General features: G+C 34.0%; 13 protein-coding genes, 2 long non-coding RNA genes and 1 pseudogene across 23 annotated transcripts; 13 read left to right on the forward strand and 3 right to left on the reverse strand.

The window, feature by feature from the left end:
- Positions 1–21,871: 21,871 nt before the first annotated feature.
- LOC112491716 (uncharacterized) lies at positions 21,872–25,292 on the reverse strand. Its single transcript, XR_009635847.1, has 4 exons — positions 24,966–25,292; positions 24,630–24,710; positions 22,796–22,954; positions 21,872–22,443 (listed from the first exon to the last, which is right to left on the reverse strand). It is a non-coding gene; the product is annotated as an uncharacterized LOC112491716 (long non-coding RNA).
- A 2,369-nt stretch (positions 25,293–27,661) lies between these two features.
- On the forward strand, positions 27,662–28,720 carry LOC132800545 (receptor-like protein EIX2). Its single transcript, XM_060814485.1, has one exon. It carries the CDS (start codon positions 27,662–27,664, stop codon positions 28,718–28,720), a length of 1,059 nt encoding a protein of 352 aa, XP_060670468.1.
- An 11-nt stretch (positions 28,721–28,731) lies between these two features.
- On the forward strand, positions 28,732–30,021 carry LOC132800546 (receptor-like protein EIX2). The gene has a single exon (XM_060814486.1). It carries the CDS (start codon positions 28,732–28,734, stop codon positions 30,019–30,021), a length of 1,290 nt encoding a protein of 429 aa, XP_060670469.1.
- A 2,414-nt stretch (positions 30,022–32,435) lies between these two features.
- Positions 32,436–38,601, forward strand: LOC107404163 (receptor-like protein EIX1). The gene is made up of 4 exons (XM_060814487.1): positions 32,436–33,491; positions 36,778–36,934; positions 37,196–38,167; positions 38,258–38,601. The coding sequence occupies exons 1-4, from the start codon at positions 32,436–32,438 to the stop codon at positions 38,599–38,601; spliced, it is 2,529 nt and encodes an 842-aa protein (XP_060670470.1).
- A 5,115-nt stretch (positions 38,602–43,716) lies between these two features.
- Positions 43,717–47,062, forward strand: LOC132799236 (phenylacetaldehyde reductase-like). 3 transcript variants are annotated; one of them, XR_009635947.1, is made up of 7 exons: positions 43,717–43,950; positions 44,455–44,624; positions 44,722–44,913; positions 45,221–45,383; positions 45,585–45,771; positions 46,299–46,535; positions 46,689–47,062. XR_009635947.1 is itself a non-coding variant. In XM_060815183.1 (6 exons), exons 1-6 carry the CDS (start codon positions 43,833–43,835, stop codon positions 46,438–46,440), a joined length of 972 nt encoding a protein of 323 aa, XP_060671166.1. In that variant the 5' UTR covers positions 43,717–43,832; the 3' UTR covers positions 46,441–46,607. The 3 variants fall into 3 exon arrangements, 1 of the variants encoding a protein (XP_060671166.1); XR_001582403.4 differs by lacking the exon at positions 46,689–47,062 and adding an exon at positions 46,633–46,649; XM_060815183.1 differs by lacking the exon at positions 46,689–47,062 and having other exon boundaries at positions 46,299–46,607.
- A 3,717-nt stretch (positions 47,063–50,779) lies between these two features.
- LOC132800831 (phenylacetaldehyde reductase-like) lies at positions 50,780–62,784 on the forward strand. Its single transcript, XM_060815184.1, has 6 exons — positions 50,780–50,897; positions 60,317–60,486; positions 60,621–60,812; positions 61,132–61,294; positions 61,975–62,161; positions 62,640–62,784. Exons 1-6 carry the CDS (start codon positions 50,780–50,782, stop codon positions 62,782–62,784), a joined length of 975 nt encoding a protein of 324 aa, XP_060671167.1.
- A 2,739-nt stretch (positions 62,785–65,523) lies between these two features.
- Positions 65,524–69,310, forward strand: LOC132799229 (phenylacetaldehyde reductase-like). 2 transcript variants are annotated; one of them, XM_060814649.1, is made up of 7 exons: positions 65,674–65,820; positions 66,256–66,518; positions 66,625–66,794; positions 66,927–67,118; positions 67,374–67,536; positions 68,238–68,430; positions 69,004–69,310. In XM_060814649.1, the coding sequence occupies exons 2-7, from the start codon at positions 66,437–66,439 to the stop codon at positions 69,146–69,148; spliced, it is 945 nt and encodes a 314-aa protein (XP_060670632.1). In that variant the 5' UTR covers positions 65,674–65,820; positions 66,256–66,436; the 3' UTR covers positions 69,149–69,310. The 2 variants fall into 2 exon arrangements, with proteins under 2 accessions (XP_060670631.1, XP_060670632.1); XM_060814648.1 differs by lacking the exon at positions 66,256–66,518 and having other exon boundaries at positions 65,524–65,820.
- A 2,865-nt stretch (positions 69,311–72,175) lies between these two features.
- Positions 72,176–76,448, forward strand: LOC132800588 (phenylacetaldehyde reductase-like). The gene is made up of 6 exons (XM_060814651.1): positions 72,176–72,739; positions 73,556–73,725; positions 73,860–74,051; positions 74,440–74,602; positions 75,270–75,462; positions 76,034–76,448. Exons 1-6 carry the CDS (start codon positions 72,619–72,621, stop codon positions 76,170–76,172), a joined length of 978 nt encoding a protein of 325 aa, XP_060670634.1. The 5' UTR covers positions 72,176–72,618; the 3' UTR covers positions 76,173–76,448.
- A 1,996-nt stretch (positions 76,449–78,444) lies between these two features.
- On the forward strand, positions 78,445–81,619 carry LOC132800587 (phenylacetaldehyde reductase-like). The gene is made up of 6 exons (XM_060814650.1): positions 78,445–78,632; positions 79,352–79,521; positions 79,669–79,860; positions 80,094–80,256; positions 80,552–80,738; positions 81,206–81,619. Exons 1-6 carry the CDS (start codon positions 78,512–78,514, stop codon positions 81,348–81,350), a joined length of 978 nt encoding a protein of 325 aa, XP_060670633.1. The 5' UTR covers positions 78,445–78,511; the 3' UTR covers positions 81,351–81,619.
- A 116-nt stretch (positions 81,620–81,735) lies between these two features.
- Positions 81,736–85,076, forward strand: LOC107417521 (phenylacetaldehyde reductase-like; annotated as a pseudogene).
- Positions 85,077–90,334: 5,258 nt separating this feature from the next.
- On the forward strand, positions 90,335–93,653 carry LOC107417520 (phenylacetaldehyde reductase). Of its 2 annotated transcripts, none has more exons than XM_060814652.1 (6): positions 90,335–90,494; positions 91,659–91,828; positions 92,013–92,204; positions 92,482–92,644; positions 92,838–93,024; positions 93,244–93,653. In XM_060814652.1, exons 1-6 carry the CDS (start codon positions 90,377–90,379, stop codon positions 93,386–93,388), a joined length of 975 nt encoding a protein of 324 aa, XP_060670635.1. In that variant the 5' UTR covers positions 90,335–90,376; the 3' UTR covers positions 93,389–93,653. The 2 variants fall into 2 exon arrangements, with proteins under 2 accessions (XP_060670635.1, XP_060670636.1); XM_060814653.1 differs by lacking the exon at positions 90,335–90,494 and adding an exon at positions 90,503–91,280.
- A 7,657-nt stretch (positions 93,654–101,310) lies between these two features.
- LOC107417493 (polygalacturonase inhibitor) lies at positions 101,311–102,592 on the forward strand. The gene is made up of 3 exons (XM_048473768.2): positions 101,311–101,530; positions 102,076–102,138; positions 102,279–102,592. The coding sequence occupies exons 1-3, from the start codon at positions 101,311–101,313 to the stop codon at positions 102,590–102,592; spliced, it is 597 nt and encodes a 198-aa protein (XP_048329725.2).
- Positions 102,593–104,000: 1,408 nt separating this feature from the next.
- On the forward strand, positions 104,001–107,719 carry LOC132800586 (phenylacetaldehyde reductase-like). Of its 4 annotated transcripts, none has more exons than XM_060814646.1 (8): positions 104,071–104,211; positions 104,585–104,703; positions 105,431–105,574; positions 105,953–106,122; positions 106,234–106,425; positions 106,609–106,771; positions 107,044–107,230; positions 107,370–107,719. In XM_060814646.1, exons 3-8 carry the CDS (start codon positions 105,457–105,459, stop codon positions 107,512–107,514), a joined length of 975 nt encoding a protein of 324 aa, XP_060670629.1. In that variant the 5' UTR covers positions 104,071–104,211; positions 104,585–104,703; positions 105,431–105,456; the 3' UTR covers positions 107,515–107,719. The 4 variants fall into 4 exon arrangements, with proteins under 4 accessions (XP_060670626.1, XP_060670629.1, XP_060670630.1 ...); XM_060814647.1 differs by having other exon boundaries at positions 104,585–104,697; XM_060814643.1 differs by lacking the exon at positions 104,585–104,703 and having other exon boundaries at positions 104,001–104,211.
- Positions 107,720–112,214: 4,495 nt separating this feature from the next.
- On the forward strand, positions 112,215–115,448 carry LOC125418309 (phenylacetaldehyde reductase-like). The gene is made up of 4 exons (XM_060814488.1): positions 112,215–112,310; positions 112,497–112,659; positions 112,935–113,121; positions 115,349–115,448. Exons 1-4 carry the CDS (start codon positions 112,215–112,217, stop codon positions 115,446–115,448), a joined length of 546 nt encoding a protein of 181 aa, XP_060670471.1.
- Positions 115,449–129,963: 14,515 nt separating this feature from the next.
- Positions 129,964–131,636, reverse strand: LOC132800592 (anthocyanidin 3-O-glucosyltransferase 2-like). The gene has a single exon (XM_060814664.1). It carries the CDS (start codon positions 131,556–131,558, stop codon positions 130,056–130,058), a length of 1,503 nt encoding a protein of 500 aa, XP_060670647.1. The 5' UTR covers positions 131,559–131,636; the 3' UTR covers positions 129,964–130,055.
- Positions 131,637–133,155: 1,519 nt separating this feature from the next.
- On the reverse strand, positions 133,156–135,293 carry LOC132800655 (uncharacterized). Of its 2 annotated transcripts, none has more exons than XR_009635901.1 (3): positions 134,864–135,293; positions 134,658–134,718; positions 133,156–133,365 (listed from the first exon to the last, which is right to left on the reverse strand). It is a non-coding gene; the product is annotated as an uncharacterized LOC132800655 (long non-coding RNA). The 2 variants fall into 2 exon arrangements; XR_009635902.1 differs by having other exon boundaries at positions 134,830–135,293.
- Positions 135,294–143,018: the final 7,725 nt, after the last annotated feature.

Raw genomic sequence — 143,018 nt, forward strand, 5'->3', positions numbered from 1 at the left:
CATTATGTATGCCAAACGCACCCTCTGTCTCCACCATCTCTGGCCGGCGAAGATTTCTTCTTCTTCGTCTTCTTTTTTTTCACCACTCCATCCACCCTCCTTCGCCATCTTCTTTTTTTCCTCCTCAAGGTTCTCTTTTTCTCTTTTCTGTCTTTTAGGATTTATTCTTCTTCTTCTTCTTCTTCTTTTTGTTTTTTTTTCATTTTTATATTTATACTTATATATATATATATATGTATGTATATATGTGCTTGTGCTTGTTCGATGTATGTATTTTCCATCTAAGCTTCACGATTCTTTTGATTATCAATTTTCTGAAGCATATTCTTCTCCAATTGAGTATCTGATCATGAACTTAAAGCTTATGCCTTTCCATATTCTTATTGATTTTTTATTTAAATTTTTTTTTTTGGTCATTTCTGTTTGATCATTTTCGTTTCCTGGTTTTGTGGATTAGGCAAGTGTTTGGTCGATTGAGCAAGTTACGAGGTTAAAAGTTTATGGGAATTTATTATTCCTTTAGTGAATTGATATTTACTGGAGAGAATGCTTGTGTATATGTGTTGGCCTTCCAAATGGTTGAGCTTGGCCAAGTTATATTTGTCAGGACCAGTTCAAAATCCCTTCCCGAAACCCTGGACAAATCCTGATCCGAGGGAGACCCTACCGGATCGTCCTATGGAAAATTCGACAGCATCTCCCCTAAGGGTAAAACATGCCCAAAATTTACCTGCATGAAAATGTACTCCTATAAGGTACCACCTTATTCCTCCTACCTTATTACAATTATTTTCACAGTGGCCGCACTCCGATAACAATTTATATAAAACATATACGTATATATATACAATAGGAATAATCAACTAAATAAACAACCAAATATATCTTTAATCATTCACCTCCGCCCACACCACCCACTGATTGTCGTACATTCAAATATATTTCAAATAATGTTACAAAATATACCGATGCGTAATATAAGAAGAAAAGTAAAACAATCATCACATCAATAACAATAATAATAGTAGCAATCATTTTCATGATGAAAATAGTACTAATATCATCTGTCATATTTACTTGAAGGTAATTACTTGTCTAAGAACTATCACATAATCACAGCTGTCCCAAGGACTATCTCACCTGCCAAAGGCTACCACTTGTCCAAGGACCATTATACTTGCCCAATGGCTATCTTTCTTGCCCGTAGGCTGTGATACATGTTTGGATATATCATATGCTAATAATAATAATAATAGAAACAATAAAAATAAAAATAAATAATGGCAATAATAATAAAAATAATAATAATAATCATCATAATGATGATGATAATATTAGTAATAATGAAAATAATTGTAAACATAATTCTGATAAATAATAATGTAATTTTAATAACAAGAATAATATTAATAATAGTAATAACAATAAAAGCAATTAAGTATAATGTTATAAAATCAGGTTATGAATAGATAGAATAATATGAGATCAAATAATCATTTAAAATTCAAAAAAAATATTATCAAATATACAGTCGTATCAGGGGTACAAACGATACCCTTCAATATGTTGTGCAATCTATAATTCCAGCTGTCGTCAGCACCCTATTACCAATACAGTTCGGGGTGGTTGCCTAAATTGGCCATTCAATCCCCTGGACTCGTAGGTAACATAGTTATGAAGCTAGCTCTTCATGGACCACATCGGATCGCTGTCCCTATACGGTGTGATCCATACAAATATAACATATATATATATATACAAAAGATACTTGATGCACATACTATATACCAGTGGTGTCCTACGGTGCCCAGCGTCCCAAAGCACCATCTGACGGGGAGGTTAAAGAGAGAAACCGGCATACGGTCCTGTGGCGTCCCACCATGCCGCTACTTAAACCGTCATCCCGGCCATGGAGGGGGCGGCTATGGCCAAGATCAAACTTGCCTGCCCTCGATCCGATGGCAACTCACTGGAGACATTATAATCTGCGCACTAATCACATCCACATTCACCTGCACGCTAATCATATCCACAACTATAAAACATCGGTACATGTATGGTGCATCGAAAACCGATAAAAAAATATTTTATAATATTATATATATTTTCTAAATATAGTATAATATTATAAAATTTGAATTTTTATATGATACACTTAAATTTATGCACTTTTATCAAATTCACAAAATTTCATGCATAAATAAATAATTAAACACGTAAGTATAGTTTTGATCACAATAATTCAATATAATTAATTCTGCAAACCTTCAAATTAATTCATACTAAATGTCAATAGAACCACATACAATTCCACAAATAATTAAGCATATAAAGATACATTCTATTAGCTATCATTACTTCACATAACCTCACAGTAAAGTTAGCAATAATTTAGCAATAGTTTAAAATCTACAGCTTTCCAAATTTTAGAAACATTAATTCAACCCATATTTATGCAATTCAACACAATTGGACATCATCAATATAAATAGCAATTATTTAAACATCAAACATACATTTTTCAGATTACCACATTAAAATAATATTATTTTATCCAAAAATGGCATCTTTCAAAATACTCCATCATAATTCACAAACAAGGTACCTATAGAAAGCTAAAGAGATGAGGAATATGTTACCGACTTCCATTGGGCTCAATTCGACCGGCGGTGACTGGAAAATGGATGGAAAGATTCGGTCAAAGTTCAACTTCTCATATCTCTCAAACAGCAAGGAATTGAGCTGAATGAATCTCAAAATTGAACTCAGAGGTTCCGAAAATAGTAGAAAGGAGTATCAATTTGGTCGGGTGATGGCCGGATTACTGGAAAATCAACTTGCCGTCGCCGAAAATGGAGGCCCGATCCCGGTGCGTCCGGCGACGTTGGACCTTATCCTTATAAATTTACAATATTAATTAAATATATTATTTTTTTATTGTAATTATAAATAGAATTTTAAAATTTTAATATATTTAATTGTAATTATAAATAGAATTATAAAATTTTTCACTTTTAAAAAAGTAAAAAATTATAAAATAGTTCAATCCTACATCAAACATGAAACAACTAGTCCAATATTCAGTCCGAAGCTATACCAAACACAGGAATGTACTATTCTATCATGTCTGATCTAGTCCGATCCGAAGCTATCCTGCATACCAAACGCACCCTAAGACATTACTTTTTTTTCTCCTTAAAAAGGGGGTTATATTAACCAAAAAAGGCAACCAAACATATACAAAGATGCCAACGAAGCAGGAAATGATATTAAATCATTTAATGGTCCATTATTTCAACAAAAGAAGAAGAGATGGTGAAAGGAGAGACAATGCCTATGCTGTCGTTCATAAGGCCCCATCTGGATGCAAGATGAACCAAGGTGTTGCTCTGTCTTGGAGTCCAGCTAAAATTGATGGATTCAAAATAAGGGTATAAATCCAGGATTTTCTGAAGGAAACTTACTACAGTCCAATGGCTGCAGCATTTGTCCGAGTTCTTTATACTTTGGATAATTAATTTAGCATCACTCTCACAACAAAAATTCGAGTAGCCTTCTTCCAAAGCTAACTGAACTGCCCTCAGAATGGATGCTGCTTCAGCAGCCTCAAGAATGTCTATGTGTTCCTAAAGAACTTGAACTTTGAGGACCTTTCCAAAGTGGTCTCTGACAACAAGACCTAAACTCGCACTGCCATGACCCATAGAAGCATCTGAATTAATTTTGATTGTTCCTAAAGGAGGGGGTCTCCACGAAGGATTAGTCAATTGAGCATCGATAGGAGGTCCATTGGGGGAGGATGAAGTGGCCAAGAATTCATCAGCCTTGCTGTAAATGATTTTGACTTGTTCCTTAAGATTACAAGTTATACCCTCAAACTGGAAAAGATTTCTCACTTTCCAAATAGTATGAAGGATCACCGCTGAGAGGAAGAATTTGCTTGTATCCTTAGGGTGGACTGGCATATGTGTATCTGGTTTTGAAAGCCATTCAAGATAAGAGTCCAGGTTAAGAGAGGGATCTTCCAACCATCTGACACTCCAAGGGGAAGCCAACCAGATGGATCAAGCTACATTGCAGTGGAAAAAAAGATGAGTTTCATCTTCGATACTATTACACCCACGGGGACATCTGGGATCATCAATCTGCCAATTATGACTAACTAGAGTTGTACATACTGGGAGGTTGCGAGAGGATAGTCTCTACATAAAAAACTTCAACCTGTCATGGAGATTACTATTCTAGAGAAAATTCCACCATTTCCGATTGTTGAAAGCTGTTGGATTTAAGAATTGGTACATTGATTTAACTAAAAACTTCTTTGAAGAGCTCCCCATCCAGATTAGCTTATCATCCAAATATGTATCAACCCAGAAAATGTTGGAAATTTTGTTTACAGAGTCCCTATCGAAAATCTGTTCCAGAAGAGGTATATTCCATTCACCACTTGGAAACAAAAGAAAGTCAACCATCCCAACCTGCAAGCTAGTGCTATTCAGAGTAGAAGTAGGAAAAATTAAGCATATTGGGAATCCAAGGATCCTTTTAGTAGTTGATGCCACTTTCGTTACCAATCTTATAATACAGATCTTTAGCTAGGGTGGGTCTCACACCTAAAATGCCTTTCCAAAACCAATAGCACGATTTTTTCCAAGTACAATGCATAAAGTCTGAGAATACTTAGCTTTTAAGGCTTACACCCACATCAAGTCAAAGTTGTTTGCCAGCGACCAACCTAATTTACACAGAAAAGCTCTATTAACATCTTCTAGATGTTTTAGTCCCAACCTTCTTGCTGATTTAGGTTGACAAAGTCTCTTCCAAGAAACAAGACAAGTTGACTTCTCTTGATCACTTTCGCTGTTCCAAAGAAATCGGTTTGCCATGCTCTCGAAATGCCTGTACCAGCTCTTTGGAATTTTTGTGGAGGACATGGCATAGGTAGGCAATGAAGATATCATTGTTTTTACTAGCACAAATCGACCCGACTGTGAGATAAGTCTGTTCTTCCATCCTTGAAGTCTTTGTTCCGCTCTTTTCCGAAGCTCCTTATAGCTTTTAATCTTACTATGCTCAATCAACAGTGGGTTTCTCGGGTATTTAGCATCTTTTGGGAGCTCTTTCATATTGAGGATATGTTTGATATTAGCTTTGAGACTTCTTGTTACATTCTTAGAGAAGAAACACCCAGATTTCGCATTGTTCACCATCTGAGCAGTCCATCGGCAGTACAGCTTCAACCAATCACTCACTGCTTTGACTTCCTCTTGATTAGCTCTACAAAAAATCATGATATTATCCGTAAAAAATAAATGAAAGATGGCAGGGCTGGTCCTACTAATTTTAATTCCATGGATTGTACCCTCCCTTTCCAACTTATGAAATAATCTGGATAAAAATTCAAAAAACTATAATATATATTATAGTTTCTAGTATTTATTTATTTACTTATTTATTTATTAATTATGATTCTCCTTTATCCATATACGACATTGACTTTGTAGTCATTTATATTGAAATAGGACCCTAATGGAAATAAGGTTGTCAAAGAAGTCATTTTCAGTCGCAGCACAAAGAAGAATAGGTTCTGTAAGGTGAGAAATTGAAACAACATTTTTTCAATTTTAACTCCAGCTATAAGAATTGAATTCTTTTTGGTTTTTTTTTTTTTCATTTTTGCCTTTTGACTGATCTAGTCCGAGACTAGTTTGAAGCTTTTACTGTGAAGGCTTGACCTTTTAGGGCAGGCATTCTTCTTGTGCTGTTCCACATCCTTATTGATGGCATCATGACGTCTCGATTCTGCAGGATTATCGTAATCAGAGATAATTATGACAACAGATATGATTATCGAGATTCGAAAAGATGTGAGCAAATCACAATATGGAAAGGTTTCACTTACGTGTACGGTATGGATTTATTTCCTATTTTCTAGGCTCGTAATGTGCCGTACACTCTGAGAAGGTCTAAATATAGGGCGAGGTGGTTCCACTCTTTGTTCCATAAATGTGGCATTGCTTTTTGGGTTTGTCTTTCTCCTTTCACCCGCTCTTCTTCTTCTTCACTTTTCTTCTTTCTGTATGTCAGTAAAATCATTGCTCTGGTTACCATGGTCTCGCTTAGGCAATGAGATCATCATTGCCAGTATCTTCAACATTTTCACTAAAGAGTGGGAATGTTTAGGGGATGCCGGCACCGATGATCTTTATTCTCTTGGTAATAATGGCTATTCAGTACTAGCAATGTTGATCTCATCGGCCGAGGGTTCTTTGTAGGGTCTCCGGCCTTCTAGGGTGGGCAGATATTTCAGTGAGGAGTGTGGATAGTTTCATTTCCAAATCAATAAAATTATCCACCCGCCTATTTCCTGAATTCCAGCACGACTCTTGGTGGAGCTCCCACTCCTCAAAGTTATTCTGGAGGAGTTCTTTTTTTATCGTGGGGAGCAGCTTTCATCTTCTGAGGGATTTCTTCTCCGAATAACTTCCTAACTCATCCTAGCGAGAATGGAAGTAGTAGAAGACATTCTGTTCCACTTGAAGAAGAATTCATAGTTTTATATATATATATATATGTATCTCGAAAAAATATCCAATGTATACCCAGTAATTTTTGGGTTTTGTTGCTATTGTAAATTTTGCTAATAATCAATGAAAATTTTTCTTTACTCATCTTCTGTTATATCTGAATGACTAGTGTTGTTGCTTTTATTGCTTTAAATGACTTTAAAATAATGTATGTACATCGATTACATTTTGTTTCAATTCAATTTCATAAAAAAGACGTCGAGTGATATATCCACAAATTATCTGAATGCCAATTTCTCGGAATAGTTTTTCCTCTAAGATTCTAAATCTTGTATGTTCCTGGCCGAACGACCGAGATAACTTTGTAGGGCCCTTCCCAGTGTGGTCCTAACTTCACGACATTGCATTCTTCTCCTCCAAGAAACGACCGAGATAACTTTCTAAGGCCCTTCGCAGTTTGGTCCTAACTTCACAACATTGCGTTATTCTCCTCCAAGAAAAATTTAGGAAGGACTAAATCCCCTACTCGAAAGATTTGAGGTTAACTTTTGGATTATCATGCTTCGCTACTATTTGCTAATATATTGCCAGTCTGATGGAAGTAGCTTCTCTCATTTCTTCAGTCACGTCAAGTACTCGTTTCATTAAGAGATCAATAATTTTCTGAGGTATCCTCTCGTGCGTAAACTCCTTATGATATTTCAGCAGGAGTGACTGCTTCATTTACAAACATAAGGCAGAACAGTGATTGGTTTGTTTGGGCTCAAATTGTTGTCCTAAATGGCCAAAAGACTCCAGGGAGTTCTTCGCCCCATAAACCTTTTCCATCTTCAAGTCGCTTTTTTAGAGTATTCAATATACACTTATGTCATGCTTCAGGTTGGCCATTTCCTTGAGGATGTCTCGGAGAAGAATATCGGATTTTGATTTCCATTCTTTACAAAAATTCTTGAATCCTTCGCTGATGAATTGGGACCCGTTATCCGAAATCAGTACTTTCGCCGAACCAAATCTGCATATAATGAATTTCCATACCAAATTTATCAAATGGGGCACCTTAATCTACGGATAAGCTTCGGCTTCAATCCATTTTCGAGAAATAATTGGTGGCTACCAGAATGAATATCAGTTGTCTAAAAGCCATGGGGAATGGACAAATAATATCAATTCCCTATAGCATGAAGGGCCAAGGACTTGATATGCTCGTGAGCTCGTTTGCTGGTGCATGGTGTAAAGGTGGAAACCTCTGGCATTTATCACATTCTTTCAAGGCCTTTCACAATTTTTCACTAGAATCAGCCAAGAGAAGCCGTGTAGTATTATTTTTCGAGACAACGATTTCATCCAGTGTGATTGCCACAATGGCCTTCATGTACTTCGGCCATTTTTTTCAATGCTGCAGCTGGTCCTAAACACCTCAACAAGGGTCCTTGATAAGATTTTCGATGAAGTTTCTCTTCGAGGATACAATATCTAGGTGACTATCCTCAATTTCCTTGCTTCGGATTTGTCCAAAGGTTGACTACCCCTGTTAATATATTCGATGATTGGCATCATCCAGATTTTTTCATCAATCCAATCACTGGTCGAAAGACTTTCTCCTTCGGATATGCTTTTATTCAGAAGAAATTCTATAGGAATTGTTCCTTCCTGATTGGACGAGACCGAAGAAGCTATGTTTGTTAGTGCATCTGCAAGATTATTCTGATCCCTTGGCAATTGCATTATTTCGGTATCTTCGAACATTTCTATCAATTGTCTTATCTTCTGAAAGTAAGCTACCATTACAGGATTAGTAGCCATAAAATTCCAACTTACCTGGCTTACTACCGATGCTGAGTCACTCTGTATATTTAGCTTTCGTGCTCCTAATTAGTAGGCTAAATTTAATCCTGTAATTAAAGCTTCATACTCTACCACGTTATTTGCACACTAAAATCTTATACGAAGAGAGTGTTCAACAAGTTCTCCAATTGGAGCTCCCGACACTTTTTCATTTGAAGATACGTCGACGAATAGACTACATGACTCGATCCTTTCTTGTGAGGTTCCTATTTGGGATTCAACTTCAGGCACTACGAGTTCTACTAAGAAATCATCTAATATTTCAGATTAACTGGCCGATCTTGGGACATATCAATCCTATAGTTTACTAACTCCGCTGCAAAAACCGCCATCCTCCCAGTTATGCCGATGGCTTTTTTAAGAGAGATCGTATCGGATATGCCGATACTACATCTTTTTTGTTGCTTTGGAAATATGGCTTGATTTTCCTAACTATCACGACCAGTGCCAAGACCAATTTCTCCATGCTTGTGTATCTTGTTTCAGTATTCGACAATATTTTACTCATTTAAAAGATCCAGTGTCGTTTTCCTCCCTTGTTTTTTATGAGAACCAAACTAACGTCCTTGTTTGATAATGCAACCGATGTAAGCCATCAACTCTTATAACTTCTGTCGGATGACCTTTATATAAATCGGCTTAAGGCTGCAATTCTGTCGTTTAATTTCATTTTTTCTATTCTCGTTCGGAGAGAAGGCATATTTACAAAGGCTTTGATTTGTTTCGGATTTGCTTCGTTCGCTCTTTGAGTGACAACATGTCTGAGAAACATTCCTCCTGGAACTCCAAAACTACACTTTGTCGTATTGAGCTTCATCCAATATTTCTCCAGCACATCGAAATTTTGCCCCAAATGGTCTAAATGATCCTCCGCTTTAGCTGATTTTGCGAGCATGTCATCTATACAGATCTCCATGGTTTTCCCAATTTGATCTTTAAACATTCCTCCTAGAACTCCAAAACTACACTTAGTCGTATTGAGCTTCATCCTGTATTTCTCCAACACATCGAAAGTTTTCCCCAAATGGTCTAGATGATCCTCCACTTTAGCTAACTTCACGAGTATCTCATCTATACGGATCTCCATCGTTTTCCCGATCTGATCTTTAAACATTCCTCCTGGAACTCCAAAACTACACTTAGTCGTATTGAGCTTCATCCTCTATTTTTCCAACACATCGAAAGTTTGCCCCAAATGGTCTAGATGATCCTCCGCTTTAGCTAACTTCAGGAGTATCTCATCTATACGGATCTCCATTGTTTTCCCGATCTGATCTTTAAACATTTCTCCTAGAACTCCAAAACTACACTTTGTCATATTGAGCTTCATCCTCTATTTTTCCAGCACATCGAAAGTTTGCTCCAAATGGTCTAGATGATCCTCTGCTTTAGCTGATTTCACGAGCATGTCATCTATAAAGATCTCCATCATTTTCTCGATCTGATCTTTAAACATCTTTTTCACTAACCTTTGGTAAGTTGCACCAGTATTCTTAAGTACGAAGGCCATTACCATGTAACAGTAGATTCCTCGATCGGTCATAAATGAGGTCATTTTTTGATCTTCTGGATGCATCAAAATTTGATTATATCCTGATTACGCATCCAGGAAGCTTAACATTTCATGTAAAGATGGTGCATCCACCAGGTACCGTTGACCGTTGACCGAAGGAGATCAAAAGTTGACTTTTTGACTCGGATGGAATTCTAGGTTGACTGAGGTACCGTTACGAAGTACACGTTGGCACGAGTTCGTAGACTAGTAGCATGTTGAAAACGGAGCTACGGTTTGAAAGTTATGAGCAAAACAAGTTGGGGTCCAAATTGTCTCACGGTGCCGGAGTTGACTTTTTATTCATGCAAAGTTTAACTTTGACTCATGCATGGTTGTGAAGTACTCATCGATATGAGTCCGTAAACTAGCGGCACGTCCGATTTGGACATGTGGTTTGAAAGTTATGGACCTGTAGAGTTTTTTAAATACTGTATTATTTTAATATTATTTTTAAACATGAAACAATGTGCCACGTGTGACTTAATAAATGTGACCATGTGTCACCATGTTGAGATGCCACATGTCAACCATGCTTAATACCAAATTATTTTATTATTGTTATTTTATATAATAATATTATTTTTTTAATATTATTTAATTATTTTATTTTATTTTATTTTTTCCTTTTTCATTTTCTTTTCTTCTCCCCACGTGGGAAAAAAAGGGCCACGGGCCCTTCTCCTTCTTCTTCTTCTTCTTCTTCCTTCTTCTTCTTTCTTCTTCTTTTCCTTTCCTTCCTCCCTCTCAGCCTCACCGTTTTTGTTCTCATCGGCCACTGGAAAGATCCACACGCCAGCCACCGTCCAAGACCACACGCCAGCGAGCTCACCAGCCAAATTTGGCAGCCGGCCGACCGGTGACGCGCCCAGATCTGGCCGGTGAAGTCGGTAGCGGCGGGTTGAATTTTTCCGACGATTCTCGCCATTTCCGGCCAGCCCAGTCCAAATTGCCACCCCTTTCTCCCTATTTTGGGTCCTCTGAGTTCAAATATGGCCTCCAATTTCCAAAATTCGAAGCGGTTTGCGAGATACGAGGAGATCAAGACCGGCCGAAGCTTTCTGGCCAAATTCCGGCCACCACCGGCGGAATTGGGGTCAATGGAGACCGGTAATGAGATCCTCATTCCACAAGCTTCGATTCGGTATATTATTCGACAATTTTGGTTTACGTTTGTGTTTAACCCCCGGGTACCGGATATTATTTACCCGAATAAAATATTAATTTATTTGACTGTGTGTGAATTGTGTTCTAGGAGCACGGTTGAGTCGTAGAATTGATCCCATGGAGGATCTTAGGTTAATTGCGTGCTCTAGGTGTCAGGACCCATCCAAAATTCCTCCCCGGAACCTTAGACAAGCCTTGATCCCAGGGAAATACCACCGAACGTTCTAATGGAAAATCCGGCAGCACCTCCCCTAAGGGTAGGATTTACCAAAAATTACCTGCACTGAAAACACACTTCTATATTCATCCCCTTATTCCTCCCACAATACTACAAATTGATTCCACAACTTTACAGCACTTCACAAGAATAACAGTAATCTAGTGCATAAATAAAACATAAGTGTCCAAAATAGTATACAGAGCTTCATGAAGTGCTATTCAATAGAAAATACAACAAAGATGAAAGAAATAATACAACTGAAATGAATGAGTACAAAAGTACTTCTCGAAACACGATAGCGGCGGAGAATTGGTTCGCCCCGGAAGAACGTCTACCACCCCTTGCACCTAAGGGAACGGAATTTAAAAACGTGAGATGCTAATCATCTCAGTGAGCGACCCTAGCTACTGAACACTTTTAATATTAATAATAATAATATCACAAATAAGGGAATTTAATTAATACCAACAATTAAATAGGTAAATAAATAATAACAGTTGAAAATAATCATTTATCTCAAAACGCTCACTAATCACTCCGTTGGAAATGTTCCCTTTTTAAAACAATTTCACAAAACCCAATATTCGTATTTCCCGAAAACCAAGGGATCAACAACTTAATAAACAATAAATAAATAAATACCCCAAATGTAAATAAAATGTAATAAATTATAATAAATAATTTTTGAACACTTTTGGGGTTTGAAATTTTATTTGAAAACTTACACTTGAAGCACCACACCATATACCGGTGATGCCCTCCGATACCCAGCGTCCTGAGCACCGACTGGCGGGGAGATTAAAGAGAGAAACTTGCAAACGGCACTTCGGCGTCCCGATAGTACCGCTGCTGAAACCGTCATCCTGGCCAAGGAGGGGGGCGGCTGTGGCCAATATCAAACTTGCCTGCCCACGGTCCAATGGCAACTCACGGGAGACATAATACTTGCGCACTAACCATATACATACACCAGAACACCAATACTGTATGAATGCGTCTAAAATAATTATTAAATCAATTATAACCGTACCGTTCTTTCCAAAACTACCGTGGGAAATATACCAATTTTCACATTTACCATCCCACATATTTTCATTTAACAACCCGGTACGAAAACATCGATAACCAATAAAACAATAATTTTTCTCGTAATACGAGGTTCAACAAATAAAATACCGTGGGCATAATTATAAAATTAAACCACAAATTTAAAAAAATATTTTCATAAAATATTTAAACCAATTATGCCTAAAAATAATATCTAAAACCACATACAATTTATTACTGAAAATACCTTGCTCATGTATAATAATTAAAATTAAATCACAATAAAATCATAATTAAATTGCACCACATGAGCATTATTCAAATATCAATTAAACACCAATTAAACATAATTAATTGCCCTAAAATATTTTTAAAGGTGGGTCACTCACCTTAAGCGTGTATATCAGCTAAGATCCTCTGCAGGATCAACTCCACCAACCAAATATATTGATATTTTAATCGTGTAACTCCAAAATGGGTACCTGGGGAGCGACCACAAACGACAACTAAAAATTACGAGTGATATACCGAATCGAAGCTTGAGTGATGAGGATCACGGATTCGGTCTTACTTCCCGGAGATCGGACCCGAGGTGGCCGGAATCTCGCCGGAAAGCTTTCGGGATTCGACTCCTCAATTCTCCCAAACCGTCGCGAATTGGAGGAAAAGGACGTCGGATTTGGATTCAGGAGGTCAGAATTAGTGGACAGGGACCAGCGGTGCAACTGGGTACTCGCCGAAACAGTGACTTCCGGCGAGTCGCCGCGGTTACCGACAACCGTCGCCGCCGGGATTACAACGGGACTGTCGGTGAGGCAAACGGAGGCCAGACAGCGAAGAGATCGGGGTTTGAAGATTTTTGGTGCCTCGCCGGAAAATGCTCCGATCCCGGTGCGTCGGAGGTCCGGTGGTGAGGGGTGGCTGGCGCGTGCGGCCTGAAAATGGCCGGAAAGGGGTTAAACGGCGATGGAGGGGAAAAAATCGCCGCCGAGCTTCGTCGGCTCAGTCTGGGCGCGTCCGGCGACCGACGGTCGTGAAATTTCAGGGTTCGGCCGGAAATGGGAAGGCGCTCCCGTCTGGCCGGCGCGTGTAGCAAGGATCAGTCGGAAAATTGGACGATTTTCGGTGGCCCGTCGTTTCTCTCTCTCTCTCTCTCTCTCCTCTCTCTCTTTCTTTCTCCTCCTCGGTGTTTTTGCCAAATAAAAGCCACCGTGGGTGACACTGTTCATCCACGTGGACCAATCAGGTGGCGACACATGTCGTTACTGTGCACTTAAGCCAGATCTAATAAAATATTATGGTATCCGACGAACTTCAAACTTCCATAACGTTTTAACCAGATGTCCAATTTAAGCGTGCCGCTAGTTTATGAACTTGTATCGACGAGTACTTTACAACCATACAAAAGTCAAAACAAAATTACACAACAACAAAAAGTCAACTTCCGGCACCTTTTGGACAGTTTGCACCTCGACTTGTTTTGCCCATAACTTTCAAACCGTAGCTCCGTTTTCGACGTGCTACTAGTCTACAAACTCGGGGCATCAGGCACTTCGCCAGGTATCCTAGTCAACTAGAAATTTCAACTGGAATAAAAAGTCAACTTTTGACCCACTCGGTCAACGGTCAACCTCGGTCAATGTCCACGAATTCCGATGTGGTTTGGGTCGGGGTGTTACACCAGGTGAGTGACCCACCTTCAAATTAATTTCGAAAATTAAATTTGTGAATATTTTGTATGAATTGAATATTTGAAGTTTATATTCTATGTGTCAAATATTTAATTGATTTATTGTGGAAATTATTGGTGGATTTATTTTGATTAAAGAAAATATGCATTATATAAATTTATGCCATGTGAAAATTATTTTATGGTATTGGGGATTGTGGAATTCAATTATATATGAAATTTTTGTGGGTTTAATATTATTTTTGGGCATAATTTGATTTTCAAATATTTCAAGGAAAATATTTATTTAAGTTGGTGGTTTCAATTTTTATAATTATGCCCATGGAATATCATGTGATTTAATTTATTATATTTCAAAAATATTATGCTATTGGAAAATTTGAATATTTAAATTGGTGGATTTGAGAGCTGGTGGATTTGAAAATTATGGAATTTATGACGATGATTATAAAGGAATTATGGAAAAATTACGGGTTTAATTGGATGGGATAAACCCGGTATATTTATGGAAAATTTGAAATTTTAAGATGTATTGATTTATGATTTTTAGATGCACCATACACGTACTGATGTTCTGTTTATATGTGATATGGTTAGTATGCACGCAGATGTGATTAGCGCGCGAGTGGGTGTGAGTAGCGCGCAGGTGATTTTATGGGGTTGTCCTGTATTTGCCATCGGATGAGGGTAGGCCGCCCCTCCATGGCCGGGACACCTGTTTGCAGCGGCGCGGTGGGACGCCATGCGACCGTATGCCGGTTTCTCTCTATACCTCCTGTCTAGCGGTACCTTGGAACGCTGGGTACTGTTGGAGCCACTGGTATATAGTGGATGCATCAAGTGATTTTTAGAACTGGGATTTTAAAATAAATATTTTGAAATTGCATTGGAATTAAGAATATGATTAATGCTGTTTATATTATTTAATTGAATGGGGATTTTAAATTGATATAATTTTCCCTTTACTTAATTATTCAATAAATTAATTTCTTTTAATTATAATTTTGGATAATTGACTTATTATATTTTATTTGATATTTAGTTGAATAAATTGATGCATTGGTTTTCGTGGATTATGAATAAAGGGTTTTGTGAAAATGTTTTAAAAGGGGAACTTTTCCAACCAAGAGAATCGTAAGGGTTTTGAGAGAAATTATTATTTCTAATTAATTATTATTTATCTACTTAGTTATCGTGGTATTATAATTGTACAGTAGATAGGGTCACTCACTGAGATGATTAGCATCTCACGTTTTTAAATTTCGTTCCCCTAGGTCCAGGTTGGGAGACATTGATCGTCCGGGGCGAGCCCGACGTCTCGGTTCATTACCGAAAGTCCAAGAAGTATTTCTTCCCTTTTCCTCTCCATCCTATATTACTTCTTTGTCTGTCATCATATAAATTCCACATTTATTTGTATAATGCTCTGTATACTGTATTGGACATGTAGTTATTATTTATGCACTGGGTTGCTTTTATTCTTTGAAGTGCTGTAAATTTGTGGATACAAAGTGTAGCAATGTGGGAGGAATAAGGGGACGATTATAGAAGTGTGTTTTCAGTGTAGGAAATTTGTGGTAAGTCCTACCCTTAGGGGAGGTGCTGCCGAATTTTCCGTTGGAAGGTTCGGTGGTATTTCCCTGGGATCAGGGCTTGTCTAGGGTTCCGGGGAGGAATCTTAGACGGGTCTTGACAGTTGGTATCAGAGCTCTAGGTTCTAGTATTCCTAAGGGACTATGCATTGTTGAGTATGGATGTGTGTCGATCAACCTCAAGGTGTCAGAATATTTTTTTTTCGATCAATCATCAAAAATTAAATACTTTTCAAAGTGATATTTGAAATTTAAGGGTATTTTATTCAAGTATTTTTGGTTTGTGTTCGTACATGTATTTGTATGTTATATCGTTTGATATTATATTGCATATATTGCACCATACGGAGGCGGCGAACCAATGTGGTCCATGTAGAGCTAGCCCCATAATCATGTTGCCTACGAGTCCAGGGGATCGGACGGCCAATATAGACAACCACCCTGGTTTGTATTGGTAGCAGAGTGCCGACGACAGCTGGAATCATGGATCACGTAGCATGTTAGAAGGTATCGTACGTACCTCCATTACGAGCATGCATATTTCATTTTATGCTATGGATTTTAAGATATGATTTTATGCATTTATTCATGTTTTTATCATTGTTCCAATGTGGAGTTTTAACAATTGCCTATGCAAGTTAAGGTATTTTAAACTAATTAAATTAATTTTTGTATTATTATTATTTCATTGATTTAATTAGTAAATTTCGTAAATTATAGTTCAATTTTTGAAGAAGTTTGGAAATTTAATTTGGGTTGATAATTTGTGTATATTTTATGTTGGTGGTATATTTGAAAAATATTTTTTTTTTATTATTTGTTTTATGTTATGGTTTTTCTGAGAGCGACTTAAGGTTTAAGTATCGCCAATTGAGAATCCAAAGTAGGATATCATTGAGTTCAAAAAGGAGATCCTAAAGGAAGCACGTGATTCAATGTATGCGATACACCCCAAGTGATGGCCGCTCAACCGATAACCCGCTGGGGTGCTGACTCGACATGGATGAAGACTAGGCCAATCACAAGAGCTCAAATTAAGAGATTTAAGGACAACCTGGGAGTATTTATACAGAGGGTAATCAATCTCAATAGAGCTTGTCCATACTTGAAGATACAAAGCCTATTCGAAGCATCCAAGTGGTGGAAGCAGATACGGACTCGGGTGATGGTTTTGGTACATTTTTGGAGTCCGGGAAGCATGAAATGGTTCCAATGCTTTATGGGTTCAATACATATGCCTAAGAGGTCATGGAATCAAGTTAAAGCAGCCTCAAATGCAATAAAAAAAGGCTTGTACGGACAGCATCAACAATTTGGCCGAATTTGCTGTATTGCTTGCTGGCTTTACTGTATTTTACTGTGTTAGCCTTTTCTTATTTTTCCAAGCATGGGCAACGTGTGAGACTTCATATTCAGCTTATTTGGCATCCTAAAAAGAATCTAGAAGCTGATTTGAAGCTCAAAGAGGTCAAAGATTGATTAAAGTCAACTTGATAAAAAAGGCTAGCATTTTTAGTTTCCTAATTTGTTTTTACTTTTTGTTTTAGGAAACTACCATTACTTTTTGGCTTTTATTTATTTATTTTCTGGAAAAATAACTTTAGGAAGGTTTTTATTTTATTCTTTCCATTGTAAATTAATTAATTCCTAATTTAATATAAAGGAATTAATTAATCAAACTTAGATTAGGAAAGGAAGTATAGTTTCAGCCAACTAGGTTTCTTTATGTGTGGTGGCTGGTTTTTCTTTATTTTTAGGGTTTTATTTCGTGGCTTTGTAGCCTATTTAAAGGCTTATTTTTCAATAAGAATACAACTTTGATTTGATTAAGAAAATACTTGTGAGATTAATTATCTCTTTGTTCTTTGAGAACACCTAAAACACCATTAGAGAATTGGTTGTTTTAGCTTGACTTATCAATAGGTTTTCCATCCCCTATTGTGGCGTCTACATTATACCAAGCTTTCTAACCACAGGTTGGTTAGGGGTTGAGGTTCATTCCATTAGAACTTGAACTTAATTAAAGATCCGGGCTAATATAATACGGGTTTAGGAGCAGGTCGTCCTAGGTTCGTATCACCAAGGGTACAAAGATGTATGGAATGCTCACTAGATGACATTATGGTTTAGCACGATAAAGGAAGTCGCAGGATTCGAATAAAGGTATTTAAGCCACCGACAAGTAAAAGTGGGGAATAGAAACGTTTGAGGTAGTTTCAATCCTTGCCCATTTCCGTGTCGAGTGGGGAGATGTAAACATGGATTTCGTGCTCAAACTATCGTTCACAAAGAGAAGGTACGATAGTGTTTAGAGAATCAAGCAAGATCCGGATAGCGATTAAAGTTCTACTTGGTTGTTGATTTAAGGATGCATGCTTCAGAAGCATTTTATGGTTAGCGTTCGACTATGACCAAGACTTGTAGATCGTGTTCTCGTGGCCTAGTTTGAATATCCTTAATTAGTGGGCATGAGAAGGAAAGTTGCACAAGAGGAAAGTTAAAAATTCACTATTAGGCGTGATGGTAGTGATAGTGGATGAGGTCTCTATTATACTTGCTAAGTTAAGCTGCTCAGGTTCGAAAGAAGAGCTATACAGTTATGTGTATACAGATACACTTGGAGCGAGACTTAACGACTGCATCGCCTTCCACCATAGGCCAATGGACAAGCAAAGTGCAGAATTCACACTTGGAAGTTATGTTGAGACCGTGCATTATGCAATGTCGAAAGAAACTGGATTGAGCAATTGGCATCGATAGGATTCGTTACGATATTAGCCATCAAGCGAGCATCGAAGTGTCTTCGGTTGGCCTCCAACTCAACAAAATATGGACACGTGGATTGAGGATATGGCAGTAACAGTACATCTGTGAGACAGAGAAATGAACGACAAGTCACCTAGGCACTGGTGTATTACCGGCCCAAGGCACTTCGGCGTTCAAGTCAGACAACAAACGAAGGAAGTTGAAATTGTTTAGAGTTGGTCAATTTCTCATACCTTGAAACGGGATGACTTTGTATCCTTTATAGCAGTTAAAGTTAGAATATATTTAGTAACATATTTCAGGAGGATCTTGTGGGTTCTGTTGACCCGATTTGAATTTGATTTGAAAGAATCTTGATTGCTGCTTTACCCGTTTTGATTCCTGATCTTCAGGATTTTTGTTCATAAAATCCCAACATTTATTCGATAATAGTTTTGCCTCGTGCCTTTTATATTCGGTAATTCAACTTGTACGTCGGCTTCCGTGGTATTTTGAATTATCTCAGATGATCTACGTTGGATGCTTTTTCTCGGACATATGGCTTTTATTCCACTTGTTGGATCCGAGTCATCTACCTCTAACCAAGCCATTGTAGTACTACTGCTGATGTGTCACTTTTATGTTCATACGTGGCAGTGTTGTCGCTATCCATTTGGACCAAAATTTTGTGACGTGTCCTTGGTTCATTATTTTACCTATACACACACCACCTAAATAAAAAACATCAAATCGATCATAGTTATGAGACAGATATATAGAACTTTCGACCAAAGTTGATCTGATTCTAGCTGAAAGTGACTTTGATCAGTATCAAATATACATAACAATTGACCTAAAGGTATACTATCTGGTCAAGCACCATTTTCAACTTCACAATACAAACTTCTTTTTTATTTATCAAATCTTATGAAAGTAGTTATGCAAATCATCGATTTAATTGCAATAATAATTAAGCAACTCTTTTTTTACGTCAGGAGACTCATGACCTAATATAACTAAGAAATTATACACAATTAGTTTGTTCAAGAGTCATTATCTTTTCAAAACATCACAAAATTCTATGGAATTTGGCTCAATACCCACTCAAATAGGTGTTTAATGATACATACATCCTCCTTTGGATGCTTTTTTTCTTTATCTACCCATATTTTTTGTATTATTTTAACTATACCCTTACTAACAACTTATCCACCACATTCAAGTTCTTTCTGTCTCTCTTTATTATCTTACCATAACTTTTTGCCTTTTTTTTTTTTGGGGGAAACAGTGGTTTGAATAAAAATTGTATGAAGTGAGGGGATATTCATCGTTGAGGTCATTTTTTTAACTTTTGAAAAATTAATAATGTTACAATCAATTTGTTTGCCTAAATATTGGGTAAAGGTTGCTATTCATTCAATGATACTATCCACTTTGTAAGTCCACTTGCATTGGGCTGGCCTAAAATTTTGGGGCCTTGGTCTAATTTTATAATTTATCTTTTTATTAACATTTAAAAAATAATAATAAATAAAATAAGCAAAAACAATAATTTTTATTAAATAAAAAGAAATCAAAATTACATATTTTAATATCTTGACAATTATAAAAGTTCATTTAAAATTTACTATTCTAGTATTTTTAGATGCAAATCAGTAATCAAAATACAACAATTAAGTTGTTCTTGCATTAAACTACCAAAATTGTAGCTTTATTGGAAGGAAAAAGAAGAAGATAATTATGATCTAATTTTTTGTTTTGAGAAATGACAATATCATTTTAAAATATTAATGTCTAATTAATAAAAACAACCTAAAATAATAAAAAGGCCTATCTCTTATGATTATTTTTACTAAAACATTTTAATATTTCAATGTTTTAAACGATTTTAAATATTTAAAAAATAGAAAAATTTAAAATATATATTTGTAAACTTGGGGCTGGACCAAAGTGGGGCCTTGTGCCACTGTACACCAAGCCCATGGTCAAACTCCCTCGTACAAATGCCCGAGCCCTATTTTGCTATCTTCATCTTCTTCTTCCATCCCATCTGCTTTTCAAGAACCCAAAACTATATATATATATATATATATATCAGAAGCGAAAATGGCGACTCCACAGCTTCAAGTTATCATCGTCGATTTCATGAAGGATGCTGCTGATAAGCGCATTCCTGATCTGTGTCGACAGGTGCGAGAAGTGAGGACTTAGCACGGCATCAACCGAAAGCACAATGGCAGGGATTGCGTCAGAAGGATCGTCATGGATGAGCTGAAGGAGCTCGAGAAGGTTGGGGAAGTAATCGTCAACAGGAAGCGCCATACTTGCACGCTGGTGGTGAGGGAGGCTTCTCCTCTCCGTGAGGCCAACCTAGATGGATTTGTTACGTATGGGGTGAGGGTGTTATTTAATTATTTATTTTTAGTTATAGAATTTTAGCAATAATTACTAAATAAAGAAATTGTTGTCTGTTGTCTAGGTCATCTTGGATCTTTTTGGGGACAAGAAGCCTGGAAGACTCGCACAGACATCCCTTTACTACGAACTGCGCGAGAGAATTCGGGATCTGCAACTACCGCTGAATCGGTCGGAATTTTCCATTCGCTCTTTGAGGCCTCGAATGGTAAGATTACACAGTTGTTGAATCCTTGCTTGGATTATCTTTTCTGGCATGTATTTTAGATTTTAGGTCCCAAATATATAAAGTGGATGATCTTTTCTGGCATGTATTTTAGGTCCAAAATAGTAATATAGGATCAAGCTTATTGTGGCTCTATTTTATTCTTGACAATTCAATTTTTTATCTATATAATCATCTTCTCATGGACACCATTGGCTAGTTATACCATATCTGAATTTATATTATGTATTCTTTTCGATAATCTTTTTTAATGTAAATTTTATATTCTCATACATTTCTATCTATGTTGATAATTACTGCATGCGTATTCAAGTCTTTTATCAAATTAGTGTTTTCTAAGGCATACCCTAGTTTCCTATTTATATAGTAATTAATGGTGTGTCTTTCATCCATTATAATGCATTATTTTTATCTATGTTGATAATTATTACATGTAAGCCTTTTATCCAATAACTGTTTTTTAAGATAAATCTTAGTTTCAATGTACTGTTAAATTTATACTTGAATATCTGATAAACTTTTTTTGATTAAATAGTACTAGAAAAACTTAAGAAAAAAAAAAAACTTAAATATTAAATTATCTACTAGTCTTAAACTTTTTAAGACTATATCCTTAATAATTATTACAAGTAATTAATTTTTTTCTTTTTAGGTTTTTTAGGTATATTAAAATTGTGTAAACTATATTTAGATGAAGAATATTTTAAATTATATTCTTTATAAAGCTGTTTTTAGTGAGATAATAACAATATATATTAAAACTTAACAATATAAAAATATTGTTAATTTCTTATTTGAGCTAAGTTTACTAATTTCATTACTTTTCTTAACGTGTATTTCAAATTTCTTATTTTATTTTTTTTATTTTGTTTTTTTAGGCCTATTTTAGGCTGTTTTACTAATTTACTTCTTTTTTTAAATCATTACTAATTTACTTAAGTGTTCTTTTTGCACATATAATCTTTTACTAATTTCTTATTTGTTTAATGGTTGGTTTCTTCAATGCGTTTCATTTTATGTTTTTTTTTTTTTTTTTTTGGTGTATATATTATTTTATAATAAAAGTATAGCTCCTTTCTTTTTCTTTTTTTTTTTTGTTTGTTTGTTTTTTTTTTTTTTTTTTTTTTTTTGTTTACATTTAATTTTTTTAAGGACATAGGGAAAGGAAGCAAATGAGAGACAGAAAGAGAGACACGCACAGCACTCCAACAAGAAGGAAGAGAACCTCGGGCAATTCCCGCATTATTCTCTTCACCCAAACGCCAAAAATTTCATATTTTTTTATTAACAAAGAGTACAGAGGGACTCAACCTTGCTTTACAAATAATATACATACACCCCAGACATTTTCTTATTTACACATCAATGAAAAGTCTTTTATTGTGTATAGAGGGAAGCCAAAGACCAGCTGTAATTACTACAGAAATAAAAAATGAAAATTATCAGCAAGACTATCATCCAAGTACATGTACAAGTGATTTACCAAAAAAAAAAAAATACATGTACATGTGCAGGTAAGCAAGTCTGTCATGGAAATATACATATCGTAAGATAAACAAAACCAAACGTAATGAGCAAAAATATAAAACTGATAAACTATTGAGGATAAACTGTAATGTCATGGCGGTAGGACTTTAAGCAAATGTCACATAGATCACCACTTACAGTTTTTGAACATGACTAATAAATACGAGAATTTTATTTTTTGAAAAGTAAAAGATAGATCAATTGAGAATAAGGTACAAAACGACAAGAAAAATTATTTATACCTTTGCAAAGTAAGCATGCATTAGGCATGCTTGAATGTAACGTGCTCTCCTTGCCAACCAAAATGCAGACACTTTCTCTGGAGTTAAACAATCCCTATTCCATTCAGATGCCTTTCTGATCGTTACATTAGTTTCCCCATCCAAATTTGAAGTCAGAAACTGAGAATTAAGGAAGACTAGGTTGATTTAATCATGGTATACATCATATACTCTTAAGAATATTAAAAGAGAAAAAAGACAGAGGAAACTCAATGTGGTAGACACCATCCGGGGGATTTGGACTAACAAACCAGCAGGGAAGCCTGCAACCATTTGCAAGTATGTTATTCTTGTTTGGGAATATGAATAACAACCACTTGCAACATGACACAGTTGCAAGCACCATAGTTTTGGAAATCTTTGTAATGGTTCGAAATCTAGACCAGAATGCCAATATGCCCGAAAAGCACACATAACTAATGCAATAATGTCATAGTTAGCAGTTGGCAAAGAGCATAACCGTTTTCACATCTTAAAAACAGATATCATGTAAAGTCCATTTAATTATGCCTCTTACACCTTTTTAAAATAATAAAAAATCAATTTTATTGTCAACTTTTATTTAAAATTATTTCTACATTAATAAACATTGAAAAATCTGATCATGTTTTGGAGGTTAACACAGTTACGTAACTTATGTTTAAAACATGGATGGAATCAGAGGTCCAAATGTTTTAGGATTTCAATACTACATAACTTTAGTTTTTACACTTAAACTGATTCATAATAGTTTAAACTCATTCAATCAATAACAAGATACCAGCACAAGATGCAAATTATATTAGCTAATACTTGGTAATGTAAGGTCTTACTTGGATCATGCCAAGCCTTGTCAGATCCCATGCATTAGATGGTGTCTATTATAAACCCCAAGTGGCACCTTCTTTATGCATTTTCACCACCCCTTTTGAGTCACCCTGCTACTACCTTACCTAAAAATTCACATCATTTTTTACGAGTCACCTGCCAACTACCAAGAAGAATGAATTTCCTTTCAGATTACCACCTCATTGTGTTTTTTCTCTTTTAAGTCTTTAATTTTCTTTAGTTTTGCTCTCCTTTTTCTTTTCTTGTTTGTCCTAACTTCAATGATGTTTCATTTGTTGTTAGGTTGCTTGTTAAATATTTTGTATACTTGAGTAACTATTTGAAGGATATTCAACATTGACTGGTGTTTTTAGAATTATATATTTGGACAGCAAGTAAAGCTTTGGAATTGGTGAAGAAAATATCTAAGTTTTGCACCGACTTTGAAGAGAAATCCAGAAGGTCTGAGTGAATTTAGCAACCGACATGGGCATGCTATAAAAAGGGAAGCTAGGGTGCCATGTAATGTGAGTTACTCATTGAGTAGAGTAGGCTCCTAGAGAGAGAGCTCTCATGTTAGAGTTAGTAAATAATGCTAAGTGTTTATGTGTTAGTGTCCCAAAGGTTATCATGTGTGTGGATCCCGCTGCATGTATGGATGTTTTATGCTATGTCCATGTAATTGTTTTGTATAAGTCATTGATCTAATATAAATGATTTATTTTCCTCCTAACACTGTTCAAGTATTTTATGAAAAAATCACTTAAAAGGGGAAACAACCAAATATACAAGCACACTTGGAAATGTAATTTTATTGTACAAACAAATCTAACAATTTTACTGCACAAACAAATCTAACAACATTTACTTCTCTGAGTTGCATGCAAATCAAAATTGTCTAAATAATTAAATCACCCATCAGACTGAATCCAAAAGCAAAACCCATGTGTGAAAATGACATGATTTATGTGATTTTCGAAACCATTACCTGGTAACCATGATCACCAGCAATCTCAATGATGCTTCTTCAGTTCAGTCACTCCCAAAACAATTACCCGGTAACCACAACCTGCAAGGATTCAATCAATAAAAAAAAAAAACCCAACCATCAGACCCCATAAAAAAGCAAAACCCATACATCGTAAATTACAAAACTATGTGATTTCCAAAACAATTATAACCAGCAATTCCAATGTTGGTTGTTCGAGTCAAACCCACAACCACAATTATAAAACAAGAAGAAAATTAGAAGAAAAATATGATAAAAATCAAGTTATTTTCTTTCCTTTTCAAAACCCAAAAGGCAATTAAGAAAATTACGCACCTTTACCATTAAACATTTAGGAATCCTCTGATTTGTGCTTTCAAACACCTGCACACCAAAGACAGTAGAAGTTAAGATACACCACAGAGAGTGAAAACAAAAAATAATAATAAGCCCTAAAAAATGAGACAAAAGCCCTAAATAGTAATCAGAGGGTAAGAAAAAGTCTCTGTCTTGCCCAATTTCTCTGGGAACGCCGATTGATGGCGTCGCAGACACCTGCCGATCTCATCACCTTTTTCAACAATCTCTGTTCCTCTGTCTGACCCATTATTATTATTATTATTATTTTCCTTCCAGAGAAACAGAAGGGTTTCAGCATGAGAAGTTTCATAATGTAGAAATATAACAAGGGCTAAAAACCAGGGAAAGAAAATATTGCCGTTCCTAAATTCGAATTTTTCTTACCGTTGGTTTTTCAAAATTCAAATTATTGTCAATATTATTATTAATTTTCTCTCTCGCTTTCCTAGCCCAACTAGCATGAGGGTCAGCTGAAAATTGGGCTTGACTGATGGCCATTATATGCCTAATTTCAGCCCAATTTAGTAAAATTTTACATTTGGGATTTTTTCTTTCTCTCTCTTTTTTTTTTTTTTTTTTTTTTTGGGTGAAAAAGTTTACCTTTCTAATAAATGGAATATGAGGAGGAAGATCCCTTCACTTTATAATCTCCATATTATGCTGAACACAAATTAATATCAAAAATATTTTTTTATCAATTTAATTTTTCTTGTTTACAATACCCCTTATTTGTGATTTTCAAATAGATATTGATATAACCATTTTAATTTTTTTGGACGAACATTTCGAAAGTATGTTTCATAATTGTTTGTTTATATAAGAAAATTACATGTTTATAAAAATAAATAAACAATTAATACACAAATACTAAGTTTAGTGTTAAAACCTCTCAAATACTTAACGATACACAAATACTAAGTTTAGTGTTAAAACATCTCAAATACTAAGTTTAGTGGTGCAATTCATCTTTATTTAAGAAACCTCTCTAGCTTGCGCTAATCACTCTGTGAAATATAGTTATTGATGTAAGCCTGTTTTGTGAAAAAAAAAAAAAAAAAAAATTTGCAAGAAAATTTGGCAAAATGAAACTGATGTTCAATATCTTTTATGCTAAATAAGTAATATATATATAAACTTGCTAGTAACAATTTTTGTTATTCTTTATTCTTTTCTGCATAAAAGCTGACAGAGAACTTCAAGCTACGGATAAAATATTTGACATCATGATCAGGTAGCAGACACAATAGCATTATCACTTGGAATTTTCTCAATGGCTTCCTTATTGACTTTGTCACCTAAAGTAAAATTGTCCAGGTGACAATGATGATGTTTTAGATGGTAGTGGTGACAGCTTCAATGTTGGATTCGGAATCTCTGCAGGATCCTTATTCATATTAGCAATGAGAAAATCTTTGAATGAAACCAACTTCAGTTAGTTGAACTGAAATACATGTGAGCCACATAAATATAATAATTAATTCTTTGATTTTCATGGTTTTGCAATAATTATAAAATCACAAGTTTAAGGGCTATCAAGTGTTCCCCAAGTGTTCCCCCTCCTCTCCTTGATAATGCATTCTTAGTTGGGTTTGCTATGTGTATATGTAGGCTTTATTAATTTGTCTACCATTTTCACAGAGAGAGAGAGAGAGAGAGAGAGAAGGTTTTTGTATACTATTTTTATTTCATCTTCAGAGGAAAAAAAAAGACTTTGTATACTTTTTTTATTTTGATTATTTAAATAATCTGCTTAGCTTGAATTTTATTTCCAGAGTGCATTATAGCAAAATTATGACCTGTAGAAATTAAATAGTAATACACACTAAAATGAATCATTCAATTTTCAAAAATTTCAGAGATGCTTTATTGTGGTCTATTTATAAATTATAATTGGAAGGGGTTATGAAAACGAATAGTTTCATATATATGTTAAGTTTCAGAGATCATGAAAGGCAAAAGCTAGATGATTACGATCCAACCCAACTACTGAAGAAACACGCTTCAATTCTCTATTTGCCCTTTATTTTAATCGAATTAATATTGTGCCAATTTTCTCCCCCACAAATCACTATGTGGGGCTTTCAAATTTCATCTCTTTGCAGATAAAGAAAACAGAGAAAGCAGGATTGAAGAAACTAAAGGCATGAAAGAAGCAACAAATTCCAACCATATCCATAACTTCATTATTAAAGTGGGTCTTTTTTGGTGGAATAGATTCCAGCAAATTTTCAAAAATGAAGCTGATGATCATTATATCTTACATTAAGCTAATGATATATATTACTGGCTTGTGGTCTTTTTTATTATAGTTTATTCTTTTATGCATAAAAGCAGGTAAAGACATTTTCTCAGTGGCCTCTTCATTCTCTTTTGGACAAGACCAGTTTGTCTTCAAAGTCGGTATTGAGTCTATACTACTATTAATTGTCATCATCACCGTGGAACAACAATGGAGGAACTAGCTTTTAACAATTTTATATTATCAGCACTAACTTTTTCATTCATAAATATATCCACTATTTAATTAAAAAGAAAACAATAATGTATAGAGCCAAGTACTATGTTAAATTGTTTATATATATTACATTGAATTCAAAGTTTCTTCATCCTCTTATAAAAAACGAAGCTTATATTGAGATTTTGTTTTTGGTGTGGCATAAATGTTGTACCTCATGGAAACAGTTACATGGATTCCATTATTAACGTTACTGATTCTCTGCTTTATGGCACGAGAATTTCTTCCCAGAATTGATGCTGAGATGGTGAATTGCTTGGATTCAGACAAAGAAGCTCTTATGGACTTTAAGACTGACCTTCATGACCCTGAAAACCGGCTTTCTTCATGGAAGGGAAGCAACTGTTGTCAATGGCAAGGAATAAGCTGCAACAACACTACTGGAGCTGTTATTGCAGTTGATCTCCATAATCCACATGGTTCTTCTAGCAGGCATGACTTCTGGAGCCTCAGTGGAGAAATTAGACCTTCATTGACAAAACTGAAGTCCTTAAGACATTTGGACTTGAGTTTCAGCACATTCAATGACAATCTGATTCCTGAATTTTTTGGATATTTGAAAGATTTGCAATATCTAAACCTGTCAAATGCTGGGTTTAGTGGTGCACTTCCTCCAAATTTAGGAAACCTCTCTAGCTTGCAGTATCTTGATATCGAGTCGTTGGATTTACTTGTTCATAATCTTGAGTGGGTAACAGGTCTAGTTTCACTAAGGCATCTAATCATGAATGAAGTTAATCTTTCAATGGTAGGATCAAACTGGATTAGGACACTAAACAAACTCCCATTCTTAACTGAGTTGCATCTATCTTTCTGTAGTTTATCCGGTTCCATTCCACCTCTTACCTTTGTAAATATAACTTCTCTTGTTGTATTAGATCTTAGTCTTAACACCTTCAATTCAAAAATACCTGATTGGCCTGTCAATATTAGCAGCGATGTTACGTTGGATATAAGCAATAGTGACTTGTTTGGAAGAATTCCACTTGGTTTTGGCGAGTTGCCAAATTTGCAGTTTTTAAATCTTGCTGAGAATGACAATATCAGAGGAAGTTGCAATAAATTGTTGATGGGACGATGGGAGAAGATAGAAGTAGTCAATTTATTTTCCAATAAACTACATGGGGAACTTCCCAGTTCCATTGGAAACTCGATCTCAGAAAGAATAATATTGAGGGAGGGATTCCAAGATCCATTGGCAAACTTTGCAACCTGATGCATTTTCATATGTCAAGTAATAACTTGACTGGAACTTTACCCGGGTTACTTGAAGGTCCCATTACTCTTCCAATTTTCAGGAGTGACTTACGTGATTTGTCCAATAATAGATTTTCTGGTCCTATGCCAAGTAACTTTGATGGTTCAGTTAGTTTTCTCTCTATTTCGAACAACCAGATAGATGGAGAAATCCCAGCTTCTATATGTAAGAGATTTGCCCAAGTCATTGATCTTTCAAATAACAGCTTAACAGGAAGTATTCCATCATGCAAAGGGGAAAGTTCAATGCTCCAGGTATTAGACCTCAGTAAGAACAATTTACCTGCGAATATTCCTGGATCCTTAGGTCAGCTAAGTATGCTTCAAACATTGCACCAAGACGACAACGAGTTCTCAGGAGAGCTCCCATCATCTTTCCAAAACTTATCAAGTTTGGAAACTCTGGATCTTGGAAACAACAGATTAATGGGTAGAATTCCACCATGGATTGGAGCAGGTTTCCAAAGTTTGAGGATTCTCATCTTGAGGTCGAATGCATTTTTTGGAGAACTTCCATCGGCGCTATCAAACTTAAGTTCGTTACAAGTCCTGGACTTGGCAGAAAATCAGTTGAATGGCAGCATTCCTGCTTGCTTTGGAGATTTCAAAGCTATGTCGGAAGTCCAAACCAATAACATTTATTTATTCTATGGGGCACTCAACTTACAATCGGTATCTATGATAATCAGCAAGTATTATGAAGAAAATGTTGTTTTGACTATGAAAGGCCAGTCTCGAATATTCAACAAGATCCTCAACCTTGTAGTTTGCTTAGATCTCTCAGGAAATAATTTGACTGGAGATCTTCCTGGAGAAATAACAAAATTATTGGGATTAGTTTTTTTGAACTTGTCCAGAAATCATATTAGTGGACACATTCCCAAGAGGATTTCGGAGTTGAAGCAATTGTCATCACTTGATCTCTCAAGTAATAAGTTCACAGGTGCTATTCCTCGAAGTATGGCATCACTCTCATCTTTGGGCTACATGAATTTGTCAAACAAGAACTTCTCAGGTAGGATCCCTTACAAGGATCATTTGACAACTTTTGAAGCATCCTCTTTTGCTGGAAACCCAGGACTTTGCGGTGATCCACTTACTTTAAAATGTCCAGGCGATGATCCGGATAAGTATACTACAAGTGGTGAGTCTGGTGACAGCTTTGTTGATAAGTGGTTTTACTTCGAGTATTGGATTGGGATTTGCGGCTGGAATTCTGATAATTGCAATGAGAAAATCTTGGAGTGTTTTCTACTTTGATGTTGCAGATGATCTTGTTAAAAGGATTCTATATCTGTGGTTGAAAGATACAACCATACAACAGAGGACAAGAAGGCATCACCAGGGAAGATAGAGTTTCTTGATTATCAGGCTACAGAAAGAAGGGCGATCTCTGTATTCAGATTTTCCTTCAATTACTGGAAGCTTAAAGAGCTATGCATATAACTTCCTCGTGCTTGAATGAACAAATAAATCTTTTATTTACTTTGAAGATGATCATTCAAACCAAAAAAACTTGGTTTTAGGTGACAACTCTGTATTTTGTTTTTGCAATTTAAAATTTTGCATCTGCTTCACAGAAAAAAAAAAAAAACAAAAAAAAAAAAAAATCAATATCTCAATGAAAGCAGAGGACTATAAAATTGTATGATAACTATATCTATATATTGGTTGTCCCAAAAATAAATTGGAGTATATGTACACAAGCCTGACTAGAATTTTGTAGTCCAACAAATTTTCTATCTCTGTTTAGACTTCAGAGATAACTAGTCTTACAAACAGCTATTTTTGATGGGCTACAGAGTGAGTGCAAGTACAGAGTGCCTGATAAAATAAATAAATAAATATAATTTGCCAGTTTAAGCATTCGTTAGCATGTTATGATCATTCCCTTAACAATACTAGTATATATCAGGCGTTGACATACTTTGTGTTACTTATAAAACCACAAGTTTAAGGACTAACTAGTTTTTTTTTCCCCTTAATAATGTGTTCTTACTTGGATTTACTATGGTAGTATATAGGCTCTGTTACTTTGTCAACCATTCTCAATACCACTTTTATTCATTTATTTAAATTAAAATCTGCTTAGGACTAATTTTCGTTTCCAAAATAAATTTATACGGATTATGTTATTCTACCAGGTGAAAGTAGAAATTAAGTATTTATTAGTTAACATGGATGATGGATATAAAATATATATATATATATAGCTTTAGATCAATCATTTTTTAAAAATTTCCACATATGTTGAACCATGACAGATTGTAATTGAAGGGGGTGGAAAGGAATAGTTTTTTATGTTAAGCTCCAGCCATGACAAGTAAAACCTAGACGATTATGGCCCAACAACTAAAAAAACAATTTTCAAACGTCATAGTATAAACTACAGAATGGTTTAAAGGGTCCATTTAATTACCTTTTATTTTAATCAAATGCTGTAACGTCATGTCCCACTAAATCACTCTGTGGAATGTCATTATTAAAGTAAGCCTGCTTTGTGGAATGAACTTGCAAACAATTTGCAAAAATGAAGCTGATCATTATTATCTATATTAAACAAGTAATATATAGTCTTTCTTGTATTCTGCATAAAAGCTGGCAGGGAACTTTGTCACCAAGAAAGCTAAGAATAAAAAAATTTACACCGATATCAGATAGACTCAATTGCATTATCTCATGGAATTTTCTCAGTGGCTTCCTTATTGATTTGGTAAGAAGATATGATAATAGAAGATCGTCTGAGTTCTACTCCACCTACTGTAAATTGTCTAGGTGATGATGATGATGATGATGATGATGATGTTCTACATAATATTGGTTACATCTTTAGTGTTGGATTGAGAATTTCAGTAGGATTTTCTAGTTCCTTATTCATATTGGGAATGATAGAATCTTTGAATGAAGCCTATAAAATCTTGCGAAGCGTACTTCAGTTTTATATTATATCAAAGACTTAAGCCATTGAAAATAAAAAAGCCTACTATGGAATGCTTTAAAGGTTTCTTTTTTGTACCTTTTATTTTAATCAAATGCTATGCCCATTTTCTTCTACTAAATCACTCTGTGGGGCTTTCCAAATCTATATTCCATTTGCAGAGAAAGAAAAAGAGAGAAAGCAGGTTTGAAAAATCAAAAGGGTCTTAAGGATGCAACCAATTCCAACTATATGCCAAATGTCATTATTAAAGTAAAAGCCTTTTGTGGAATAAACTGCAACAAATTTTTGAAAAACGAAGCTGATGATCATTATTAGATTTAGTTGTAGTCTTTTTGTATAGTTTATCATTTTCTGCACAGAATCTGGCAGAAACCACTCACCAACAGAGCTAAGAAAAAGAAAAGGAAGCGATTTCCTCATTGGCTTGGAAAAAGAACCTGCTTGTCAACAAATTCATAACGGGTTAATACTATTTGTCATCACCACGTAATACCGAAAGTGAATTGATCGGAACAACAGAGGAGAACATAGTTTTTAAAGGTTTTTGATGGAGTTAGTTAGAGACAATGCTTTTGGCAATTTGAAATTATTAATCACCACTAACTTTATCATGGATAAATACAGCCACTACTTCACATTGCTTTATATGTTACTTTGAATGCAAAGTTTCTTCTTCCTCTTCACCAAAACACCTTTTTTTTTTTTTTTTTTTCACATAAAGGTTGTTCCTATGATGGGAACAATTGCGGGGCTTCCATTAATGTTACCGATTCTCTGCTTTATAATTATAGGAGAATTTCTTCCTAACACTGATGCTAAGTTGATGAATTGCTTGGAGTCAGACCGAGAAGCTCTTATTGACTTCAAGAATGGACTTCATGATCCTGAAAACCGGCTTTCTTCATGGGAGGGAAGCAACTGCTGTCAGTGGTGGGGAATAAGCTGTGAGAACACTACTGGAGCTGTTATTTCAGTGGATCTCCATAATCCATATCCAGAAGCTGAAGCTGGTTTGGATTCTTCTGGCAGGTATGCATTCTGGAACATTAGTGGGGAAATTAGATCTTCATTGACAAAACTCAAGTCCTTGAGACATTTAGACTTGAGTTTCAACACATTCGATGACAACCCAATTACTGAATTTTTTGGATCTTTGAAAAATTTGCAATATCTAAACCTCTCAAATGCAGGGTTTAGTGGTGCAGTTCCTCCAAATTTAGGAAACCTCTCTAGCTTGCTATATTTTGATTTGAAGGACTCTAGGAGATTACATGTTGATAATCTTGAATGGGTAACAGGCCTTATATCTCTAAAGCATCTTGTGATGAATGAAGTTGATCTTTCAATGGCAGGATCAGACTGGATTAGGACACTGAAAAAGCTTCCATCGTTAACTGAGTTGCATCTATCTAGTTGTATGTTATCTGCTCCCATCCCACCTCTCACCTTTGTAAATTTAACTTCTCTCGCTGTCCTAGATCTCAGTTACAACTCCTTAAATTCAAAAATACCTGATTGGCTTGTCAATATTAGCAGCCTCGTTTCCTTGGATTTAACATTAAATAACTTTTATGGAAGAATTCCACTTGGTTTTAGTGACCTCCCTAATTTGCAGATTTTAGTTCTTAATAGTAACTACAAGCTTACAGCAAGTTGCCATCAATTGTTTAGAGGAAGGTGGGAGATGATAAGAGTTCTTAATTTAGCAGGCAATAAACTTCATGGGAAACTTCCTGCTTCCATTGGAAACCTGACATTTCTCACTGACCTAGCCCTTGGTGCCAACAATGTCAGGACCCGTTCAAAATTCCTAATCGGAACCCTAGACAAACCCTGATCCCAGAGAAACCCTACTGGACCCTCCAATGGAAAATTTGGCAGAACCTCCCCTAAGGGTTGAACTTACCACCAATTTCCTGCACTGAAAACACACTTCTATATACATCCTCTTATTCCTCCCACGTTACTACAATATAATTCCACAAATTTACAGCACTCCAAATGAATAACAGTAAATCAGTGCATAAATAACAACTACATGTCCAATAAAGTATACAGAGCATTATACAAATAAATACAGAGCAATACAAGATGAAGAGGAAAAAGGGAAGAAATGCTTCTTGGACTTCCGGCAATGAACTGAGACGTCGGACTTGCCCCGAACAATCAACGTCTCCCAACCTGGACTTAGGGGAACGGAATTTTAAAAATATGAGATGCTAATCATCTCAGTGAGTGACCCTAACTACTGTACAATTATAATATTAATAATAATTATAGTACACTTGATTAATTAAGAATAAATAAATAAATAGATAATAATTAATTGAAGATAATATTTCTCTCAAAACTCTCACCATTCACTCGGTTGGAAAAGTTCCCCTTTTAAAACATTTTCGCAAAACCCGATTATTCTTATGCCCAAAAATCAAGGAATCGTTAATTTAATAAATAATAATTAAATAATCCAAATATAAATAAAATATAATAAAACACAATAAATAATTTTAGAACACTTTAGGGTTTGAAATTTCTATCCGAAAATTTATACTTGACGCACTACACCATATACCAGTGATGCTCTCCGATACCCAGCGTCTCGAGCACCGACTGACGGAGGGGTTAAAGAGAGAAACTTGCATACGGTCGCTTCGGCATCCCGACAGTGCCGTTGCTGAAACCGTCATCCCGGCCACAGAGGGGGGCGGCTATGGCCAATATCAAACTTGCCTACCCTCGGTCCAATGGCAACTCACAGGAGACATAATAACTTGCACACTAATCCACATATACAGCCAGAACACCAATACTGTATGAGTGCGTCTAAAACCAATTATTAAATTTATTATTAAAGTACCAATTTCCCAAAATTCACCGTGGGAATTACACCATTTTTCAAATTCACAATCCCACATTTTCCTTTAACATTTCCGGTACAAAACCACCGATAACAATATACAAATAATTTTTCTCGTATCACAAAGTCCACCAATTAATATTCCACGAGCATAATTATAAAATTTGAAACCACCAATTTAAACAAATATTTTCCTTGAAATATTTAAACCAATCATGCCCAAAAATAATATTAAAATCCAGATATAATTAATTAATGAAAATACCTTACTCATGCGTAATAAATACAATTAAATCACAATAATAATAATCGGAAATTTCTTAATAACCCAAACTTCCGTTTAGCACCAATGGGTATATATATATATAAAATAATATTTTTTCCACAATTATATTTAAATTCCACCACATGAGCATAATTCTAGATACCAAATTAACACCAAATAAATATAATTAATCACCCCAAAATAGTTTTAAATGTGGGTCACTCATCTGGAACACGCAATTAACCCACGATCCACCATAGGACCGATTCGTCAATCCACACGTACTCCTAAAATAACAATTCACACACAGTCAAATAAAATAATATTTTATTCGGGTAAATAATACCCGGTACCCCGGGGATTAAACACAAACGTTAACCAAAATTGATGAGTAATATACCGAATCGAAGCTTGAGTGACGAGGATTATGAATCCGGTCTTACTTCCCGGAGATCGGACCGGTGGTGGCTGAAAGCTCGCCAGAAAGCTCTCGGCCTTTAGAGCCTCGATTCTCCCAAACCGTCACGAATTGGAGGAAAAGGATATCGGGTCTGGGTTCAGGGGGTCGGAATTAGTGGGGAAGGACCGGTGGTGCAACTGGGTACTCGCCAGAATAGTGATTTCTTCGGCGCGCCGTCGCGGTCACTGGCAACCGTCGCCTGCAGCGGCTCGTCCGGTGGCCGATGGCTGAGATTTTTGGGAGTTTTATAGATTGAATAAAGAGGGTTCCAACAGGACCGGCGATGAGGCAAACAGAGGCCGGACGGTGAAGAGATTTGGGTTTGAAGATTTTCGGCCCCTCGCCGAAAAATACTCCGATCCCAGCTCGTCTGAGGTCCGGTAACCGTGAAATTTGGTGGGCCGGCCGGAAATGAGGAGATGGTGAGGGTTGGCTGGTGCGTGTGGGTTGAAAATGGCCGAAAATGGGTCATACGGCAGTGGCCGGTGGTGGAGGGGAAAAATCGCCGTCGCTAGAAAACGCTCCGATCCGGGCGCATCGCCGGTCAGTTGGCCGTGAAATTTTGGGGGTTGGCCGGGAATGGAGAGGCGCCCTTGTCTGGCCGGCGCGTGTGGCAAGATTCAGCCGGAAAAGTTTACAACTCCGGCGGCCAGTGGTTTTCTCTCTCCCTCTCTCTCTCCTCTCTCTCTTTCTCTCCCCTCCCCCGCCGTTTTGCCAAAATAAAAGCCATCGTGGGTGAAACTGTTCACCCACATGGACCTCTCAGATGTCGACAAGTGGCATCACTATTCACTTAAGCCAGATATATTAAAATATTACAGTATTCGAAAAACTTCACATGTCCATAACTTTTTAACCAGGTGTCCAATTTAAGCGTGCTATTAGTCTATGAATTCGTATCGACGAGTACTTTACAACCATACAAAAGTCAAAGCAAAATTCTACAACCATAAAAAGTCAACTCCCAACACCTTTTGGACAGTTTGAATCTCGACTTATTTTGCTTATAACTTTCAAACTGTAGCTCCGTTTTCAACGTGCTACTAGTCTACAAATTTGTGCCAACATGTACTTCGTAACGGTACCTCAGTCAACCTAGAATTCCATCCGAGTCAGAAAGTCAACTTTTGACCCCTTGGTCAATGGTCAACGGTCAAAGTCAACAGTCAATGGTCAACCTCGGTCAAAGTTGGAAAATTTACGTTGTACTTTAGGGCGGGGTGTTACAAACAATGTTGAGGGTGAGATTCCAAGCTCAATTGGAAAACTCTGCAACTTAATGTATTTTAGTATATCAGATAATAACTTGACTGGAACCTTACCAGAATTCCATCAAGGCATAGAAAACTGCCTTTCTGAAAGTCTATTGCGCTTGAAATTGTCACAAAATCACTTGTTAGGTAGCTTACCACAATGGCTTGGTCAGCTTAAGAATCTTGTCCATCTTGATTTGACGAATAACTTTCTATATGGTCCTATACCAGATTCTTTAGGATCACTACAAAAATCTTTCTGTTCTGTGGCTAAATGGGAATGAATTGAATGGTCCCCTCCCAAAAAGTTTGGGACAACTTTCTGAACTGTCTTCTTTGGATGTTTCTTCCAATCAATTGACGGGTATGGTTACTGAAACACATTTTTCAAATCTCGGTAAGCTAAAATATTTACGCCTATCTTCAAACTCTTTCACCATGAATATTAGATCCAATTGGGTTCCCACATTCCAAGTCTGGCGTCTTGACATACATTTCATGCCATTTGGGTCCTTCGTTTCCTGCATGGCTTAACTCACAAAAGGAAGTCAATGATTTGGATTTGTCAGATGCTAACATTTCTGGCTCCATTCCAAACTGGTTTTGGGACATTCCTCTAAGCTATCATCGTTGAATATTTCTTACAATCGATTATAAGGTCATCTGCCAAGTCTTCTAAACTTGGCATCAAACGCAGTGGTTGATGTCAGCTCAAACCTCTTCAAAGGGTCCATTCCTCTTCCAAGTGACGATTTTTACTTTCTCAATGTATCCAAAATTAAACTTTCTGGTACTATTCCATATAACATTAGTGGTTCCCTAATTTTCCTCTCAATTTCCGACAACCAAATAACTGGAGAAATCCCAGCTTCTATAAGCAACAATCCTAGTCTTCAAGTCATTGATCTTTCCAATAACAACCTAATAGGAAGTATTCCATCAGTCTTTGTGAATTGTTTTTACATTAAAGCACTGGACCTTAGTAAAAACAATTTATCTGGAAGTATCCCTACTGACTTAGGCTTCTTAAGTATGCTTCAAACATTGCACCTAAATGACAACAACCTCTCTGGAGAGATCCCATCATCTTTCCAAAACTTAGCAAGTTTGGAGACGTTGGATCTTGGAAACAACAGATTAACAAGTACAATTCCAGCATGGATTGGGAAAGGTCTTGAAGGACTAAGAATTCTCAAATTGAGAGGCAATGCATTTTCGGGAGAACTTCCACCGGTGCTATCAAATTTAAGTTCAAAGCAAGTCCTGGACCTGGCAGAAAATCGGTTCCAAGGTAGCATACCAGCTAGCTTTGGAGATTTCAAAGCTATGACACGAGTCCAAAACATAAACCGCCATCTACTCTATGGGATGTTTGGAAAAATTTATGAAGAAAACTTGGTTGTGAATATGAAAGACCAGTCTTTGATTTTCAGCAAGATCCCCTCCCTTGTAGTCAACATGGATCTCTCTGGAAATAATTTGAGTGGAGATCTTCCAAGAGAGATAACAAAATTGTCGGGTTTAGTGTTTCTAAATTTGTTAAGAAACCGTATCAGTGGACACATTCCAGAGAGCATTTCAAAGTTGAAGCAATTGTCATCACTTGATCTCTCAAGTAATAAGCTCTCAGGTGCTATTCCTTGAAGTTTGGCATCACTCTTATTTTTGGGGTTCCTGATTTTGTCAAACAATAACTTCTGTGGTAGGATCCCTTATACAGATCATATGACAACTTTTGATGCACCCCTTTTTGCTGGAAACATTGGCCTTTGTGATATTCCACTTGATGTAAAATGTCCAAGTGATGATGAAGATGATGTTGATCCAGAAAAGGGATTGAATACTTCGAAGAATAGTAGAAGTGGTGACACTTCTACCGATAAGTGGTTTTACTTGAGTGTTGGATTGGGATTTGCAGTGGGAATTCTTGTTCCTTATCTGGTAATCGCGATGAAAAGGTCTTGGAGTGTAGCATACTTCAATGATGTTGAGAAAGTTGTAGATAGAATACTATTCCTGTGGTTGAAGTATAGAACTAGACAGCAGAGGAACCAAAGAAGATGAGAGTATGCTTTCTTTCTTCACTTTGTTATCTTGAAATGCATACTCTGCTTTCTTTGTCACTAGTTTATGTCAACTCATGTTACTCATGTTACTTGTCAAGTTCCCTTTTCACCTAATAGCTCTTATAATTTCATTTATAAATTGTATTATGTTTATTTGACTCTGTTTCTCATCTATTAACCGTCACTTCTGTATCTATATTTCAATCTTCAAAGTATTTTTTTTCCTAGTTTATAATTATTATTTATTTTTCTATTTTTATGTAGAAGGGAGAGGGAAGTATGTACTGTATTATATTGGAAAATCTCAATTTTTATGCAAGTACAAATTGTGAAGGTTCAGTGATATGATAGAGCTCTAAGGAAAAGGTTGCTATTCCTCATGACTTCAAAATGGGAAAGTGAGAAGCCTCACCAAGTATCCAGAGGAGAAAGCAGTATGAGTTTAGGACAATGTTGATAGCCTGAAGGAATAAGATAATGTGATATATATATATATATATATATATATATTCTGTTGTTTCTCTATCCCAACCTCGTTGTAATTTGTTATTATAAAATAGAAACAGAAAAAATGTGAATAATGGGATATTTTATTATGCTTCTGTACATTAGGTTTTATAACATTTTCTAGGATACATAATAGGTAATAAATCCCCTAATTCTAAATATAAATAAAATAAAATAAAATTGATTCCTAAATATCTGTACAGCTCATAACTACCTAAAAAAAAAAAAAAAAAAACACACATAATCAAACACATATGTACAAAATCTTCCAACACTCCCCCTCAAGCTGGCATGAATATATCACTCATGGCAAGCTTGCTAACTAAGTTCTCATACTGCCCTCTAGGAAGTGCTTTGGTAAGAACATCCGCTACTTGGCTCATGGTGGGTATGAAGACACACATATCACACCGCTGTCTATCTTCTCCTTGATGAAATGTTTATCCACTTCTACATGTTTTGTTCTATCTTGTAGAACTGGATTATGAGCTATGGAAATAGCTGCCTTGTTATCACAATAGACTTTAATAGGTGCTGGTGTAGGAATCTTCAATTCTTCTAGGAGTCTTTTGATCCATAACACTTCACAAAACGTATGTGCAACAGAGCAGAATTCTGCCTCTGCACTACTCCTTGCTACAACATTCTGTTTTTTGCTTCTCCAAGTGACCAAATTCCCTCCTATCAAAGTGCAGTAGCTTGAGGTAGATCTTGTATCATTTATATCACCTGCCCAATCTGCATCTGTGTAGGCTTCAACTTGGAGATGACCCCTATTTTTGAACAAAAGTTCTTTTCCTGGAGTTCCTTTTAGATATCTCAAAATCCTGAACACAGCTTCAAAATGAGTAGATCCAGGTGAATGCATAAATTGACTTACTAGACTTACTGCAAAAGCTATATCAGGTCTTGTGTGCGATAAATAGATTAGCCTTCCCACTAGTCTTTGATAGCGTTCTCGATCAACCACCTCAATTGTTGTTGCTGCTTTTAGCTTTACATTTGGGTCTATTGGAGTTTCTGTAGCTTTACAACCTGTCATCCCTGTCTCTTTGAGCAAATCAGGAATGTATTTTCGTTGGTTGATGAAAATTCCCTCCTTGGACCTTGTAAACTCCATCCCTAGAAAATACCTAAGCTTTTCGAGGTCTTTAATGTCAAATTCAACCTCAAGCTTATTCTTCAGCTTGTTAATCTCGAACAGATCATTTCCAGTTATTATAATATCATCTACATACACTATCAAAACCGCTATCTTACCCTCGGTGGAGTTCTTGAAAAATAAAGTATGATCAGCTTGGCTTTGTGAGAATCCGTGCCTCCTTACTACATCCTTAAATCGTTCAAACCAAGCTCTTGGTGATTGTTTCAACTCATATAAGGATTTTTTTAAACTGCAAACTTTGCCTCTTCCAAGACTTTCTTCAAATCCGGGTGGTAGGTCCATATATATTTCTTCCTTTAGGTCTCCGTTCAAGATCTTGTAGAGTTATCCGAGATGTGGGAAAAAGGTTTTCAGAATCTGTAAAGGTGTTTCATATTTGAAATCTTTAGATGGCATTCTATTTATTAGATAACAAGCAGTTAGGATTGCATTTCCCCATAGATCTTTAGGTACATTCATAGAAAACATGATGACTCTAGCTACCTCAAGAAGATGTCTATTTTTTCTTTCAGTAATTCCATTTTGTTGTGGTGTATCACGACAAGTTGATTGATGAATAATACATTTTTGGGTCAGAAAATGCTCCTAAATATTTATTAAAGTATTTAGTCCCATTATCTGATCTTAAAATACTAATCTTGGTTTGAAATTGATTTTCAATCATTAGGAAAAATTCTTTAAATCTTTGTTCAACCTCTGATTTCTTTTCCAACAAGTAAACCCAAACACACTCTTGTATGGTCATCAATAAAAGTTACAAACCATTTTTTGCCAGAAAGTGTAGTAACCTTAGAAGGACCCCAAACATCACTATGAAACAAATAAAATGGTTTTAAAGCAAGATAAGATTTTATTGGAAATGAAACTCGATGATCTTTAGCCAAATGACAAGACTCACAATGAAGTTTCGAACAATCAATTCCTTTAAATAATTTAGGAAATAAATATTTAAGATATGGAAAACTAGGATATCCTAATCTTTTATGCCATAATATAACTTGATCATAGACAGGGTTTCAACTAGTACTACTTAGGCCATGAACTTTTTTATTACCAGTAGCGGTTTCATCAAAGTAGTAGAGCCCATTTATCTCTCTAGCAGTTCCAATCATCTTCCCCGAGTTCTGGTCCTGAAAAATACAAATGGAAGGAAAGAAGAGAATGGAGCAATTAGTATCTTTAGATAGTTTGTTGACAGAAAGAAGATTGCAGGCAAGTTTTGGAACATGTAAAACAGATTTTAGAGTAATTTTTCAGAAATTTTAATGTTTCCCTTTCCTGCAATAGATGACAAACTACCTGCAACTATTCTCACTTTATCAATACCAGAACAAGGATAATAGGAACTAAACAGGTTAGAGTAACTTGTCATATGATCAGAGGCCCCTGAATCTATGATCCAAGGATATGATTTTCCTAGAACTGAGAGTGCCAAAGAATTGCTACCTGTTTGTGCCATAGAACCGACAGGAGTATTAGGTGATGAATAAGATTTTAGAAGTTTAAGAAGATGATCTAGTTGTTCTTTACTGAATGGAGATGATTCTGCCTCGTTTGCTAAGGGTAAACGCTGTTTACCAGATTTGCTCATCCTTCCGATGGGTGGTCTACCATGCAACTTGTAGCAATTCTCTCGAGTATGGCGAGGTTTCCCACAGTAATCACAGCGTAGGTTATACTTGTCTCCAACCCGCTGATTTTGGAATGACTTTCGACTGACTTGGGCTTTGGATATAATTAGGGCTGATCCTTCCACAGGTCCGGTTGTACTTGCAGTCTTCTTCACTAGCATCACTTGTCTCCGGCTCTCTTCTCTACGTACTTCTGCAAAGACGTCACCAATTGGGGGCAAAGGGTTCCTTCCAATAATCCGGCCACGAACCTCATCAAATTCAACATTTAAACCTGCAAGAAACTTGAAGACTCGGCCAACATTCACCATCTTCTTGTAGTAATTGCAGTCATCGGGTGACTTCCACTCATAATCATTTAATAAATCCAGGTCCTACCAAATTCTCTTAAGAGAATTAAAATATTTAGTCACAGAGTCCTCACCTTGGCGAATATCTCCAAGTTGTAGAGTTAATTCATAAACTTGGGATTGATTCTCTAAATTTGAGTACATTTGTGAGACATTATCCCATAATTCCTTGGCTGTAGAATAGCAGAGATAATTTGCCCTTATCTCTTCAGCCATAGAATTAACCAACCATGTCATTACCATGGAGTTTTCAGCATCCCAAATAGCATAGGCTAAATCATTCACATTGGGCTTCTTTGTATCTCCTGTGATATAGCCAATTTTCCCTCTTCCTCTGATATACATTCGAACAGATTGTGACCACCGGAGAAAATTGTCACCATTTAGTCGGATTGTAGTGATCTAAAAAGGGTGATTTTCAGGTAAATTCCGGGCAATCTGAGGCTCAGATTGAGAAGATTGGGGCTGAAAATTGGATGTGATTTCGGACATTTTTAGTGCAGAAACGCAGAAAGTACTATTTATGCGAGAACTGTTCACATGGGGTTACTGTTCATGTATGATTACTGTTTACGTAGGTATTGTTCACGGCACCACACTTTTTCACAGATAGGTTTAACCTGCTCTGATACCATATAAAATAGAAACAGAAAAAATGTGAATAATGGGATATTTTATTATGCTTCTGTACATTAGGTTTTATAACCTTTTTTAGGATACATAATAGATAATAAATCCCTTTAATTCTAAATATAAATAAAATAAAATAAAACTGATTTCTAAATATCTGTACAGCTCATAACTATTTAAAAAAAAAAAAAAACACATAATCAAACACATATGTACAGAATCTTCCAACAGTTATTTTATATAGCTTATGTTCAAATCACTATAGCAGGAAATGATAAGCAATTTTTTAAGCTTATGGAATTTATGTTTACTCATTTGCCAATGATACTTGGTTGTGGAATATGCTCTTCTTACTATTTTCATGAGACATTAAGAGAGGAAAGGTGGTGACATTTTAAAACTTAAAAAAGCAGTTCATTAAATTTTCAAAATTAAAAGAAATGAATTATATTTAAATCAAATTTTAAGGGGGGTAATACCGTATATTCCCTTTTATAAATGCTATATATTCTTGACCAAAACTTTGACAAAATGGTCCAAAGCTGAGCAAGGTAGTGATTACTACACGTAGTAAAATTTAGGACAAGACAAGTGTAAAACTGTCAGATGGGAACGTTTTTACTTATTTTGTCAAATGGACTTTTCCTACTGAACAAAAAAAGAAAAAGATAAAAATTCAGTTGATTAATATATATATATATATATATATATATTACCAAATTCAATAATTATGATTCCAATACGGATGGGAATATTTATCTTAAAAAAAAAGAACAAGAAAATTCGTACTAAAATTTAAGTAGGTGATCTGTTCTGTTCGGACAATAATAACCATTTACATCGTATCTTTTCTTTCTTAAGTACAACATCTGGTCAACCCATCTTCGACAGACTTTGACAAAATGGTCCAGACCAGACAGAGCAAAGCATAGAGAGCAGAGTAATCATGGATGGAGAGCAAAAAGTGGTGTGTGTAACAGGAGCTTCCGGTTACATAGCTTCGTGGGTGGTGAAGCTCTTACTGGAACGTGGATACACTGTCAAAGCTTCTGTTCGAGACCCTAGTTGGTTTTCTTTACTCTTCCTTTTTTATTGGCTTCTTCAGATTTATATCAATTAGTCTCGTAAATAGTTTTTTATTCCATATCCTGGGTTTTGATTGTTTGTTGTTTATTGTTAGGAAAAAAATGTAAAACAAAATAAAACCCAGAATATAAAATCTGAGGAAATGTTGGTCTTGTGGTTTTGTAGTCAAATCCTTGTTTTGGGTGATGAAAAAAATAAATAAATAAATAAAACAAAAACAAAAACCTTAAAAATAATATTGTCTCTTTTTTTTTTTTTTTTTTCTTTTTTCCTCCCCAATTTGATGGAGTTGAGAGTTGAAATTGATTGAGGTTTTTATGTTTTGATAATAGCTTGTCAAAGGGTATAGTATTCTGTATGTTGAAACATAAAGAAAGCACATGGAAATGAATGGCTTGACTGCGAGCAAGTTCTAATTACACATGTTTATTGCATATGAAATCTCAGTTTTTAACTCCTGATTCTGTATATGTATGTCATAGATGATCCAAAGAAGACAGAACACTTGCTTTCACTCAATGGAGCTAAGGAAAGACTACATTTGTTTAAAGCTGATTTATTGGATGAAGGAGCTTTTGATGCTTTAGTTGATGGCTGTGAAGGCGTTTTCCATACAGCATCCCCTGTAACCTTTTCAGTCAATGATCCACAGGTTAATTCTTTGACTGCAATGCCCTAAACATTTTTTTTTTCCCTGGGTTTTCGTTAGTCCATTACTTATATAATTATGCATAATTTTGTAATTTCAGGCAGAGCTAATTGACCCTGCAGTGAAGGGAACATTAAACGTTCTCAGATCATGTGCAAAAGCCCCTTCTGTAAAGCGAGTGGTTGTGACATCTTCCATGGCTTCAGTTGGATTCAATGGAAAACCTCTGGGCCCTGACGTGGTAATTGATGAGACATGGTTTTCAGATCCTGCATATTGTGAGCAGATGAAGGTGTGTACTATATCAATATGGGCTAAGCTTTTATTATCTCTTTCTAAGTTTATCAATTTACTTCCACAGAATATCTTATATAAACTTCTTTTCAGACACCATTTATGCAAAATTTATAGCACTACTATTTATACTACGATGATGAGTTTAGTAAAAACAGCATAGAATATAAAGCCATCATTTCTATTTATATCTATTTTTTAGTTCTTTTTTACTGTTAGCAAGGATATAGTAACAGAGAAGTAAAGGAAATCATGCGTCAATTTTCCTATATGTTTATTGTGCTGTATATATTTTTCTTTTCCAGCTTTGGTATATGGTTTCAAAAACTCTAGCTGAAGAGGCTGCTTGGAAATTTGCAAAAGAAAATGGGATTGACTTAATCACACTACATCCAGGACTTGTGATTGGTCCTCTCTTACAGCCAACCGTTAACTTCTCTGTGGAGCCTATTCTGAATCTTACAACTGGTACCCTGTTGCAACTAATCCTTTTTCTTGCATGAGTTGAGGCATCATCACTTTTCTTGATACAGCTGATGTATAGAGATATATATATATATATATATATATAGATACTTTGACCTTTCTAGAGTTCCTGAACTTTAGACATTGACGGCTGGTGGAACCTTGTTTTCCATTTCTGCTATTTTCTTGTTCTTTTGGGTGCAGGAGCTCAAACCTTTCCCAACATAGTTTATAGATTTGTTGATGTTAGAGATGTTGCATATGCACATATTCAAGCATTTGAAGTTCCTTCTGCCAGTGGAAGATATTGTTTATCTGGACGAGTTGCACACATGATTGAGGTTTTGAAGATTTTGAAAGAACTCTACCCTTCCTTGGACCTTCCAGAAAAGTAAGTTTCCATTTGCAAGTATTAAGAGTCATGCTTCTATGGTGCATTTCGCAAATGCAATCAAGCTTTACCTATTTGCCTTATTAGTTTTTGTCAGTTCATGGTCATTTTTTGTGGTAAATATAATGTGTTTCTACTTGGTTGTGATTGTGTTTTTCTATGCTAAGGCTCCAAGTATACTAATCTACTGTCATACAGTTTTGTCCCTGGTGTGTATTCAGAATTTTGCGTTACTTGCCATATGTTAAATGGATGACTAGCATTGAAAGAGAGAAAGATAATGAGACACAAAAATAAACTCACAGAAACACAATTCCAATACTTTCCATGCTTTATTGGGTTTTGCAATCACCAAGCAGTCTTGGTGGTTGCTCAAACGATTTCATGTTTCATTATAATGTATATTGGATTTCTTTCCTCACATATTAGATCAAAATTCTCTATCTGTTATTCTTCTTTACAATGAAATTTGCTGATATGCAATAAACTTTGAAGTAGAAAAAAATTCTGTTTTTCATTAATTTCAGGTGTGAAGATGACAAGCCCTTCATGCTCTACGAAGTATCCAAGGAGAAAGCAAAAAGTTTGGGTGTGAATTTCATTCCTTTGGAAGTGAGTCTTAAGGACACCGTTGAAAGTCTAAAGGAGAAGGGTTTCATTAATGCTTAGATCAACGTCTTTGAACAAGATGTGTTGGAAAACAATAACAAGTAGATCATATCTTGTTTTGTTACCCCAGTCTGCTGTAATTTGTTAACAGAAAGGTAATTTGAACCTGTTTTCTAGCATCCTTGTTACTCTCAAATTATTTAATTTGTCTCCAATGTTCTTTATAATTTAGCTTCGTTTTAAGTTTTTCAGTAAAAGTGGGAGTTTCTTATCATCTACAAGCCGTGTATCACTGTTGCAAATAACAGGTTGGTACAAGTTTTCAGCTTTATGGAACTTGATTTTAGCCCCATGAATGCCTGTGGAAACTGAGAAGTTCAACCATGTTAGCTTCACTGCATGGAGTACAAAATAATCTGAACTTCCAGCTTTTTAGGAAAATCCAAATGCATCAGTCTAGGAAGCATGGAGAAGTGCTTAAAACTTTGTTTACTTCAAATCTGAGGTATTATTGGAAGTACTTGAGTGGGCCATGAAAGATTCTTCATTTAGTCTTTTCCCTCCATCTCTTAGGAGCTAAATAAACTGAAAATCTGATTTCGAAGAAGGAAACACCATTTCCGTGGGGCTACACACCATCACTACCCTGTTCTTAAATAACTTGTATTTTTGCATTTAGCTAGAAGTGGTGAAATTCTTACCTCGACTATTAGACATATGGTATGATATGGTATGAGTTGAGTTCTTGCATATGTTAAGATCTTATTTTCCTGTCACCAAGCTAAGGAATTTGCAAACACTGAAACTATCATGCTGCAGTTGTTTACAAGAATTCCCAAGAGACTTCAAGAAGTTAGTCAATCTCAGACATCTTGAGAATGATCTATGTGATGGTTTGATTTATATCCCACATGGACCGGGAGAATTAACTAACCTCAAGACTTTTAAGAAATTTCACGTTGGATTTCTGCAAAACATAAAAATAAAAATAAAAATTTAAAAATTTCATATTGGGACAACCCCATTGGTTCTACCCTTAGCTGCAAAATAGTAAGGAGGATGCGCTTAATGAACTGGCTATTAGAAAAATTAAGACATGGAAAAGATGATAGCATGGCATATAAGAATGCAAAAATAAAGGAAAAATAAGATGTTAGTCATTTGTCATTTTGGCCACATAGAAGTGATGATGCTGATGCAAATGGGGCTGTTGATTATGAAATTACATTGGAAAGCCTGCAACCACACTAAATCTGAAATGCATTGAGTTATTGCTCTGGTTTTACACCTCCAAGTCAGTCTCCTTCGACTTACAAGACTTGTCACATTCGTCTTGGTAGGATGTAAGAAATGCCAAAATTTGTTGCCACCGAATCAACTTCTTTGTCTAAGTCCTTGAAGTTGTTTGACTTGCATTCTTTGAAGTATATTTCAAACAACATTTGGCATCACCAACAGCGCTACTATCAAACTTAGAAAAACGTCCAGCTTCGAGACTTGCCTAATCCAAAGGGATGGTGGAAGGATCGTCTAGGTACTGGATGGTGAAGACTGAAGAAGTTGATAGCTGTTGTTTACCTTCATTTTCTTGTCTTTCTGATCTAATTTTCAGGGACTGCCCCAAATTGACTTCCATGCCACTTTACCCATATCAGTAAGATCTTGGGTTAAAATAACACTTGCTGCCTTTCAAACAAACAATGCTAATAAGTATAGTAAGCGTCTCCTCTCTCAAATTTGAAGCATATTGAGATTTCTAGCATTGAGGATGAACAATCTCTTCCAGATGGGCTAAAGGTGGCTCTCTTTTCTCAAATCCCTGTGGATTCATTATTGTCCAAAATTAAAGTACTTGTCTCCTAATATTCAACATCTATGAATTAAGAATTGCCGAGAGATTGCTGACCTAGATGGGAATATGTAGGAAGGTCTTGAGAGCCTCCATGGTCCCTATCTTTGGGAGCTTCAACAATTGGAAACTCTACTGCATGACCTCCACACATCATCACTGTACAAGATCTTACTATCCATGGCTATAAGATTGATTAATGGCTATTCCAGAATACATGGTTCAGCAACCTCAGATCACTTAGACATGTCGAAATTTTTTCTAAACTTGAAACAATTGACATTCCTACCACAAGGAATCTATCAGCGCAGCTCTTTGCAATCACTTTCTATTACTAAGTGCCCAAATCTTATCTCAAATATGTCAGAGGAAAATAAGGGAGGATTGGCATAAGGTTGTTCACCTTCTGGACTTGATTTTGTATTCGGCTGATTCTACCATTCATCATTCTTAATCATCTACTTTTTCTGGTAATCTGTAATAGTTTATAGCTTCATGCATGCATTATCTTCCTTTTTAATACACTTCCTTGGATTTGTGTTTCAATTTGCATTCTTTTTCTTTTTTGTTGGTAATACCTGGTTGGAAAAGATATTTAAAAGGTTTCAATTGGCAACTGCATTTGTGCAATAAATGAATTTTCTAATGGTGATGGAGGTGATGTTAAGGTGGCAAGTACTACAATTAATTATCATTTTTTTCCTTTTATTTTAGTTTTTGGCACTCAATAAGATACAAAAATGTTAACCTACAGCATAATCATGACAAGTTGATGGGCTTTCCTCCACCACTATTCAATTATCATTTTCATTCTGACTGTCGTTGTACTTCATATATGCTTCCAATTTTAGGAAAATTCAAATACGCAGATCAATCTTTCTATAGCATATTCTATTAAGTAAATGTCCTATAAAGCTGGCTTTGAAATTACATTTTCTCATTCGGATATGCTTATCTTTTTAGCATATACATTGACCAAACTTTCACAAACAGTCATGTAGCAAATTGGCAAAAAGACAATTGTAAACGGACGAGATAGGATCGGTTTTTCCCATTTTGCCACATGGAGTTTTCCTACCATAAAAACTACAATTCATTTATTATGTTATTACAAGTTTTGATTCAATGATTGCAACATGGACAGGAATTTTTCTTTTTTAAAAACAAAAAACCACAAAAAGTGAAAATTTGTAGTGAAAATTTAGTAGTTGATTTGAAAATGGGTTTGGTCAATGGCCTTTTACATCTAATCTACTTTGCACACCACCTAGACAGAAGGTTCAGAGCAGAGCAAAGAGAGAGAAAGTGAGAGGGGGATCATGAGAGGAGAGCAGAAGGTAGTGTGCGTAAAAGGAGCTTCCGGTTACATAGCTTCGTGGGTGATGACAGCAGGAGATTCTTATTATCTACAAGTTTTCATTCTTATGGATCATGATTTTGGCCTCATAAATGCCAGTGGAAACTGAGAAGCTCAATCATATTAGCTACACCGCATGGAGAACAAAATGAATTCAACTTCCAACTTCTAAGTGAAATCCAAATTCATCAACCCTGGAAATTGGAGCACAGTGGAAGTACTTGAAACTCTGTTTACTTGAATTCTGAGTGGACAGAACATACATATTGTTGAAATATAAACTTGATTTTTTATTGTTTTTTTTAATAATTAATTTTGTGGGCTTTAGTTACTTAGAGTCCAAGTTTCTTAGAGTCCAAGTTTTAAAAATTTCTTTTATGGTAATTTTATGATGTTTTATGTAGGTAGAGTTAATTATTAGTATAAATATTGTTATGTTTTTTTTTCTTGTGTATGCTGCAAGCCACAAAAGCTGAGAACCATTAAATAAACCAGCAGTAGTTTTTTTTTTCCTTCTTCGGTTGTTTTGCTCTCTATTTTGCTGCTCTGTTTCTGTTTTTGCTTTTGGTGTTTTGTTTTCATCCAACAGATATTTGTCTAATTTCCATGTACTTTGGAGGTACCAATTTTGAGTATTACTCCTAATTTAGTTTCCTCTCTGATTCCGTTATGACAAGTTGAATTTTCCTCCACCAATATTCATACATAATATTTTTAGGAAAATCCAAATACTTTAAACTTTCATACATAGTATATTTTGTAAAGGAGATGTTCTACTAAGTTGGATTTGAAATTACTCATGCTCTTTTTGACATTTATATTGACCAAACTTTGACAAATGGTCCGGAGCTTGGAATTGACAGATGGCCCACGTAACAAATTTAGAAAAGGACTAAAGTGTAACAGCAAAGATAGGACATTTTGTCACGTGGAGTTTTTCTACTTAAAAGACTTCAATTCATTGTTATGTTCATACAAATTTTTTATTCAATGATATTCCAATGCTGATTGGATTTTTTCTTTACAAAGCAATAACAAAAAGGATATAAAAAAGGAAAATTTGTACCGAAAATTTAGTAGGTGACCTGTATATAGGACAAAGTTTTTTAGTACATGAGTTTGGTAAACGTTCATTGGCTTTCATTGCTTTCCTATAATTACCACAGAATGAGAGAGTGCGAGAGAGAAGAATCATGAGTGGAGAGCAAAAGGTGGCGTGCGTGACAGGAGCTTCCGGTTACATAGCTTCGTGGGTGGTGAAGCTCTTATTGGAACGTGGATACTCTGTCAAAGCTTCTGTTCGAGACCCAAATTGGTTTTCTTACTCTTCCTTTTTTTTTTTTTTTTTTTTTTTAATTGCCTTGTCCGAATTTTAATTTTCAAAAGCCACTTTAATGGTAAATTGTGGGTTTTGATTGTTGTTTACTGAGATAGAAGAAAGGTAAATCCCAAAGCATTGAATCTGAAGAGCAAGCTGTGGTGTATGTATGTGTTCTGGCTATTGAATTTCAGAAAATGTTGGTCTTATGGTTTTGTAATTAAATCTTTAATTTGGGTGTTAGAAACAGAAGGGGGGGGGGGGGGGGTGAAGAAACGAAACAGCAAAATAATTAAATTAAATTAATAAAAACAAAACAAAGAAAAACAAACAAAGGAAGGTAATTTACATCTATATTGTCCAAAAATATGTTATTTATATCTATGCCTTTTGATCTTTATATCGATTTTCAGTTGGTCCCATGAACATTGCACTTGTCACATACGCCTCCTAAACTTTGCAGAAATTCAAACTTATGTGAAATTCCAATGCCCCCGTACATATGACTATAGGCAATAGTTGCAAAGTTTTTAATAGTTTGGGGACATAGGTAAGAATTGCAAAGTTCAGAGGAAAATCGCAAATCGGTGCAAAGTTTAGGTACCAGGGTCAAGAAAGGAAATATATATATATATATATATATATGTATATGTATATATCCTTTTGAACGTTTTCCTAATACTATTAGAAATTCAGCCCAATTTGAAGGAATTGAGGCTAGAATTTAGTGTGGTTGTAGGCTTTGGAAGCTTGTCAAAGGGTATGATGTTCTGTTGTTGAAATTGAAAGAAAGCACATGGAGATAATTATTCAAGTTTGTTGCATATGTTGTGGTTCTCTGACCACTTTAGAGAAGAAATATGAGAAGAAAAATAAAAAGAATTCTATTACTCTTTTGGAAATAGAATACAAAAATAAAAACTTCTCTCGTGGAGGATTCTCATGTGGAACACCTCTCTACACTATCAAATTCTCTCCGGAATTGCTCACTCTTCTCTCAAGCTCTCTCTGGAACTTAAACACTCTCTCTCTCGGAGTTTACTCTCAATACTCCTCACTTGGGATGATGTTGATCTTGCTCTCTTGGCTTGCCTTGCATGCAACGGGATGAACCTATTTATAGGCTTACAAGGTCGGTTGCATGGCCACAATCTTCAACAGCTTCTGACAGTAGCCCACAATTGTTGAGCAAGTTGGAGTGCGGTATTAAATGCAGCAATGGCCTTTGTCAAAGATGGTGGCTGAGCAGTCTTCACACTGTCGGTGCAGTGGTAGTGCGGCTGGACTTCACAATTCTCCCCCTCCAGCCGCGTTTAAACTAATGGTCATCTGCCATCCATTCCGGCTATGTCTCTGCATAGCTTCAGCTTCTCTTGAGCAACAACTTTTGTTAGCATATCTGTTGGATTCTCTTTTGTGTGGATCTTCATTAGTTTCAGTAACTGTTGATCTATTACTTCGCGTATCCAATGATAGCAGATGTCAATGTGCTTTGTACGGGAATGATACATTGAGTTTTTACTCAAATCCATGGCACTTTGGTTATCACAATGTATCTTGTAGTCTTCTTCCTTGATGCCCAATTCTGTGAGAAAACGCTTTAACCACAACATTTCCTTACCCGCTTCCGCTGCGGCAATGTACTCTGCTTCAGTAGTGGATAAAGCAACACACTTATGCAATCTTGACCACCATGACACAGCTCCCCCCACAAAAGTGTAGAGATAACCTGATGTAGACTTTCTATTATCAGGGTCTCCGGCCATATCTGCATCTGTATAGCCTTCTAAGATTGGATCACCTCCCTCGTAGCACAAGTACAGCTTCGTTGTACCTTTAAGATACCTGAGAATCCATTTGACTGCTTCCCAGTGTTTCTTTCCAGGATTTGAAAGAAATCTGCTGACAATACCTACTGCGTGAGCAATGTCTGGTCTGGTACACACCATTGCATACATCAGACTTCCTACCGCTGAAGAATATGGTACTGAAGCCATCTCCTCTATCTCTTCTTTGGATGAGGGGTACAATATCTTGCTCAACTTGAAATGATTTGCAAGTGGAATGCTAACCGGTTTGGATTTATCCATGTTGAATCTCTTTATCACCCGTTCAACATACTTCTCTTGAGATAGCCATAACCTTTTATTCTTCCTGTCTCGGATTATTTGCATTCCCAAAATTTGTTAAGCTGGTCCTAAGTCTTTCATATCAAAGGACTTAGACAATTCTTTCTTCAGCTGACTAATCTTCTTGCATCTTGCCCAACGATCAACATGTCGTCCACATATAGCAAAAGTGCAATGAAGTTTCCACCTGAAAATTTTTGGATATAAACACACTGGTCTGCTGCAGTCCTTTTATAGACTTGACTCACCATGAATGAGTCAAACTTCTTGTACCATTGTCTTAGTGCTTGCTTGAGGCCATATAAGCTCTTCTTCAGCTTGCATACGAGGTTTTCTTTCCCTGAAACTTCAAATTCTTCTGGCTGCTCAATGTAGATTTCCTCATGTAAATCACCGCGAAGAAATGCTGTCTTCACATCCATCTGTTCAAGCTCTAGGTTTAGACTTGCTACTAAACCATAAATGACTCGAATTGAAGTCATTTTTACCACTTGTAAAAAAATCTCATCAAAGTCAATTCCTTTATTCTGAAGAAATCCTTTGTAACAACCCGTCCCAAATCGCACCGGAATCCGTGCACGTTGACCGAGGTTGACCGTTGACCAAGGGGTCAAAAGTTGACTTTTTGACTCGGTGGGAATTTCGAGTTGACCAGGGTACCATGGCGAAGTGCACGATGCCCCGAGTTCGTAGCCTGGTAGCACGTCGAAAACGGAGCTACGGTTTGAAAGTTATGGGCAAAAAAAGTTGCAGTCTAAACTGTCCAAGGAGTACCGGGGTTGACTTTTTGTTCATGGGGAAATGAGCTTTGACTCGTGCATGGTTGTTAAGTGCTCGTCGATACGAGTTCACAGACTAGCGGCACGCTCGAAACGGACATCCGGTTAAAAAGTTATGGACGTTTGAAGTTTACCGGATACCGTAATATTTTAATGTGTTTGAGTCGGTGAACAGTGAACGCCACATGTCAGCTTCTGATTGGTCCACGTGGCATGAACAGTGTCACACAGGGGTTTTTATTTGTTAAAATTCTCAGGGAAGAGAGAGAAAGAGAGAGAGAGGATCCGCCGGCCACCGGAATTTTTCCACTGTTCTGGCCGATCTACAGTACATGCGCCGGCCAGCAAGGTTGCCCTCCCCATTTTCGGCAAAACCTCCAAGTTTCACGGCGAACGGCCGCCGGACGCGCCCGGATCGGACGTCCGAAGATTTGCGGCGAGTTTTTCCCCTCCACCGCCGGCCACCGCAAATCGACCCACTTCCAGCCATTTTCCAACCACACGCGCCGTACACCCTTGATCATCTCCTCAAGTCCGGCCGACCCACCAAAAATCACGGCCATCGGACCACCGACGCGCCGGGATCGGAGCGTTTTCCGGCGAGGGGCCGGAAATCTTCAAACGGTGATTTCTCCGCCTTCCGGCCTCCGTTTTGCTCACCGCCAGTCCCGTTGGGTTTCTCTCCTCATGATCTACAAGTCTACAAAATTTCACGACCAACGGCTATCGCACGCGCCGCCGCCGGCGACGGTTGCCGGTGACCACGGCGGCTCGTCGGAAAGTACTATTTCGGCGAGTACCCAGTTTTTCGGCCGGCTCCAGTCCGCTGTGTTCGACCTCTTGAACCCGAATCCGGCTTCCGTTTCCGCTAATTCGCGACGATTTGGGAGAATTACGGAGCCGAAACTCGAAAAGCTTTCCGGCGAGATTCCGACCCCGTCGGGTCCGATCACCGGAAAGTAAGACCGAATCCGTGATCCTCATCACGCGAGCTTCGATTCGGTATATAACTCGTAACCCTTAGATATCGTTTGGTGTTCGCTCCCCGGGTACCCATTTGGGAATTACCCGAATAAAATATTAATATTTTTGGTTGGTGTACTGTGGTTGTTTAGGTGCACGCGCGAGTAGTGGAGTTGATCCCGAGGAGGATCTTAGTTGATTTACGCGCTCAAGGTGAGTGACCCACCTTCAAAAATTATTTTGGACAATTAATTATATTTAATTGGTATTTAAATTGATATTTAAATTATGCTCATGTGGTGTGATTTAATTATGGTTTTATTGTGGTTTAATTTATTTATTATGCATGAGCATAGTATGTTTCGGTATTAATTGTACATGGTTTTCAGTATTAATTTTTCGGGCATAATTGGGTTAAATATTTTTACGAAAATATTTGGTTAAATTTATAAATTATGCTCGCGGTATTTTTTTATGGTTGCATCTCGTACTTCGAGGAAACTGTGGTTTGTTGGTTATCAATGTTTCGTACCGGGTTATTTAATAAAAATATGTGGGATGGTGTTTTGTGAAAATTTGGTATACTTCCCACGGTGGTTTTTGGAAAAACGGTACGGTTGGTTATTAATGTTTATTTTAAGACGCACTCATACAGTATTGGTGTTCTGGTGTATGGTGTATGGACACGTGGTAGTGCGCGGTTATTATGTGGTTTAGCGCACAGTTATTACTTCACCCGTTGTTGCCATTGGACCGTGGACAGGCAAGGTTATTGTTGCGCATAGCCGCCCCCCTCCTTGGCAGGGTGATGGTTTTAGCAGCGGTACTGTCGGGACGCCGAAGTGACCGTTGCAGGTTTCTCTCTTTAACCCCCCACCAGTCGGTGCTCGGGACGCTGGGTATCGGAGGGCATCACCGGTATATGGTGTGGTGCGTCGGTGTAAATTGCAAATAATGGTTTAAACCCCAAAGATGTTCAAAATTATTTACTATAATTTATTATATTTTTAATTATATATTTGGGGTATGTTTTCATTTATTTATTGCGTATCAAATGGTTTAATCCCTTGGTTTTCGGGAGGTATGCACACTGGGTTTTGCGAAAAGGTTTTAAAAAGGGAACATTTCAAACGGAGCGATTGGTGAGAGTTTTGAGGGAAATTATTATTTTCCAACCGTTATTATTATTTATTTATTAATTGTTGGTATGTGTTCTATTCCTTAGTTGCTATTACTATTATTTTTATTATCACAAAAGGTGTTCAGTAGTTCGGATTACTCACGGAGATGATTAGCATCTCACACTCTTAAATTCCGTTCCCTTAGGTGCAAGTGGTGGTAGACGTTCTTCCGGAGCGAACCAAGTTTTCCGCTGCTGTTGTGTTTCGAGAAGTATCTCTATACTCTTTCATTTCAGTGTATTATTTCTTTCAGCCTTGTTGTATTTTTGTTGTTTAGCACTTTTTAAAGCTCTGTATACTATTGGGATACTTCTGTTTTATTTATGCACTGGACTGTTGTTGTTTTTGAGAAGTGCTGAAAAATTGTGGAACAATTTGTAGTTTGTGGGAGGAATAAGGGGATGGTTTTAGAAGTGTGTTTTCAGTGCAGGTAATTTGTGGTAAGTAAATCCCTTAGGGGAGGCTCTGCCAGATTTTCCGTTGGAGGGTCCGGTAGGGTTTCCCTGGGATCAGGGCTTGTTTAGGGTTTCGGGGAAGGAATTCTAGACGGGTCCTGACATCCTTTGACTACAAATCAAGCTTTGTGTTTCACCACCCTTCCGCTGCCATCTTTCTTGAGCTTGAACACCCATTTATTCTTTAGTGCCTTCTTTCCTGTTGGAAGCTCAACCAACTCATAAGTATGATTTTTCTGCAAGGATTTCATCTCATCTTGCATTGCTTGCAGCCACTTTTCCTTCTCTTGATGAGAAACAGCTTCCTGGAAACTCTCTGGCTCCCCCTCTTCAGTAAGCAGAATATAGTCAGATTCTGGAAATCTCTTTGATGGAATTCGGCCTCGCTCAGATCTCCGAACTTGTAAACCACTAGTTTCAGGAGGTGTACCATCATCTGACCGCTGTGATGGCCCTGCAGTTGCTTGAGAGGATTGAGTCTCCCCCTGCTCATTATCCCCTTCTTCCTCCTGGTCTGCTTCTGGTATATCTTCATGCACCTCATTATCCTCTGTGGCTATTTGTGCTGGTGCTGGATTAGGGCCAAAATTCTCGGCACTAGAACTACAATTAGGAGACATTCTGGGCTTTTCAATGTCTTCCATTGTCTAGTTTCATGGAATACTACATCCCTGCTTCTAATAACCTTCTTTGTTTTTAGGTCCCATAACCTATATCCGAATTCTTCATCTCCATATCTTATAAAGATGCATGGAGTAGATCTTGCATCGAGCTTTTGTCTGAGCTCCTTGGATACACGTATATAAGCTAAGCAATCAAACACTCTTAAATGAGAGTAGGAGGGAATCTTACCCGACCACACTTTCTCCAGAATTTCAAAATTCAACAGTGTTGACGGTGATTTGTTGATTAAATAGCAGGCGGCATGAACAGCTTCTCTCCAGAATGGCTTTGGCAGCTTAGTCATACTGATCATACTTCTGACCTTTTCCATAATGGTTCGGTTCATTCTTTCAGCTATTCCATTATGTTGTGGGGTGCGAAGGACCGTCTTCTCATGTCGAATGCCGTGTCTTCTGTAGTAGGCATCGAACTCCTTGGAAGTATACTCGCCTCCATTATCTGAGCGGAGACATTTTAGCTTCTTTCCTGTTTCACACTCTACCATGGTATGAAACAGTTTGAAGTAATCCAATACCTGGTCCTTTGTCTTCAAGAAATATACCCATACCTTCCGAGAAGCATCATCAATGAAGGTCAAGAAATACTTGTTGCCACCTAATGATTCCACCTCCATGGGACCACAAACATCAGAGTGCACCAGACTAAGTAACTCTGATCTTCTCGATGCAGAGGAACTGAATGAGACTCTATGTTACTTACCAAACAAGCAGTGATTACAAGGATCTAGTGCAGCATCCTTGCAAACAGTGATAAGCTTCTTCCTTGCCAAAGTGGACAATCCTTTTTCACTCATGTGACCGAATCTCTGGTGCCACAGATTTTGAGACGCCTCTCCTTCTGCAATATTGATGCTATCTGCACATATCTTCACATGAGTCCTGTACAGTGTTCCACAAATATGTCCTCAGGCCACAACTATGGCACCTTTCGTCATTTTCCATGTGCCTTTGCTGAAGTAGTTGTCATAGCCTTGCTTGTCTAAGGCTGCTCCCGAAAGTAGATTAAGCCGAAGATCTGGAACATGACGGACATCCTTCAAAGTTATTGTACAACCAACATTTGTTTTTACCTGAATATCACCAGTTCCCATAATTTTTGCGAAACTGGAATTTTCCATCTTTACCGTACCAAAGTCTCCTACTTTGTACGTTTTGAAGAAATCTCTATGTGGAGTGATATGGTAGGATGCTATAGTATCGACTACCCACTCAACATCTTGGGTTGATATATGAAGGCATGTCTCTTCTTCGATGGAGCAGAGCGCCACTTCTCCTGTAACAGTAACTAGTGTCTCTCCATCCTTCTTCGGCTGATTACCTTGTAGTCTTTGCTCTCTCAACAACTTTCTACAGTTCTTCTTCATGTGACCCTCCAGGCCACAATGATAGCACTTATATGATGATTTTTTGCCGTCTATAGATCTGTCTCTGCTCTTGCTCCTGCCTCTCCCCCTATCTCGACCACCTCTTTGCTGTCTTCCTCTCTCTATGACGAGGGCGTGTGACTGATCCATGCCAATGTCCTTTCTCCTGACCTCTTCATTAAATAGGGCATCCTTAACCATAGACATAGTAAGATTTCCATTCGGGGCCGAATTGCTGAGAGAGACTACCAATGTCTCCCAACTATCTGGAAGAGAGCTCAGAAGTAGGAAGGCCTGATCCTCATCCCCTAGTTGGTAATCCACAGCAGATAGTTGATTTACCAAGCTCTAGAACTCACTGGTATGCTCGGCTACAGAAGTTCCACTCTGTAATTTTAGATTTACCAATCGCTTAAGCAACAAGGCTTTGTTCAGAGCAGTTTTGGCCTGGTACATGTCCTCCAATTTTGTCCAAAGGGCATATGCATCTGTTTCCTTCGCTACATGATGGAAGACACTGTGGTCGATCCATTGCCTGATCTGACTGATCGTTTTCTTGTTTAATTTCTTCCATTCTGCTTCTTTGCTGGGATTGAGGTTTTCTCCTTTAGCTTCTATAGGATCAAACAGATCCTTACAACTGAGGAGATCTTCCATCCGAGGTCTCCAAAGTGTATAATTTATGGCAGTGAGCTTAACCATAGCTCCCGAAGATGATTCTTCCATTGACATTATGGCTTGACCAAAAATGGAGCCGAATTTTGGAAAAACGGAGTTAACCGTTGCGTCCGGAACTGCCGAAAATGGTGGACTTGACTTTTCTGGGGTCAAAATATAATTACCAGAAATTTTGGGGCAAAAATTTAATTTCATAAAAAATTCTGGGTCAACCTGTAAATACAGAAACTAAAGGGCCAATATGTAATTTCCAACAATTCAGGGGCTGTTCTGTAATTTCAGAAACTTCTGATGACATGGCAGACTATGTTGACGTGTCAACACGTGGCAATTGCGTGGCTGACGACGTGTCGAGTAGCGTGGCAAATGACGTGGCTGAGTGCGCTGACGTGTCTGCTGACGTGGTAGTCTTAACCTCCAGACGGCGCGTGCGGTGCGTGAGGGGCGTGATCTGCTGCAGAAAATTTCAGACGGCATGTGTGGGCGCGTGAAGCTCTGCGTTTCTCTTCGGCGAACTTGGTTGTTCTCTTCTCGTCGAGTACTTTCACCTGGTATTGTCAAATTAATTATTTGAGCAACTTTTCGAAACACCAACTTGAAGAACAGAGGCTTTGTTTCTTCAAATTTTGAACCCAAAGCTCTCGACCTGGAGCTCTCATACCACTTGTTGTGGTTCTCTGACCACTTTAGAGAAGAAATATGAGAAGAAAAATAAAAAGAATTCTATTACTCTCTTGGAAATAGAATACAAAAATAAAAACTTCTCTCGTGGAGGATTCTTACGTGGAACACCTCTCTACACTGTCAAATTCTCTCTGGAATTGCTCACTCTTCTCTCAAGCTCTCTCTGGAACTTAAACACTCTCTCTCTCGGAGTTTACTCTCAATACTCCTCACTTGGGATGATATTGATCTTGTTCTCTTGGCTTGCCTTGCATGCAACGGGATGAACCTATTTATAGGCTTACAAGGTCGGTTGCATGGCCACAATCTTCAACAGCTTCTAACAGTAGCCCATAATTGTTGAGCAAGTTGGAGTTCGGTGTTAAATGCAGCAATGGCCATTGTCAAAGATGGTGGCTGAGCAGTCTTCACACTGTCAGTGCAGTGGTGGTGCGGCTGGACTTCACAGCATATGGAATCCCAATTGAACTCCTATTTCTGGATATGTATGTCACAGACGATCCAAGGAAGACAGAACACCTGCTTTCCCTCGATGGAGCTAAGGAAAGACTACATTTGTTTAAAGCTGGTTTATTGGATGAAGGGGCTTTCGATGCTATAGTCGATGGCTGTGAAGGTGTTTTCCATGCAGCATCGCCTGTACTCCTTTCAGCCAATGATCCACAGGTTAATAATATTAGCTCTACAATCAATTCCATCATGAAATTTTAAAACAGAGACTGCAATGCTTTAACATTATTTTTTCAGATTTTCATTCACCTAGTAACAGTAGATTTATACCGTATTTTGTTGATTTTCAGGCTAAAATAATTGACCCCGCAGCGAAGGGAACACTAAACGTTCTCAAATCATGTGTAAAAGTCCCTTCTATAAAGAGAGTGGTAGTAACATCTTCCATTGCTTCAGTTGCTCTCAATGGAAAACCTTTTAGCTTTGATGTGGTTGTCGATGAGACCTGGTTTTCAGATCCTGTATATTGTGAGCAGCAGAAGGTGCATACTTACGTGTTAAAGATTTTTTTTATTTTTATTATTATTTTTAATAATCTCTTTCCAACTTTCTTGTTAATTTACTTCAACGAATATCTCACATAAACATTTTTTTTAAGATACCATTTATTAGAAATTTATAGTCAATGATGATTTTAGCAAAAATAGGTTATAGTATATAAATCTTATATCATTGTAATTGGATCTCTTTTTTAGTTCTTTTTGCTATTAGCTAGGATATGGTGAGTGAAAATTAAGTAACTTATGCATCAGTTTTCCTATATGTTCAGCGTGCTGTATATGTGTTTTCTTTCTTTCCCAGTTTTGGTATATGGTATCAAAAACTTTAGCTGAAGAGGCTGCTTGGAAATTTGCAAAGGAAAATAGGATTGACTTGGTCACACTACATCCAGCGCTTGTGATTGGTCCTCTCTTGCAGCCAACTATTAACCTCTCTGTAAAGCCTATTCTGAATCTTATAACTGGTACACCGTCTTGCAACTAATCCTTTTTCTTGCATGAACGAGGCAGAATTTGATGCAAAGCTAGAACCACTTTTCTTGATACAGCTGATGTATATATAGATACTTTGACCTTTCAAGAGTGCCTGAAACTTTGGACGTTGACATTTATATCAACTTGCGCACCTTTATTTCCCGCTGCTTCATAAAAGTATAAATATATGATTAAAAAAGAAAACTTATTAGCTCTGTTAGTCCTTGAACCATATCCATAGATGCACTTTGTTCCCGTACACTTTTTTGTTTTTTTTCTCGTGCACGTTGGTCCTTCTGCTATTTTGTCTACTTTTTAGCAATCTCGAGATATTTAATGCACTTGATGCAACATGTGGGAATCTTGTGAGATTGTCTAATATTATGATGTCATTGTTTTTATTGTTCTAGTAAATGTATTATATGATATGAAAATAGTTTTAAGGTCCAAATTACACCTTAAAAGGTTTAAGGAGTAAAATGCCTAAAAAATTTATAAAAAAAGTTTAAGAGCCAAAGTGGAATTATGAGTATAGCCAATTAACAACCCAAATAATAATATTAATAACAACAAGCAGGCTTCCTACTCAACACTATTGACTATAGAACCTAGTTTCCGTTTCTGCTTTTTTTTTTTTTTTTTTTTTTTTTTTTTGGTCTTTTATGTGCAGGAGCTCAAACACTCCCCAATGAAGTTTACACATTTGTTGATGTTAGAGATGTTGCTTATTCACATGTTCAAGCATTTGATGTTCCATCTGCCAGGGGAAGATACTGTTTAGTTCAATGCGTTGCACACCTTATTGATGCTTTGAAGATTTTAAAAGAACTCTACCCTTCCTTGAACCTTCCTGAAAAGTAAGTGTACATTTGCAAATATTATAGCTTCTCTGCTGTATTTTTCAAAAGCAGTCAGGCTTGATCTATATTGCTTATTACTTCATATCTAGTCATGTTAAGGATCCGGGTTCCTTTTTACCTGATGGGAGCTTCTGAACTTTTACCTTACATGGTAAACGCCTCTAGGATGATGTATGTCTACTTGGTTGTGCTTATGTTTAACTTTTCTGCTAAGTATACTAATCTACTTTCCCCTGATTTGTATTCAAAACTTGCATTCCATGTATTAAATAGATAAACAGCATTAGAATAGAGAAAGATAACGGAACACAAATATACACACAGAAACACAGTTTCAATGTCAGATTGCATTTCTTATCATGTTTATCAGATTGCATTCCTCTTATATCATATTTATTTTGGTGCCTAAATGAAATCTGCTGCTATGTGATAAACTTTGAAGCACAACAAAAATTCTGATTTTCATTGCTTGCAGATGTGAAGATGACAACCACCTATTGCCAATCTATCAAGTATCCAAGGAGAAAGCAAAAAGTTTGGGTGTGAATTTCATTCCTTTTGAAGTGAGTCTTAAGGACACTGTTGAAAGCATAAAGAAGAAAGGTTTTGTTAATTTTTAGATTGATGTCTTTCATCAAGATATGTTGGAAAACAATTACAAACAGGACGTATTATATTTTTTTTTTTTGGGTAATAACAGAACATATCTTGTTTTGTTACCCCAGTGATATGTTTGAAAACAATAACGGATAGAACATATATTGTTTTGTTACCCCAGTCTTCTGTAATATGTTAACGGTCAGGTAATTTCAACCTGCTCCCTAGCTTCCTTGTTTATCTCAAAATGGTTTCATTTGGGTCCAATATTCTTTATCACTTAGCTGGTTTTAAGTTTTTTTAGTAATAGTAGGAAGAGTTTCTTATTATGTACAAGTGCAAATCACTGTAGGAAATAACAACTTTGTACAAGTTTTCATCCTTATGGAACTTCATTATATTAGCACCATGAATGCCAGTGGAAACTGAGAAGCTCAATCATAATAGCTTCGCTGTATGGAGAATAAAATGAACTGAGCTTCCAACGTTTAAGGAAAATCCAAAATGCATCAATCTATGAAGCATAGATGAACTTGAAACTCTGTTTACTTGAAAAATCTGAGGGATTATTGGAAGTTCTTAATGTTAGATCACCGCTTATCCCTATGGCTAGTAAAAGGCAGGTCCAACAATATATATCTTAAGGTTAGTTTCCAATAGTTGAGTGTGCCACACAAGATTTTGCATTTCTGTCCTCTACCTCCACGTGCAACCACACCCAAATCTTAAAAAATTGTCTTTAAGTTGTTACTGTGGTGTTACAGGTCCAAGTTGGGTTCCTTTGCTTACAAGACTTGGCACGTTGATCTTGGTAGGATGTAAGGAATGCCAAAATTTGATGCCACTGAATCAACTTCCTTTTCTGAAGTCCTCAAAGTTGTTTGACTTGCCATGTTTGGACAATATCTCAAACAAAAATGTAACCAACGACTTGGATTTGCAAACAACGCTACTATCAACCTTTCAAACCCTTAGGTTTCAAGACTTGCCTAATTGGTCTGAAGGATCATGTAGCAGTAGTATTGGATGGTGAAGAAGATAATAATCGTTATTATCTTCATTTTCTTGTCTTTCTAAATCAACCATCGAGGACTGCCCCCTATTGACTTCCATGCCACTTTACCCATATCTGAAAGATCTTCGTTTGAAAAAAATACTTGCTTGAAGCCTTTCAAACAAACAATGCCAGTGAGTGTCGTCAGCGTCTCCTCTCAAATTTGAAGCATGTTGAGATTTCTAGCATTATGAATCTACACTCTTCCAGATGGGCTAAAGTGCCTCACTTTTCTCGAATTCCTGTTGATTCATTGTTGTCCAAAATTAAAGTACTTGTATCCTAATATTCAACATCTCACCTCTCTTCAACATCTATGGATAAGGAATTGTCAAGATATTTCTGACTTAGAAGGGATCAATATATGTGGGGATGTCATAAAAGCCTTCATGGTCTTACCATCCTGACTATAAGAAGTTTGATAGCTATTCCAGAATGGTTCAGCAACGTCAAAGCTTTTGCTACTATTCCAGAATGGTAAATACTATTACTACTAGTCATAGTAGTGGCAGCATAAAGCTTTTGCTCTACGCCCATTATTGGGTATCCCCTTTGTGTTTAATTTTGTCTTATAGTTAATAAAAAAAGCAGGAATGAATCAAAGTTCATTAGCTTTCGTTCCACATTAGCACTCTGCCCAAGCTTGCTCTCACACGCACTAACCGAGAGCCTCCTTGTAGCTCACCTGGGTAGCTCAGAGTGTATGCAAGCCAAAACTTCCTTTTATACTTGTTACTGTCGGTTGCTTTAGCCGACTCTCACATCATCTAGACTTCTTCACTCCGTGCTCTCATTCTCAATTTTAGATATTTTCTTCACAAATTTCAATGCTTTACTTGCCAGCCAAATATACCAAATATACTAGTTAATTCTAGAGCCTTCTAAGTCAACATGATCCTTTAGGGGATTCTTATCATCTACAAATTTTCATCCTTACGAAACATGAACTTGAGATTCTATAGCATATTTGGTAAAAGAGATGTTCTGTGAAGCTGGATTTGAAATTAAACCTTCTCTTTTTGACATTTACATTTAATGGAATTTGTTTGAAGGGTATTTTGATTTAGGTGACAAAGGAAGGTAGAAATAAGTTGAATTATTTGAGTAAAAGATGGGATACTCTTGGTGGAGAAAGAAATATAAAATATGACTGATTTTTTTTTTTTTTTTTAATGTAATTGCTATATATGTTGTGCAAGCAACAACTTCCTATTTACACAAATAAAAGGTTGGTTCATTGGCCAATTAAATCATTCATGAATGTTGTAGAAAATCAAGTTAAACTTAAATATTTATACACATGAATGTTCTAAGAAGTCAAATCAAAGTTAAACACTTACACATATTAATATTCTAGGAAATCAAGTTAAACACTTACACAAAATATCTTCATCAATCTCCATGTCTTACTTGCCACTTAAGTAGTTCTAGAAAAGTATTTATTTATTTTTAATTTCTCTTTATAAATAGGCAGCATTAATTGCAACAACATTGACCAAATTTTGGCAAATGGTCCTGAGCTTGTAAGTCAGAGAAAGCCCACGTAACAAATTTAGGATAGGGCTAAAGTGTAACGGCAAAGATAGGAACGTTTTTTTGTCAGTTTTTCACGTGCAGATTTCCTACTGAAAAGACTTCAACTCATTGACATGTTTTTACAGAGTTTTTATTTAATGATTTTCCAGAACTGATTGGAATTTTTCGTTAAAAAGAAATAACAAGAAGGAAATTTGTTACCAAAAATTTAGTAGGTGGATGTGTAGTACAACTTTTTTTAGTACATGGGTTTGGTAAAAATTCATTTTTCCATTTTTGGCTTTTTTTGCTTTCCTATAATAACAACATCTAGCACCGAGAGAGAGAGAGAGAGAGAGAGAGAGAAGAATCATGAGTGGAGAGCAAAAGGTGGTGTGTGTAACAGGAGCTTCCGGTTACATAGCTTCATGGGTAGTGAAGCTCTTACTGGAACGTGGATACACTGTCAAAGCTTCTGTTCGAGAACCAAGTTTGTTTTCCTACTCTTCCATTTTTTTTTCTTTTTTTTTTTTAACAATTGCCTTTTTCAGATTTTAATTCTCAAAAGCCACTTTTTTAAATGGTTCCTTGAGTTCTAAATTATGGGTTTTGATTGCTGATTACTGAATTAGAAAAAAGGTAAATCCCAGAAATATATAATCTGAAGAATAAGTTGTTGTATGTTTTCTGGTTATTGAATTTCAGCAAATGTTGATCTTGTGGTTTTGCAATTAAATCTTTAATTTGGGTGTCAGAAACAGAGAAGGAAAAAAAAAAAGAAAGAAAAACCAAAAAAACAAAAACAAGAAACAAACAAACAAACAAACAATGGTTTGTTTACATCTATGGCTTTTAATCTTTGAATAAATTTTCAACTTGCCCCATGAATTTTGCATTTTTCACATATGCCCTCTAAACTTTGCAGACATGAAGACTTATGCTCGATACATATGACTACAGGCTATAGTTGCAATGTTCTTAATAGTTTAAAGGACATAGGTGACATTTACAAAGCTCAGGGGCAAATTGAAAATCAGTGCAAAGTTTAGGGGACATAGGTGCAACCCCCTCCTCCAAAAGAAAGGTCTCCTTTTGAAGTTTTCTTAATGGTGTTAGAAATTCATCCCAATTTGATGGAACTGAGGCTAGATCTGAGAGAGTTTGTAGGTTTTGGCAGCTGGTTAAAGGGTAATATGTTCTGTATGTTGAAATTGAAAGAAAGCACGTGGAAATAAATTATTCATGTTTGTTGCATATGGAATTCCAAGTGAAATCCTGAGTATATATGTCACAGATGATCCAAAGAAGACAGAACACTTGCTTTCGCTCGATGGAGCTAAGGAAAGACTGCATTTGTTTAAAGCTAATTTATTGGATGAAGGAGCTTTTGATGCTTTAGTTGATGGCTGTGAAGGTGTTTTCCATACAGCATCCCCTATACTCCTTTCAGTCAATGATCCACAGGTCAGCAATATTAGCTCTAAGATCAATTCCATCATGAAATTTGAAAACAAAGACTGCAATGCCTTACATATTTTTTTGGATTTTCGTTCACCTAGTAATAGTAGATTTATGCATTATTTTGTTGATTATCAGGCAGAACTAATTGACCCTGCAGTGAAGGGAACACTAAACGTTCTCAAATCATGTCTGAAAGTCGCTTCTATAAAGAGAGTGGTTGTAACATCTTCCTTTGCTTCAGTTGCCGCCAATGGAAAACCTCTTACTCCTGATGTGGTAGTTGATGAGACATGGTTTTCAGATGTTGCATACTGTGAGCAGCAGAAGGTGCATACTTACATGTTAAAGTGTTTTTATTATAATCTCTTTCACTGGGATATCTTACATAATAAATATATTTTTAGATACCATTTATTAGAAATTTATAGTTAATGATGTTTTTTAGTAAAAATAGGAAAAAAATTATAAATCTTTTTTAGTTCTTTTTGCTATAAGCTAGGATATGGTAAGTGAAAAGTAAAGTTTCTTTTGCATCTTTTTTCCTATATGTTCACTGTGTTATATACTCTTTTTCTTTTTCAGCTTTGGTATATAGTTTCAAAAACTTTAGCTGAAGAGGCTGCCTGGAAATTTGCAAACGAAAATAGGATTGACTTAGTCACACTACATCCAGGGCTTGTGATTGGTCCTCTCTTGCAGCCAACTATGAACCTCTCTGTAGAGCCCATTCTGAAGCTTATAACTGGTACCATCTTGCAACTAATAATTTTTCTTGCATGAGCGGGGCAGAATTTTACGCCAAGCTAGAACAACTTTTCTTGGTACAGCTGATGCTAATATATATATATATATATATAGGTATTTTGACCTTTCAAGATTGTCTGAAATTTTAGGTGTTGACATTGTTGTCAACTCAAATGCCTTAATTTCCGACTAGCTTTATTAGTCCTTAAACAATATCCATAGTTGCACTTTTTTTCATCAACTGTTTTTTTTTCTTTTTTTTTTTTTTTTTGGCGCTTTGTTCCTTAAACTTCAATTTTTGGTGCACTTTGGTCTTTCAACTATTTTTGTTTACTTTTTTTGCAATTTTGAGTTGTTTAATGTATTTAATGCAACTTGTAGATATCTTGTGAGATTGTCTAATATTGTAATGTGATTGGTTTTTCTTGTCCTAGTAAGTGTATTGTATGCTAAAAATAGTATCGAAAGCCAAAGTGCACCATAAAAAGTTTAAGAACTAAAATGCTTAACAAAAACTAAAATAAAAAAAGAAAAGAGTTTAAGAACCAAAGTGCAGTTATGAGCATTGCCAATTAATAACCCAAAAATAATAATAATAATAACAACAACAACCAGGTTTCTTCCCAAAACTATTGAGTATAGAACCTAATTTTCCATTTTCGCTGGTTTTTTCTTTTCCGTTTTAATTTTTTGGTCTTTTAGGTGAAGGACGTCAAACATTCCCCAATACAGTTTATGGATTTGTTGATGTTAGAGATGTTGCTTATTCACATGTTCAAGCATTTGAAGTTCCTTCTGCCAATGGAAGATATTGTTTAGTTGAACGTGTTGCACATCTTATTGAGGCTTTGAAGATTTTAAAAGAACTCTACCCTTCCTTGAATCTTCCCGAAAAGTAAGTTTACATTTGCAAATATTATAAAGCATGCTTCTCTGCTGCATTTTTCAAAGGCAATAAGGCTTGATTTATACTGCTTATTAGTTCATGTCAGGTCATGTTAAGCATTGGGGTTCCTTTTTACATATGGGAGCCATTAAACTTTTACCTTATATGTTAAATGCCTCTAAGATGATGTTTGTCTATTTCGTTGTGCATATGTTTAACTTTTCTATGCTAAGGCTCCAACTATACTATTATACTGTCAAACTGTGTTTACCCTGCTTTGTATTCGGAACTTGAATTACTTTCCATGTATCAAATGGATAAATTGCATTAGAATAGAGAAAATGGTAACAAAAATACACACAAAGAAACACAGTTTCAATGCTTTCCCTGATTTATCGGGTTTTACAATCACCAAGCCATCTAGATGGCTTCCAACTGTTTCATGCATCATAATGTTTATTAGATTTCATTCCTCTCATGTTAGATGAAAATAGTCTATTTATTTTGGTGCTAACAATGAAAATTGCTGATATGTGATCTGAAGCAAGAAAAAAAAAAAGTTATATTTCTCACTACTTTCAGATGTGAAGATGATAAACCCCTATCGCCAATCTACCAAGTATCCAAAGAGAAAGCAAAAAGTTTGGGTGTGAATTTCATTCCTTTGGAAGTGAGTCTTAAGGACACTGTTGAAAGCTTAAAGGAGAAGGGTTTTGTTAATGTTTAGATTGATGTCATTGAACAAGATATGTTGGAAAACAATAAAAATCAGAACATTCTTTTTTCTTTTGGTTTGCTGCACTCAATGAATACAAAAATTATTGTAAATCAACTTATTAAAATATTATTGCGCATATTCACTAGCCTCTTCAGTGGAACCTTTTGATGATTTTTGAGTGTGGTTTCTCTTTCTTTAACATCATAAATAATTTAAAGCTTTCTTTGACATAGTTTTTGCTTTTATTTCTGCTTGTAATGATTTGTAAAGAAGCCATTTTTTATTGGCTTTCGTTAAAAGTTCTCCTGGAAATCTAAAGCACTTCTAGTAACTATTCAAAAATTCCCAGAAACAACTTTTAAGATTTAAAAGCTACCTTTGGCTTCTTAGGAGCAATGCCAATAAGAGCTTTAGTATGCAAGTTTATACCATAGCATTTACATAGTATTATTATTGGATATCTTTTTAGGGTTTATTTTTGGATTATAATTAACAAACAGCAGCGTCGAATACAAAGGTCATTAGATTCTCTTCCCCATTCATTAGAAGTTTTGAATATCTTCCAAAACCAAAAATAAAATTATAAACAAATTAAAAAGAGTGGAAAAGAAGAAGATAGATATTTGTCTAATTTCCATATATCTTGGAGGTACCAAGTTTGAATTCATATCAAGTAAAATTTTCCTCCACCAGTCTTGAATTGTCATTTTCAATCTGATTGTCGTTGAGCCTTCCTGCCTTTTTTATGAAATTCCAAGTACATCAATATTTGAAATTACATTCCGCATTCGAATATGCAAGCTTTTCTTGCTCTTTTTAGCATTTAAAGTGACCAAACTTTGACAAATGGTCCTCAGCTTGGGAGTGAATGAATAATGTTCCATGTAGCAAGTTGTCAAGAAACGACTAGTGTATACGGTCAAATAGGAACGTTTTATGTTATCCCATTTTGTCACGTAGAGTTTTCCTGCTGAAAAAAACTTCAATTCATTGATAATGTTTTTTCAAGTATTGCAACACGGATGGGAATTTCGATTTAATAAGAACATTTAACAAAAATAAAAATAAAAGTTTAAATTTGTACTAATAATTAATTGGTAGAAGAAGCGTGGGACAACTCTATTTTTTAGTACATCATATATTCTAAAAATTTATAATCAATTACATAATCATTACTTTTCTTTTCCATTATAACAACATCTGGAGAAGATATTTTGGACACACTTCGATAAAAGGGTCAAGAGCAGATCAAAGCGCAGAGAGAGAGAGAGAGAGAGAGAGAGAGAGAGAGTGCAAAAGTTGGTGTGTGCAGCAGGAGCTTCAGGTTGCATAAGCTTCATGGGTGGTGAAGCTCTTATAACAATGTGGATACACTGTCAAATCTTCTGTTCGAGAACTAAGTTGGATTTCTACTCTTCCCCTTCCTCTTTTAATTGCCTTGTTCAGATTTATATTAAATGGTTTTGTATATGGCTTTTAATCTTTTGATTTTTGTTTACTGAAAGAAAAAAAGATAAAATCTAGGTTATAGAATCTGGAGAGCCAGATTTTGCATGTATGTGTTCTGCTTGTTGAATTTCACGAAATGTTGGTCTTGTGATTTTGTAGTTAAATCCTTGTTCTGGGTTTATCTCCTTTTGAAGGTTTTCTTAATGCCATTAGAAATTCGTCCCAATTTGATGGTTTGATGGAAGTGAGGCTTGAATTGAGTTAGGTTTTTGCTTTTGATAGCTTGTCAAAATGATATAATGTTCAGTACGTTGAAACAGTAAGAAAGCACATGGAAATAAATTGTTGTGGTTTATTTGCATATGGAATCTGAGTGAAACTTCTAATTCTGTATATGAATGTCAAGCTCACAGATGATCCACATAAGACAGAACACTTGCTTTTGCTGTTTGGAGCTTAGGAAATACTACATTTGTTTAAAGCTGATTTATTGGACGAATGAGCTTTTGGGGCTTTAATTGATGGCTATGAAGGCATCTTCCACATGGCATCCTCTGTAGTCCATTCAGTCAATGATACAGGTTAATAATATTAGCTCTACCATCAATTCCATTTCTGCAAATAATGTAGCAGACTTCCTACTGTAGACCATTGGCTGCTGGAACCTAATTTTCCATTTCTGCTATGTTCTTGTTCTTTTGGGTGCAAGAGCTCAAACATTCCATCAATTGTGTTTTTGTCGATGCTGAGGCTCCAGGTAGACTAGTCTACTGTCTAACCGTGTGGCCTCCGGTGTTTATTCAGAACTTTGCATAACTTTCCATGTATAAAAGGGATAAAATAGCATTAAAAGATTGAAAGATAATGAGACACAAAAATACACACGGAAACTCAGTTTCAATTCTTTCATGCTTTATCAGGTTTTTCAATCACCAAGCAATCAAGATGGTTTCCAATTGTTTGTTGCCAAATGATTTCATGCTTCATCATGATTTATATTTGATTTCTTTCCTCCCATATGAGATCAAAATTGCCTATCTATTTTAGCACTTCCAACAAAATATGCTGATATGTGATAAACTCTGGAGTACCCCCTAAAAAAAAAAAAAAAAAAAAAAAAAAAAAAATCATTTTTCATTACTTTCAGGTGTCAAGATGACAAGCCCTTCATACCAATCTACAGAAGTATCCAGGGAGAAAGCAAAAAGTTTGGGTATGAATTTCGCTCCTAGGGAAGTGAGTCTTAAGGACACCGTTGAAAGCCTAAAGGCGAATGGTTTTGTTAGTGTTATATATTATTGGATTTGAACAAGATATGATGGAAAGCAACAACAAACAGAACATATCTTGTTTTGTTACCCCAATTTTCCCTAATTTGTTAACACTTAGGTAATTTGAACCTGTTCCCTGTCATCCTTGTTGCTCTCAAATTATTTCATTTGGGTCCAATATTGTGTATCATTTTGCTGCTTTTGAATTTGTCAGTAACAGTGGGAGACCCTCATCATCTACAAGTTTTCATCCCTATGGAACATGAACTTGAGATTCTATAGCATACTTTGTAAGGGAGATGTTCAATGAAGCTGGATATAAAATTACTCTTGCTCTTTTTGACATTTACACTGACCAAACTTTGGCAAAGGGTCCTGAGCTTGGAAGTGACAGATAGTCCACGTAACAAATTTAGAAAAGGACTATGTGTAACAGCAAAGATAGGAACGTTTTTTGCCATTTTGTCACGTGGAAATTGCCTACTGATAAGACTTCAATTCATTGATATGTTTTTAAAGATTTTTTATTCAATGATACTCCAATACTGATTGGTATTTTTCTCTAAAAAGAAATAACAAAAAGGAAATGAAAAAGGAAAATTCGTACCAAAAATTTAGTAGGTGATCTGTAGTACAACTTTTCTTAGTACATTGGGTTGGTAGGTCATTTTTCCCATTTCTGGCTTTCATTGCTTTCCTATAATTACAACACCTAGCACAGAGAGAGAAAGAGAGAGAGAGAGAGAGAGAAAGATAATCATGAGTGAAGGAGAGCAAAAGGTGGTGTGTGTAACAGGAGCTTCTGGGTACATAGCTTCGTGGGTGGTGAAGCTCTTATTGGAGCGTGGATACACTGTTAAAGCTTCTGTTCGAGACCCAAGTCTGTTTCCCCACTCTTCCTTTTTTTATTTGTTTGTAAACTGCCTTATTCAGATTTTTTTTCTCAAAGGCCACTTATGTAAATGGTACACTGAGTTCCAAATTATGGGTTTTGATTGTTGTTTACTGAGATATATAAAGGTAAATCCCTGAATATCGAATCTGAAGAGCAAGCTGTTGTATGAATGTGATCTGGTTATTGAATTTCCGGAAATGTTAGTCTTGTGGTTTTGTAGTTAAATCTTTAATTTTGGTGTTAGAAACAGAGAAAACCCAAAAACCATACAGACAAACAAGGGTTATTTACATCTACACCTCTGATCCTTGTATCAATTTTCAATTTGACCCAAGAACTTTGCATCTGTCACACCCCTAAACTTTGCAGAAATTCACACTTATGCCCCCATACATATGACTATTGGCTATAGTTGCATAGTTTTTAAAAGTTTGGGGGACATGAGTGACAATTATAGAGTTCAGGGCAAATTGCATATCGGTACAAAGTTTTGGTGACATAGGTGCAACCACAACCCCCCCCCCCCCCCCCCCCCCAAAAAAACCAAAAAAAAAAAAAAAAAAGAGAGAAAAAAGAAAAAAGAGGGTCTATTTTTGAAGGTTTTCTTAGTGCTATTAGAAATTCATCCCAATTTGATGGAATTGAGGCTAGAATTGAATGATATTGTAGGTTTGGTAGCTTGTCAAAGGGTATAATGTTCTGTATATTGAAATACAAAGAAAGCACCAGGATATAAATTGTTCATGTTTGTTGCATATGAAATCTCAATTGAACTCCTACTTCTGAATACGTATGTCACAGATGATCCAACGAAGACAGAACACTTGCTTTCACTCGATGGAGCTAAGGAAAGACTACATTTGTTTAAAGCTGATTTAATGGTTGAGGGGGCTTTTGATGCTTTAGTTGATGGCTGTAAAGGCGTTTTCCATATAGCATCCCCTGTACTCCTTTCAGTCAATGATCCACAGGTTAATAATATTTCTCTACCATCAATTCCATCATGAAATTTTGAAAACAAAGGCTGCAGTTCCTTTACATCATTTTCTCGGATTTTGGTTCACCCAATAATAGTAGATTTATGCATTATTTTGTTGATTTCCAGGCAGAACTAATTGACCCTGCAGTGAAGGGAACACTAAACGTTCTCAAATCATGTGTAAAAGTCCCTTCTATAAAGAGAGTGGTTTTGACATCTTCCTTGGCTTCAGTTGCCGTCAATGGAAGACCTCTGAGCCCTGATGTGGTAGTTGATGAGACATGGTTTTCAGACGTTGTATATTGTGAGCAGCAGAAGGTGCATACTTACATGTTTAAGTCTAATTTATTTTTATTTTGTTTTAATCTCTTTCCAAGTTTCTTGTTAATTTATTTCATTGTGATATTTTACATAAACCTTTTTTTTTTTTTTTTATATATATACCATTTATCAGAAATTTATAGTCAATGATAATTTTAGTGAAAATAGGATAGAAGATAAATCTTGTATCATTGTATTTAGATCTCCTTTTTAGTTCTTTTATCTCTTAGCTAGGATATGGTAAGTGAAAAGTAAAGTGACTTATGCATCAGTTTTCCTATATGTTCACTGTTTTAAACTAGGATATGGTAAGTGAAAAGTAAAGTGACTTATGCATCAGTTTTCCTATATGTTCACTGTTTTAAATATAACTTTTCTTTTTCAGCTTTGGTATATGGTTTCAAAAACTTTAGCTGAAGAAGCTGCTTGGAAATTTGCAAAGGAAAATAGGATTGACTTAGTCACACTGCATCCAGGGCCTGTGATTGGTCCTCTCTTACAGCCAACTATTAATTTCTCTGTAGAGGCTTTGCTAAAGGATATAACCGGTACCATCTTGCAACCGATCCTTTTTATTCCATGATTGATGCAGCCTTTGATGTGAAACTAGATCCACTTTTCTTGATACAGCTGATATATATAGATACTCTATCCTTTCAAGAGTGCCTGAAGCTTAAGACGTTGGCATTGATGTCAACTATGTAACTTGATCTCCCACCACTTAATAAATGTATGATTAAAACAAAAAAAGTTATTAGCTATATTAGACCTTGGACTATATTCATAGTTGCACTTTTTTCCCCAAACTATATATACATATATATATATATATATTTGGCACTTTGGTCCTTAAACGTTAATCTTTGGTGCACTTTGATCTTTCAGCTATTTTTGTCTACTTATTAGCACTTTTGAGATGTTTAATGTACTTGATGCAAAATGTAGGAATCTAGTGAGGTTGTTGTCATTGTTTTCCTTGTTCTGGTAAGTGTGTTGTAAGACTAAAAGTAGTTTTAAGGACCAAAGTGCACCATCAAAGGCTTAAGGACTAAAATGCCAATATGAAAAGAATAAATAAATTGAGAACCAAAGTGCAACTATGAGCATAGCCAATTAATAACCCAAAAAATATAATAATGGTAATAACTGGAGGGCTTCCTACTCAAAACGATTGACTATGGATCCTAATTTTCCATTTCTGGTGCTTTTAAAAAGGTACGGGAGCTCAAACATTCCCCAATGCAGTTTACGGATTTGTTGATGTTAGAGATGTTGCTTATTCCCATGTTCAAGCATTTGAAGTTCCTTCTGCCAGTGGAAGATATTGTTTAGTTGAACGTGTTGCACACCTTATTGAGGCTTTCAAGATTTTAAAAGAACTCTACCCTTCCTTGAACGTTCCTGAAAAGTAAGTGTACATTCGTAAATATTATAAAGCATGCTTCTCTGCTGCATTTTTCAAAAGCAATCAGGCTTGATCTATATTGCTCATTAGCTCATGTCAAGTCATGTTAAGCATTGGGGTTCCTTTTTAAATTCTAAACTTTTACTTTACATGGTAATGCCTCTAAGATGATGTATGTCTATTTGGTTGTGCTTACGTTTAGCATTTCTATGCTAAGGCTCCAAGTATACTAATCTACTGTCAGACCATGTTTCCCCTGATTTGTATTCAGAACTTGCATTACTTTCAATTTTTTAAATGGATAAATAGCATTAGAGTAGATTAAGATAATGGAACACAAAAATACACAAGAAACACAGTTTTAATGCTTTCCCTGATTTATCAGGTTTTCAATTACCAAGCAGTCTATATGGTTTCCAACTGTTTCATGCTTCATCATAATGTTTATTAGATTTCATGCCTCTCATATTAGATCAAAATAGTCTATATTTATTTTGATGCTTACAATGAAATTTGCTGATATGTGATAAACCCTGAAGCACAAAAAAAAAATTATGTTTTTTATTACTTCCAGGTGTGAAGATGACAACCCCCTGTTGCCAATCTATCAAGTATCCAAGGTGAAAGCAAAAAGTTTGGGTGTGAATTTCATTCCTTTTGAAATGAGTCTTAAGGACACTGTTGAAAGCCTAAAGGAGAAGGGTTTTTTTTAATGTGTTTAGATTGATGTCTTTGATCAAGATATGTTGGAAAACAATAACACACAGACCATATCTTGTTTTGATACCCCAGTTTTCTGTAATTTGTTAACGGTTAGGTAATTTCAACAGGTTCCTTAGCATCCTTGTTGATCTGAAGTTATTTCATTGGGTCCAATATTCTTTATCATTTAGCAGCTTTTAAGTTACTAACAGTGGGAGGTCTTATTATCTAAAAGTTGTGTGCAAATCACTGTGGGAAATAACAACTTCGTAGATGTTTTCATCCATGTGGAACTTGATTTTAGCCCCATGAATGCCAGTGGAAACTAAGAAGCTTCTTCATATTAGCTTCACCATTTGGATAACATAATGAACTGAACTTCCAACTTTTAAGGGAAAATCCAAATGCATCAAGTACTTGAAATTCTGCTTACTTAAAATATGAGGGATCATTGTACATGCTTAATATTAAATCACTTTATCTCTAAAGCTACAAAAGAGCAGATCCAACAATGTATACCAAGCTTGTTTGTTTGGAGTATATTTCTAACAATAATATAACCAATGATTTGGCTTTGCCAACAGCACTTCTATCAACCTTGGAAATCCTTTGGCTTCGAGACTTGCCTTATTGGTGGAAAGTTCATGTAGTAGTAGTACTGGATGGTCAAGAAGATGATAGTTGTTGTTTAGCTTCATTTTCTTGTCTTGCTGAATTAACCATTGAGGACTACCCCAGATTGACTTCCAAGTGGCTTTATCCATATCTGAAAGATCTTGGGTTGGAAAACACTTACTTGATCCTTTCAACATCTCACCTCTCTTCAACATCTATGGATTAAGAATTGACAAGATATTGTTGACTTGAATGGGATCAATATATGCGGGAAGGTCTTAAAAGCCTTCATTGTCTCTATTTTTGAGAGCTTCAATAATTGGAAACTCTACCAGTTGGGCTTCAACACATTACCACTCTACAAGATCTTATTTTTTGTGACTATAAGAATTTGATGGCTATTCCAGAATGGTTCAGCAACCTCAAATCACTCAAACAAGTTGAAATTTCCGAACATGAAAAATTGACATTCCTACCTTAAGAAATCTATCAGCTCACCACTTTGCAATTGCTTACTATTTCTTAGAGGTCAATCTTATCTCGAAGATGTCGAAGGGGAACAGGGGAGGATTGGCATAAGGTTGCTTACTTTCAGAAGTTGATTTGGATTCAACAGATTCTACCATTCATCATTCTCAACCATCTACTTCTGGTGATGCATTATAACTCCATGCATGCATATGCAATGTCTTCCTTTTTTTTTTTTTTTTTTTCCCCGGTATAGAACCTGGTTGGAAAAGATATTTAAGAGTTTTGGATGATCAGCAGCTGCATTTGTGCAACAATAAATTCTCTAATAATGATAATAAATCGGTAAGTACTAGTACTACCGCTGATCATCAACGGCCAACATAATCCACCTAATATAACCCAATAGAATAGAATTTTATACATATACAATCAAACTTAATGCTTTCTCTACAAGAAACTTTATGATAATTCTCAAATATGGATTCTCTTTCTTTAATATCATATATAGTTTCGTGTGTGAGTTTATACTATGGCATATAATAGACAGTATTATTGGATATCTCCTTTATGTTTAGATGTTAGTCTAATTTCCATGTATTTTGGACGTACCAAGCTTGAATTTTACTGTGATTTAGTTTCCTCTGATTCAATGGTGACAAGTAAAAATTTCCTCCACCATTATTCAATTATTATTTTCAATCTGATTGTTGTTGAACTTCATACTTGTAAGTTTTAGGACAATCCAAAATACATCAAATCTTTCTATAGCATATTTTATAAAGGTGATGTTTTATAAATCTGGCTTTGAAAGTACTTTCGCATTGGAATATGCTTTTCTTGCTCTTTTAGCTTTTATATTGACCAAACTTTGACAAATGGTCCTGAGCTTGGGAGCCAATAATTGTCTAAACGGTCATATGTTTTGTCCCATTTTTTGTCACGTGGTGTTTTCCCACTGAAAAAAACCTTCAATTCAATTATAATGTTTTTATTACAAGCTTTGGTTCAGTGACTACAACACGGATGGAAATTTTCCTTTAAAAAGGATAAATAAAAAAAGAAAAAAGTTAAAATTTGTGCTGATAATTAATTTAGTAGCTGGAACTGTGGGACCACTTTTTTTTTTTGTTTTTTTAAATACATCGTTTACTCTAAGAATTTATAATTAGTTATAAAATTATTACTTTTCTTTCGCATTATATCAACATCTAGAGAATATATTTTGGACACATTGATAAAAGGTCCGGAGCAGAGAGAGAGAATCATGAGTGAAGGTGAGCAAAAGGTAGTGTGTGTAACAGGAGCTTCCGGTTACATAGCTTCGTGGGTGGTGAAGCTCTTGTTGCAACGTGGATACACTGTCAAAGCTTCTGTTCGAAACCCAAGTTGGTTTCTTTACTCCCTTTTTTTTTTTTTTTTTTTTGTCTTTTAATTGCCTTGCTCATTTATATTAAATAGTTTTGTTTATGGTTTTCAATTCCGAATTCTGGGTTTTGATTGTTGTTTACTGAAAGGGAGAAAAAAAAGAAAAAAAAGAAGGTGAAATCCCAGAATATAGAATCAGAAGAGCTAGCTTTTTTTTTATGTATGTCTTCTAGTTGTTGAATTTGACGGAATGTTGGTCTCATGATTTTGTAGTTAAATCCTTGTTTTTGGTTTGTCTCCTTTTGAAGGTTTTATTAATACTGTTAGAAATTTATCCCAATTTGATGTTTTGATGGAAGTGAAGCTCGAATTGAGGTTGTAAGTTTTGATAGCTTGTCGAAAGGGTATAATGTTCTGTATGTTTTTGTATGTATGTGTTCCAGTTGTTGAATCTCACGGAATGTTGGTCTTGTGATTTTGTAGTTAAATCCTTGTTTTAGGGTTGTCTCCTTTTGAATGTTTTCTTAATAGTATTAGAAATTTATCCCAATTTGATGGTTTGATGGAAGTGAAGCTTGAATTATAGTGAGGTTGCAGGTTTTGATAGCTTGTCGAGAGGGTATAATGTTCTGTATGTTGAAACAGAGAGAAAGCACATGAAAAAAAAATTGTTCATGTTTATTTGCATATGGAATCTGAGTGGAACTTCTAATTCTGTATATGCATGTGACGCTCATAGATGATCCCAAGAAGACAGAACACTTGCTTTCGCTTGATGGAGCTAAGGAAAGACTACATTTGTTTGAAGCTAATTTATTGGACGAAGGAGCTTTTGATGCTTTAGTTGATGGCTGTGAAGGCATTTTCCATATGGCATCCCCTGTATTCTTTTCGGTCAACGATCCACAGGTTAATAATATTAGCTCTACTATCAATTCCATCATGAAATTTGAAAACATAGACATCAGGGCCTTAGCATTATTTATTTATTTATTATTTTTGGGTATTCGTTTGCCCAGCACTTGTAAATTTATGCATTATCTGGTTGATTTTCAGGCAGAACTGATTGACCCTGCAGTGAAGGGAACACTAAATGTTCTCAAATCATGTGCAAAAGTCCCATCTGTAAAGAGCGTGGTTGTAACATCTTCCATGGCTTCAGTTTTATTCAATGGAAAGCCCTTGAATCCTGATGTGGTGGTTGATGAGACATGGTTTTCAGATCTTGAGTTTTGTGTGAAGCAGAGGGTGCGTACTTATGTTCATGAGTTTTTTTATAATCTGTATCCAAATTTCTTGTTAATTTACTTTAATGGAATATCTTATATAAACTTCTTTGTAGACAACAGTTATGAGAAATTTATAGCATTTGTATTATATTTCAGTGATTATTTTATAAAAACATGATAGAATATAAATCTTGTATCATTGTATTGTTTTCCTATATTATCACTGTGTTATATATTCTTTTTGCTTTTCAGCTTTGGTATATGGTTTCAAAAACTTTAGCTGAAGAGGCTGCTTGGAAATTTGCAAAGGAAAATAGGATTGACTTAGTCACACTAAATCCAGGGCTTGTGATTGGTCCTCTCTTGCAGCCAACTATTAACTTCTCTGTTGAGCCTATTCTGAAGCTTATAACTGGTACCATCCTGCAAATAATCCTTTTTCTTGCATGAGCGAGTCAGAATTTTATGCAAAGCTAGAACCAGTTTTCTTGGTGCAGCTAATGTACATGGATACGTTGACCTTTCAAGAGTGCCTGAAGCTTTAGATGTTGACATCAATGTCAACTCATGTGCCTTGATTTCCTGCTACTTCATAAAATTATAAATATATAATGAAAAAAATAACTACCAGACTTCTTATTCAATACTATCAACTACTAGAACCTAATTTTCCATTTCTGCTCTTTTTTTTTTCATTTTTTTGGGTGCAGGAGCTCAAACCTTCCCCGATGTAGTTCATAGATTTGTTGATGTAAGAGATGTTGCTTATGCACATATTCAAGCATTTGAAGTTCCTTCTGCCAATGGAAGATATTGTTTGGTTGGACGTGTTGCACACTTTATTGAGGCCGTGAAGATTTTAAAAGAACTCTACCCTTCCTTGAACCTTCCTGAGAAGTAAGTTTACATTTGCACGTATTATAAAGGCATGCTTGTATGCTGCATTTTGCAAAAGTAATCAAGCTTGATCTATATTCCTTATTAGTTAACGTCAAGTCATGTTAAGTATTGGGGGTTCCCTTTTTACATTATAGTAGCTTCTAAACATTTAGTTTGCATGGTAAATGTCTCTAACATGGTTGATTGTGCATGTTTTTAAATTTTCTATGCCATGGCTTCAAGCACACACAAGAACCACAGTTTCAATGCTTTCCATGCTATATCATGTTCTTCGATCACCAAACAGTCTATATGGTTTTCAACTGTTTGTTGCTCAAATGATTTCATGCTTCATCACAATGAATATTAGATTTCTAACCTCTAATATGAGATCAAAGTGTCAATTTTTTTGCTCATATAATGAAATTTGCTGATATGTAATAGACTATTAAGGACCAAAAATTCTGTTTTTCCATTATATTCAGGTGTGAAGACGACAAGCCCCTCTTGCCAATCTACCAAGTGTCCAAGGAGAAAGCAAAAAGTTTGGGTGTAAATTTCATTCCTTTGGAAGTGAGTCTTAAGGACACTGTTGAGAGCTTAAAGGAGAAGGGTTTCGTTAATGTTTAGATTGGTGTCTTTGAGCAAGATATGATGGATAACAATACCAAAACAGAACATATCTTGTTTGTCATCTCATGCTTTTGTAATTACTTAACAATATGAAATAATGATTACTATATAAATAAATTAAGCATCAAATCTCCTACATATCATACAAACAATATTTTTGTTTGCAAGGCAATGCTAGGCTTATGTGCTACTTATGAATGTTACTTTTAGAAACGTGTTTCATAAGGATGTAGGTCATAATGATATATCTGACTTTTTTATTTTTATTTTTATTTTTTTGCTAATCAATAATCATCCATCCTTTTTCCTCTCGTATATGCATGCATTATTATGGACATTTGCAGATGGGACCGTTTTGTCCCATTTTTGTCACGTGGAGTTTTCCCTACTGAAATAAATAAATAAAATACAATTCATTGATAATGTTTTCAATGAGTGCAACAAGAATGGGAATTCAATGAGTGCAAGAAGGATAGGAATTTTTCTTTAAAAAGAAAAAAATAATATATATATATATATAAAATAAAAATTAAAAAAAAAATAAAGAGTTAAAATTTGTACTAATAATTTAGAAAGTGGACTGTGAAGCAATTTTATTTTATTTTATTTTTTTGAGGACGTGGTTTAGTCAATGGCCATGTGCGTCGTACGTAGTACTTTTCAATATTCTAAAAATTTATCGTCAGTATAACATAAACTGCATAATCGTTAACTTTTTCTTTCCCATTATAACAACATCTAGGGAAGATATTTGGGACACATTTTGATAAAAGGGCCCAGTACAGATTAGAGCAGAGAGAGAGAATCATGAGAGGAGAGCAAAAGGTGGTGTGTGTAACAGGAGCTTCCGGTTACATAGCTTCATGGGTGGTGAAGCTCTTACTAGAACGTGGATACACTGTCAAAGCTTCTGTTCGAGACCCTAGTTGGTGTTCTTTACTCTTTCTCTCTTGGTTTGTTCAGATTTATATTAAAATAGTTTTCTAAATGGTTTTCAATTCCAAATTCTGGGTTATGATTATTGTTTACTGTTAGTGAAAAAAAAAAGATAAATCCCAGAATATAGAATCTGAAGAGCAAAGTTTTGTATGTATGTGTTGTGGCTGTTGAGTTTCAGGAAAATGCTGGTCTTGTGGTTTTGTAGTTAAATCCTTGTTTGGGGTATGAGGAAGAGAGAGAGAGGAAAAAAAAATCATCCCAATTTAATGGGCTTGAGTGAGGTTGTAGGTTCTGTTTGTTGAAACAGAAAGAAAGCACATTGGAAAGAAATTGTTCGTGTTTATTTGCTTATGGAATTCTGTATATGCATGTGACGCTCTTAGATGATCCAAAGAAGACAGAACACTTGCTTTCGCTTGATGGAGCTAGGGAAAGACTACATTTGTTTAAAGCTAATCTGTTTGACGAAGGAGCTTTTGATGCTTTAGTTGATGGCTGTGAAGGCGTTTTCCATGCAGGATGCCTGTAATCGTTGCACTTAATGATCCACAGGTTAGTAATATTAATTTGAAAACATGGATAATTCCAGTCTTCAACTAGACTGCAGTGCCTTGCATTTTTTTCAGGGTTTTCGTTCACCCAGTACTTGTAGGTTTATGCATTATTTTGTTGATTTTCAGGCAGAGCTAGCTAATTGACCCGGCGGTGAAGGGAACATTAAACGTTCTCAGATCATGTGTAGAAGTCCCTTCGGTAAAAAGAGTGGTTGTAACCTCTTCCATGGTTTCAGTTTTGTTCAATGGAAAACCTCTGAGCCCTGATGTAGTAATCGATCAGACATGGTTTTCAGATCCTGTATACTGTAAGCAGCTGAAGGTAAGTGCTTACATGTTTAGTTTTTTATAACCTCTTTCCAGGTTTCGTATTAATTTACCTGAAGGAATATCTTACTTAAACTTCTTTGTAGACACAACTTATGAGAAATTTATAGCCTTTGTATTATATTTCAACGATCATTTTAGTAAAAACAGAATTAGAATATAAATCTTGTATCATTGTATTAATGTATCTAATCTAATTCTTTTTACCAATTGCTAGGATATGATAAGAGAAAAGTAAAGTAACTTATGCATCAGTTTTCCTGTATGTTCACCGTCTTATTTATTTATTTTTTCCACTTCAGCTTGGTATATGGTTTCAAAAACTTTAGCAGAAGAGGCTACTTGAAAATTTGCAAAGGAAAATAGGATTGACTTAGTCACACTGCATCCAGGAATTGTGATTGGTCCTCTCTTACAGCCACCTGTTAATTTGTCTGTAGAGCCTATTCTGAAGCTTATAGCTAGTACCATCTTGCAACTAATCCTTTTACTTACATGAGTAAGGCGGCATTTGATGCAAAGCTAGAATCCCTTTTCTTGATACAGCTGCTATACACGGATACTCTGACCTTTGTAGGGTGCCTGAAACTCTAGACATACAGTATGTCAACTCATGTAGCGTTACTTCATAAAAGTATAAATATATAATAGAAAAAATAACCAGATATTTCCAATTCAAAGCTTTTGACTACTAGAATCTAACTTTCCATTCTTTTGGATGCAGGAGCTCAAACCTTCCCCAGTGTAGTTCATAGATTTGTTGATGTTAGAGATGTTGCTTATGCACACATTCAAGCATTTGAAGTTCCTTCAGCCAGTGGAAGATATTGTTTAGTTGGACGCGTTGCACACTTTATTGTGGCTTTAAAGATCTTAAAAGAACTCTACCCTTCCTTGGACCTTCCCAAGAAGTAAGTTTACATTTGCAAGTATCATAAAGGCATGCTTCTATGCTGCATTTTTAAAAAGTAATCGAGCTTGATCTATATTCCTTATTAGTCCATGTCAATTCATGTTAAGCATTGGGCTTTTTACATAATAGGAGCTTCTAAACGTTTACTTCACATTGTATAAATACCGCTAAGACAATTTGTTTCTACTTGGCTGTGTTTGTTTTTTAACTTTTATACGCTAAGACTCCAACTACACACAAAAAGAGTTTCAATGCTTTCCATGCTTTATTCCATCATCAAGCAGTCTATAAGGTTTTTAACTGTTTGTTGCTCAAATGATTCCATGCTTCATCGCAATGAATATTAGATTTCATACGTCTCATGTTAGATCAAAATGTCTTTTTTTTCTTTTTCTTTTTTTTAATGAAATTTCCAATCAGTCCATATGGTTTTTGTTTGTTTATTGCTCAAATGATTCATCCTTAACTACAGTGAATGTTAGATTTCTTTCCTTTCATATTAGATCAAGATATCCATTTTTTTTTCCCTTATAATGAAATTTTATGATATGTGATAAAACTCTCAAGGACAAAAATTTCTGTCTTTGCAGTACTTTCAGGTGTGAAGATGACAAGCCCCTCTTGCCAATCTACCAAGTATCCAAGGAGAAAGCAAAAAGTTTGGGTGTGAATTTCATTCCTTTGGAAGTGAGTCTTAAAGGACACTGTTGAAAGCTTAAAGGAGAAGAGTTTTGTTAATGTTTAGAATGGTGTCTTTGAACAGGACATGATGGATAACAATAACAAAACAGAACAAATCTTGTTAATTATCCCGGTCTTCTGTGGTTAGTTAACTATATGAAATGAGGATTGATATACCAATAAAATAAGCATCAAATCTCCTATGTATCATACAAGTACTATTTTTGCTGGCAAGGCAATGTTAGATTTATATGCTGCTTATGAATGTTACTTTCGGTAACATTATTCGCATCAAATACAAGTGATTAGGTCATAATAATATTATCTAGCTTTTTATTTATTTTTTCTCTTTTTTCTCTAATCAATAATCATCTAGCTTTTTCCTCTCATATATGTATGCATTATTATGGACCATTCTAAGCGGTATCAAATCATCTAATAAAAGCAACTGCAACTCTATTCTATAGAGCATTTACAAAAGAGTAGATAAAGTGCTTTGGGATGTCAATAAAATCGGAGTTTCAGAGGGTGGGTCATGTACTTTTTTGGCGTTTGGTTATTGATTTGAAGCTTATAGAAGTTTGAATCCATTCAAATATTTAACAGTTTCTAAAATATCTATCAACAAAGATTGAATAACAGCACATATCCTGTTAATCACCATTCAATTAATCATTTTTTAGGTGGTCAGTATATGTCAAACTGGGCAACAGCACATATCTTTGCATGGATTACTTTTTCTTTAGACCTGAGTCTTCTCCTCTGTACTATTGTTGTTGTCTTCTTGTATTAGTTCACTTTATTGAAAAAGAAAAAGAAAAAGAAACCGCAGATTTATTAATGTATTATAATGAAAGAGTAAGAGTTTCATCTCCACTGCTTTGCAACTCATCTTTTCACCTTGCAAACCTCTAAACACTTTGCTTTCCACACTCCAAACAAGCCAACAATGAGCTTTCACGACTTGAGGAAACCATTTCAACAATCAAAGATGTACTTCTTGATGCTGAGGAGAAGCAGCTCATAGCCAATCAAGTCAGAAGCTGGCTCAAGAGGCTTGAAGATGCAATTTACGAGGCTGATGACTTAATGGATGATGTCCCTACTGAAGGCCTGTAGTGACAAGTGATGAATGGAGATACTATGATCGAGCAGGTTTGCACTTTCTTCTCATCCTCGAACCAACTTGTGTGTCATTGCAACATGGCTCTCCAAATAAAAGATATCAAGGAGAAACTAGCTGCTATTGCAGCTGATAGGCATTTCCATTTAGAGGTCCATCGTGCGGATGCTAAAGTTGTGTCTAGAGCTAGGGACCAGACTCACTGTTTTATACCTCAAGAAGAAGTTATTGGGAAGGAAGACGATAAAATGGCTATCCTAGAACTTTTGTTAGATCCCAATGTTGAAGAGAATGTGTTGGTTTTGGCAGCAGTGGGTTGTGGAGGTTTAGGAAAAACCATACTAGCTCAACTTGTGTTTAATGATGAGAAGGTTCAAAAAAGAATTTTGATTTGAAGACGTCGGCGTGTGTCTCTGATGATTAAATGTGAGTCACTTGTTGAGAGAATCATTAAATCTGCAAGTTATAAAACTTTAGGAAATATCAAGATGGATCAATTGCAGAAAGAACTTTGAAAAGAGATTAAAGGAAAGAAATATTTTCTTGTACTAGATGATGTGTGGAATGAGAATCAAGAACTATGGATAAACTTGAAAAACTTACTGTCAAATGATGCACAGGGGAGTAGAATATAACAACTTGTAGTAAAGTAGTTGGAGAGATTACCAGCACAATGAAACCATATATTTTGGGGACTTTAGATAAAGACAGATCATGGTCCTTATTTTAAAAAGTGGCTTTTAAGCGTAGACAAGAGCCATATGACAAAAACTTTGAAAATTGCAATGGAAATTATGGAAAAGTGTGGAGCAATTCTCCTTGCCATTAGAACAAATGGAAGAATGTTGTATTCTGAAAATTCAAAAACAGAGTGGTCCTCATTCCTTAAAATGGAATTTTAAATCTACCTCTAATTGAAAATGATATTCTACCCACACTTAGCTACGATAGCCTTCCATCACATTTGAAATATTGTTATGCCTAGTGTAGATTATTTCCAAAAGATCATGTTATTGATGTTGAAAACTAAATAAAACTTTGGATGGCACAAGGATTTATTAAGTCCTCAGCTCTTACTCAATCCTTAGAGGAAATGGGTTACAAGTATGTCAAGGATTTATTTTGGAGATGAGTCTTTCAAGAAGTTGAAGAAAATGAGTTAGGTGATATAATAACATGCAAAATGCATGATCTTGCAATACAAATAGCAGGAACAGAGTGCTACGTTGCATTCCGTTAAATAAAATATAGGCAAAAGAACCCAATACTTGTCTTTTGCATTTCATTAGATCCATCAAGACTAGTTCCAACCTTTCTGTCCCAAGAGAACAAGATTTGGAAAATTCTTTTTCTTCATGAACCATGAAAGCCAGATAAGTTTAAGCTTTGACAGAACTGTTTCAAGTTTTATGTTCTTGCAAACATTAGGTCTTCACAAATTTGAGGTTGAGATAGTGCCAAATTCAATTGGTAAATTGAAACACTTAAGGTATCTTGGTCTTTCCTATAATATTTTAAATCAAGACACTGCCCAATTCTATCACCAACCTGCAGAATTTGTGAACATTGAAGCTATCTTATTGAACTGGAATCAAACAATTCCCAAAAGACTTCAAGAAGCTGGTCAATCTCTGGCATCTTGAGAATAAATCTACCCATTTGACTCATATGCGTGCGGACTGGGATAGTTAACTAACCTTCAGACATTAAACGAATTCATACCAGACAGGGACATTGGTCCTACCTCTAAGCATAATGGTGAGGCAGGTGGGCTTAAAAAACTAATGGAACCGAACAACTTGAGAGGGGAGTCGACTATAAAAAATTTGAGATGTGAAAAAGATGCCAGTTTAGACTTTAAGGACGCAAAATTGAAGGAAAAACCACATCTTCGTTGTTGAGAGTTAATTTGTCTATATGAATTTGATGTTGCTGCAATGGAGCCTATTGATTATGAAATTACATTGGAAAGCCTGCAACCAACATAAAATCTGGAAGAATTGTCTTTGATTTCCTACCTTGGTGTTAAACTTCCAAGTTGGCTTCCATCACTCACCAGACTTGTCGAGTTCAGCTTAGAAGGATGTAAATGCCAAAATTTATTGCCACTGAAAACACTCCCTTGTCTCAAACAATTGGAGTTGGTTGCATTGCCTTGTCTGCAGTATATTTGGTACAGTGTAACCGATGACCTAGTGTCACCTACACCACTGCTAGCAACCTTACAAAGCCTCAAGCTTGATGGCTTGCCCAACGAAAAGGGATAGTGAAAGAATCATGGTGAAGTAGTGAATGGTGAAGAAGATGGTAGTTGTTTGCCTTCATTTCTTAGTCTTTCTAAATCAAGTATCCGATATTGCCCCAGATTGACTTCCATGCCGCTTTACCCTTATCTGAAAAAAAGTCTTAAGCTGGAACATTCTAGCTTAAAGTCTTCGAAGCAAACATTGCTGATGAGTTGACAGAAATCTTCATCCTCACCTTCATCTTTCTCTCCTCTCTCAAGTTTGAGGTTTCTTGATATTGCTAAAGAGCAAACATTGCAAAAGAGCCTTGCTTCTCTCAACATCTTTTTGATTTATCACTGTCCCAAACTGATGTACTTGTCTCCTGATATTCAGCATCTCACCTCTTCAAAAGTTAGGCGTTAGGAATTGCCAAAAGTTGGTTTTCTAGGAGAATGTTCTCAACAAGTTAATTTATTTAGGTACGTAAGTCAATTATCAACCTTTGTTCTTTGGAGGAGTCCACCATATTTATAGAATTTAACCAGATTTTCAATGTTTTATTGCAGAAATTGGAGCACAGAACAGTACTCCCAGGCATAAGAGCTAAACATTCTCAAAAACCTGCAGGAACCTCATCTCTATGTGCCTGCCATTATAATTCACTCCTGAATAAGAAATGAGGACTCTCAGAATACTAATGCACACTTCATTGAGGAGAAAAAGAAAATTGTAATTCTCAGAATACTAATGCACATTTCATTGTGGAGGAAAAACAAGGTAGTTTATGATATCCACATTCCACCCTTTCTTTTTCCAGTTTCTTTTAGTGCCTGTGTTGTATTCAATTGTGTGGAAAGGTTCCCATTGCTGAGTTTTAATCGTAAATAAGCAACCAAAAAAAATCAATAAATAAATAAACAGAGCAGTACCCAGCTATTTATTGATTGGATCGTCATTCCATGGTTTTTAAAAAAATTTTCAATATGTTGAATTGGATCATAGTTTGGTATACTTACACTATTATATAAATTTTCTAATTTGTTGAATAAAGATAGGTTCCAGTAAACTTTGAAATCCAATACCCTTCATTTTTTTTTTCTTTTTGTCTCCTTAATTATTATTCCTAACATCAATTAACTGTATGTTTCACTTAATTTCTTAGAATTAGGATTAATGAAGCTTGCAATTCATAATCAAAACAGAGTTGGACAATTCTCACATTGCCAAGGGCTGTCTCACTGTTGGAAATCATTGTAGGAAATGGCAATTTAATTAGTTATAAGTTTTCCGCCTTATGGAACTTGGTTTTAGCCCCATGAAATGCAAGTGGAAACTTTGAAGCTAAACCATATCAGCTTCATTGGATTAATTTAGTTAATAGAACTTTTTCTCCAATATCACCTTTCAATCACTTTAGTTTCTTCACCCGAGAGCAAAGATATTTTATGGTAAGTATCCTGTTTGGCCAATTTGTTTTAAAACAGTTTTGTATTCTACAAAATAAAAAATTGTTTCTAAGACAAAGATAAATCCATTTAGCCATTAGTTTTCAAAAAACAGTTTTAAAAAATAAATTAAAAAAATTAGAAAATATTAAAATAATATTTTCTGTTTTCTGTTTTTTATTTTAAAAATTGTTTTCAAATACTACTGACCAAATATTTTTTATTTTCATAAAACAAATAAAAACAGTTTTCTATTTTTTTTATTTTTAAAATAATATTTTAAAAACTGAAAAAAAAAAAAAAAAAAGCCAAACAGGTTTCTTTCTCTAGAAGTTTCCTTCTTCAAAGATGATAGACCACTAAAGCAGCCGAATTATTAGAAGTAGTCCGTTAATTGTACAAGTTATTGATTTCAATTCTATAGAAGTCAAAAATATTTGCTGTATGCCTATAATATGCATTTATAAAAATGATTTGAAAATGGCTTTTTAAGCTTTCAGAGTAATGAACTCAATTTAAAAAAAAAAATACTAAACTTTTTATTTTTGTTGAATGATTCTCAACTACGATTATATTACTCCAAATTTTAAAATTTCCAATTAGCGAGTTTCAATACAAAAGAAAAGAAAAACAAAATTTTAAATTTTTTTGAAATGTTAAATATATTTTTCCCCTTTTAATATAATAAATATCTAAGCGCCTTATTTGAACTTTCCCATTAAAAGGTCAACCAACTCCAGTCAATTCGCTTGAAAAGCACGTATTATAAATCATAAGCTTGGAGATACAGAGAGAAACAGAGAAAAACAGAGGATGATTGGAGAAGGAAAGGTGGTGTGTGTCACCGGAGCTTCTGGCTATATAGCTTCATGGATTGTAAAGCATTTACTACAACGTGGATACACTGTCAAAGTCTCTGTTCGCTACCCAAGTTAGATCCATACATTACTCTTTTCTTCTCTTTTTTTTCGATTATCAAACTTATATTAAATTGTTATATGTAACTTTCACTTCTAATTTCCGAAACCGGAGTTTCGAATCTAAGTTCGAATACGCATAGCAATCTTTTGAAACATATTTTGGTCTTTTAAAATTCAGGCAATTAATGTTGGTCTTTGTTTTTTTTTATTGTAACTATACAACAAATTTTTTCTCTAAATATTTAGAGGCTCACATATAACTTGGCTTCAACAAAATGTTCATCGAACAAATAAGTTTGGAACTCACCCAAATGAAATATCATAGGAAGAGGAAACCACAATCTGAACCGTTAAGATCGTCGCCTAGACTGTCCTTCTTCCACTTTGTTAAATATCATATTTTATATGCTGGTGGGGTAGTATAATAATTGGACATCTCTATGATAGCGTCTATTTTACCCTTATAATAAATAAATAAATAAATAATTCAGCAGTGAAGAATTCGAAGATCAGTGACTTTTTCTTCCCCAATAATGATTAGCTGTTTTAATATATGTTTGTATTCATAGTCCCTATGTGCATATATATATATATATATATATATCTTTTTTTTTCCATTCCTCTGCAAATCATCATAAACTGTAAAGAAATTCCGGAGTTGTGAGAAAGAAAAAAAAAGATGAGTGGAGAAGAAAAGGTGGTGTGTGTAACAGGAGCTTCTGGTTATATAGCTTCATGGTTGGTGAAGCTCTTATTAAAACGTGGTTACACTGTCAAAGCCTCTGTTCGTGACCCAAGTTTGTTCAATATTACTCTTCCTTTTTCGTGATAACCAAAGATTATATCAAATTGTTCTCAAAAAACAAGTTTTTGGCTTCCAAATTCCAAGTTTTTAATCTTACTCTGAATAGCAATGGTTGATATATTTTGTGGTCTTTGAAACTTAGTACTACCAAAAATAACATATGGATGATTTTGGTTCTCATTTACATATATACATATATATGTATACATACTAATGGAATTTATTTCATCTTGGTTAGCTAGAATGAATCAAGGCTTGATCATGTTGACTGTGTGCTCAATCTTTCATGTCTTCATCAATTTTGTACATGTTTTTTGCATCTCATATGAATTTTCAATTATTGTTCTAATTATGTTCATGCATTTCGCAGATGATCCAAAGAAAACCGAACACTTGCTCTCGCTGGATGGAGCTAAGGAAAGACTTCATTTGTTTAAAGCAGATTTATTGGAAGAAGGATCTTTTGATGCATTAGTTGAGGGGTGTGAAGGTGTTTTCCATACCGCTTCCCCTTTAGTTGTTTCAGCCGCTGATCCACAGGTTAATAGCTATACTGTTAATTCAATCCCGAAATTTTCAATGTCATAATCCCATTTTTCATCAAAATAAAAAGTTTTCTGGTTTGATAGAATCTGACTTGGTTGTTGAGTTACAGATTTTTGGAATTTAATTTTGCTTGTTACGTTTGTAAATTATGGTACTATTATTCTTCTGCATATTTCAGGCTGAAATAATTGACCCTGCCATGAAAGGAACACTCAATGTTCTAAGATCTTGTGCAAAACATCCTTGTATCAAGAGAGTCATTATAACATCTTCCATTGCTACGGTTATATACAATGGAAAACGTTTGGCACCTGATGCTGTAGTTGATGAAACATGGTTTTCGGATCCTGTTTTCTGTGAGGAATTGAAGGTGTGTTCGTATATGTGCCTCATATTTAATCTTATTAACAGTTTATATAAAACCTGTCATTAGTCTCATGACCATTTTGCAGTTTGACGTTGAAAATTACTCTTTGTTGCTTCTGTAGAATAGTCAGCATTGCACCCTCAGATTCTCAATCTACATTCAAACAAAAATTTTCTGTTCCATGTTCGTTTGAACGTTTGCTAATGATTTTGCTAGGCAGGGTTACAGTAGTCATCAAATTTTACATATTTTCACTGTCTTGTATTTCTCCTGTTTCCAGCTTTGGTATATTCTTTCAAAAACTTTAGCTGAAGAGGCTGCTTGGAAATTTGCTAAAGAAAAAGGGATTGACTTAGTGACCATACATCCAGGACTTGTGATTGGTCCTCTCTTACAGCCAACTCTAAATTTCTCTACAGAGATCATTCTGAAACTTTTAAATGGTATATTTCAGCAACTCATACTTTTTCTTGCATGATTAAGTATAGACTAATAATAAATGTTATGTTTACAGTGTAACATTTTTTCATAAACTATGTATTACAATTAGATAAGAATATAATAAAATTAGTCACATGAACTTCATAAGTAATTTTATCGAATTTTCATTACATTATATTGTTCTTTTGGGTGCAGGAGCTCAAACCTTCCGCAATATGGTTTATAGATTTGTTGACGTTCGAGATGTTGCAGATGCACATATTAAAGCGTTTGAAGTCCCTTCTGCAAGAGGAAGGTATTGTTTAGTTGGACATGTTGCACATGTTTTTGAGGCTTTGAAGAGTTTAAGAGAAATCTACCCGACTCTGAGCCTTCCTGACAAGTAAGTTGTCTGTTACAAGTAAGATGAAACATGCCTCTATCATTCCCTTCGCGAAAAATATAATCTAGACAATAAATGTGTTTTGTTTAGTTTTTTCTCTTGCTGATCAAAAACCATATTATATGGAAATGTCAATTTTTTTTGGATGCTTAAAATATTCCAGTGAAATTAACTAATATATGGTAAAACTCTAATTTTTTCCCCCCCATTATTTTTCAGATGTGAAGATGACAAGCCCTTCTTGCAAAACCACCAAGTATCCAAGGAGAAAGCAAAAAGTTTAGGTGTTAATTATATTCCTTTGGAAGTGAGTCTTAGGGACACAGTTGAAAGCCTAAAGGAAAAGGATTATGTCAACTTTTAAACTGCCCCATTGAATGCCTTATGATGGACATATTTTACAAGTAAAACATATTCATCACTTTGATTCAGTATCCCAATCTTCTGTAAGCAATCCGTTAACTATACAAATGGTTAACAGTAAATTAGTGAACCTGTTGGAGGACATTTGATTAAGCTTGAGCTATCAATTTCTCAGTTTTTTCTATTCCTTTTGGTTTGGAGGGAATGTTTGCACAAGGAACTACATTTAAAAAATTAATGAACAAAATCTATGCATGGCAATGTTACTTCAAGCCCACCATAATTTTCAACTTCTTTGATTCTCTAATAACCAGATTAGCTATTTACTTTTTCCTCTAAAATCCGAGCCACAATAAAAATTATAAACAATATATATATATATATATTTTTTTTTTTTGAAATCAAACAATAAAAGTAAGAACCAAATTTTCCATATTGTTCATAATTTCCAAAAATCTTTGTTGTAAGACCCATTTTTATCAAATTGCTTTTGATATTCAGATCTTTAAAGTTCCCAATAAAGTATCCTAAAGAATAGCAGGATTTTCTAAAATAATTCTTTCTTTTATTTTCCCGTTATTTATTAAAGGTGTATATGCATTCATCCATGGGAAAGACTAAAAATTGCATCCTAATGAAAAAGATAAACTCTGGATAAACTCTGCATAAAGTTTCTATGAAAAAGTCTTCATGTTTGAAAGTGTCAAGTAGTATAGTTTATGCATTTCTTGGCATGGAATTAAGAGAACTTTTCATTAGAGAATGATCGCATCCATGTCAAGTAAGTATGAAAGCATAATCAAGACATAATTTTATTTCCTTAATTTGGGGCTTTTTCGTTGACTTGGAAAGAAGACATATTTGCAGCTCTCAAAGGTCAATGATCAATTTCATACCGTCCTTTGTAGGTGCTAACATCCTGTCCCAAAATACATCAGAAATTTTCACGTTGATCGAGGGTTGACCAAGTAGGTCAAAATGTTGACTTTTCTATTCAAAGAGAATTTTGCATTGACCAAGATACCATTGCGGAGTACACATCAATCCGGGTCCATAGACTAGTAGCACGTTGAAAACAGAGCTGCAGTTTGAAAGTTATGAGTGAAACAAGATACTATCCAGACTGATCAACAAACTCGTAGTTGACTTTTTATTTACATGGATTTCGATGTTAGCCCATAGATTATATGAAAGTGCTCGTCAATATGAGTCTGTGGACTGGTAGCACGCTTAAATCAGACCTACGATTGGAAAGTTATGGGTATATAAAGTTGTGATTGTGTTTTCCAAAACTGATTTTACTGGATAGCAAAATACTTCAAAGAGTCCTTAAAGTTGCACCATGTGTCACCATTTGAAGGTTGCCATGTATCATAGTTAAAGAGAACCATGTGTCACGATGGAAAACTACCACGTGTTGTATTAATTAAATATTATATTATTTTATTTTGTTATTTTTTATATTATTATTTTAGTATTATTTTATTTAATTATTTTTCTATTCTTTTCTTTTTCTTTTCTTCTCCCCACGGGGGGAAAACCGTCTTCCTTCTTCTTCCTTTCCTTCCCTTCTTTCTCTTTTCTTCTCTCCCTTGGGTCCATCGGCTTTCATCATTTCCGGCCACCCACTGCTCAGACGCGCCGAGCATCGGCATAGCTTAGTCGCCGGCGAGCTTAGCTGTCAAATTTGGTGGCTGGTCCGTTGGCGACGTGCCCCGATTGGGCGGTGGAAGCAGTGGTAGCCGTGTCTCTCTCCGGTCGAATCCGCTGTGTTTTGGTGCACCCAAGCTACACCGACCACACCACCTGGCAGCCCATCATGTGAGCTTCATCAAAGTGTACTCTGATCACCAGGGAAGCAGGTTGACGAGCCGGGAAACAGCCATGGAAGCCGGCAACAGCACCCCTTCTGGTCACCGGATTTCCACCGTTTTCGACTGTGTTCTCGGTCCCTTCCCCTTGATTTGGATCCTCTGAAGCTAATGGTAACCTTCGTTTGCTCCAATTCAAGCTCCTTCATGGTGTACAAAGGAGGAGCAAGTTGGCAGCGGCTTCCGACAAAATTTTCGGCCACTGCTGGTAGTTTCAAGCCAATCGAAGGTTAGAATTATATTCTCCATATCTTTAGCTTTACATTGATATCTTGTTTGTAAATTATGGATGTGTATTTGAGAAGTTGTTATTTTTGATTAAATTATTAAATTAAATGTAAAAAAAAATGGAGATTTAAATTAAATTGTATATATATATATGTGTGTGTGTGTGCTTTTCTATATACATGTGTATGGGAATGTTGGTAAATACATGCATTATATATATATATATATATATCCATTTAAATATGTATTGTTGAAGCCTTTGTTTATGCATACCAAAATTTATGTATACATACGTATGTGGACATTGCGTTTGTTAAAGGTTTTACATGTATATATATATATATATATATATCTAAATGTATGAACATATAGATATGTGAATATACATAGATATCTATAGATGGCATATAATAAAATGTATTTCTATATCTTTAATTATATGTGAAATTGTATGTGGCCTTGATGATAATTTTGGTATAATTTGATTTGAATGTTTGAGGAATTTACTATATTAAATTATTGTGATCAAAATTTTATTTAGGTATTTAATTACTTATTTAAGCATGGAATTTTATATATTTGATAAATCATATTTATTCGACTATATTTTATCAAAAGTTAATTATTTTATAATATTATAAATATATAGTTTTTGAGATGCACCCATACATGTACCGGTACTCTGTAAATGTGGATGTGATTAGTGCGCGGGTGGAGTGTGATGAGCGCGCAAGTTGTAATGTCTCCTGGGAGTTGCTATGGACTTGAGGGTAGGCAAATTTGATATAGTGGCCATAAGCCGTCCCCTTCCATGGCCGGGATAACGATTATAAGCAACGGCGCTGTCGGGATGCCGAAGCGATAGTATGTAAGTTTTTCTCTTTAACCTCCCGTCAGTCGGTACTGGGGATGCTAGGTACCTTCAAACACCACTGGTATATAGTATGGTACCTCAAGTATCTTTTATATGTACGCATATATATTTATATGGTATATTATTTGATATTATATTGTATATATCGTATCATACAGAGGTGGCAAACCAATGTGGTCCATGTATAGCTAGCCTCATAACTATGTTGCCTATGAGTCCAGGAGATCGGACGGCCAATATGGGCAACCACCCTGGTTTGTATTGGCAGCAAAGTGCCAACGACAACTGTAATCATGGATCACGTAGCATATTAGAGGGTATCGTATGTATCTCCGTTACTAGCGTGCATATTTCATTATACGCTATGGATTTTAAGATATTATTTTATGTATTTATGTTATGTTATCTATTTGTGCTTTAATTTCTTATTAATATTCTTAATCAATGTTATTATTTTCTTATTACTATTAATTGTATTTAACTATTTATTTAATCATTATTGTCACTGTTGTCCGAGATTATTATTATTATTTATTATGATTATTTATAATTGTTGATCCCTTTATTTATTATTATTATTAGTATTATCATATGGTACCTTTGGACAAGTATCACAGCCTACGGGCAAGAACTGTAACAGCCCAGACCACCCAAGACCGATATTGTCCTCTTTAGGCCTGGGGAATCTTCATACAACCCAGCCCTCAAGGTTTTATCAAAACGCGTCGTACGGGAAAGGTATCCACACCACCGTATAAGGTGTGCTTCGTTCATCTTTCCAACCGATGTAGGACTTCACAATCCTCCCCCCTTTGGGCCCAGCATCCTCGCTGGCACACCGATTGGGGTACTGTTCTGATACCATCTGTAACAACCCACACCACCTGCATGTGATATTGTTCTCTTTGGGCCTGGGGAATCCTTTTAAAACCAGCCCTCAAGGTTTTAAAAGACCTCACAATGGTTAGGAGGAATCCTCTTACAACCCCTACCTACCAGTCCCATTGGCATAGGATTCCAGGCCTAATCATGATATTGTCCGCTTTGGCCCTAGCCCGCACGGTTTTACGTTTCCTCATGGGAAGGCCTCGCAAGGGAAATGTATCCACACCCACTTATATGGAGTGTTTCTTTCCCTTTTCCAACCAATATGGGACTTCACAAGAAAGATAGCCATCGGACAAGTATAATAGTCCTCGTGTAACACCCCGTCTCGAACCATGTCGGAATTTTTGCACGTTGACTGAGGTTGACTGTTGACCGTTGACCGTTGACCGAAGGGGTCAAAAGTTGACTTTTTGTTCCGGTTGGAATTCTAGGTTGACTGAGGTACTCTTACGAAGTACACGTTGGCATGAGTTCGTAGACTAGTAGCACATTGAAAACGAAGCTACGGTTTGAAAGTTATGAGCAAAACAAGTCGAGGTTCAAACTGTCCAAGAGGTGCCGGAGTTGACTTTTTATTCATGCAAAGTTGAGCTTTGACTCATGCGTGGTTGTAAAGTGTTCGTCGATACGAGTCTGTAGACTAGCGGCAAGTCTGATTTGGATATGTGGTTTGAAAGTTATGGACCTATAGAGTTTTTCAAACACCGTATTATTTTAATATTATTTTTAAACGCGTAACGATGTGCCATATGTGACTAAATAAATGTGACCATGTGTCACCATAGTGAGGTGCCACATGTCAACCATGTATAATATCATATTATTTTATTATTATTTTATATAATATTGTTTTTATTATTATTTAATTATTTTATTTTATTTTGCTTTTTCTTTTTCTTTTTCTTTTTCTTTTTCTTTTCTTTTCCCCATGTGAGAAAACACCTTCTCTTTTCTTTTCCTTTTCTTCCCTTCTTCTTCCCCGAGCCAGACAGAGACAAAAAAAAAAAAAAAAACACACACAGACTTCACTCTCTCTCTCTCTCTCTCTCCTTTGACTCTCTCCCCCGCTCTCTTTGACTGGCCTTTTGGCCGGATTTCAGTCGCCGGAAAGCCACACGCGCCGGCCACCGGTGAAGCCCAGCTCCCTGCGACCTCAGCCTCTAATTTTCCCGGCCAGTCGCCGCCGGACGAGCTCAGATGGGGTCGGCGAAGGCCGGTTAAGTTTTTCCGGCGATTCTCGCCGTTTCCGACCAACTCAGCCCGACCCATACCTCTATTCCACCATTTTCAACCCCCCTGAGTCCATTTTTGGGGTTAGATTGCCCAAAATCCCCACCTTTTGAGAGATCCCTCAAGTTTAAATCCGGCCGAAGCTTTCCGGCCACCTCCGGCGGAATTAGGATCGATGGAAACCGGATTTGTAATCCTCGTCGCTCAAGCTTCGATTCGGTATATTATTCGACTATTTTGGATAACGTTTGTGTTTGATCCCCCCGGGTACCGGGTATTATTTACCCGATTAAAATATTAATTTATTTGACTGTGTGTGGATTTTGTTCTAGGAGCACGGGTGAGTCAGGGAAGTGATCCCATGGTGGATCATGGTTTAATTGCGTGCTCCAGGTGAGTGACCCACCTTTAAAAATATTTTGGGATAATTAATTATATTTAATTGCTGTTAAATTGGTATCTGAAATTATGCTCATGTGGTGGAATTTAAATATAGTCGGGAAAAAAAATATTATTTTATATATATATTTTTACCCATTGATACTAAACGGAATTTTGGGTTACTAAGAATTTTCCGAGTATTATTTTATTGTGGTTTAATTTATTTATTGTGCATGAGCAAAGTATATTTCAGTAATAATCGTATGTGGCTTTAAGTGTTATTTTTCGGGCATAATTGGGTTAAATATTTTATGAAAATATTTGTTTAAGTTGGTGGTTTAATTTTATAAATTATGCCCGCGGTATTTCAATTGTTGAATCTCGTACTACGAGAAAAGGTATGGTTTTATTTGTTATCGATGTTTTCGTACCGGTTTGTTAAATAAAAATATGTGGGATGGTAAGTGTGAAATTTTGATATATTTCCCACGGTAATTTTAAAAAACGGTACAGTTGGTTTAATAATTATTTTAGACGCACTCATACAGTATTGGTGTTCTGGTGTATGGACACGTGGTTTAGCGCGCAAGTATTATGTGGTTTAGCGCACAAGTATTATTTCTTCCGTAGTTGCCATTGGACCGTGAGTAGGCAAGTCTTATATAGTGCACACAGCCACCCCCTCCTTGGCCGGGATGATGGTTTCAGCAGCGGTACTGTCGGGATGCCGAAGTGCCGTTTGCAAGTTTCTCTCTTTAATCTCCCCACCAGTCGGTGCTCAGGACGCTGGGTATCGGAGGACATCACTGGTATATGGTGTGGTGCGTCAAGTACAAATTTTTAGAAATTTCAAACCCCAAAGAGTACAAAATTATTTATTATAATTTATTGTAGTTTATTTATATTTGGGGTATTTATTTATTTATTTGTTGTTTATTAAATTATTTGGTCCCTTGGTTTTCAGGAAGTACAAATATCGGATTTTGTGAAATTGTTTTAAAAGGGGAACATTTCCAACGGAGTGAATAGTGAGGGTTTTGAGAGAAATTATTACTTCAAATGTTTATTTATTTATTTATTTAATTGTTCGGTATTGATTAATTAAATCCTTTTATTTGGTATATTATTAATATTAAAGGTGTTCAGTAGTCAGGGTCACTCACTGAGATGATTAGCATCTCACGCTCTTAAATTCTGTTCCCCTAGGTCCAGGTTGGAGACGTTGATTGTCCGGGGTGAGCCCAATGTCTCAGTTCGTTGCCGAAGGTTCAAGAAGTATTTCTTCCCTTTTTCCTCTTCATCTTGTATTACTTCTTATCTGTCATTGAATAAATTCCACATTTATTTGTATAATGCTCTGTATACTGTATTGGACATGTAGTTGTTCTTTATGCACTGGGTTGCTGCTGTTATTATTTGAAGTGCTGAAATTTGTGGAATCAATTAGTAGTAATGTGGGAGGAATAAGGGGATGAATTTTAGAAGTGTGTTTTCAGTGCAGGTAATTTTTGGTAAGTCCTACCCTTAGGGAAGGTGCTGCCGGATTTTCCGTTGGAAGGTTCGGTGGTATTTCCCTGGTATCAGGGCTTGTCTAGGGTTCCGGGGAAGGAATTCTGGACGGATCCTGACACCTCGGGCAAGTGGTAGCCTTTGGGCAGGTGAGATAGTCCTTGGGCAAGTGTGGTTATGTGACAACCCTTGGACAGGTGATCGCCTTCGGATGAGTATGATAGCCTTCGGGCATATATGGTAATATGGTAGCCCTCGGGCAAGTTACAGTAATACTATAATCATTAAAACGATTGTTATTGTTTATTATTGTTAATGTGATGTTGTTTTTCTTTTCTTTCTATATTACGAATTGGTATGTAGGTGAAACGATATTTGAAGTGTATTTGGAAATGTATGGCACTAGTGGGTGGTGCGGGCGGACGTGAATATGTAAAAGGTATATTTTTGTTATTTAGTAAATTATTTCTATTGTATATATGTGTGTGTGTGTTTCATATGATTTGTTATCGAAGTGCTGTCGTTTGTGAAATTTAATTATAGTAAAATGGGAGGGATAAGGTGGTACAATATAGGAGTACGTTTTTGTGTAGATAAATTTTTGGGCATGCTTTACTCTTAGGGGAGATGTTGTTGGATTTTCCTCAGGACGGTCTGGTAGGGTTTCCCTTGGGATCAGGGCTTATCTAGGGTTCCAGGGAAGGGTCCTGACACAAATGGCAAGTTTTCAACAACCCTATATATATATATATATAGAGCTTTGAATTCAAATCCCATTTCATCAACTTTTCCTCTAGCCTTATCTAATATTCATAATCAAGTTACTTGCTCTTCAAGGGAACTAAGTTTAAAAGTAGTGAACTTTTGAGTTGTAGCTATGTGAACAATGAAAATGCTTCCATTAATGTTATTGATTCTCTTCTTTATAACGGGAGGAGTTTTATGAATCGTGATGCTCAGTTGATTGAATGTTTGGAGTCCGACCGAGAAACTCTTATCAATTTCAAAAATGGTACTGATGATCTTGAAAATAGACTTTCCTCGTGGAAGGGAAGAAACTGCTGTCAATGGCAGGGAATAAGCTGCAAAAACAGGACAAAAGCTGTGATTGCAATTGATCCATACTTAACCCATATCCACAACATGATGATTCTTCTAATAGGTATGGATACTGGAACCTCAGTGGTGAAATTAGTCCTTCATTGACAAAACTAAGTCATTGAGACATTCAGACATGAGTTCCAACACATTTGGTATCTTAATTCCTGGCTTTTTTGGATCTTTGGAGAATTTGCAATATCTAAACCTCTCAAATGCTGGGTTTTGGGGTGAAATTCCTTCAACTTTAAGAAACCTCTCTAGCTTGGAGTATCATGACTTGAAGTACTCTTGAAGTTCATATGTTGAGAATCTTGAATGGTTAAAAGGTCTTGTCTCTCTAAAGCATCTTGTGATGCGATGAGTCAACCTTTCAATGGTGGGATTAGATTGGATTAGGACACTAAACAAGCTTATATCTTTAACCGAGTTGGATCTGTCTTCTTGTCTCTTATCTGGTTCAATTCCACCTCTTACCTTTCTCAGTTTACCTTCACTTGCTGTAGTAGACCTTTCTTTTAACAAATTCAACTCCAAAATACCAGATTGGCTTGTCACTATTAGCAGCCTTATTAGTGTTGATATGAGCTATTCTGGTTTCTCTGGAAGGATTCCACTTGGTGCCCAAGTTGCAGATTTTATATCTTGCTGGGAATAAAAATCTTACAGCAAGTACTTATCAATTGTTCAAAGGAAAATGGGAAAAGATACAAGTCCTTGATTTCTCAGATAAAAAACTCCATTCGAAACTTCCTGTTTCCTCTGGAAATATGACATTTCTTACTCATTTTGATATCTTAATAATGTTGAAGGTGGTATTCCTGAATCCATTGGCAAACTCTGCAACATGGACCTTTTTCGTATGTCCATTAATAACTTGACTAGTACTTTACCCGAATTCCTTGAAGGAATAGAACACTACTTTTCTCAGAGTCCACTTCCTAGCTTGAAGTATTTGGATTTGTCCACCAATCAACTTGTTGGTAAATTACCAGAATGGTTGAGTAAACTTGAGAATCTTGTTAAGCTAAACTTGTACAACAACTCAATACATGGTCCAAACCCTGTTCCTTTTGGAGAATCAACACAAAATCTTACAGAACTAGTAATAGAAAAAATAGACTAAGTGGGACACTGCGAGAAACTATAGATCATCTTTCTAAGTTGTCTATGCTTGATGTCTCCTTCAATCATTTGACTGGTATACTCACTAGAGCACATTTTCTAGAGCATGGAAAGCTAAAACATCTGTTTTTGTCCTCCAACTCTTTCTCATTGAATGTCAGTTCAAGCTGGGTCCCTCCTTTCCAAGTCCAGGATCTTGATATGGGTTCATGCCATATGGTTTCCTGTTTGGCTTAAAACACAAAAGGAAGTAACATTTCTTGATGTTTCAAATGCTAGCATATCGTGCACTATGCCATCCTGGTTTTGGGATATTTCCCCTAATCTAACAACCTTGAATGTTTCATTCAATCAGTCAGAAGGCCAGTTACCAAGTCCATTAAGAGTATCTCTCTCTATAGATGCTATCAAATGCATTTACTGGAGAAGTCCTTCCATGTTATCAAATTTAAGCTCACTACAAGTTCTGAACCTAGCAGAAAACCAGTTCAATGGCAGCATTCCTTCTAGTTTTAGGCATCTAAAATCCATGACCCAAATGCAAAACACAAACTACTATATGTTTTTTAGGACATTCAGAGGAAGCTACTATGAACATTACTTGGTTGTGAATACAAAGGCCAACCTCAAAGATACACCAAGACACTTTCCCCTGTAATTAGTCTAGATCTCTCTGGAAACAATCCGAGTGGAGATTTTCCTAAAGAAATAACAAAACTACAGGGTTTGGTGATCTTGAACTTGTCCAGAAACCATATCAGTGGCAACATTCCTGAAACAATATCAGAATTGCAATAGCTGTCCTCACTTGATCTCGCAAGCAACAGGTAGCAATGTGGAAATCTTGGAGTGAAGTCTATTTTTGATTTGTGGATGAAACTGTACAAAGTATATCATGGTTGAGACATATAACAAAAAGACCAGGGGGCATCACACTCTATCATATTGTCTTTTTTCTTTTTTTTTTGTTTTTTTTTTTCCTTAATTTGTTTCATTTGACGTTAATGTGGTATAATTTGTTGTAGGGATTATGATATTATGCAGAAAATCCATTTTCTGAATGAATAATAATAGAGTTTTAGAGTAAAAAAGCAAAAACGAAGGTACTTTGAAGTACCTCTTTTTGGTTTTGGTGTTGTTGTTTTGGTTGTTGTTTGTTTTTGCCCGCCTCATCTTTTGAACCTGTGATCCGGAAATCATAACTTAACCCCTTGACCACGCGAACTAGATGGGTGGGGCACCATTTTTTGTCGAATGTAATTCTTGAATAAGCAAACTCCCCTGCAGGCTAACCGTTGGGGGATGCACCATCATTCAACTGCCATGTGGCAGAGTGTGGGTCCCATTCCACGTGGCATCATCTTTGACCACCATAGTATCTTGAATGAATATTTTTGCTGTTTCCATTGCAACTCATAATCACTATGGTCCATTCCCTCATTCCCGCAAATCATCGTAAACTGCAAAGAAGAAGGTATAGAGCAAGAAGAGTAGCAAAGGATGAGTGGAGGAGGAAAGGTTGTGTCTGTGTAGCAGGAGCTTCTGTGTTCATAGCTTCATGGCTGGTGAAGCTCTTATTACAATGTGGATATACTGTCAAAGCCTCTGTTCGGGACCCAAGTTAGTACTTTTATTCTTCCCCTTTTTCTAACCTGTTCAAACCTATATGGAATTGTTTTTTATGCTTCCAAATTCTAGGTTTTGATTGTTTCCTAATTTACTAGAAGAAGCAAAATAAAATTCGGGTCTTGCAGTTTGAAGTTAAACCCTTGTATCAAATATGATAAAACTTGTGGTAAATCTGGGACCTATTTAAACAATTTGGGTGTTTCCTTTCGAAGCCCACTAGGAGTTCATCCATTTTAGATGGAATTAAGGATTAAATTGAGTTTGTGGAATTTTTGATATCTTAGTATAGTGTTACATATATGTTTCCCTTGGTTGTATGAATTCTCATTGGAACTTTGTTGATTTCTGTTTATATATGCCACAGATGATCCTAAGAAAACAGAACATTTGCTTTCTCTTGATGGAGCTAAAGAATGACTTCAATTGCTTAAGGCAAATTCACTAGAAGAAGAATCATTTGATTCTCTAATTGAAGGGGTGAAGGTGTTTTCCATACAGCATCTCCCGTTATGATATTGTGTAGAAAATCCATTTTCTGTAAGAATAAAAATATATTTATAGATGAAAAAAACCAAAAACGGAGGTATTTGAAGTACCTCTTTTTGGTTGCAGTGTCGTTATTTTTGTTGCTGTTGTTTGTTTTTGCCCCACCTGCTCTCTTGAAACTGTGATTGGGCAAATCCCACCCACTTGACCTACAATCTTTCCTCAAAACATTAATTTTTTAAAATATAAATAATAAGCACATGTTGACTCTCCTACGCGCTAACCATTGGAATGGACCATCCATGGACTGCCATGTGGCACAATTTGAGGTCCCACATTTCCACGTGGCAATGCACTTATTATTATCAATGAGCACAAATTCCATAGAATCTTCAATGAATAATCCAAGCAAAAACGTGACGATCAGAAAAGCTAAACAAATGATGCTCTCCCTACTAGCAACTATACAACCAGAGAGATAAAGACAGAAAATGCTTACGGTCTTTGCAGATGGTCAGCAAAGGCCAAACCATTAGGAGGGTTTTCTGTCTCTTTCTTTGATATAATAGTTTATGGACTAGTTTATTTATATATAGTCCAGCATTATTTTTTTATTTTTTTTTCCCCATTCATTAGCATTTTTTTAATATTTTTCTGGGTTTCCAATGCTACTCATAGTCCCTTTAATCCCTTCCCTCATTCCTGCACAAAAACTGCAAAGCAGGTATAGAGCTAGGAGAGAGGCAAAGGATGAGTGGAGGAGGGAAGGTGGTGTATGTAACAGGAGCTTCTGGGTTCATAGCTTCATGGCTGGTGAAACTCTTATTACAACGTGGATATACTGTCAAAGCCTCTGTTCGGGACCCAAGTGAGTACATTTATTCTTCCCCTTTTTCTAACTCGTTCAAACTTATATGGAATAGTTTTTTACACTTCCAAATTCTGGGTTTTGATTGTTTCCTAATTTACTAGAAGAAATAAAAATAAAATTCGGGTCTTGGAGTTTGAAGTTAAACCCTTGTATCGAATATGATAAAACTTGTGGTTAATCTGGGACCTGTTTAAACAACTTGGGTATTTCCTTTCAAAACCCACTAGGAGTTCATCCATTTTAGATGGAATTAAGGATTAAATTGAGTGAGTTTGTGGAATTTTCGATATCTTAGTATAGTGTTACATATATGTTTCCCTTGGTTGTATGAATTCTCAGTGGAACTTTGTTGATTTCTGTTTATATATGCCACAGATGATCCAAAGAAAACAGAACACTTGCTTTCTCTTGATGGAGCTAAAGAAAGACTTCACTTGCTTAAAGCAAATTTACTAGAAGAAGGATCATTTGATTCTCTAGTTGAAGGGTGTGAAGGTGTTTTCCATACGGCATCTCCCGTTATTATTTCACCTAGTGATCCTGAGGTTAAGGAAAATTCCTTCAATATGCATATAATCCCCATATATATATATATAGATATATATATATATGTATGTATATTGAAAATTTGATATGATTCACTTCACACATTTCAGGCTGAAGTAATTGACCCTGCAGTGAAGGGAACACTGAATGTTCTAAGATCGTGTGTAAAATTTCCTTCTGTGAAGAGAGTAGTTGTAACATCTTCCATGGCTTCACTTACAATCAATGGGAAACCTCTCACACCTGATGTGGTAGTTGATGAGACATGGTCTTCAGATCCTGCTGTTTGTGAGGAGTTGAAGGTGGGTCGAGTTTCTGTATGTAATTTCTATGGAACATATTGCGTAATGCTTCTCCAAGCTACCTCTTGTGGCGGTTATAGTTCAACTATGCTTTTCGTAGAAACATATAGAATTTCAGCCCTCTAATCATATGTAAAAGTAAAACTACTAAACTTTTGTTTGTTTTATATTTTTCTTGTCCAGAATTGGTATGCACTTTCAAAAACTTTAGCTGAGGATGTTACTTGGAAGTTTGCAAAAGAAAACAAGATTGACGTGGTCACCATGCATCCAGGGTTTACTATTGGTCCTTTCTTACAGTCAACTCTTAACGTGGCAGCAGAGATTGTTCTGAATCATATAAATGGTACAGTCTAGGACCTCATATTTTTTAAATGCAGCATTTGACAGAAAGTTTAGAAACTTTATTTGATGCAGCTAGCATGTTAGAGGTAGATACAACCTAGTAACTAGTAGATTTTGATATTCAGGAAGAGTTTTGCCTAAACTAGGAATTATAATAAGTTAAATTTGCCCAAACTACTAACTAGAAGTCTTAGAAGTTAAACTTTCCCGTTTCTACTGAAAAATACCTTGTGATTCAAACTCTTGAGCTTGTTTTGTAAATTTTGCCTGCAGCATCACAAACCTTAGCGAACATGGTTTATAGGTTTGTTGATGTTAGAGATGTAGCATATGCACATATTCAAGCATTTGAAGTAGCTTCAGCAAGTGGAAGATATATTTTAGTAGGAACTGTTATGAACAATGTTGGGACTTCAAAGATTTTAGAAGAACTATACCCTGATTTGAGCCTTCCTGAAAGGTAAATTTTCATTAATTTGCAAGTGTTTAGAAAAACATGCTATTTGGTGCCTTTTGCAAAAGTAAGATTTCAATGCTTTTAGAAAAAAATGAATTTTGCTGACGAAGGAAAATGTTTATGTTTTTGCCATTTCTTGCAGATGGGAAAAGGAAAAACCTCCTTTGCCAATCTATCATGTATCCAATGAGAAAGCAAAAGGTTTGGGCATTGACTTCATTTCGTTGGAAGTGAGTCTCAGAGACAGTGTTGAATGCTTCAAGGAGAAGGGTTTTCTAATCATGTAAATTATGCAATTGGCAGGGGATATGATATGGTGGATTTAATTACAAATAAGACATATATATCCTTGTTTTCATCATCCTAATATTTCTGTGGGTCTGTAACTTGTTAATAAAACATCTTCATTTGGGCCAAATCTTCCAACAATCATTGAAGGAAAATAAAAATTGCTACAAGTTTTCTGACCCCACTACAAGGTGGTGGGTACAACCTTTTCTCAAACTTTGTTTTATAAGGCTGTCAAACATAGACACTGGATCTTAGTCCACTCACTGTTGGGCTGGGACCACCTGTGTGGACTGCCATGTGGTAGAGTGTTGGTCCCACACTGCCACATGGCAGTGCATGGGTGGGGTTTTTGTATCGTATTTATTTATTCATTTTTATTAGTGATTAACGAAAAACCTTCCTAGAAAGACTATGAAGGCAGTTGGACAATGCAACTCGTATAATCAGGGGCATGTGTTGATAATAAATTTTGTTGGTTTATATATGGTTGGATCCACTTTCCTATCAGCTTAGGCTTTTGGAATCTGCAATCAAATGAGCACCAAATATATATGTGCTATGTTCAAGAACACTTCATGATCAGGAAATTTCTACCAAAAAGAAAACAAGTATGCAAAAAAGATTAATAGCAGAACGTTAATTGAATGTACAATCAAAACTAATACTCTCACTGCTAGGTAGAAACCTTTTGATGGTCCTCAGGTGGGCTCCTTATATTATAAGATTTCTCTTCCACGTATCCGTTGTTTGGTGGTTGTATTCTTGCAGATTTGGTTGGAAAATGCCAAATCATAAGGAGGGTTTCAATCTCTATACCTCTCTTTATTTATTTATTTATTTTTCCTGAAAGAGCGTGTTTTTGCCCAAGCTTGAACCGAGTATCAAAGAGAGCTTCTGCAAGTTACTTCACCACAAGGCTAGAAGTTATCAGGGAAGCCCTGTTTTGCAATTCAATTGGAAATTTTCCTTAACAAAGAAATGTTTGTCTCTCTTTGATCTATTTTTTAATTGAATAAAAAACCAAAGGTCTTTTGAAATACCTAACCTTTTAACAATTAGCCTCAGGTTCGGTATTGCAAGCCCAGACTTGAACCTAAGACACAAAATATCCTTTTTAGGTTCATTGACCACAAGGCTGCAAACTATGCCTTTAACACTCTACTTTTTATACGTTAGTAATTCCATCCTCATCGTTAATGCATAGCAAAAATTTCCATCTTCTTTCTTGCTAGTGAAAGTGTAATGATCTTATTGAAAAAAAAAATTATATATAAATATATAATATACGTCAATATTTTTCTTGTGATAAAACCAAAAACAGAGGTATTTTGAAATACCTCATCATGGGAAGAAAGAAACGTACGCGTGTATATATATATATATATTTTGTGCCAATACTTGAACCTGAGATCAGGAGGACCCTCGCAGGTACACTGACCACCAGGCTACAAGGTTTTGGCAATCTTAAACTTGCAATTTTCACTTTTCTAAGAACTTATCTTCTTATCAACCCTTCCCACAGGCATAATTTTTGAAATGTGCAGAGAGCTTGAACTATACCAAAATATAAAAATAAAAAACATATCTATAAACTTTGTTCTCTCTTTGACCTTTCACTAGTTGAACCAAAAAACAGAGGTATTTTGATATACCTCATATTTTGTGAGGGTAAATAACAGCATCTCCAAATTGCATGCCCACAATTGAACCTAGGACCAAATAGGCCTCTTTGAGGTCACCTTACCACCAGGCTACAAGATCACAGGCAAACCTCATCTTGCAATTTTTTGAGCCTCTAAATCTAACAGAGATGGAATCATCGGTTTTCAATACAAACTTAGTATAATAAATTAGAAGAAAATAAAAGATTTGCATAAATTCCAAAGTAAACTCTGCATATTATACATGCATGCTTGCCCATACACCTTGAACTCAGGATCAAGGAGACCCGTTACTTAATCACAATGCTACAAGAGTACAGGCAAACCTTATTTTGCAATTCTTTTATTTTTATTTTTCTTATTTATCAAACTAGTTTTCATGATCTCATCCGCACCAATATTACCTACTTTCCTTAGAAAAAGTTGTTTCTCTTCAACCGTTTTTTTTTTTTTTTTTTTTTTTTTTTTGAATAGGAAATTTTCCCTTTAAAAAAAAAAAGTAAAAAAGTTTATTTCTCTTTGACTATTATTTAAGTTTTCTTTTTTTCTTCTTCCCTTTTTTTTTTTGTTTTTTTTTTTTTTTTTTTTGGGGGGGTGAAATTGACCTATTTTTAAATTGAATAAAAAAACAGAGGTATTTTAAAATACCTCATTGATGGGAAACAGCAGGTTCCGATTGAAAATAAATAAACAAATAAATATATGGTGCCAACACTCGAACCTGGGATCAAAACACCTTTACAAGTAACTTGACCACAACGGTACATGATGTTGCAGAGTTATACCTTCTAGGTTTATATTTTTCTAATTGGTCATCTTCTTATTAACCACATTTTGAAATACCTCATAGTCTGCAATTGTTGTTCATTTCTCTTTCATTTCCCTAAGACAAGCTCTTATACTTCCATGTCCCATAATTGAACCTAGGACCAAGAAGACCTTGTTTTGGAGGTCACTTGACCACCAGGCTACAAGATTATTGGCAGAACTCAGCTTGCAATTTTTCCAATTTATTAAAGATCAACCATATCATCAATAATTTTTATTTTTCTGTATGTTTAAATTTGAGACCTTCCAAATCAAACATATTTATATTCGGTAGAGATGAAATTATCAGTATTAAATATCAATTTATTATAGTAATTGGAAGAAAATAAAAAATAAAAATACTACAAATTTTAAATTAAAATCTACTTTTATCAATATTCTTCAAGATTGAAAATACTATAAAATTTTTTATATTAATGTGATGATCTATTCATAATTAACTTATTGCATTAATTGTAAGGGGACATACATGCATATTGAAATCATTAATCTTTGCATGATATGACTTTCATTTCACCGTGAGTTCAAAATCACAAGATTACAGTGGAAGTTCAGTGAACATGAAAAATACTACTGCTTTAACTTGAGATCATCCCTTTATTTTTCCTTTTATTTTCTTCTCTTTTTTTTTTTTTTTTTTTTTTTAGAGGAGAGGGGGGTGCAAAAAGGATCAAAACTTTCCTAAGGTACTTTCCCAATGTGCTCAGATTTCTCAGGCCAAAAATATTTTTCTTTTCTACCAATCACTGTTCTAACTGGTTCTTCCCATTCTCACACATTATCACCATGGATATATTCTTCTTTCTCACTTAATAATAGATACTTTTGAAGCCAAATTTTAAAAAGTTATTGGTGATGAGAGCTTTATTGGTAAGTGGTTTCATTTGAGGGTGTGTTAGGTTGGGATTTGCAGCAGGAATTCTAGTTCCAGTTTTTTATTTTTGAAATGAGAAAATCTTGGAGTATTTCCGTGTTTCTTAATTTGTTACATTACAGGTTAAATATGTGTAATTGTTGTAGAAATTAAATTTTTATTATTAAGTTGAAAATCCATGTTGTAAATGAATAATAGAATTTTAGAGAAAAAAACAAAAAGGGAGGTACTTTAAAGTACCTCAATTTTTTTTCTATTCTTTTTTTTTTGCCTGCCTCTTCTCGAACCTGTAATATTGTGTACACGACTCACCCACTTGACCACAGGACTAGAAGGTTGGGCAGTATTGCCTATGAAAAATAAGCTTTAAGTCATATAATATACTGACCCACTAAGCACCTGCAGGCTGACCTTTGGGATGCACCATCTTTAGACAAAATGCAGGTCCCACACATCCACATGGCATTGCCTTTTGGTAATTTTGTATCGTCATTTTTTAATTATATCAATAACCCCAAATTCCATTATCTCTCTCTTCAATGGAACTTACAGAATAATCCAAGTAAACTTGATGGAGAGAAAGACTTCAATACATCAAATGTATATACACTTCCTCTTACATAAGGTGTGGGGGACCCACTATGTTGAAGTTTTTTTTCAACTTGATGATCAAAAATTGACGCTCTTCCTGTTAGACAACCTGAAAGATAAAGACAGAAAATGCCCCCAAAAAAAAAAAAAAAATGTGCTTTTAGTCTGGCAGATAGTCAGCAAATATCAAACCATTAGATGGGTTTTTGTCTCTTTTTTTAAACAATTATATCAAACACATTATTAGTAAATGAAACATGTTCATCCGGTCAAATTTTCCATGTGACCTCAAGAGTTCTACATGTTAAAAAACCAAGAAAAAAGGGATCTAGCTTTTTCAAGTTACTTGACCACAAGGCTACAAGATATCAAGCAAGAACTTTCTTGCAATTCTTATCTATTGTAATATTCCTTTGAAACGAAAAAACAAAATGACTCTACCCAATGTTTGGGTTTGGTTTGTGACCCACTGGACTATATCCTCATTCTAATCTATGAATTTCCATCTGTCTTTTCTTTTAATTTTTAGTAATTGAATAAAAAAACGGAGGTGTTTTGAAATACCTCATAATTTGAAAGGGTTTAGGAAAAGACCCTTTCAGGGAAATTCCATTTGCATGCCCCTTGCACTTGAACCCAGGATCAAGAAGGCTATAGTTCACTTAATCACAAGGGAACATTGAATGTTCTAAGATCATGTGTAAAATTTCCTTCTGTGAAGAGAGTAGTTGTAACATCTTCCATGGTTTCACTTACAATCAATGGGAAACCTCTCATAACCGATGTGGTAGTTGATGAGACATGGTTTTCAAATCTTGCTGTTTGTGAGGAGTTGAAGGTGGGTTGAGTTTCTGTATGTAATTTCTATGGGACGTATTGCTTAACGCTTCTCTAAGCCACCTCTTGTGGTGGTTATAGTTCAACTATGCTTTTAGTAGAAATAATATATAGAATTTCAACCATCTAATCATATATAAAAGTAAAACTACTAAATGTTTTTTTGTCATATATTTTTCTTGTCCAGAATTGGTATGCATTTTCAAAATCTTTAGCTGAGGATGCTACATGGAAGTTTGCAAAAGAAAACATGATTGACGTGGTCACCATACATCCAGAGTTTACTATTGGTACTTTCTTACAGGCAACTCTTAATGTGCCAGCAGAGATTGTTCTGAATCATATAAATGGTACAGTTTAGTACCTCGTATTTTCTAAATTCAGCATTTGACAGAAAGTTTAGAAGCTTTATTTGTCGCAGCTAGCATGTTAAAGATAGATACAACCTAGTAACTAGTAGATTTTGATATTCAGGAAGAATTTTGCCTAAACTAGGAATTATAATAATAAGTTAAATTTGCCCAAACTACTAACTAGAAGTCTTAGAAGTTAAACTTTCCTGTTTCTACTGAAAAATACCTTGTGATTCAAACTGTTGAGCTTGTTTTGTAAATTTTGCCTGCAGGATCACAAACCTTAGCCAACATGGTTTATAGGTTTGTTGATGTTAGAGATGTAGCATATGCACATATTCAAGCATTTGAAGTAGCTTCAGCTAGTGGACCATATATTTTAGTAGGAACTGTTATGAACAATGTTGGGACTTCAAAGATTTTAGAAGAACTATACCCTGATTTTAGCCTTCCTGAAAGGTAAATTTTCATTAATTTGCAAGGTTTAGAAAAACATGCTATTTGGTGCCTTTTGCAAAAGTAAGATTTCAATGCTTTTATTAGTATGTAAGGGGAAAAGAATGAAGTTCGCTCATATATAATATAAAACACGAAGGAAAATATTTATGTTTCTGCCATTTCTTTCAGATGAAAAACCTTCTTTGCCAATCTATCATGTATCCAATAAGAAAGCAAAAGGTTTGGGTATTGACTTCGTTTCTTTGGAAGTGAGTCTCAGAGACACTGTTGAATGCTTCAAGGAGAAGGGTTTTCTATTCATGTAAATTATGCCATTGGTAGGGGATATGATATGGTGGATTTAATTACAAATAAAACATATGCATCCTTGCTGTAACTTATTAATAAAATATCTTCATTTGGGCCAAATCTTCCAACAATCATTGAAGGAAAATAAAAATTGCTACAAGTTTTCGGCCCCCTCTACAAGGTGGTGGGCACAATCTTATCTCAAACTTTGTTTTATAAGGCTGTCAAACATAGACACTGAATCTTAGACTCTGTTTGGCTGGTGCTTTTTTTTGGCTTAAAAACTCTATTTAAGGGCCAAAAGCTTTTTTATCCAAAAATAAAGGTATTTGGTAAAAATCAACAAGTAAGTTGTTTTAAAAAAGCCCAAATTTTGAGCTATTCTAAAAAACTTTTTTTTTTTTATCTTATATGAAAATTTAACAAGCATTTAATATAACTTAATAAGCATTTAATGCAGCTTTTTTATTTACAACAAAATACTTATTAGCTTTTTAATAAAAGTTCTCTTTCAAAAAGATCTATTATATAAAACTCTATAAGCTAAAGTTCTATTTTCATCAGTTATATCAAATGGATCCTTAATCTACTCGTGAGGATCTCACAGTTGGACTGGGACTACCTGTGTGGACTGCCATGTGGTAGAGTGTTGGTCCCATACTGCCACATGGCAATGAATGGGTATTTTTGTATTGTATTGTATATATTTTTTTTTAATTAGTGATTAATGAAAAACCTTCCTCAAAAGACTATGAAGGCAGTTAGAAAATGCAGCTTGTATAATTGGGGCATGTGTTGATAGTAAATTTTGTTAGTTTTTATATATGGTTGGATCCACTTCTTATCGGCTTAAGTTTTTGAATTCTGCAATCAAATGAGTACCAAATATATATTCTCTCTAAAAAACATTGATGTTTGAGGAAACTTCATGATCAAAAAATTTCAACCAAAAAGAAAACAATTATGTGAAAAAAAGAAAAAAATTAATAGGAGAGCGTTACTTGGAAATACAATCAAAACTAATACTCTCCCTACTGGCTAGAAACCTTTTGATAATCCTCAAGCAGTCTCCTTATATTACAAGTTTTCTCTTCCACTTATCTGTAGTTTGGTGGCTGTGTTTTTGCAGATTTGGTTGGAAAATGCCTAATCATAAGGAGGGTTTCAGTCTCTACATCTCTCTTTATTTATTTATTTATTTATTTACTATTATTATTATTATTTTCCTTTTGGTAATGCTATATCTTTCCTTTTTTCTTTAAACATAATTTAGTATGCAAGCGGAGTTGTTTATACTTTATAAATAGTATTATTGTGGCATCTCCATCGTATCTGCTTGTCTCTTATCATTAATAAAGGAGCAGGTGAGGAATCCAAAGATGATTAACTTTTCTTTCACATTCATTAGCAGTTATTATATCTTCCATAACCAAAAATACAGAAGTTGCAGCTTGCCAGCACTATTCATAAACTGGTAAAGAAGGTCCAGAGCTTGGAGAGAGATAAAGAATGAGTGGAAGAGAAAAGGTGTATTTATTACGGGAGCTTCTGGATTCATAGCTTCATGGCTAGTGAAGATTTTATTGCAACGTGGATACACTGTCAATGCCACTGTTTGTGACCCAAGTTAGTTCTTTTACTCTTTCCTTTTCTAACTTGTTCAAACTTATATGGAAAAGCTCTGTGGATTGTTTTTAAACTTCCAAATCCTCGGTTTAGATTGTTATTAATTACTCAAAAAAAGAAAAAACATTTTTTTTTTCAATTCTAGAAATCCATCAATTTTAGGTGGAATTTGTTAAGACACTAACTATTCCAAAAGCTATAACTGATTGGAAGTGGGCTTAACAATGTATCTGTGGTATACTTTCCAATAGAACTAAGGTTGTATAGAATTGAGTGAAGTTTTATTATTGTTATTATTATTTGTTGATGTTAGAGATGTTGCATATGCACATATTCTAGCATTTGAGTTACGTTCAGCTACTGGAAGATATGTTTTAGTTGGAACTGTTACAAATAATGCTGGGCCTTCCTGAAAGGTCAGTTTTCATTAATTTTCAAACATTTGGAAAAAACATGCTACTTGCAAAGTATAGATTTCAGTGCTTTATTTGTTTGGGAAAAAAAAATGTGTGTCTATATATATATATATATATGAAGAAATTTGCTGATATATTTCTTGCCATTTCTTTCAGATGGGAAAATGACAAACCCCCTTTGCCAGTCAAAAGTATCCAATGAAAAAGCAAGAGGTTTGAGTGTTAACTTCATTCCTTTGGATGTTATAGTCTCAGAGACACCATTGAACGCTTGAAGGAAAAGGGTTTTCTCATCATTTAAATTATGCCATTGACAGGGATATGATGGATATAGTTACAGTTACAAATAAAACATATAGACCTTTGTTTTAATCTTCTTCAACTAATTAATAACATTATATAACCTTCTATCCAAAAACTTAAGTTGATAGGAAACGATATGTATGTCAAACATGTCTTTAGTAAATTAAACATATTCATCTGGCCAAATCTTCCATGTGATCTCTAGAATTGTACATGTTAAAATCATTGTAGTTAAAAAGAGAAATTGCTACAAGTTTTCTAGCCTTATGGAAGTCATGCCAAGAACAGAAAACATATTTTTTGGGTTTGTAATGACCAAAAACAGAAGTTGTGCCAAGCACGTGAAACATATTTTTGGGTTTTTTAGGACCAAAAACAGAGGTATTTGAAAATACCTACTTATTTTATTTTATTTATTTATTTTTTTCCTGAAGGGGTGTTTTTTTTTTTTTTTTATTCACTGTCCAAACTTGAACCCAAAATCAACGAGAGCTTCTGCAAGTTACTACGACCTCATTCTTTATCTATGTGTTTCCAATTGTTTTTCCTTTGATTTTTGGTAATGGAAGCAAAAACAGAGGTATTTTGAAACACCTCATGCAATTTGAAAGGATTTAGGAATGGACCCTTAAGGGAAATTCTGCAAGCATGCCAATACACTTCAACTTAGGATCAAAAAGACCCTTTTCAGGTCACAAGAGACAGGCAAATCTTATGTTGCAATTTTTTTTTTTTTTAATTTACAAATTTGTTTATTTTCATATTGCTATTTATTTTTTTTTTTTTTTTTTTTTTTTGGGGGGGGGGGGGCGGGGGGAGGGGAGGAATTTAATTTCAAACGTGACAGAGAGCTTCCAAAGCAAACATGAGACGAAATCAACATTATCAAAAATTAAAAATGGTTATAACAATCCTGACATTGGCTTTTTCTCTGTTGGGGAAACGTTATTTCTCTTCGACATTTTTTCAATTGGAAATTTTCTTTGAAAAAGAAAAGTTGTCTCTCTTCGACCTATTTTTCAATTGAATAAAAAAATACAGGTAATTTGAAATACCTAATCTTTTAATAATTTGGCTCATGTTTTGGTATTGCAATCCCAGACTTGAACCTAAAACCAAAAGTACACATTTTAGTTTGATTGACCACAAGGCTGCAAACTATGCCTTTAACACTATTTTTTATACCTGAGTAATTTTATCGTTCTTTCTTGCTAGTGAAAGTGTAATGATCTTATAAGACTTGAAAAAAAAAAATATATATATATATATATAATATACGTCAATAGTTTTTTTTGTGATAAAACCAAAAACAGAGGTATTTTGAAATACCTCATGATGGGAAGAAAGAAACGTTTGCGTGTACACACACACATATATATATATAATGTGCTAACACTTGAACCTGAGATCAAGAAGAACCTCATGGATAAACTGACCGCCAGGCTACAAGAATTTGGCAATCTTAAGTTTGCAATTTCTACTTTTCTAATAACCTATTTTCTTATCAACCCTTCCCACAGGTATAATTTTTGAAATGTGCAGAGCTTCAACTATACCAAAAACAAAATAAAAAGCATATTCTATAAACTTTGTTTTCTCTTTGACCTTTCAGTTTTCGCTAGTTGAACAAAAAAAACAGAGGTATTTTGATATACCTCATATTTGTGAGGGTTAATTTGACTTGAATAACAGCATCTCCAAATTGCATGCCCACAATAGATCCTAGGACTTGAACTCAGGATCAAGAAGACCCTTTGCTTTAAGCACAAGGCTATAAGGCACAGGCAAACCTTATTTTGCAATTTTTATTTTTTTTTTTATTTTTTCTATTTATCAAACTGGTTTTCATGGTCTCATCCTCACCAATATTACCCATTTACCTCAGAAAAAAGTAGTTTTTCTTTAACCCCTTTTTTTTTTTAATAGAAAATTTTCCTTAACAAGAAAAGCAAAGAAGTTTATTTCTCTTTGACCCACATTTAAGTTTCCTTTTATTTATTTTTTTTCTTTGGTTTGGGTGAAATTGACCTATTTTTAGGTTGAATAAAAAACAGAGGCATTTTGAAATACATCATTGATGGGAAACGGCAGGATCTGGTTGTAAATAAATAAATAAATAAATAGTAGTGCCAACACTGGATCAAAGCACCTTTACAGGTAACTTGACCACAAGGGTTGATGGTGTTGGCGGACCTACACACTCTTTATGTTTTTATTTTTCTAATGGCTCATCTTCTTATTAACCATATTTTGAAATAAAATATGTGTAAAAAAGAGGTACTTTAAACTACCTCATTTCTATTTGCGTATGGTATATACATCTGCTCTTCTAGAACCTATGATGTAGCGGTCACAACTGACCCACTTGACAACGGGACTAGAAGGTTGGGCGTTGTCCTTTCTGAAAATTCAATTTTAATAATGTACTAACCTCGCTGCCTCCTGCAGACTGATCTTCGGATCCACGTGGCAGTGCACTGCAGTAATTTTGTATCGTCATGTATATAATATATAGATATATAAAAGAAAAAATATATGCGTCGCTACCAGTATATTATTTTTTCAAATTCTTATCAAAAATATATTTTTTATTTTTAATTTATTTACTATTTATTTATTTATTATTTTATATTTTTATGGTTATTATTAAATATATATATATATATATATAAAAAGTAATATATGGTAATAATTTTAAAATAAATAAAATATTTTATTTTATTTATCAGATAAGTCAAATACATAAAATATATTTACATATATAAAGTTTATTTAATTAAATATATTTTAAATATTTTTACATATATAAATATGGTTATATGGAAATTAATAAAAAATCTTTTTATTTGGATATAAAAATATAATATCATAAATAATAATTGTTAAACAAAGCAAAATAAAATTTATTTTTAAAATAAATTATTTTATTTTATTTTATTACCAATTAATATATATTTTTATTATTATATTAGATGAATGATTTAGAAAGACCATATTTTAATTAAGTATATTCGAACTAATGAGGAAGATCATAGAGATTATTATCCAAGAATGCAACTATTATCCTTTTAAATTATATATATATCATTTATTGAATCCAATAACTATATATGATAATAATTTTGAAATAAAATTAAAATCAATAAAATATTTAATTTTAGTTTATTTACCAAATAAGTCAAATATATTTAGTTATAAATAAGTTAAATAGATTTCAATTACAAGATTGATCTCCTTATTTAATCATCTTATATATATATATATATATAAATAAATTAATAATGGAATTGATCTTTTTATTTGGTAAAAAAACATAAATGTAATAAATGATTTTCTTGTTATTACTAAATATATTTTGTCTAAAATTTCCAAATACTAATACATATTCATATATGTATATTAATAAATTGAATTATATTATAAAATAATAAAATTAAAATAGAGTAACTAATAATGATATTGGTCTCCTGATTAATAAATGGAATTACATTATAGAATAATAAAATTAAAATAGAGTAATTAATAATAATATTGGTCTCCTTACTAAGAAATTTAAGATAAATAATATATTTTTTAAATATGTTCCAAAAAATGTTTAAAATGATATATATATATATATATATATACACACACACACACACACATTAATAAAGGAAACAAATGCTTAAAATAACCTATATATATATATATATATATATTTAAAAATTTTTAAAAAAACATAATCTGAAAATTATGATAATATATATGTATGGTAAATAATGTTTGAATTTATTTACAATGAATTAAATAATATATTTGAATTTCAAGGAATCAAATAATACGTTTGAATTTCAATTTGAATTTCATAGATAGAAATATATATAAACAATAAGAGTGAGCTCCTTGTTTGGTTTCTTTTTTAAATTTTAAAACATTATGATAAATTATATGTATGGTAAGTAATGTTTGAATTTATTTGCAATGAATTAAATAATCTATTTGAATTTCAAAGAATCAAACAATGTATTTGAATTTTAATTTGAATTCTATACATAGAGATTGAGCTCCTTATTTGGTTTCTTTTTTAAATTTGAAAAGATATGGAAAAAAATATATATATATGTAATAAAAGATTTTATTATATGATATGTAATAAATATAATTTTATTATAAAATAATAAGATTAAAATACAATAATTAATAATGAAATTTATTTTCTTACTAAAAACTTTCTGATGAATAATGCAATTTTTTAATATTTTCTAAAAAATATTTAAGATGTACTTTTATACATATATATATATATATATATTTTTAAGTTGCATTTAAAAAATAATCTTAAATTATGATAATATTTATGTCTATGGTCAATAATTAATGAAATTTCATTATAAAATAAAAAATTAAAATACAGTAACAAATAATTAGATTTATTTTCTTATAAAAAACTTTATGGTAAATAATGCATTTTTTTAATATATTCCAAAAAATGTTTAAGATGTACTTATATATCTATATATCTATATAATATATAAAAGAAGAACCATATATGACACGTATCAATATATCCTTCATCCAAATTCCCTCCAAAAGTATCATTTTTATTTTTTTATTTTTTTATTATCTGTTATTATTTATTATATTTATTATATTATCATGTATGAATATAACCAAATATATATAAAATTAATTTTTGATATAACTTTCCATAACTATCAAACAATTGATATTACTACATATGGTAATAATTTTAAAATAAATTTAAAATAATTAAAATATTTCATTTTATCTTATTTACCAAATATATATTTTTATCCTTTTAAAATTATATTTTATTATAATAATAATAATAATAATAATAATAATATATAATATAATATTTTCTTCTATTAAGTGGTGAGGGAATTATATATTACCTTCATTTTTATAAGGTATTATGGCTTTTTTGGCTAATTATATATTATATAATATATAATAAAGGAATTATTGCCTAATATATACTATAATAATGTATAATAAGATGCACTTTCACATTTAATATTTGATTTTATTTTATTTATCAAATAAGTTAAACATATTTAGTTATAAATATATAAGTGATACTTCTCGGCTATTTAAAATTTTGTATTTAATATTTGTTAGTCTCAGTCTCTCATATTTTGTTTTAGTTGTTCAATTTTTTTTTAATTCTTTAATTCCAATATATATATATATATATATTTTATGGATCCTAACATGATCATGTTAATTATAAGCATGGACGTGAGTCATGCTATAGATTTTGATTGAAATTGAAGATGATAAATCAAGACATGATGATCAAAAATAAAAAGATACTTCTGACGAAGAATCATTGATTATTGATTCATCTTTGTCTATCAATTTTTTCAAGACGATTGAGAAGAAAAGGATAAAAAAGAGAAGATGCAAGATATTATTCAGATCGAGGGCATGCAAGAAAGAGAAATACAATTGTTCTAGCAATTTAGTGGTGCCGGAATTCCCTGACTTCGAGATAACTTCATTGAATAAGAAGCAACTTAAGGAGATTAAGCATTTGTCCTAGATATTGTAGGATTTTTTTTTTCTTATTAAGGTTTTTTTATTGGGATTGAAATAAAAAAAATGTTTTTATTTTAGTTAGTATAAATTATAATATAGTTTTCTTGAGGCAGATAATATTTTTGTTTTTGTAGTTGGTTAATATAATTATTTGGGTATTCACTATTTCATGGTTTGTCTTTGTTGTTTTAGCTTAATTTCCCTCTATTAAGTATCCTTAATTTTTTAAGAAGAAAGTATTCGAAATAAGAACAAATAATTTTTTTATTTGTCTATAGACAACTTTCTAATTGCATCTAGTTGGTAAGATATTTCTTGTAAATATTATGACATCACCCATTATATTTATCTTAATTAAATATTGAAATAGGGGATTATCCAAAACCATTCACGATTTGATCATACTATATATGTTTCAATTTTTGACTTTTTTTTTTTTTTATTGGAAAGGACTCTCTCAAATTAAAGACCTCGGATTTAACTAATTGGATAATCTTAATTAAGTATTACTTTATTTCCTATAAACATTAACTTTTTTCCTTTTTAATTATGTTGACTACTAATTAATTTAATTGATCAAATTAAGTAAAAACTTTATTAGCCTTTTTTATATTTAGCATAATTACATATAATCAGCATCATCAAAATTGAATTTTAACTTCTAATTAATTAGCATTAACTCAACATTCAAAATAAGTTTGACTTCATATATATAATGCAAATTAAGTAAATTCAAAAGTAAAGTCTAATCTCTAACTAACTAGAATTAATTTCAGGGAAAAATCTTTGTCCTTTAATTATAGAAAATAACATATATTAATTTAAATAGGAACAAATTTCCTGATGACAATTAGTTCTGAACAATAGTATATGCAAAATTAGAAATATTAGTTGTAATTTTCCTTTCTAATTGAGGTGTCTTAATGTCTTGGTCCTTATAGCTTATGTCAGGACCCGTCCAAAATTCCTCACCGGAACCGTAGACAAGCCCTGATCCCAGGGAAACCCTACCAGACCCTCCAATGGAAAATCCGGCAGAACCTCCCCTAAGGGATGGACTTACCACAAATTTCCTGCACTGAAAATACACTTCTATATCGTCCCCTTATTCCTACCACAATACTACAAGTTGATTCCACAAATTTACAACACTCCAAAAGAATAACAGTAACTCAGTGCATAAATAATACATAAATGTCTGAGACAGTATACAGAGCTTCATGAAGTACTACTAAGTATAGAATAAAACATGGATGAAAGAAATATTACAATTTCAATAAAAGAAGGAAAAGGTTCTTCTCGAAATAAGACAGCGATGAAGATTAAGTCCGCTCCGGATGAATACCGACACAACCTGGTACCTAGAGGAACGGAATTTAAAAATATGAGATGCTAATCATCTCAGTGAGTGACCCTATCTACTATACAATTATAATATCACGGTAATAAAGTAGATAAATAATAATTAATTGAAAATAATAATTTCTCTCAAAACCCTTACAATTCTCTCGGTTGGAAAGTTTCCCTTTTAAAACCTTTTCACAAAACCCTTTATTCGTATTCCCCGAAAACCAAGACATCAATTTATTCAACTAAATATCAAATAAAATATAATAAGTCAAGCATCCAAAATTTATAATTAAAAGAAATTAATTTATTGAATAATGAAGTAAAGGGAAAATTAAATCAATTTAAAATCCTTATTCGAATAAATACCAAAAGCAGTATTAATTATATTTTTAATTCCAATACAATTTCAAAATATTTATTTTAAAATCCCAGTTCTGAAAATCACTTGATACACCCACTATATACCAGTGGCGCCAACAGTACCCAGCGTCCCAAGGTACCGCCAGACAGGAGGTTATAGAGAGAAACCGGCATACGGTCGCGTGGCGTCCCACCGCGCCGCTGCAAACAGGTGTCCCGGCCATGGAGGGGCAGCCTACCCTCATCCGATGGCAAACACAGGACAACCCCATAAAATCACCTGCGCGCTAAGCACATCCGTGTGCACACTAACCATATTACATATAAACAGAACACCAGTACGTGTATGGTGCATCTAAAAATCATAAATCAATACATCTCAAAATTTCAAATTTTCCATAAATATACCGGGTTTATCCCATCCAATTAAACCAGTAATTTTTCCACAATTCCTTTATAATTATCGTCATAAATTCCAAAATTTTCAAATCCACCAGCTCTCAAATCCACCAATTTAAATATTCAAATTTTTCCAATAGCATAATTATTTTTGAAATATAATAAATTAAATCACATAATATTCCAAGGTTATACTTATAAAAATTGAAGTCACCAACATAAACAAATATTTTCCTTGAAATATTTGAAAATCAAATCATGCCCAAAATAATGTTAAAACCACAAGAATTTCATATATAATTAAATTCCACAATTCTCAATACCATAAAATAATTTTCACATGGCATAAATTTATATAATGCATATTTTCTTTCATCAAAATAAATCCACCAATAATTTCCACAATAAATCAATTAAATATTTGACACATAGAATATAAATTTCAAATATTCAAATCACACATAATATTCACAAATTTAATTCCTAAAATTAATTTAAAGGTGGGTCACTCACCTTAAGCACGTATCTCAATCAAGATCCTCCGCAGGATCGACTCCACTACTCGCACGTGCACCTAAAATATCCACAATACACCAAACCAAATATTAATATTTTAATCGGGTAACTCCCAAATGAGTACCCGGGGAGCGAACACAAATGACAACCAAAGTTGACGAGTAATATACCGAATCGAAGCTCGAGCGACGAGGATTACAAATCCGGTCTTACTTCCAGGAGATCAGACCGGTGGTGGCCGGAATCTTGCGGAAAGCTTTCAGGATTCAACTCTTCGATCCTCTCAATCCATCGCGAATTGGCAAAAAAGGACCCCGGATTTGGATTCAGGGGGTCGGAATCAGTGGAGAGGGACTGGCGGTGCAACTGGGTACTCGCCGGAACAGTGACTTCCGGCGAGCCGCCGCGGTCACCGGCAACCGTCGCCGGCCGCGGCGCGTGCGGTGGCCGTTGGCTAAGATTTTTGGAGTTTTTGTAGATCAAGGGGAGAGGATTCCAACAGGACCGGCGGTAAGGCAAACGGAGGCCGGACAGCGAAGAAATCGGGGTTTGAAGGTTTTCGGTACCTCATCGGAAAACGCTCCGATCCCAGCGCGTCGGAGGTCCGGTGGCTGTGAAATTTGGTGGGCTAGCCGGAAATGAGGAGGTGGTGAGGGGTGACTGGCGCGTGTGGCCTTAAAATGGCAGGAAAGGGGTCAAACGACAGTGGAAGGGAAAATCGCCGCCGAGCTTCGCCGGCTCGATCTGGGCGCGTCCAGCGACCGGCGGTCATGAGATTTTGGGGTTTGGCCGGAAATGGAGAGCCGCTTCCGTCTGGTCGGCGCGTGTAGCAAGGGTCTGCCGGAAAAGTTGTCGATTCCGGTGGCCGGTCGTTTCTCTCTCTCTTTCTCTCTCCTCCTCGATATTTTTGCCAAATAAAAGTCACCGTAGGTGACACTGTTCACCCACGTGGACCAATCAGGTGACGACACGTGGCATTACTGTGCACTTAAGCCAGATATAATAAAATATTACGGTATCCGGCAAACTTCACACGTCTATAACTTTCTAACCAGATGTCCGATTTAAGCGTGCCGCTAGTCTATGGACTCGTATCGACGAGTACTTTACAACCATACAAAAGTCAAAGCAAAATTATACAATGATAAAAAGTCAACTCCCGGCACCGTTTGGACAGTTTGCACCTCGACTTGTTTTGCCCATAACTTTCAAACCGTAGCTCCGTTTTCGACGTGCTACTAGTCTACGAACTCGGGGTATCATGCACTTCACCACGGTACCCTGGTCAACTCGAAATTTCAACTGGAACAAAAAGTCAACTTTTGACCTACTCGGTCAATGGTCAACCTCGATCAACGTGCACGAATTCCGATGTGGTTTGGGACGGGGTGTTACAACTTATATCCTAAATAGTAATTATATTTTGAAATTAGTTTGAGGTTCCAATTAGCTTCTTCAAAAAAATAAAAAAAGTTTCCATTAGCAGTGCATTTTTCCCAGCAGTAATTCTTCAGAACATGTTATAATTTTTTGTGATAATGTTTCTTCATAATGTATTAAATATTAATATTTACAAAAACAAAAACATATACTTTAAATTTGTACACAATAATAGAAAATCTAATAATTAAACTATTTTATAAAAGAAGAAAATCATTTTAATATGTATATAACAATATATGTGTATATTGTTCACCGTTATTTATATATATATATATATATATAACATAGTTTTCTTCTTTTTGTTTTTCTTCCTTTTTTAGAATATATAATTTTCTAAAAATATAAAAAATAAAAAATAAAAAATATAATTAAAATAAGGAAATTAACTACTAATAAAAAAAATGTTTACCTATTTAGTTAATCCTAAAACTATTGGTATAATTAAACTATTGGTATAATTATTTATTTGAGGATAAATATCAATTTATCCCATAAATAACTTATTTTCATAATTATAGTTTTAGGGTTAATCATTTTAGGGTTAAATATCTCATAATATGATTACTTGATTATCTACTAAAAAATATTGTGTATATTTTTATCCACAACTTTACTTATATATTGTTCATCGTTCCTTCCTTTTTAAAATATATGCATATAACAATATATGTATGGCAATTTTACACTTGGAAAATTGGAAAATTGCAAAGTAAACTGGTAAAGTATAAAAAGTAAAGTATATCTTGGAAAATTGCAAAGTATTGACTACTAAGTTATATATACATATACATATCTTTACTTGATTATCTTATAAATTATTCCCCATTTCTATAAACTTAAAAAAGTAAAAAAAAATATTTTATTAGATAACCAAGTAATCTAATTATGAGATATTTAATCCTAAAATAATTAACCCTAAAATTATAATCATGGAAAGAGGTTAATTAACCCTAAAACTATAATCATTGAAAGATGTTATATATGGGATAAATTGATATTTATCCTTAAGTAAAATAATTAAAATTTGAATAGTTTTAGGGTTAGTTAAATTGGTCAACATTTTCCTTATTAGTAGTTATTTTTCTTATTTTATTTTTTATTTTTTTATATTTTCAGAAAATTATATATTCTAAAAAAGAAGGAAAATAAAAATAAAAATACTATGTTATATATGTATATACGGTGAACAATATATACATATATTGTTAAATTCGTAAATAATGCCCCTTGATTCCTAAATTAATGCCAATATCTTCTATCTCAAATTGGATCTACGGATTATTTTATTACTAAAAATATTTTACAATTAAAGTTTGAATAATTAGAAATAGGAAAGAATAATCTAATAGGCAGCATTACTGACATTATAATAAATTTAGTATTTATAAGTTATCATTGAATGCCTTTGCCTCTTCATCTAATCCAACTTAATTATTTTTTATATATTTGTCAACTGTTGATAGTAGTTTATACATTGTCTATTGTCCAATCCAATTTATTATTTTACGTTTACTTTTTATACTTTATAATTATGCTGAATTGAAAATTTTGGTTTAATATTATTTTTATGATTCTTTATGTATGTTTTTATTACAATTTATTATCAAAATTATGTATATAATTATATATGCCGTGCATCGCACAGATATGTATGTAGTATATATATATTAAGTTTCCCTTAAAAAATATTCTTAAAATTATGATAAATATATATATATATATATATATGTATGTATATGGTAAACTATTATATATATTTTATTTTGTCAATGATAATTCATCAAAATATTCTCTTCATATGATAATATATTTATATAGTCAACTATTATGTATATTAAAACAATATATTTGTATATGGCCAAATCTAATGTAGATTATGATAATATATATATATATATATATGTATATATGAGCCAAATTTTCATTTTTTCATCTTTAATTATTAGGACATTAAAACATTCTTTTCATTTATGAATATATTCAAATTTATTGGTACATAAATTTTATATACTTATAAGAAAACATTAGAAAAAAGATTTTATTATTATTATTATTATATATATATATATATATATATATATATATATATTTAGTTCATTATGTTTATTTTATTCTAAAACAAAAAGATTTTATATACGGTAATTAATAATGAAATTAATCTCAATCTTTATTATATAATAAAATATTATTTTGATTTTACAATAAAAAGAATAGATATTGTATATATACACCACTTTTTAAATCTAAATTATTGTTAATTAAGTTATAATAATAATAATAATAATAAATATAATTATATTATATTATAAGGATTTAACATAAAGAAATCAATTATTTGTAAAAAATTAAAAAATACATTTAAATTTGAATTTGTAATACGAATCTTTGAGCAAGTGGCCACAAACCAAGTCTCCAAAGAGGTTTCCGAGCTCAAAGATGCTTTCCTAGAGCTGGAAAGATAGAGGGCAAGCCACTATCAGTGAACTAGTGGAAGGTAACCTGAGTATAGATCAATAACCAAGGCCAACCTACGCCTTGAATTTGAATTTAAATTTAAATTTTATATATAGAACAAAATTAAATAGGTAAATATTTTATAGTTTGAATTCTATAAATAATTTATCTTATAAGGCAAAAATGTTTTTATAGAATAAATAATAATAATAATAATAATAAATAAATAAATAAATAAATATATTACATTATTAGTATTTAATATATAGAAATTAATAATTTTCAAGAAATTAAAAAATATATTTGAATTTGAATTTTATAGATGGAAAATATTGAATTTTAATTAAATTATATAAATTTAAAAATTTGATAGGAAAATTTTATAAATGGAAAAAATTAGGTAGGTAACAATTGTTGAATTTGAATTATATAATTGAATAATATTATATATAGAGGTCAAATTTATAATTATTAACAAACTTTTATAGTATAGATTGAAAAAAAAAATTCAAATATACATATTAACAATAAAAATTTTAAGTAGATTTTCAAATATAATTAAAATTTTATAAATTATTATTAAATTGTATCTATTATAGTTACACATATCGTACATGGCACGGAGATGGATACTAGTTTAATATATGGAAAACATGCAAATCTCTATTTTTTACTTTAAAAGATACGTGGGCCTCCTTATCTCTTTCTTGCTCTCAATCTCACTCCCTCTCACACACATTCATATTTTTAAATTTATTTTACATTTAATATATATCTATATGTATATATACATATATATATTTATATATATATATTTAAAATTTTCTTTTTTCATTTAAATTTGTTTTATTTTTAATTATTTAAATGTTATTCATTTTTCATTTATATATAAAATTTTTTACAAATATAAAATATTTAATAGAATTAATTGATATGAAAAATAAATGTAATTATAAAAATATTATTCTACTTTTTGTTTATGTAAGAGAGAAGAGTTGAGCCACATCTTTCTTTAGTTACACTTTTTCTTTTTCTAATTTTAATCAAACTTATTTTTAATTTAACTTATTTTAAATTTTTAACAAAATCGAAGTTTAAATTTTTTTTTTCTTTGGCATTAAAAGATATTTAAATTTTTTAATATACATTTGTAAGTTGATTTATTACAAAATTGTCAAATTATTTTTGCTAAATCATTTTTACCCAATAAAATTAGAGATAAAAATTGATCTCTTCTTACTTTAATGAATTTTCTAATAACTCGAATGCAAATTTATAATATTCTATTAGCTCTACATAAAATGATAAAATAATTATTCTAAATTATTATTAATGCAAATTTAACATGTTTTTCCATATGTTTTCCATAATTCATAGGATATTCGTGGGAATAAATGGCCATTTGTAATAGGCTATTTTGTTTAAGTATTATATTATGTTGTGTTGCATTGTAAGGTACTATTTTATTCTTTATAGTTTTACATATTGTAATATTATCTTCTTATCATTGTTTATATTAATAGTAATAGTGATATATTAAAATACAAATAAAAATAAAATAACGATTGGTAATCCTATTTTCATTGTGTTAATATTTAAGTATTAATATTTACTATTTTCATTAATGTTGTTGTTAGTAGTAATAATTATGATTATAGTTTCCTATTGAAACACAAAAAAATTAATTACACTATTATAATTTGATTATTTAATTTTTTATATTATTAAAAAATTATGTGCTATCAATAAAATTTCTAAGGAGATTGATTATTATTTGCTATTTATGCGTTTTACAAATTATTATTATCATTGCAAAGTAGTTTCAAAAAATTATTATAGAAAAATATAAAAGATTTTTTATTTATAAAAATATATATTTTGATTTTTATTATTAATTTTTTATTAGTGATTATAATTTTTAAAATTTTAAACTAATAATAACTTATTTTGTTTAAAATTAATCTATAAAGGATATAAATAAAATTGATTTATGTTTAGAAGTTGAAAGGGATAATTTTATTATATAACATGCCATGTAGGAGAGAGAAAACAATTTAGTAAATAAATTTCATTCGTAAAGATTTTAAATGTAATGAATATTTAAAATCTAAAAGGCTATATCTGAATTGGAAAAGACACATGGAATTTTTCCGAAAACCTTAGAAAAAGCACATAAAATATATTTATTAGAAATTACTTAACGAAAAAAAAAAAAAAAAAAAAAAAACAAAAGGCCTCTCAACTTGAAGGCAGATTAACCATGACAGTTTCGATGAAACTTTTCAATGAAGAATATGAAGGTCCACCATCCATTAAAGCCTGTTTACTTTTCTCACTTACTTGTTTAACTCTTTTCCTAACATCACTCTCATTCTCCATCAACTTTCTGATCCCCGTCTCTATTTCTTGAGCATTTACAATCACAACCTCATCATTGGCCCCGCTATAAAAGCCTGCAGTCCTATAATCCAACTTAATCTCAACACCCAGTTTCATTTCCTTAACAATCTCAAACGCATTAAATTGCTGCTCAGCGTAAAGCGGCCACGTGGCCATAGGCACACCGAACCACAGACTCTCCAAGATTGAATTCCATCCGCAATGCGATACGAACCCTCCAATTGCCGGATGAGAAAGTATATCAACTTGTGGGGCCCATCCTATGATTTTACCAATCCCAACCGTTCGATCGAGAAACTCTTTGGAAACGACTTGGCTTGGATCGTCGTAATCAGTTGGTGGAGTGAAAGCATTTTTTGGAGGAGGCTGTCGTAGTGACCATATGAATCGGACCCCACTATTTTCTAGTGCAATAGCAATCTCTGTCACTTGCTCCTCACTGAAACCTCCCATGCTCCCGAAACACAGGAACACTACTGACGATGGAGGTTGATCATCAAGCCACTTAATTATATCCGAACCATGATGCGTCCTTTCTGGGTTCAGTATGGGTCCCACAGAATACACCGGTGGAAATTCACTCGTCTCTGATAATGAACGGATTGCATGGGATTCCAGCTCTGCAAACGTATTTACTAAAATACCCTTTGAGTCCCTCATCCTTCTAGCATGAGTCAGCATCAACGGGGCGCTATCTTTGAGCAAAACCACACCGGGCAAAACACTAGCGGGTACCGGGTTTAAAATACCCGGGACGACCAAATCGGTATTCGGGTCGTCCTTGAAATCGGTGGTATCGATGTTTTCTTCATCCTTAAGGTCTGTGATATGGAACATGAGGCGAAGAAAGGACGCACTAGATGTGAAAAACACGTATGTAGGAATCCCGAATTCCTCGGCTACGTCTTTCATGGTGGTGCAGAATATGTCGATGACGAAACCGGCTAGTCGGGGCGGCGAGTCAGACTCATGATCAGCACTACTCTTGTCTCTGGAATGGATCAGTTTTGCGGCAACGGCTTCTCTGACATGGGGTTTTTGAATCTCCGCGAACTGATTCAAGAAAAGGCCAGGGTTGGAATCTGCAAGGGTATTATTATGGTCGTGTGGGAGAATGACGAAGCTGATACGTGCTGAGATGTTGGAGAAGGAAGAAGAAGAAGAAGAAGAAGAAAGAGAGTGGAGGTAGGTTGAGACTTTGGTTTCAAAGGGTAGCTTCATGACGAGTACCGTAACGTGAAGACAATGATCTCGAGCCACGAGGAGCTTTGCCATCTCCACTGTGGAGACAAGGTGACCAATACCAGGTGAGGGGATGAAGATGAGCTCAACTTTCTTCATTTTTTTTTATTTTTTTATTTTTCACGAAGTTTGATGGGTTTGGATTATATATATAGATATATAGGTTTTGGATTTTATGTCTTTGAATGTATATACTGTTTATATCAATATATAGTGGTAGTGCAATGTTCTTTGGTACTCAACAAACAGAAAATTAAGAGTGAAAAGTTATTGACAGCACTTTCGTTGGCAACGATGTCAAAACTATTCACAACTGACGTCATGGCTTTGCTGGTATTTCCTTTTGACCTTTTCTTACGAAGGAAATAAAATAAAATAAAATTATGTGTGATGAGAAATTTAATTTCTTATAATTTTTTTAAAAAAAATTGTTAGGGATAACAACTTTTTAACTTATTATTATTTTTAAGTTTTAACCAAAATAAAAGTATAATTATCTTTTTTTTTTAAAATAAATATAGTTGTTTTATGACTAATTATTCATCATTTCTTGTACGGGTAATTAAAAGCATCATTAGTAACATTGCCTTTTCGTATTGAAATGTAAAAACATAGAATATTTATGTATTTTATAATTTTAACAACACATTGTATAAAATGATAATATTAAATTTGGCATAAAAATGCGATTGACGTCTTTTGACAATGAACCCCATTACAATAAATTTTATGATGTCCAAATCATTAAATAATAGGATTTTTAATTTTAAATTTTTTTAATGGTTAAAATTAAAAGAAATGAGATCCAGCTTAAACATGGTAGCCTCTCCCACCCTTTTTTTTATCTTTCTTTCCCCCCCCCCCCCCCCCCCCCCCCCCCCCCCCCCTTTTCCTTCCCAATGTTTTCTTGCAATTTTTCTTTCCTTCCTACAATGTTTATTTAACTTAAAGCCCATGCAATTGGAAAACCTAATTAATACACGGAGAGAAATTAAAATTTGTGTATGGAGAAGAATTTTTGGAGGAAAAATATGGTGCATATATGATGATAGTATGGAAAAAAATAAAATATAATAATAAATAAAATTTTGGTAGATGAAAAATAAATGGTGGAAGATTAAAAAAAAAAAATGTTGGTAGATAAAATAAATGATTCTAGATTAAATGCATGGTCCATATGGTCAGTGTATATACATAATAATGATAAAAAAACAAAAGGTGGTAGATGATAAAAAGATTGTTGGTAGATAAAATAAGTGGTTGTAGATTAAAAGCAGAATCGGGCGTTTAAAATGTGTGATTGTATAGAATCCAATAGGGGCACCATAAATAGATAATAGGTCATATATATATATATATATATATATATATATATATTTATTTATTTATTTAAAAACTTTTCAAGAAAAAAATTATTTTTGTCAAAATTAATACACAAAAAAAAAAAAATACAAGTAAAGCACTTAATCTATGCTTGAAAACTATCAGGACCCGTCCAAAATTCATCACCGGAACCTTAGACAAGCCCTGATCCCAGGAAAATACTACCGAACCTTCCAATGGAAAATCCGGCAGCACCTCCCCTAAGGATAGGACTAACCAAAAATTTCCTGCACTGAAAACACACTTCTATAAACATCCCCTTATTCCTCCCACATTACTACAAGTTGATTCCACAAATTTACAGCACTTCAAATGAACAACAGTAATCCAGTGCATAATTAATACATAAATGTCCAATACAGTATACAGAACATTATACAAATAAATATGAAATTAATACAATGACCGACAAAGAAGTAATATAGGGTGGAGAGGAAAAAAGAAAGGAGATGCTCCTTGGACTTCCGGCAATGAACTGAGACGTCGGGCTCACCCCGGATGATCGACGTCACCCAACCTGGACCTAGGGGAACGGAATTTAAAAATATGAGTGAGTGACCCTATCTACTATACAATTATAATACCACGATAATTAAGTAGATAAATAATAATTAATTGGAAATAATATTTTCTCTCAAAACCCTTACTATTATCTCGGTTGGAAAAGTTCCCATTTTAAAACATTTTCACAAAACCCTTTATTCGTATTCCCCGAAAACCAAGACATCAATTTACTCACTAAATATCAAATAAAATATAATAAGTCAAGCATCCAAAAATTATAATTAAAAGAGATTAATTTATCGAATAATTAAGTAAAGGGAAAAAAATTAAACCAATTTAAAATCCCCATTCGAATAAATACCAAAAGCAGTATTAATTATATTTTTAATTCCAAAACAATTTCAAAATATTTATTTTAAAATCCCAGTTTTGAAAATCACTTGATGCATCCACTATATACCAGTGGTGCCAACAGTACCCAGCGTCCCAAGGTACCGCCAGACAGGAGGTTATAGAGAGAAACCGGCATACGGTCGCGTGGCGTCCCACCGCGCCACTGCAAACAGGCGTCCCGGCCATGGAGGGACGGCCTACCCTCATCCGATGGCAAACACAGGACAACCCCATAAAATCACCTGCATGCTACTCACACCCACCGCGCGCTAATCACATCCGTGTGCACACTAACCATATCACATATAAACAGAACACCAGTACGTGTATGGTGCATCTAAAAATCATAAAATCCATATATTTATTTTATATCTCAAAATCTCAAATTTTCCATAACATACTGGGTTTATTCCATCCATTTAAACCCGTAAATTTCCCACAATTCCTTTATAATCATCGTCATAAATTCATCGCATAAATACCGTAATTTTCAAATCCACCATCTCTCAATTCCACCAATTTAAATATTCAAATTTTTCCAATGGCATAAATATTTTTGAAATATAATAAATTAAATCGCATAATATTCCAGGGGCATACTTATAAAAATTGAAGTCACCAACATAAACAAATATTTTCCTTGAAATATTTGAAAATCAAATCATGCCTAAAATAATGTTAAAACCACAAGAATTTCATATATAATTGAATTCCACAATTCTCAATACCATAAAATAATTTTCACATGGCATAAATTTATATAATGCATATTTTCTTTAATCAAAATAAATCCACCAATAATTTTCACAATAAATCAATTAAATATTTGACACATAGAATATAAATTTCAAATATTCAATTCACACAAAATATTCATAAATTTAATTCTCGAAATTAATTTGAAGGTGGGTCACTCACCTGGAGCATGCAATTAACCTAAGATCCTCCATATGATCGATTCCACAACGTACACGTGCTCCTAGAACACAATTCACACACACTCAAATAAAATAATATTTTATTCGGATAAATAATACCCGGTACCCGGGGGTTAAACACAAACGTTAACCAAAATTATCGAATAATATACCGAATCGAAGCTTGTGGAACGAGGATCACATTACCGGTCTCCATTGACCCCAATTCCGCCGGTGGTGGCCGGAATTTGGCTGGAAAGCTTCGGCTGGTCTTGATCTCCTCGTATCTCGCAAACCGCTTTGAATTTTGGAAATTGGAGGCCATATTTGAACTCAGAGGACCCAAAATAGGGGAAGAGGGGTGGCAATTTGGACTGGGCTGGCCGAAAACGGCGAGAATCGCCGGAAAAAATTCAACCCGCCGTCGTGACTTCACCGGCCCGATCTGGGAGCGTCGCCGACCGCCCGGCCGCCAAATTTGGCTGGTGAGCTTGCCGGCGTGTGGTCTTGGATGGTGGCCGGCCCGTGTGGCTTGTGGTGGCCGGAGAAATATGAACACGGGAGAGAGAGAGGGACGGCAGGTGGGAAGGAAGAAGGAAGAAGGAAAGAAAGAAAGAAGAAGAAGAAGAAGAAGAAGAAGAAGAGGATCGGGGGGGTGTTTTCCCACGTGGGGGAAAAGAAAAAAAAGAAAAAAGAAAAGAAAAAGAAAGAAAAAGAAATAAATTAAAATTAATTAAATAATATTAAAAATAATATTATTATATAAAATAATAATAAAATAATATGATATTAAACACGGTTGACATGTGGCATCTCAACATGGTGACACATTGTCACATTTATTAAGTCACACGTGGCACATCGTTACACGTTTAAAAATAATATTAAAATAATACAGTATTTGAAAAACTCTACAGGTCCATAACTTTCAAACCACATGTCCAAATCAGACGTGCCGCTAGTCTACGGACTCGTATCGACGAGTACTTCACAACCATGCATGAGTCAAAGCTCAACTTTGCATGAATAAAAAGTCAACTCCGGCACCCTTGGACAATTTGGATCCCAAATTGTTTTGCTCATAACTTTCAAACCGTAGCTCCGTTTTTAACGTGCTACTAGTCTACGAACTCGTGCCAATGTGTACTTTGTAACGGTACCTCAGTCAACCTAGAATTCCATCCGAGTCAAAAAGTCAACTTTTGACCCCTTGATCAACTGTCAAAGTCAAAGTCAATGGTCAACGGTCAAAGTTGGAGAACTTCCGTTGTACTTTGGGATGAGGTGTTATAAAAACACCTTCAAAACTCCCATCCCAGCAACAATTTCAAAACTTCCATCCCAGCTTATAAACTAACGTCTTTTAATAATTCCACATTAACAAAAAATAATAATAATAATAATGAAAAAAGCAAATATCTTAAGTCTTTTAATATCTTAAGCAAATAATAACATTGCCTTTTCGTATTGAAATGTGTAAAAATAGAATATTTATGTATTTTATAATTTTAACAACACATTGTATAAAATGATAATATTAAATTTGGCATAAAAATGCGATTGACGTCTTTTGACAATGAACCCCATTACAATAAATTTTATGATGTCAAAATCATTAAATAATAGGATTTTTAATTTTAAATTTTTTTAATGGTTAAAATTAAAAGAAATGAGATCCAGCTTAAACATGGTAGCCTCTCCCACCCTTTTTTTTATCTTTCTTTTTTTTTCCCCCCCTTTTCCTTCCCAATGTTTTCTTGCAATTTTTCTTTCCTTCCTGCAATGTTTTTTTTAACTTAAAGCCCATGCAATTGGAAAACCTAATTAATACACGGAGAGAAATTAAAATTTGTGTGTATGGAGAAGAATTTTTGGAGGAAAAATATGGTGTATATATGATGATAGTATGGAAAAAAATAAAATATAATAATAAATAAAATTTTGGTAGATGAAAAAAAAATGGTGGAAGATTAAAAAAAAAAAATGTTGGTAGATAAAATAAATGATTCTAGATTAAATGCATGGTCCATATGGTCAGTGTATATACATAATGATAAAAAAACAAAAGGTGGTAGATGATAAAAAGATTGTTGGTAGATAAAATAAGTGGTTGTAGATTAAAAGCAGAATCGGGCGTTTAAAATGTGTGATTGTATAGAATCCAATAGGGGCACCATAGATGGATAATAGGTTATATATATATATATATATATATTTATTTATTTAAAAACTTTTCAAGAAAAAAATTATTTTTGTCAAAATTAATACACAAAAAAAAAAAAAAATACAAGTGAAGCACTTAATCTATGCTTTAAAACACCTTCAAAACTCCCATCCCAGCAACAATTTCAAAACTCCCATCCCAGCAACAATTTCAAAATTTCCATCCCAGCTTATAAACTAACGTCTTTTAATAATTCCACATTAACAAAAAATAATAATAATAATAATAATAATAATGAAAAAAGCAAATATCTTAAGTCTTTTAATAATTCAACATTAACAAAAAAATAAAAAATAAAAAAGAGCATATATCTTAAGTAATATCATGTGTAAACAAAAAAATAAAAAATAAAAAAAAGCAAATATCTTAAGTAATATCATGTGTAAACCTTGAAATGCAACAAGAACCGACCTTAAAGGCGTCTAAAATGTATGATTGTACATAACCCTGTAATTATAGGGGCACTATATATATATATATATATTATTTAAAAAGTAAAAAGTTTTATATGTGTGTGTATATATATATATATATATTATTTAAAAAGGAGAAAACAAATTATTTTTGTCAAAACTAATGCTTTAAAAAATACAAGTAAAGCACTTAATTTATGCTTGATAAAACCTTCAAAACTCCCATCCCAGAAGCACGTTCAAAACTTTCATCCCAACTAATAAACTAACATCTCTTAATAATTCCATAAGGATAGACCATTAACCAAAAAAAAAAAAAAAAAAAAAAAAAAAAAAAGAGCAAATATCTTAAGTAACACTATGTGTAAACGTTCAAACTGACGTCATGGCTTTGCAGGAATTTCCTTTTACTTTTTTATGTGAAGGGAATAAAATAAAATAAAATAAAATTATGTTTGATGAAAAATTTGATTTTTTATAATTTTTTTAAATTGTTAGGGATAACATCTTTTCAACTTATTATTATTCTTAAGTTTTAACCAAAATAAAAATATAATTATCCTTTTAAAAAAATAAATATAGTTATCTTATGGCTTGTTATTCATTATTTCTTGTACGGGTAATTAAAATCATCTTTATTAACATTGTCTTTTCTTATTGAAATGTGAAAAAATAGCATAGTTATGTATTTTATAGATTCAATAACACATCTATCTATCTATATAATATATAAAAGAAAAAGAGTGAGTGCCACATGTCAACATACTATCATTCCAATTTTCTTCCAAAATCATCTTTTTCATTTTAATTAAATTTATTTATATTTATGATTTTATCTTTTATAGCTGTAACAAATATTTATAAAAATCATTTTTTATTTATAAATAAATTTTAAATAAATATACTTTTCTAAAATTATTGAGAATCATAAATTGAACATAATAAAAAATAATACATTATTATACTTACCAAAATTGCCATCTTTATTACACCTAGCATTGCATGTTTGAATCATTTAAAGTCATAATCACATAATAATAACCATTCTTTTGTTATAAATATTATAATATTTTTATAGTATTACATATGTTTTTTAATTTTTGTATCTAATAGATTTATGTTTAGGAACGAAGTAATAAAAATATATATATTTTTATTATTATAATATTATATATATTATAGAATGTATTTGCATATATATTGTTTACAGAATTAATAAACATATATTTTATTTAGACATAAAAAAATAAAAATATCATAAATAATAATTGTTAATGTGAAGTCCTACATCGGTTGGAAAGGGAAACGAAACACTTCTTATAAGGTGTGTGTGGATATTTTTCCCTTGAGACGCGTTTTGAAAACCTTGCGAGCTGAGTTTTAAGAGGATTCCACAGGCCCAAAGAGGACAGTATCTCATATGGGTAGTCTGGTTGTTACAGTTAAACATAGCAAAAATAAGATTTGTTGCCGATCTGTATCATAATGTACAAACCGACACATATGGTAATGGAACTGCAAATAAAGTGTATGTATATATATATATATATATATATATATATCTTTTTAAATCCAAATTAGTGTTAATTAGATAATAATAATAATAATAATGACAATAATAATAAATATAATTAAACTATATTATAAGGATTTAACTTAGGAAAACTAATTGTTTCCAAAGAATCAAAAAATATATCTAAATTTGAATTTTAATTTCACAGATGAAAAATATTATATAAATGTGTTTAAATTTGAATTAAATTATATAAATACATTTGAATTTAAATTAGAATTAGAATTTTATAGATGAAAAAAAATTAAATAGGTAAATATTTTTTAATTTGAATTCTATAAAGAATTTACTTTATAAAGTAAAAATGTGCTTTTAGGATAAATAATAATAATAATAAATAATTAAATTATATTATGAATATTTAATATATAAAAATTAATTATTTGCAAATTATCAAAAAATACATTTAAATTTGAATTCTATAGATGAGAAATATTATTTAAATATATTTAAATTTAAATTAAATTATATAAATATATTTAAATTTGAATTTAAATTCTAAAGATAGAAAAAGTTATATAAAAAAATTTCATAGATGGAAAAAATTAGATACATAAACATCTATATAATATAAAAAAAGTAGAAGAATTTTGTGCCACGTATTGACATATTATCATTCCAAATTCTTTTCAAAATTATCTTTTTTTATATTATTTATGATTTTATCAAAATATTAATCAGTATCAGATAGAGCAGATATTTAAAAATATGAAACTTTTTTTGACCTTTTTTTCGTTATATTCAAAAATATATATTTTTATTATTATAATGTTAGATAATTGATTAGAAAAGTATAAATGTTTGTACCTTTTATAGTTGTATCCAAATATGTATAAAATAAATTTTGTTTTAAAATAAATTTTAGATAAACAATAAATATATATTTATAATTTATATATTTTAAATTTTACGATAATGAATATTGATATGCACATTAAATATATGTCATAATAAAATTATACGGAATATTAAAATAAAATATATAAAACATATTATAAATTATATATAAATTGATACTGATCTGTATCATAATATATAAGCTAACATATATGGCAATCAAATTGTACATATATGTTATGTATATATAGAATAAATCTAAACTGATTAAATTTTTTAATCAAAATTTTGATATCTATAATTTGGTATATTTTAAATGGTTTACCTTCTCATTTATATATGGCAATATCAATTTGACACTATTGAAAATCTGTCGCATAATTGGTTACCAAAATTTTGGTTCAAATATTTGGTACATGTAGTATTCTTTATATATATATACACTTCTTTTTAAATCCAAATTATTATTAGTTAGGTTATTATAATAATAATAATAATAATAATTATAATAATAAATACAATTAAATTATATTATAAGGATTTAACATGGAAAAACTAATTATTTACAAAGAATAAAAGAAATACATTTGAATTTGAATTTAAATTCCATATATGAAAAATATTATTTAAATATACTTAAATTTAAATTAAATTATATAAATATATTTGAATTTAAATTTGAATTAAATTTTATAGATAAAAAAATTAAATAGGTAAATATCTTTAATTTGAATTTCATAAATAATTTATTTTATAAGGGAAAAATGTTATAAGGTAAAAATATGTTTATAGGATAGATGATAATAACAATAATAATAATTAATTAATTAAATTACATTATGAGTTTTTGATATATGAAAATTAATTATTTATAAAAAATAAAAAATATATTTGAATTTAAATTTAAATTTAAATTCTATAGATGAAAAATATTATCAAAATACACCAAATTTGAATTAAATTATATAAATAAATTTGAATTTAAATTTAAATTTCATAAATAAAAAATATTATATAGGAAAATTCTATATATGAAAAAAATTCTATCGGTAAATACTTTTGATATTGAATTCTATGATTATATAGTATTATCTGTAGAGGTTAAATTTATATCAATAACCCCAGATTCCTCTCTCTCTCTCTCTCTAATGGAGCTTACAAAATAATCCAAGTAAACTTGATAAGAGGAAGACTTCAATACATCAAATGTATATGCTCTTATTCTCACACAAGATGTGGGGGACGCACCATACTGAATCTTTTTTCAACTTGATGATCAAAAATTGATGCTCTTCCTACTGGACAACCTGAAAGATAAAGACCAAAAAAAAAAAAAGGAAAAGAAGAAGAAGAAGAAGAAGAAGAAGAAGAAGAAGTGCTTTTGGTCTGGCAGAGAGCAAATACCAAATCATTAGAAGGGTTTTTGTCTCTTTCTTTAAACATGTATATCAAACACATTATTAGTCAATGAAACATATTCATTCCGTCGAGTTTTCCATGAGACCACAAGAGTTCTACATGTTAAAACCAAGAATAAAGGTATTTAGCTTTTTCAAGTTACTTGACCACTAGGCTACAAGATATCAAGCTGGAACTTTCTTGCAATTCTTATCGTTTGTACTTTTCCTTTGAAAAGAAAAAAACAAATGTACGAACTACATCTTCATTCTAATCTATGAGTTTCCAATTGTTTTAATGGAATAGATTTTAGTTAATGGAACAAAAAAAATAAAAAAACGGAGGTATTTTGAAATACCTCATAATTTGAAAGGGTTTAGGAAAGGACCCTTTCAGGGAAATTCCATTTGCATGCGCCTGCACTTGAACCCAGGATCAAGAAGGCCCTTTATAGGTCACTTAACTACAAGGCCACAAGAGTAGAGGCAGACCTTACGCTGCAATTTTTAAATTTGAAAATTGACTTATTTTCATATAATTTTTCAATTTATTTTATTTGGGAGTTTAAGTTGAAATGTAACGAAGGGCTTCCAAGTCAAATATCTTCATATTCATCAGAGAGGAAATCAGTAATATCCAAACGAAAATAAAATTAAAAAACAATGGTTACAACTCACAACAATTCTGGCATTGGCTTTTTTTTTTTTTTTTTTGTGTGTGTGTGTGGAAAAGTAGTTTCACTTTGGCCTTTTTTCAATTGGAAATTTTCCCTAAGAAAAATAATAAGTTTTTTTTTTGTTTGTTTATTGAATAAAGAAACAGATGTATTTTGAAATACCTAATCTATTAAGAACTAAGGTCGTGATAGGTTTTCCATGCCCATACACGAACCTAGGATCAGTAACACGCTTGACGTCAAAGCTGCAAGATGTGAGCAAATTTTACCTTCAAAGTTTACATTTTATATTCTAAGTAGTTCCATCTCATTCTCATCATTGATATACTTAAAAAATATAAAATTAAAAAATTAAAAAAAAACCATCTTCCTTCTTGCTAGTGAAAGTGACACATAAAACTCTTAAATTGAAATCCATGTTATTAATGATCTTATTTTTTGACCCCATGCTATTAACGGTCTTATAAAATTTGAAATCAATAAAATATACTAAACAATTGGGTGTCCCACCCGCAAAGAAGTTTAAGGCATGGATACAATAATCAGTAGGCAATCACCAACAATCGTCCCAATAGATTTTGAGTTCTATGATTATAATGTCATCGTTGAACTTAAAATTGCTTGGGGAGAAGGTTTATTTTAGAAATATATATATGTATATATATATATATATATATATATGTGTGTGTGTGTGTGTTTACGGTGCAGATCATCCATATGTGGACCATTATTAAAGATGATGCTTTGAAAAAAAAAAAAAATATCATCTTTGATGTAGATCCACATGCGGACTGTTCGCACTATAGCATTACCCCATATATGTATATATATATATATAGGTGAAACCTAAGTATTATGTCAGCCCCTTTTTTTTTTTTTTTTTTTTTTTTTTTTTTTTTTTTCTTTTTTTGAGTTTCTATTTTTTGAATTTTTTTATGCAAGTTAGAGGTGCAACTATTTGAAAATATTTTAGGTAGTACGAGGAATCAGTGAATAATAGAGTGTCATTCAAGGATTGATTTATAATATCAAGTAGATATACGCCAAGACTACTTACTTGGAGGAGAAGCTGAGGATGAGCAGTAAAATAACTAATATTTTGAAGCTAAGCTTAAAGCTCAAAGGAAGTGAAAGTATTTGGGGTTGATATGATATTTTTGTCTTATTTTGTTTAGTTGATGGCTGACTTTGGAGCACAACTTTTTTAATCCTGGTTTCATTAACTTATAATTCATGAGTTT

Source organism: Ziziphus jujuba, chromosome 2 (genome assembly GCF_031755915.1).
Source record: "Ziziphus jujuba cultivar Dongzao chromosome 2, ASM3175591v1".
In the NCBI taxonomy this organism is placed as follows: Eukaryota; Viridiplantae; Streptophyta; class Magnoliopsida; order Rosales; family Rhamnaceae; genus Ziziphus; species Ziziphus jujuba.

Bases quoted from the DNA above. Each gene is read 5' to 3' on its own strand.
- LOC132800545 (XM_060814485.1), top strand. From the start codon at position 27,662: ATGGAAACAGTTACATGGATTCCATTATTAACGTTACTGATTCTCTGC.
- LOC132800546 (XM_060814486.1), top strand. From the start codon at position 28,732: ATGTCAAGTAATAACTTGACTGGAACTTTACCCGGGTTACTTGAAGGT.
- LOC132799236 (XM_060815183.1), top strand. From the start codon at position 43,833: ATGGATGGAGAGCAAAAAGTGGTGTGTGTAACAGGAGCTTCCGGTTAC. The intron at 44,914-45,220 runs GTGTGTACTATA...TTTCTTTTCCAG, and splicing joins CATATTGTGAGCAGATGAAG to CTTTGGTATATGGTTTCAAA. The intron at 45,772-46,298 runs GTAAGTTTCCAT...CATTAATTTCAG, and splicing joins TCCTTGGACCTTCCAGAAAA to GTGTGAAGATGACAAGCCCT.
- LOC107417493 (XM_048473768.2), top strand. From the start codon at position 101,311: ATGAATCGTGATGCTCAGTTGATTGAATGTTTGGAGTCCGACCGAGAA. The intron at 101,531-102,075 runs GTATGGATACTG...TTTCTCTGGAAG, and splicing joins CATGATGATTCTTCTAATAG to GATTCCACTTGGTGCCCAAG. The intron at 102,139-102,278 runs GTACTTATCAAT...ATAATGTTGAAG, and splicing joins GAATAAAAATCTTACAGCAA to GTGGTATTCCTGAATCCATT.
- LOC107417520 (XM_060814652.1), top strand. From the start codon at position 90,377: ATGATTGGAGAAGGAAAGGTGGTGTGTGTCACCGGAGCTTCTGGCTAT. The intron at 92,205-92,481 runs GTGTGTTCGTAT...TCCTGTTTCCAG, and splicing joins TTTTCTGTGAGGAATTGAAG to CTTTGGTATATTCTTTCAAA. The intron at 92,645-92,837 runs GTATATTTCAGC...TTTTGGGTGCAG, and splicing joins CATTCTGAAACTTTTAAATG to GAGCTCAAACCTTCCGCAAT.
- LOC132800588 (XM_060814651.1), top strand. From the start codon at position 72,619: ATGAGTGAAGGAGAGCAAAAGGTGGTGTGTGTAACAGGAGCTTCTGGG. The intron at 74,052-74,439 runs GTGCATACTTAC...TTTCTTTTTCAG, and splicing joins TATATTGTGAGCAGCAGAAG to CTTTGGTATATGGTTTCAAA. The intron at 75,463-76,033 runs GTAAGTGTACAT...TATTACTTCCAG, and splicing joins TCCTTGAACGTTCCTGAAAA to GTGTGAAGATGACAACCCCC.
- LOC125418309 (XM_060814488.1), top strand. From the start codon at position 112,215: ATGGTTTCACTTACAATCAATGGGAAACCTCTCATAACCGATGTGGTA. The intron at 112,660-112,934 runs GTACAGTTTAGT...TTTTGCCTGCAG, and splicing joins TGTTCTGAATCATATAAATG to GATCACAAACCTTAGCCAAC. The intron at 113,122-115,348 runs GTAAATTTTCAT...TGTTGATGTTAG, and splicing joins GATTTTAGCCTTCCTGAAAG to AGATGTTGCATATGCACATA.
- LOC132800831 (XM_060815184.1), top strand. From the start codon at position 50,780: ATGAGTGGAGAGCAAAAGGTGGCGTGCGTGACAGGAGCTTCCGGTTAC. The intron at 50,898-60,316 runs ATTGGTTTTCTT...TGTATGTCACAG, and splicing joins AGCTTCTGTTCGAGACCCAA to ACGATCCAAGGAAGACAGAA. The intron at 61,295-61,974 runs GTACACCGTCTT...TTTTATGTGCAG, and splicing joins TATTCTGAATCTTATAACTG to GAGCTCAAACACTCCCCAAT.
- LOC132800586 (XM_060814643.1), top strand. From the start codon at position 104,016: ATGGTCCATTCCCTCATTCCCGCAAATCATCGTAAACTGCAAAGAAGA. The intron at 105,575-105,952 runs GTGAGTACATTT...TATATGCCACAG, and splicing joins AGCCTCTGTTCGGGACCCAA to ATGATCCAAAGAAAACAGAA. The intron at 106,772-107,043 runs GTACAGTCTAGG...TTTTGCCTGCAG, and splicing joins TGTTCTGAATCATATAAATG to CATCACAAACCTTAGCGAAC.
- LOC132800587 (XM_060814650.1), top strand. From the start codon at position 78,512: ATGAGTGAAGGTGAGCAAAAGGTAGTGTGTGTAACAGGAGCTTCCGGT. The intron at 79,522-79,668 runs GTTAATAATATT...GTTGATTTTCAG, and splicing joins TTTCGGTCAACGATCCACAG to GCAGAACTGATTGACCCTGC. The intron at 80,739-81,205 runs GTAAGTTTACAT...CATTATATTCAG, and splicing joins TCCTTGAACCTTCCTGAGAA to GTGTGAAGACGACAAGCCCC.
- LOC132800592 (XM_060814664.1), bottom strand. From the start codon at position 131,558: ATGAAGAAAGTTGAGCTCATCTTCATCCCCTCACCTGGTATTGGTCAC.
- LOC107404163 (XM_060814487.1), top strand. From the start codon at position 32,436: ATGGGAACAATTGCGGGGCTTCCATTAATGTTACCGATTCTCTGCTTT. The intron at 33,492-36,777 runs GTCAGGACCCGT...CAGATTCTTTAG, and splicing joins TAGCCCTTGGTGCCAACAAT to GATCACTACAAAAATCTTTC. The intron at 36,935-37,195 runs GTAAGCTAAAAT...ATCGATTATAAG, and splicing joins AACACATTTTTCAAATCTCG to GTCATCTGCCAAGTCTTCTA.
- LOC132799229 (XM_060814648.1), top strand. From the start codon at position 65,703: ATGAGTGGAGAGCAAAAGGTGGTGTGTGTAACAGGAGCTTCCGGTTAC. The intron at 66,795-66,926 runs GTCAGCAATATT...GTTGATTATCAG, and splicing joins TTTCAGTCAATGATCCACAG to GCAGAACTAATTGACCCTGC. The intron at 68,431-69,003 runs GTAAGTTTACAT...CACTACTTTCAG, and splicing joins TCCTTGAATCTTCCCGAAAA to ATGTGAAGATGATAAACCCC.